Raw genomic sequence first — 144179 nt, forward strand, 5'->3', positions numbered from 1 at the left:
CAGTGGCTCAGTAGCTAAACAATCTGCCTGCAATACAGGAGACGTGGGTTTGATTCCAGGGTCAGGAAGATCCCCTGGAGAAGAAAGTGGCAACCCACTCCAAAACTCTTGCCCGAAAAATCCCGTGGACAGAGGAGCCTGGTAGCCTACAGTCCAAAGTATCACAAAGAGTCAGACACACCTGAGCTCACACACATACATCTACTTATACATGTATCACAGAAATAGGTCTTATACATTTTTTATCTATATATTAATTAATTAATTTAAATTAATTAAATCTTAGAGCAAAGTGATATCGTAGTGGTGGCTGTTTGCATTTGCTGTTCCTTTGGCCTAGACTACAGCTCTCTCAAATTGTTGCATGACTGGTTTCTTTCCACATTCAGGTCTTTGCTTGAATTATGCTTTTTCAAAGAGATCACACACAGACATACAGTATACATTCTATTACGTTGCTTTACTTCACACTTTGTATCTATCTCTATCTGAAATTAAATCACATAGTATTTTGTTATCCATCTATTGTGTGTTTGTTTCCCCATTATTTTTCCCTTTATCTGTTTTATTCACTGTGTATCTCCAGAGCTCATACACTTGTTGCTTAATCGTGTTAAATAGAATGAATTAACAGGAAAACCCAAATAAGCCAATATCTGTTTAAATCCACTTAATTTTGATGGGAGGTGGGGATTGATAAAGCTTTTGCCTAAAGATAATATAACAGAGGGAATGGATTTCTGTTTTAAATGAGACATGGGCAATAATTGCTCTCTCAAATATAGTTATGATTTGAGAATGACTTATCTCTTTTATATCAGGTTTCATATCTACAAAAATGGCTAAACTCTCAAGTGACTGCAACTGTTGGCCAAAGAGTTTCTGGTTAGGATGCTGTTACAGAACCTGTCAAGGGTCAGCACATAAGTGAGAACCTTTTTCAAACTATACATAAATCCAGGCATAAACTATGAGAACTCAGTTTATAGAAGTATATGCAGAAAACTGACCAGAGAAGTTACAGGCCTATCCGAAACTCCCTGTGGCTACAAACTTTAAATAGAAAATAAAAGCTCTCTAGAAAAACTGTCACTGGGAAGTTCATTCATCTGTAGAGAGATGAGAATTTTTTTCCCATACCCAAAGAGAAATTTGCTGGGTTTTGTTTTAGGTTCACAAGTCTGTGATGTTTAGAATTTTCAAAGCAATTTTCCCTTTTATCTGATAAATAAGAAGGCCTGAACTAAGGTAGAGTCTTTGGTATGCCACCAAAGAATTGTTAATTATTCATTAATCTGCTTGGATTCATTATTACTAAACAAGTATGTACCCAAAGAGAATTATGCCCATAATTTCAGACTCTTGCTGGGGCAATCTGGGGACTCATTAAGGAAACATAACCAAATTGAGTCATTTCTCCCTAAAAAATGGTGGAGTGGTTTTGCTCGAATGGCATTTATATTCAGTGATAGAGAATTAATGGCAGCGCCGCTGTTCATAGAAGATAGCAGTATATCACTAGTTCCAAGTATTGATTTGTTGCTGTTGTTTAGTCACTAAGTCCTGTCCGACTCTTTGCAACCGCATGGTCTACAGCCTGCCAGGCTCCTCTGTCTATGGGATTTCCCAGGCAAGAATACTGGAGTGGATTGCCATTTCCTTCTCCAGGGGATTTTTCCAGATCAGGGATTGAACCTGAGGCTCCTGTATTAGCAGGTGAATCCTTTACCACAGAGCCACTGGGGAAACCCAGTTCCAAGTATTGATATTTTTAGCATTTATAATGAGCTATGTTAAAGTAGAAATACAACTTCCAGTGAGTAACGAAGAAGCAAAATAAATATCATGTTTTGGAGTTGCACTTATGAATAAAAACTGTCTTTTTCCTAAGCTAAGTATACTTAGCTTTAGATCTGTGTATCTGAAGTCACAATTCTTTCTGGCTCCCACGTCTCTTCCCTGCTTGAAGCTGCCATTTGACACTCAAAGGCCATTTGTTTTGGGATATAGAGATCAGAAGGCTTTTACCTACAAAAAATGAAAACAGGACTCCCAATTCTTGCCCAGCATTTCACTCAGGCTAGGCACAATAAGCAATAATGCAACACAAAACTTTATTATATTATTGCTATCCTTTAGCTTTGTGAAAAGGTAACCATTTGGGTTGTTACAGAGAACATTTTTTGCTTTGCTGCTCTATGTTGAGCTGATTTGACAGGAGTAAGTTGTTTACATTTTCTTCTTTGGATAATGATTCAAGAAAGTAATCCTATTGACTCTCTATATTGCAAAGTAAAAATGATTATTTTAGGGTCTGTGAAATTCCAGACAGCGATATCCATGTGTAGGCCGCCTTGCATACCAAATCTCTTCTCTCTTTGCCCTGAATGAGGGACTTTTGTAATTTTTTCAAATATTTTTGTGTTAGTACACATTTCCTAATTTTTTGCATATGCAATTGAAAGCATTTCCATTTCAGTTTGCAGTTATAAAATGAACTCTTGAAAAACACACCCAGAGATTATATTATAATAATGTAATTTTCTGTTAATGTAGGAATTGACATGAGATAAATTTAATAATAATAATGTACTGCAAGGAAAAGAGATTAGCTTTATAAACTCATAAAAGTAAGACAAATTCATGTCAAGTAAGTGTTTTTCCCAATTACTTTTGCTTTTTACTAAAAAATAATTGATTATTATTCCCTTGATACATTAAACGTTCTATTTTTCAGTAGGACAAGCTAACTACATATAGAATAAGAACAAATTAGGTTTTAGACACAGGGTTGGGAAAACTTCAGCAAACTCTGAACCTAGACTGGTAATTGCTTCAAGTAGCTATCTCCTTTAGTTATAGCAAAGCTTTTATCATTGTTAAGGAAGATAAAATATATTTCTAAAATCCTGAGTGAATGTAGGAGAAAGCTCAGCTTTAACTAACAACACTGTGCTTTTAGTTCCTTTAAAGAATTGTTGGACTACAAGATGATAGATTCTGTGTGCACTTTGCCAGTGTAAAACTCTTGTTTTTAGATTTAACTTTCTTGCAAAATCCAGGGAAAGTAAATGGTTTTCAATAATGACAGCTAGGGAATCATCAAAGCAATAACCCACTTTTTCCTTAAAACTAGTTAGTAGACATCAAAAGAAAAACATGTTGATAGAGAATAAAAACATTAATAATTGAAAAAGCAAGACAAGTCTCAGTCAACTCTCCTCCTCCGAGGTTAACAGATAAAATAAAATTGAATTGAAAGAGGAAATTCTACCCACAGATTTTGGACAACACATTGAGCTTAGGGAGATAACACTTAAATCCCTGCACATGTGGTGGCCTCTACAGTTAGTTACAGATTTCTGGGCCTGGAACTGCAAGTTAATAGACTGTGAAAGGAAAGAATAACCATGAGATGAGACAGCTGATGCATCAGCAGCTATCAGGATTGAAAATAAGGAATAACTATTCCGTCTTACTTCCTAGGGTGCTATAAACCATCAGATTTCAAAAGAGAGCAAATTTATTGTGACAGTATAGATGGAAGAAGAGAGATTTCTAAGAGCAATTTCTATGACATCCTTCATTTGAACAGGGACTTGGAAAAGCAGAAAAGGATGCTAGAGGTGATGCAGTATTTTGATTTCAGTTTTTTAATGCTTTGGAGACAGCTTTATTTCTCTTTTAGGTGTTAAGTTAAACATTACCTTTCTTTTTTTTTAAATTTAATTGAAGTATAGTTGATTTACAATGTAGTACTGATTTCAGGTTTGTAGCAAAGTGATTTTTAATACATATTCTTTTTTCAGGCTTTTTCCTTATAGGTTATTATAAGATATTGAGTACAGATTTCTGTACTATACATTAGGTCCTTATTGTTTATCTATTTTATATATAGTAGTGTGTATCACAAACTCCAAATTCATACTTGCCCAAATATTACCTTTTTGAATATAGGACAATTCAGTTTAGATAGAAAAAAAAAGTAAGGATTCGAGGGTAAGTCTTTGATAGTAAATGTGTTCTATTAAAATTTAAATGATGACATAAATTTTATCTAAGATATATGGGTGTTAGGGGAAAAGCAGAGTATCTCCCAGTTTTCCTTTTACTCGGCTATCCAACAACTATTCATTCCAGCTTTTATTATAGGAAGGATGAAACCAGTTTATTCCAAGGTTTCTTCCAACTCTGTTGGTAGAAACAGCTTGGGTTCTCACCTGAAGTTCTCAGTGTTCAAAATATCTGTTTCAGTGATTAAATATTCTAGGTCTTTTTCCACAGCAAATCTGAATGCTAGGAAATGATGACCAATCCTACTGATTCCCCAAGGAAAAAAATGTGTACCCCATGATATTTATTCCCCAAAGAAATACAATTTCCATGTATCCTTCTTGAAAAAAGTATTAGAGAACATATTTCACAGTATCATGTACTTCACATTTTGTTAGGAGGGTAGATGCAATGTTAAGTGTTGTTACTTTAAAAAAATATATTCAAGGACACTTTGGGAGGTTTTACCTTGATTGTGGTGATAGTATTGTAAGTGCATGCATATGTCCAAATTCATCAGATTGTACACAATAAATATATGCAGTTCTTTAACAATTATACCACAATAAAACTAATTTTTTTTAAAGTCAGTGTAGCAAGAAATGAAACCATGGTAATAGAAACGAATGAAAGTATCCCAAACCTTGATAGAGTTGAAAGAGTGAAGGTAAAAGAGGATGAAGGATAGATGGATGACAAAAAAGTATTCCCAATTTTTCAGTTCTCCCTGGATTCAGGCCATTGCTTTATAACTCTTCAGTGATTTCATATTGAGCCTGAAGCATTCTGTCTCATCTCTCTAATCTGTACTCAGCTAAGCTAAATTCTTTAACCAAAAGCATTATATATGTATGCATATGTATATATATGTGTGCATATACACAAATAAATAAAATTTATGTGCATATACACAAATAAATAAAATTTATTGTATAGATATTATCTTTGGGGTTGGGGAAATCAGAATAGATATAGGCAGAATACTGAATGTAATGTACTCAATTATTTTTCCTTGTTAATTTGTTATATATACTCAAAAGTTCAAGGATTAAAGCAGTTCTTTTGAAATTCCCTGTTTTTAAAAACTTGTAATGTTTAAATGAAATATTTATAGCTTAAATAGCCTAAGTTAAAATTTAGGCTGGTATCTCTAAACTAAGGAAATGTATTTCTCACTAATTTCTTTTCTGAACTACACAGCCTCCATTTGCAGTTACAAAATAAACAGATTGTTTTTCTCAATAAACAATGGAGTCAAGAAAGCTCTTCTCCTTATAATACTCTTGACAAAAAAGATTTAAAGCTGTGTGGGAAAAATTAAAGCACAGGGGAAATTTCAGCAAGGCAAGCATGTATATAATGTTTTAGATTTATTGAAGGAAATTGTAATGATGGGAAATGCATATAAACAGAATTTGTTTCAAAATTTTATAAACAGAAATAGCAATAATAATTGTATTATGTCATATATATTTCATTATATACAAATAATTCATAAAAGTAAAATTATACCCTTGAGTTTATAAAATTGATATTTGCCCTAAAGTTAGAGAATTATTATAGAAAATAATTCCCACTTTTTTCCTCTCCTTGCCTACACAAATCATGCTCACCTACTCAGAGTGTTCTAACAAAACAGCAAGAAACTTTTTAAAGTTACTTGTTATCAGTGAAAAAAGGAATGCTTATTAATATACAGCAAGTTCACATTTCTAAGAGTAAGCATATATGTTGTTTACTTAATAGTTCAGTAATACATCGTGTTATCCATTATACCACTATCTTCTACCTAAGTAGATTCAAGCAGAAATCATAAAAGAAGTCATATGATCATATATAATCACTTCAGAGATTTGAGAAGCAATACATGAGAATATAATCCCTGGTGGTTCAGACAGTAAAGAATCTGCTTGCAATGCAGGAGACACATGTTTGATCCCTAGGTCCAGAAGATCCCCTGGAAAAGGGAATGGTTACCCACTCTAGTATTCTTACCTGGAGAATTCCATGGACAGAGAAGCCTGGTGGGCTACAGTCCATGGGGTCACAAAGTGTCAGACACGACTGACCAACTAACAGTTTCACTTTTATCATATGAGAATATAAAAGCCACAGTTGATGAACAGATCTTAAATACAATGATTCAATTAAGACATGTTTTTCTCTCATGGAACAATTCCAAGATGCAAAGCTCCGAGCTGAGGGGAAGACTCTGCTGTTATCAAAATGGGGCTTCTAAGGCTGTTCTGATCACTATTTCAGAAATCCATGAAAGCAAGCAGCTTTGTTTTTAAAAGGAGCCTAGAAGTTGCACATTTCACTTTCGCTCACATTTCTTGGCTGGGACTTTACCTCATGCTACAGTTAGCTTTCAAAAGTAAAGCTAGAAAATACAGCTTCTAGTAAAATGCTGAGAATCTATTCATGAAAGTAATGAGACAATGGAAACTGTGAAACAATGAGCAGACTTGTCATGGAGGTTAAAGAGATTGTATCTTCCAAATATGGTTTGTAAATATATCTCATACCATATGCTCTTTTCAATGTCACTTTGCCACTCCAATACTACATCAAAAGACAAAAGTCTAATAGCTTATCTTGCTTCTAAGATATCTGACCAATAGAATATGGCAGAAATGACGTTCTGTGACTTCTGAGGCTGTGTCATAAGATTTAGAATTTCTTCATGGGTTTCCTGGAATACTCATCACTGGGACCCTCTCTGAGAAAACAAGCAGTCTTGCTATGAGAAGTTCAAGGCACATAAAGAGGACATGTGTGGGTTTTTCAGTCAAAAGACTCACCTAAGATCCTAGTGGACAGCCATCATTGATCACCAGCTGAATTGGTGACCCATTGGATACATGCAGCCCAGTTAAGCCTTTGGATGACTTCAGCCTCAGCTCAACATTGCATAAGAGTCCCTAAGACAAAATCAGTTTGGTATGCCCAGCCAACAGCAGAGTCATGAAAAAACAATAATAAATTGGGTTAAACTTCCAAGTTTGAAGGCAGTTTGTTAAACAACAATCAATACCTGAAACAGATAATATTTATGTGGACACTGAGTAAAATCTCTGTTTCTCTCAGTGTTGAATAATAAGCATCATACTAGCAAAAGATCTCCCTGCCTTTATTCTCTCTTTAATATTTAAATGACTATTTAAATCTTTGCTGGAGTAGAGCAACTTCAGGGTTGTTTCCTCCATTTCATTCTAAATCTTCAAATACCCTCAGAAAAGTAAGATTTTAGATGTGAACAAACATTTTTACCTTAACTGGAATGAGGGATTTATAAGATTGTGTTAAAAAATCAGTGTGAAAACAGACTGGGTTTCAGGTTTTGAATATGTAAGGGAAGTAGAAAGACATTAGCATCTAATGGGGGAGAAATTGAGAGCAATCAAATGCAAATTTCATGTACCTCATAAGTTTGTCTAGAGTCTGTCCTATAATAGCCACTTATAGAAATGCAAAACTCCCAGGAGACATACTTAGAATCAACAAATTATTTTATTGTATGTCTTATATGGTTTTGTGCTTCCATCACGGTGTTTATTTTTCCTTTTTAGTTACTTCTATTTGGAGCCAATCTATTTGAGTGTTCATATTTATTACTAAGAAGATATGGATTATGCAGTAGTTTATAAGTGATGACTCCCTCCAACAGATTTAGGCTTCAGAGACTGGTTATTTATAAAGGCTGAATTATCTGATTGGTTGCATTTTTTACTTATTAATATATCAGTTATTCTCCAGAAACTGTGTGGGAAAAATATTCTTCTAGGTTGAACAAAGATCATTTTTCTATAAATCCTAAAAAGAAATTCAGAAGATCATCATTTCTAAATTATACAAGGATACTGAGTGATCCACATCCTTGAATAATTCAGAATATAATTAATGTTACTTTCAGGGATGTAATGAAATGGATAGGAGTACCTTTCCTTATCAATATTAATACAAGCAATTAATAGAGAAAATTTGTTATAGTTACTTTTGAGAGGTCAGAATCAGAAAATATCCTTTGGGGATATTTATGAGTAGAAAAATAAAGATATATGTCTTTTAAAACTTTTTATTTTATATGAAAGTATAGTTAATAAACAGTGTTGTGATAGTTCAGGTGGATAGCAAAGGGACTCAGCCAAACGTACACATGTATCCTCTCCCTCAAACTCCTCTCCTGTCTAGGCTCCGTATAACATTGAGCAGAGTTCCATGTGCTATAATGTAGGTCCTTGTTGGTGATCCATTTTAAACATAGCAGTGTGTACATGTTGATCTCAAACTCGGTGACTATCCCTTTCCCTATCTTCACCCCTGGCAACTATAAGTTCATTCTCTAAGTCTATGAATCTGTTTCTGTTTTGTAAATAAGTTAATTTATGTCATCTCTTTTTAGATTCCACATATAAGGGATGTCATACGATATTTCTCCTCTTTCTGACTTACTTCACTCAGTACGACACTCTCTAGGTCCATCCATGTTGTTGCAAATGGCATTATTTCATTCTTTTCAATGGCTGAGTAATATTCCATTATATATACACACCACATCTTCTTTACCCATTCTTCTGTGGATGAACATTTGGGTTGCTTCCATGTCTTTCTACTGTAAACAGTGCTACAGTGAACACTGGGATACATGTATCCTTTTGGATCAGGTTTTGTTCTCTGTATATATGTCCAGGAGTGGGATTGCAGGGTCATATGGTGGCTCTATTTTTAATTTTTAAATAAATCTGCATACTGTTTTCCATAGTGGCTGCACCAATTTATATTCCCACCAATAGTGTAGGAGCATTGTCATTTCTCCACACCTCTGGCATTTGTTGTTTGTGGATTTTTTTTTTCATTATGGTCTTTCTGACTGGTGTGAGGTGATACCTCATTATAGTTTTGATTTGCATTTCTCTAAAAATTAGTGATGTTGAACATCTTTTCATGTGCCTGTTGGCCATCTATATGCCTTCTTTGGAGAAATGTATATTTAGTTCTTCTGCCCACTTTTTTGATTGGGTTGTTTGTCTTGCTGATATTAAGTCTCATGAGCTGTTTGTAAATTTTGTAAACTTACCTCTTGTTGAGCACATCATTTGCAAAGATTTTCTCCCAATCTGTGGGTTGTCTTTTCATTGTTTCCTTTGCTATGCAAAAGCTTTTGAGTTTAACTAGGTCCCATTTGTTTATTTTTGTTTTTATTTCTATTATTCTGGGAGAGTGATTGAAAAATATATTGCTGCAATTTATGTCAGAAGTGCTCTGCCTGTTTTCCTCTAGCATGGACTCACATTTAGGTTTTTAATCTATTTTGAGCTTATTTGTATATCTCCCTATGTTTCTGAGATTTATTAATTTGTGTTCCCAAACTGGGAAAGTCAACAGTTTATTGTCTATTTCTTTTTCCTATTCACACTCTGGAACTCACCAAGATGGACCTCTCTGCAGATTAAATCATAGCCAGAGAGTGACATGGGCCCTGAAGTGGAAAAACACAACACACTATGTTAGTATCACATTGAAGCTAGGTAGGCCTGATGTTCTCTATGCCATCTATATAAAAATGTCAGACTTTGGCAAAATTTAACTGCACAAGAAAAGAGGAAAACAGACCTTGTCCTTCCACACATATAATTTTATTAATCTAAAGCCTATAAGTGATAATTCTTAGAATATTTCAACCTGAAAATGATTATTATACAAAATCATTGCCCTGATCATCATCACAAAGCCCAGCTATTCTGGAATGGCTGCACCTACACTCTAGATCTGTGAACTCCTTTAGTATTGCATTCATCTATAACAGAAAACCCAAATAAATCCAACTGACTGAAATATAACAGGGAGCAATTTTTCTCAGGTAAGAAGTTCAGAGGTAACCAGCTCAGAGCTGGTAGTTTGTCTCTAAGAAATGCCAGAGGGACCCAGGCAACAGCACCTTTACTGAATAGTTCCCTTTTCAAATTCACAAAATTGCTTTCTAGTATAATATATTACATTCAGGAAAAAACTAGGACCAGTGAAAGGCAAACATAAATGTTGAGTGATTTGTCTTTTTTATGAGGAAAACAATAGTTTTATGTAAGCTCCAGTCAATGAAGTGCTTGTTATGTTATTTTGCTCAGAATTAGACCACAAAACTACTGATTATCAATAAGCCTAGAAAATTAAATATGAAGGTGGATTCCTTCCTTTGGTAATAAAGGAAAGAGGAAGGTTGGGTACCAAAAGTAACATCTACCATAGTTCTAGGTGCCCCTTGTGCCTGTGAAAACAAGAGTTTTCCCAGGGAAAGAGTAGAGGGGACTTTTAATTTTCAAAGCTTTGTTGAGAAATTTTGCTAAGACAGGGCAACAGGGAAAACCTTTGGGTGGCAAAAGTAATCAGTCATGGAAAAGGAGTTGGACAGGTCAATAAATATAACACTGGCAAGCAGACTTTGATGTATGAGGGAACAACAAACTCTACCTTCTTATAGTGCCATGCTAGGTACTGTGATGGGAAACAAATGCATCATTCAACAGCCTCTTTAGCTTGGAATTACCATACATAACTGGTGCAGCCACTTTTCATTACTGATGACAGTCGGATAAGCTGAAACCAGTATATAATCAGTAAAGTCTATAATCTTCTCATGGGAGAAGATAGAAGGGTATTTTGAGTGAAGTAGCAATCATTAGCTACTATAACTGGCTCTGTCCTTCAGCTAGAGGTAATCATCATTTTAAAATAATGATGTTGGAATGATGGGTATATGTGATTACAGTTGTCTCTGTGTACACACAGGGGATTGGTTCCTGGACCAGTGGCAGATATAAAAATCTTGTTCAGTCACATAGTTGTGTCTATTTGTGACCCTATGGATTGCAGCACACCAGGCTTCCCTGTCCTTTGCCACCTCCCGGAGCTTGCTCAAACTCAAGTCCATTGAGTCAGTGATGCCATCCAACCATCTCATCCTCTGTCATCGCCTTCTCATCCTGCCTTCAATCATTCCCAGCATCAGGGTCTTGTCCAATGAGTCAGCTCTTCCCATCAGGTGGTCAAAGTATTGGGGATTCAGCTTCAGCATCAGTCCTCCCAATGAATATTCAGGATTGACTTTCTTTAGGATTGACTGGTTAGATCTCCTTGCAGTCCAAGGGACTTTCAGGAGTTTTTTTCCAACACCACAGTTCAAAAGCATCAATTCTTCAGCGCTCAGCCTTCTTTATGGTCCAACTCTCACATCCATATATGACTACTGGAAAAGCCATGGCTTTGACCAAATGGACCTCTGTCGACAAAGTAATGTCTCTGCTTTTTAATACACTGTCTAGGTTTGTCATAGCTTTTCTTCCAAAAAACAAGTGTCTTTTAATTTCATGGCTGCAGTCACCATCTGCAGTGATTTTGGAGCCCAAGAAAATAAAGATTGTCATGGTTTCCATTGTTTTCCCATCCATTTGCCATGAAGTGATGGGACCGGATGCCATGATCTTAGTTTTTTGAATATTGAGTTTCAAGCCAGCTTTTTCACTCTCCTCTTTCACTTTCATCAAGAGGCTCTTTAGTTCCTTTTGCTCTCTCCCATAAGGGTTGATGTCATCTGCATATCTTAGGTTATTGATATTTCTCCCAGCAAACTTGATTCTAGCTTGTGCTTCATCCAGTCCAGCACTTCACATGGTGTACACTGCATATAAGTTAAAGAAGCAGAGTGACAATATACAGCCTTGATGTACTCTTTTCTGAATTTTGAACCAGTCTGTTGTTCAATGCATGATTCTAATTGTTGCTTCTTAACCTGTATAGAGATTTCTCAGGAGGCAGCTAAGGTGGTCTGGTATTTCTATCTTTTTAAGAATTGTCCAGTTTGTTGTGGTCCAGACCGTCAAAGGCTTTAACGTAGTCAATGAAGCAGAAGTAAATGTTTTTTTTTTTTTTCTGGAATTCTCTTACTTTTTCTATGATCCAAGGGATGTTGGCAATTTGATTTCTGGTCCCTTGCCTTTCCTAAATCCAGCTTGAACATCTGGAAGTTCTCAGTTCATGTACTGTTGATGCCTAGCTTGAACAATTTTGAGCATTATTTTGCTACTGTGTGAAATGAGTGAAACTGTGCAGTAGTTTGAATATTCTCAGGCATTGCCCTTTTTTTAGGATTGGAATGAAAACTGACCTTTCCCAGTCCTGTGGCCACTGCTGAGTTTTCCAAATTTGCTGGCATAGTGAGTGCAGCATTTTCACAGCATCATCTTTTAGGATTTGAAAGAGCTCAGCTGAAATTCCGTCACCTCTACCAGCTTTGTTCGTAGTGATGCTTCTTAAGCCCAACTTGATTTCACACTCCAAGATGTCTGGCTCTAGGGGAGTGATCACACCATCATGGTTATTTGGGTTAATAAGATCTTCTTTGTATAATTCTTCTGTATATTCTTGTCACCTCTTTTTAATATCTTTTACTTCTGTTAGGTTCATACTGTTTCTGTCCTTTATTGAGCCCATCTTTGCATGAAATATTCCCTTGAACATTTCTTAAACAGCCTCATGATGAAAGTGAAAGAGGAGAGTGAAATGCTATCTCTAATTTTCTTGAATAGATCTCTAGCGTTTCTCATTGTGTTGCTTTCCTCTGTTTTTTGAGTTGTTCACTGAGGAAGGCTTTCTTATCTCTCCTTGCTTTTCTTTGGAACTCTGCATTCAGATGGGCATATCTTTCCTTTTCTCCTTTGCCTTTTGCTTCTCTTCTTTTCTCAGCTGTTTGTAAGCCCTTCTCAGATAACCATTTTGCCTTTTTGCATTTCTTTTTGTTTGGGATGGTTTTGAGCACTGCCTCCTGTACAATGTTACAAACTTCCTTCCATATTTCTTCAGCACTCTATCTATCAGATCTAATCCCTTGAATCTATTTGTCACTTCCATTGTGTAATCATAAGGGAGTTGATTTAGTTCATACCTGAATGGCCTAGTCGTTTTCCCTACTTTCTTCAATTTAATTCTGAATTTTGCAATAAGAGTTTAATATCTGAGCCACAGTCTGCTCCCTGTCTTGTTTTTTCTGACTGTATGAAGCTTGTCCATCTTTGGATGCAAATAATATAATCAATCTGATATAGGTATTGACCATCTATTGATGTCCATCTGTAGAGTCGTCTCTCGTATTGTTGGAAGAGGGTATTTGCTATGACTAGTACATTCTCTCTATCAATATCCACCAACATTCAAAATCTACCAACACTCAAGTCCATACTCTATGCTCCATGTATCTGCAATTTTGCATTTGTAGATTCAATCAACTGAAGATTGTGTGGTACTGTAATATTTATTGAAAAAGATCCAAGTATGAGTGGATCCACACAGTTCAAACCATGTTGTCAACACTCAGCTGTATATTCTTCATGTCCTATGTTAAAAATAATAATACTAAAGGAAGGATGGATAGCACAACTGAGGACTATGGGAAGAAATATGCAACAGGAGTAGCTGGGAAAAGGAACTGATTTTATCTCTGATACATTCTGGCTTTATCTCTGATACATTCTGACTTTATCTCTGTGATACTGATAGTTTTCATATTCTATAAAATGTGTTTAATAGATGGGCTTCCCAGGTGGCGCTAGTGGTCAAGAATCCACAAGTCAACATGGGAGATGCAAGGATGCCCTCTTCAGTGTTCTTGCCTGGAAAATTCCATGGGCAGAGCAGCCTGGCAGGCTACGGTCCACCGGGCCACAAAGAGTCAGATATGACTGAGCACAGCATATAGCTGAGAGCTTACTGATAGATATGAATATGTTAAAGTTCTCTTTTTTCATATTTCTGAATCCCTATTCTTATATTGTTATTCTTTAATTACTTCCATTTTTACCTTTGTATTATTACAGCACAGTAGTTAAATACTTTAAGTGGAAATTGCTATAGAACTGCTTTGGCTATTGTGTCATATTTCAAATATTGCCATTGGTCTATATTGTTTAGTAACTATCCCCTGTGTTTACACCCTGTATGGAAAAGATGAGGAAAATAAAATGCAATCTAAGGACACTCTTCCAGCTTGTTGGTTACATTCCTCAGACTACAGACTGGCTTAGGCTTTTCTTTCTGCATTCATCCCATCTGTTCAAGCTGCCATAACAAAGTGCCATAAACTGCATAGTTGACACAACATAAATTTACTGTCTTGCAGTTCTGGAGGCTACAAGTCAGAAATCAGGTTGTCCACAGGTTTGGTTCCTTCTGAGGACTATGAGAGGAGGATCTGTTAAAGTCTCTCTCTCTCTTTGGCTTGTTGATGTCATCTTCTCCCATATTTCTTCATTTCATCTACCTTCTATGCATGCCTCTCTCTCTGCCTAAATTTCCCCTTTCCATGATGTGAAAAGTCGACTCATTGGAAAAGACCCCGATGCTGGGAAAGATTGAAGGCAGGAAGAAAAGGGAATGACAGAGGATGAGATGGCTGGATGGCACCACTGACTCAATGGACATGAGTTCAACCAAGCTCTGGGAGATGGTGAAGGACGGGGAAGTCTGGTGTGCTGCAGTCCATGGGGTAGCAAAGAGTCAGACATGACTGTGTGACTGAAAAGAACAAATAAGGACAACAGTCTTCTTGGATTAGGGGCATACCCTCCTCCAGTATGACCTCATCTTAACTAATTATATCTGCAAGAGCCCTATTTCCAATAAGCCCACATTCTGAGGTAATGGAGGTTAAGACTCAACATATGAATTTGGGAAGGTGAGGGATATAGTTCAACTCACAACACATCCTAGAAAATCTCATTCTTTGAACTTTTGCATGAGTTCTCACTTTCTTGTTAGTGCCAAATTTCTGAAAAGTAAATGTAATTATTAGATCCATGATGTTTACCAAAGCATGTTTACATGCAATTATCCCCTTCACCCCTTTTATCCTTGCAACCATACTCTGAGGTAATGCACAGGGAAAACTGGAATGTTTTCACATCTCCAATTAATAGGTGAAGTAACAAAGGCTTAGAGAATTTACACGATTAGACTGAAATCACTGGGAAGTGGGTAAGCCAGGGCACAAATCTATGCTTGCTGACCCCCAGGTTCTACAATATTTTTAATATGTACTGCCTCTTCTCTCTCATCATTCACACACATCTTGATTTCAGATCTTACAGTATTTTGGGTATTTTTCTGTCTCAGTTTTCAGTTCACATATTATTTCAAAATGTGTGGTCTATAATACTCTGTCTTTAAAAAAAAAAAAAGGAAAATTAACAGGAGTTTAAAAAAGGAAAGTTAACTGAAGTTTAAAAAAAAAACCTTAGGTAAGATTAACATCAGTTCTGCTTATTTTTAGCTTATTTTTAGGCCAGAAAGGATTATGATAAATTGCTTTACCATACAACCCATTATAAATTGCTTAGCACACAACCTCCACACTCCTCTAATTCTTTCCAGGCATCTTAGACAAATAGCTTTTAATTGTATGGTCTATTAGAGGAGATGTTTAAAAAGTATTAATATTTATCTGTGTGTATTTTATATCTTCATTAATACTAAGCCATTGTGACCTTCTTGCTCATACAAAAGAAAAAAACCAAGTATTGAAAATAACCGATTTGAAAAAGAAATTTATTCTCTATTTGTATGCCTGGAGAGAAGGTAGCCTTTGCAAAACCTTCAAACTCATGAGTAATACTACAATTGCAAACAAACAATGAAAACATCAAATTGGCCTCCAAACATTAAGAAGTAGTGATTGGGAGGATAGAAGGTCAGATCAGATTTCTTTAAACACAGCTCAGATGATAAAGCATCTGCCTGCAATGTGAGAGACCCGGGTTTGATCCCTGGCTCGGGAAGACCCCCCTGGAGAAGGAAATGACAACCCACTCCAGTACCCTTGCCTGGAAAATCCCATGGACAGAGGAGCCTGGTAGGCTACAGTCCATGGGGTCGCAAAGAGCGATTATCAGCTGTTTCTAAGGCCTCCTCTGACAACCATTTTGACTTTTCTTGCAGTTCTTCTGGATGGTTTGATCACTACCTTTTGTACAGTGTTATGAACCTCTTTCCATAGTTCTTTAGGCACTCTATCAGATCTAATCTCTTGAACTATTTGTCACTTCCACTGAATACATTAATGTAAATGTTATAAAAAGTCTACTCAACAGAAGGTTAAAAAAGGCAAGTTTTATTTAAATCTGCCTGCCATGCAAATATCGAATTTATCCTCTTTTCCCAACTATTTAGAATTTTGCCTAAACATTTCACCCATTTACCTTTCAATCCATGCACTCATTAAATCTTTGATTCATCTGAAACAGAAGATTTTCTGTATAAACCAGGTGCAAGGTTATTAAAGATAAGTAAGAATGTACTTACATAAGTGATGGAGGTAAAGCAAAATAACATATTTTAGCACAATAATGTGCTATATAATTTTTCAATATTCACACATATGTCTGTTTGTGTGTATGTAAATATATGATATACACACTTATGTATATCACAGTGACAGTGTAAAATACCAAAATAGAGACAGTAACATAGTGTTATAGGAGTTGAACAAAATAGGAAAAAAATGCTTCCAACTGGAAGTATCAGTCATGGATCCTCGTGTTTTCACTCAGTTGGTTCTTATATAAATATTGCTACTGATTCAAATGAATGAACAGGTTAGTGTGAAAAATGCTGTTCAACCGAGATCTTTGCTTTTTTCCTTAGACAGGGTCCAGAGGGGGAAAAAAAATGATAAAATTGATCTGCTCCAGAAACATCAGCTGCAAAGCCTTAGGCATTCCTTGACCAATATAGCACTGAAGAGAAATAAGTTTAAGAAAGAAATATTATCTTTGCTACCACATTGCTAAATTGTACTAAACTCTCCAGGGCATTATGTCTAAAAATAATGGTTTGGTTGAATTTTAGTTTTTCATTTTTTTGTGGTTTGTATATATATATATATACTTGTGCATGTTTATAGTTACATAATTAATATAAATATAATTATATATAATAATTATGTAATATACTATACATTATAAATCTTATTACCAATAAAATGTTTAGAACAACCAAGCTCAATTTGACACTAAAACAGTTCTATTTGAATATGACAATGTTAGGCAACACACAAGAAAATTAAAAGGCATAGTTATTTAAATTTTAACTTCCATCAAATGGCATCTTTTTGAGCATTATCTCTTTTGACCTTCATGAAAACATTGTGGAGTTGTTATCATTGACCTGTGTTACAGGTGAAACATAGGCTGTGAGCGGTTAGATGCCATCCCCAAGGTCACAAAACTGAATGCTGTTCATCAATCAATGTAGTTCCCACTACATATGACTACACCATTCTTTAATGAATGGCCCATAACATGCTGAAGAATTTTTGAGTCTTTTTGGTGGGATAAAGTAGCATGGAAAAGAAAGTCTCTTCGAAAATTATAGATGTGTAACATCTAAAGGTTTTCATTTATTTTAGTTTCCCAATTCCCATACCAGGGGTTTTCTTTTCAGTATCTTCTACTCTAAATTTATCAGCAATTTCTGTTGGCTCCAGTATACATCTATTGTTAGTACCTTAGCCTGGGTTATCATCATCTCTTGCCTGCCTTCCTGTCTCCTGTTTACTCATGATCATTTCTGTGTAGGGTAAAATATGTAGAATTAAGTTCATAGAAAAATATAACTGATTTCTGTAAGCAAATTTTTAAAAAAATTTTCTTTTGAAGAAACTGTATATTTATAACAAACAAGGTATTCTCAGAATACTAATGTCATGCAAATAAATATTGAATTACCAGGAGCAGAATTAAAGGAGTTGATATATCTTCTAAATATCATGAAAGCATTATGTAAGTTTGAGCTTGATTCCCTTGGCTATGCTTAAAATTTTTCAACTGGAAAGATATGGCCCAGGTGGATTACATCTAATGGTATGACTTCATTTTACTATATACAAATTTTACTCTGTAATTTTGATGAACAGACTTACAAGGCACTTCAAGATAGAGTGTGAGACACTAGGTTAGTATCCTTTCTATGGCTGTCTTATTCCCATGGCTTCTACTAAATGACAGAAAAAATAAGGTTTACCCAGAATTTATCTGACAGCTGCTGCACAGACACTGTTCTTGAGCACCATTGCTTCCTTGTATGTTAAACAAGCAGTGTTCTCCTTAGGGATACAGTTAATCAATTGTCTCAACCTGGCAAATTTCAGTAGAAGCAGTGTCTGTGTCAACAGTTACACGTTGCTAGGAAATAAGAAATTCGACTATATGTTTTCCTCTGTTTCAACTTCCAGGTATTTCTCCATACTCTTTCTTCTTGCTGAAGAAGAGTGGAGTTGGTCAATCCCCACATAATTTCTAGATTGGAAATGAAACATGAAAGGTTGCAAAACTCAAACAGTCAGAGACATAAAGAAACCAGGTCTTCCCAGGTGGCTCATTGCTAAATAATCCACCTGCAATGCAGGAGAGTTCAATCCCTGGGTCGAGAAGATCTGCTGGAGTAGAAAATGGCAACCCACTCCAGTATTCTTTCCTGGGAAATCCCACAGACAGAGGAGCCTGGCGGGCTACAGTTTAAGAGGTTGCAAAAAAGGCAGACATGACTTAGCAACTAAACAAAAACATAAACCGAGGATAAGAGAAAGAGGATTTGTTATCAGTGGATGAAATAAAGTTTTCATTAAGTAGCAATCCTACTTCAAAGAATTGACCTAGACACTGTCATTGAGAAACAGGAAAACATTTTAGTTTATAAATTATATTGAAAGTACTAGGCTCTGAAATATATGTGAAATAAATCTAGGGTAGATGAATACTAGTTTGCTCTTAAAGTGTGATTGAGAGATTACAAAACTTGACAAAAGCTATGATAAACCAGTGACAAGCAACTAAACCAGTGACAAGCAACTAAATCAATAGTGTTTGTGTTTCAGAAAATAGTTTTGGGGACACTGGCATTTGAAATGTATTACAGCTGTCTGCAATAATTATTATCAAGCATATCCAGAGAGCCAGTGCCCCAGATTGTCAAGATTTAAAGCATTTTCTTCCCTAAGTAGAACAGAGGTGAATAAGGATCAGTATCTTTTTATTATTAACAAATGGAGTTTCTCAGAATATATCAGAAAAATATAAGAAATAATAATGTGTTTTCTCCACTGCATCAAAGTGTATTTTTTGATGTCAGTTCAGTTCAGTCACTCGGTTATGTCCAACTCTCTGTGACCCCATGAATTGCAGCACACCAGTCCTCCCTGTCCATCACCAGCTCCCAGAGGTCACTCAGAGTTATGTCAATAGAGTCAATAATGACATCCAGCCATCTCATCCTCTGTCATCCCCTTCTCCTCCTGCCCCCAATCCCTCCCAGCGTCAGGGTCTTTTCCAATGAGTCAACTCTTCGCATGAAGTGGCCTAAAGTATTGGAGTTTCAGCTTTAGCATCAGGCCTTCCAATGAACACCCAGGACTGATCTCTTTTAGAATGGACTGGTTGGACCTCCTTGCAGTCCAAGGGACTCTCAAGAGTCTTCTCCAACACCACAGTTCAAAAGCATCAATTCTTCAGCACTCAGCTTTGTTCACAGTCCAACTCTCACATCCATACATGACCACTGGAAAAACCATAGCCTTGACTACATGGACCTTTGTTGTATGTAAAGAATAAAAACATAAAGGGATTTACAAATGTCAGGAATGAATATATATTGTTTCCTATAAATTAATAGCCAGAAGCTGTTAAAAATTCCAAGCTAAGAAATAACTATATATTTCAAAACATTTAAATGCATATGAGATACAAATTTTAGATATCAATCAGCAGGTCTCAGATCAGAAAGGTTTTCCATTATTAGTAGATTAAATAATATCTCATAACTGAGGATTCTCATTGGAATAGTTTAATATTCTTTCATATTACCCAGATTATCTATTTCCATCACAACCAAGTCTACTTACAGTCTTTTCTATTACTATTTGTTTTCCTCAGATGTATGATATTCCTTAATTCTCCATTTCCACAGTTATTCATTCAATAAGTGCTGATTGATTAATAATGTCCCAATTATTTTTGTAGGTAGGTAAAGGATCAGTTGAGTTCAGTTCAGTCGCTCAGTCGTGTCCGACTCTTTGCAACCCCATGAATTGCAGCACGCCAGGCCTCCCTGTCCATCACCAACTCCCGGAGTTCACTCAGACTCACGTCCATCAAGTCCTGATGCCATCCAGCCATCTCATCCTCTGTCGTCCCCTTCTCCTCCTGCCCCCAATCCCTCCCAGCATCACAGTCTTTTCCAATGAGTCAACTCTTTGCATGAGGTGGCCAAAGTACTGGAGTTTCAGCTTTAGCATCATTCCTTCCAAAGAACACCCAGGGCTGATCTCCTTCAGAATGGACTGGTTGGATCTCCTTGCAGTCCAAGGGACTCTCAAGAGTCTTCTCTAACACCACAGTTCAAAAGCATCAATTCTTTGGTGCTCAGCCTTCTTCACAGTCCAACTCTCACATCCATACATGACCACTGGAAAAACCATAGCCTTGACTAGACGGACCTTAGTCAGCAAAGTAATGTCTCTGCTTTTGAATATACTATCTAGGTTGGTCATAACTTTTCTTCCAAGGAGTAAGTGTCTTTTAATTTCATCGCTGCAATCACCATCTGCACTGATTTTGGAGCCCAAAAAAATAAAGTCTGACACTGTTTCTAGTGTTTCCCCATCTGTTTCCCACGAAGTGATGGGACCGGATGCCATGATCTTTGTTTTCTGAATGTTGAGCTTGAAGCCAACTTTTTCGCTCTCCTCTTTTACTTTCATCAAAAGGCTTTTTAGCTCCTCTTCACTTTCTGCCATAAGGGTAGTGTCATCTGCATATCTGAGGTTATTGATAATTCTCCCGGCAATCTTGATTCCAGCTTGTGTTTCTTCCAGTCCAGCGTTTCTCATGATGTACTCTGCATATAAGTTAGATAAGCAGGGTGATAATATACAGCCTTGATGTACTCCTTTTCCTATTTGGAACCAGTCTGTTGTTCCATGTCCAGTTCTAACTGTTGCTTCCTGACCTGCATACAGATTTCTCAAGAGGCAGGTTAGGTGGTCTGGTATTCCCATCTCTTTCAGAATTTTCCACAGTTTATTGTGAGCCACACAGTCAAAGGCTTTGGCATAGTCAATAAAGCAGAAATAGATGTTTTTATGAAACTCTCTTGCTGTTTCCATGATCCAGCGGATGTTGGCAATTTGATCTCTGGTTCCTCTGCCTTTTCTAAAACCAGCTTGAACATCAGGGAGTTCACAGTTCACGTATTGCTGAAGCCTGGCTTGGAGAATTTTGAGCATTACTTTACTAGTATGTGAGATGAGTGCAATTAAAAAGTATCTCTCCCTCATTCAACTTACATTTGGTAGTGGCAGACAGAAAGTAAACAACAAACACACTAAATTAATTCCATAAGTATATAAAAAGATTATCAGAGCCACTGCAAAGAAAAATTAAAAGGAGATAAGAGATCATATTGTAGGGGGGAAGAGACAACTTAAAATAAGTTGATCATGATAGACACATTGAGAAATAACATTGATAAAAAATAAAAAATTCAGGATAGGAGAGGTCACTGGATATCTAAAGGCAATCACTGCAAACTATAACAATAGCCAATGGAAAGGCCCAAAGAAGACAGCATTACAGGTATGCTTAAGGAACAGCAAGAAATAGACAGTGGTCAATTCAGTTGGATCAAAGTAAGCAATATGGACAGTCAGAGGGGATGAACTCTGGAAGGTAACAGAGGCTGGTTTTATATAATTTAAAAATATATATATATATAGTATTATAATATTATCTTTAAGGGAAATGGAGAGTTACTGTGAACTTCTGGGAAATGACATGATATATATTACATATTTTCACAGATCGCTGTGATGAGACAAATTACATATGGGATATGAGAGGAAGAGTGGACAAATTAAAGAATTCAAATTTGTTTGGGATTTTTGGGTTTTGCTGGTGGATTCATTGAATAGTCTTGAGCACCTGGTAGAATGATTTAGAAGACTGGGATGGAAGAGGGTTCAGCTGCGGACATGTTCATTTTGAGATGTCCCATCTCACACATTATTTAAGCAGTGGTTTATGAGAGTCTGGTGTTAAGGAGAGTTTTGTGCTGGAGATGTAAATTTGGGAAACATTAGCATGAAGAAAGCATGAATTTGTCAACATTAAATTATATACTGCTTGTATTCCCCTTAACCCAATAACTTAACAGAATTAAGTTATTGTTTTACAATTTAATCGTTTAAAACTTCACAAACTGGAACAATTTATATCGTGTGCAAATTTGAAAAAATACATGAATATGGTTGCAATTAGTTGCTTAAAATTGGAGAAGGTAATGGCAATCCACTCCAGTGTTCTTACCTGGAGAATCCCAGGGACAGGGGAGCCTGGTGGGCTGCCGTCTATGGGTTCACACAGAGTCGGACATGACTGAAGCAACTTAGCAGAAGCAGCAGTTGCTTAAAACATTTTAGATTCTATTTTTCTGTTCTGTAGGGTACCTAGAATTGAAATCAACTAAATAGGGATATACTTCTCTTTAGCATTTATAAAGACAAAAAGAACAATTAGCAATGATAGTTATGTGCTATTGTATCTAACTGGTGATTCCTGTGTCTATAATACATTATCTGAATAAGCTTCAACTATGAAAGTGGCACAAGATCCAAAACTTAGAAATTATAAGTACTTTAAGCTTTGTGTGTTTCTTACAGATTGTGATTGTGTTCATGCCCTGAAGAGTATTTTAGCTGAATTCATTTTTTTATTCATTTGCTTAAACTGTCATAGTGAATTTTTCACTATATTTTTAATATAGAGAGCTAATTAGTGAGCAACATCTGTATGAAAAAAAAGTTCAAAACTAATTTTGATAATTTCCTCCTGGTCATTTTCAAGTGTTTGCTAATGTGCTTGCTTAGTCTTCCTGTTTTATTTGCTTTGTTTTGTTTGGCTTGCTTTGAGTTAGCTATAAATATTTTGCTAGGGTCAGCTAAGAATCAAAGAGAAGATAACAATAGGGAAAATCAACAAATTAATAATATTATTAAAAACAGTAACAAGCTATTAGATGTTATGCAGATAAGTCAGAAAGAAATTGACTCTTTTATTTAGATGATGATGATAGCATCAACACATCTTGAACAGTTCTGTTTCTCAAACTGTGTAATCTTCTTCAGCTAAGTCAACTAAAGGACTTGTTAAAATGCAGGTTCTCTATGCTAATGTACCTATTAATGACAATATATGCAATCAAGGGAAAGATCTGTGCATCCTGGAAATCTATATTTTATTTCTTTTACATATTAGAAAATACTGTTGGAATATTTTATGGTGTAAAAATATTTCCCTGTTAATTTATTTGGTTATCATAATACCTATATGCAGCAGCTTGAGCAGATGCTATTATCTCCCAGGTTACAGATTCAAAAGAAACATGCTCAAAGAGATTAAGTAAATTTCTGACAAAGTAAAAACTTTAACACTGATGTTCTAGTCCCTTGTAATGAACCAACTGAAAGAACAACAACAAAATGATGGTGCTTTAGTTAGATTTGATTTCTATCTCCCTCATTTATGAAGTGTGTGCCCTTAGAATGGGTATTTAAACCATCTATTTCTCCATTTTACTAGCAAATTTCTTAGTCTGAGTTCTGGTAAAGCCAATTTAGAGATAAGGATTCCTGTGCAAATGATCTATTAAGGAAATGTTACCAACAAATAAACAGTAAGTGCTGCTGGAAGAAAGAGTAGGAAGTGGAAAAAGTCAAACAATGTTGTGATTGCAGAAACGTCCTAGAAGACATATGTATACCTACAGCTGATCCATATTGATGTATGGCAGAAACCAACACAATACTGTAATTATCCTTTAGTTAAAACTAAATAAGAAAAAAAAAAGAAAAGTCCTAGCATCAGGCTGACACCCATTGGGAGCTCTGGAGTATAAATGACACCCTAGTTTGGCCTGACTCAAGAAAGCAAGCAGGGTGGACTCCTGCCCTAGTCATTGAGCATCCCAGAAAAGTTATAAAATCACAGTTTCTGACAATCTGTGCACATAGGCAAAGAAAGTCCAGTTGCCCTTGGACAGCCCTCAAACAAGGGCCACGGGTGCAGGCTATTAGATGCAAGAGAACACAGAAACAGGAAATACAGGTTATTTTAGGAAGGAAAAAACTGCAGATTCTAGTACTAGTAAATACAGTTTACTAGTTATTAATCCTTAAGGTGAGCCACTTTACCTCATTCAAGTCTGTTTTATTTTTTTACCTTTCATGTAAAAAGTTAACAGTAGCCTCTGCCCTGCATTCTTGGAATAGTGTTAATTGGATCAAAGAGAATAAAAATGCTTTTCAACATTTTATAAAAATATAAAGTGCTATTCTGATGGAAGATAGTCTTTTATTTAAAATATTTTTTATTATTTAAGAGACATTTAGAAATCCTCTTTACTGAGGTTCACATGCTGAAAGGCCTTTGTTCTTTCTGGGAGCAAACTAAATAAGAATCTTCCAATATAGCTCTTCTCTGATTCTAATAATGTATACAGTCCATTGTTTATTATTTTACTTAAGACTATCATGTTTAAACAACCTTAAGATCATTAAAAGCACACTCCTAACTAACACCAAGAGTCAGCAATTAATGATTCATCAGTTAAAGTTGAACCAAAGGAATTCTGCTGTTGCTGCTGCTAAGTCGCTTCAGTCATGTCCGACTCTGTGCGACCCCATAGATGGCAGCCTCCCATGCTCCTCTGTCCCTGGGATTCTCCAGGCAAGAGCACTGGAGTGGGTTGCCATTTCCTTCTCCAGTGGAATTCTGAGGTAATTCTATTTACATCACAGTATTGTTCTACATTTCCATTCTAAGTTTGGAAATTTCGTAGAAATTTTGAATTGTGGATTTCATAAATAGATAGGCTGCTTATGTTAAATTTTTTCTTGATCAAATTTAACAATAGCTAAAAAATAGGCCATACTCATATATGTCATTGGAGAAAGGAATATCTTCTAATGCAAGAATCTCCTGAAAAGTTCTGGTAGAAAGTTATGGCAACAAGACTACAAAATATTCTCAGATCTATTTAGAAGTATCATTCTCTACTTAAAACATGGAGATCTGTGTCAATGACTGTGTTTCAAATTTATGAGCACAGAATGTAAATTGTTCAATAGGTAATGGGACTTGAAGCCAGGGTGCATTTTACAATGCAACATAATAGAGTCCATAATTTGTGAAGGCTATTTTCATTACACAGAATTTAGTGGTCTTAATTTTCCACATCACTATAGGAATTTGAAGGAGAATCACAGTTTCAACCTAATTTGAAAGAATCAAAACCTAAACTTAGAAGTCAACCCTGATTATCATTCAGTATTATTAGGAAAAATACATTTGTATTCATTATCTCATATGATCTTTTACCACATTTATTGGGACTATATGACCATTTGTCTCAAGATCACAATTTTTAGTTTTATAAGTGAAGTTGTATTGATTCCTTGGATAATGTTGGAAGCTCTGCTGTGAACATGCAGAGGGGCAAAGCCCAGTTTGGAGCAAATATTCTCATGGGCATCTTAGTCAATGGCCTTCGTACTATCAGGAAGTCCTGACTATAGGAAATTGCTGACTTCAGGAACAGCCTAATTTCTTCCATCATATTCTTGGTTTTATCTTTATTCATCTAAAACTAGAAAGGAAAATTTAGCCTTAGTGAGTACAGAGGAATCTGAAAATCTTAGCCATCTACTGATTCAAAAACCTGTTTTTATATCTTTTTTTTTTCCTTCTGTAGAAGAAAGGCAATATGACCTGTTTTATATTTCATAAGACTCTGTGACTGCTGCATTGAAAGTCAAACATACTTGATCTTGGACTTTGCTTACAGACCTAAAATTGGTTTTGAACCCAAACTTGGCAGATTTTCAAATCTGCCAAGGTTACATTCAAATGCCACCTCCTTAATTAAGTCTCCTTAAGTTTCTTTGGTGGTTACTCATTTTCTAATACGGAGAAGGCAATGGCACCCCACTCCAGTACTCTTGCCTGGAAACTCCCATGGACAGAGGAGCCTGGTAGGCTGCAGTCCATGGGGTCGCTGAGAGTTGGACATGACTCAATGACTTCACTTTCACTTTTCACTTTCATGCATCGGAGAAGGAAATGGCAACCCACTCCAGTGTTCTTGCCTGGAGAATCCCAGGGACGGTGGAGCCTGGTGGGCTGCCGTCTATAGGGTAGCACAGAGTCGGACACGACTGAAGCGACTTAGCAGCATTTTCTAATGTGTTTTATTCCTGCGTATTATGTACTATGAGAGCTTCCCTGGTGACTTAGTGGTAAAGAATCTGCCTGCCAATGCAGGAGACATGGGTTCGATTCCTGAGTCAGGAAGACCCCCGGGAGAAGGAAATGGCAACACACTATAGTATTCTTGCCTGGAAAATTCCATGGACAAAGGAGACTGGTAGACTACAGTCTGTGGGGCTACAAAGAGTTGGACATAAATTAGCGACTAAACACCAGAAAAAAATTATGTATTATTCTTAGTATGATCATTGCTATTAAACTTCTTTGAGAAGTTTCCATACAATGTGTATTTTTGTATTCCTGTCCTTTGTTCCTTCCACAAAATGTTGTTCATTGTTATTGAATTGAATATCGTTGTTCATTGTTATTGAATTCAATTGAATTGAATTGTTACTGTTATTGAATAGAATAGAATTGAAGATATAATTGGGCTGCTGATACTTTCTCAGAACTTCATGAGTTCTTACATTTAATATTTAAGTGAGATTCTAAAGTTGTTTCATATACTTGAACTGAAACCACCCTTATGCAGGACATCAAGTCTACATATATGTTTGTTGTCCTCACAGGCAGACCTGCTGATTCAGCTCAAATTGCAAAAAGCTACTAAAGGAACCAAAGAGCCCTCACATTTTAAGGAATGCCTCTCTCTTCAGAAATTCTGTTTTGTTTTTGAGATTTTTTTTTTTTCAAGTGATTCCTGGAGATAATCTTTTTAGGTATTCCAGGAGTAGGCAGATGTTTAAGTGTTTTGTTTTGGTTTTTGTTTGTACTATGAGATCAACACCTTCCACATATCATAGGCTGATGGAAGAAATTAGGCTATTCCTGAAGTCAACAATTTCCTATAGTTAGGACTTCCTTCTTTCATGCTAAGCAACTTTTATTTGTCCAGTGCACCCTATACCTTCTCTCAAACTGGCTTATGTAGGAATGACTCTCTTTTCCTGGAATACCACCATCCCTCAACCTGCCCTTTGTGTAGATGACCCCCATTAGTTTTCATGACTTAGCTCATGTACCATCTTATCACCCCAGAAGCTTCCCTTCCTCACCCATTCCAATAAAGATCAGGGTACAATTCTTATTGCACCAGACACATACACCTAATCCAATGTTGCAATTTTCAAGGTACTTAATGATCTTATTTCTAGCCTATAAGCTCCTTGAGAGGAAAAATCAATATATTAATACAAATATACACACACACACACATATAGCAAGCAAAATGCCTGAAAATTCATAGGCACTTAATCTTGTAGATGAATATTTGCCTTCATTTTCTAAGGAAAACTCTATGACATTAACTACATCAGCTAGATATTTTAGTCAGGGCTCCTGACTATGCATAAAAACACTCTTTATATGCATTCGAGTAGGAAAAAAGCAACATACGATTCCAATGCCCAATGCCACCTGTCCCAGCAGATGGTAGATTTTGTTGCACCAGCTACACTAAAATTTCATCAGGTTTACCAAATCATACGATTAATTTTGTACCCAAATCATGTTCTTATAATGTGATGTTGACAGGATGGTAGCAGATGAATTGTCTACGAATTTCATATTATTCACTAGTGTGGTGTCTGACAAAAAGTTACCTTTATTAGTAACTATAGTTGTTATTTCAAATGACAGATCACTGTTATCTCATTTACCTACCTGGAGAAAGTTTGCGACTTGTTCACATAAATACAGACTATAACATAAATTTCTGACCCATTTGATCCTGTCATAAAAGTGATTAATACGATCAAAGGAGAGCCACTTCAATTACCACAGGCATCTCTCACTACTCTCTATGGGAAGTGGCCAACAAGCACTGATTCAGGATTCAGATTAATTTCTGGACTACTGCTGAGAATTTTGATTTGTTGCAGACTCTTAACAAAATGATTTAAGCTGTTTCTAGTAGTTTTCCAAAACTTGTGCCCTTATGTCTCAGATTAGTCATCTCTATCATGTAGATCTCCATTTAATGGTGTCATATAGACACTGTTTATTGTGGAGTTTGAATGTAAGGAAAGACTGAACTGAAGTCTTATGTGTGTTGCCATTATTGCACTGTCAAGGATATTTTCAGTATGGAAGAATAGCACCAATTAAGAAGAGCGCTATATTACAGAATATAATTGACTTAGAAGACTTAAATGGTAAGGAAAAGTAAAAGTTAGAATAGAACTCTTTCAAAATATGTCTGAAAAAAATAACACTTTGTTTTGGATATCAATTGTGCACTTTTAAGATATGACAGGTAAAAGCTGCTGAAAACTGGAATGACCAAATAGGAATATCTCTAGGCAAAAAGGAAATTGCTGAACATAGTATAACAAGCCACCTATCATTCCAACCACTCAAGTGACTCCTGATAGCTGACTGTATTCTTTTTCCCAAATCCACTTAATTCTCTGCATTGTAGCTTTTGCATTCTCTGTGATATGTCCCTGGAACACCTGAAACTGTGCCTTTTGTGACACCTTCTGCTACTGATTTCTCTTCTGCTCATCTTAAAAATGTTTCTTTCTCCATTCTTGCCTAACTCCAATATGATGGTGGGCGTACTTCTCTGATCTATTCACTTGAAGCTTCCATTAGTGCTTAGAGAATTTTCCAATGTTTGAAAATATTAGCCAGAAGTGAGATATTTTAAGTCAATTATCCTGTGACTGACAGATCATCAAACCAAGAGTAATCTTTATGTGAATAGCAAGATCATAGAAAAGGCAGCCACACAAAGGTAACTTAAGCAATGTGATATATCATCTTCAAAGTAAAAAAAATAATAATAATTATCCAAATAATATCATCAATTTAGCTTAAACAAAACCATGGATTCATGAAGGATTTTTGAGAACATGTAAAAGACAATAAGTAAGAGAGCTTGTTTTAATAAACTCCAGCACTTTTCAGACTAATTGGATGATCTGACATTTTAAATTGAATGGGTATAGTTTCTATCTGAACAAAAATATCTCTTTTTTTCTGATGATTAACTCAGTATGGAAAGATAGGTGATCTAGGTTCTAAAATATTACTATTTGATAAATAGTAGCTTAATTTCATTATGTTAGTTTAGTATTCAAATACCTGAAATAAATAGCACAGTTTTTGTGAAGTTCATCAACTTTATTCAGAAGTCCAGTGCAACAAACCCAGGAGGACTAGATAGTGGCATCATATCTGGGGCCCAAGAAAATGGAGTTTCAAGCACTCAAGCAAAAATTAGTGTTAAAAAAATAAGAAACAGTTATTCTTTTTATGATTAAAAGCCTTGAAGACATACTGAATTTTCACTAAACAATCAATAGGTTGTTTTCCTGGGCAGAGATCTTCCATTAAAATTGCCGGGGTCCAGCCCTGGAGGATCCAGGGTGATTCGAAGGTGGGGATGCAGTCAGCGTCCTTGGAAAAATACATATTTAATTACAGATATATAGAGAGATTAGAAACGGATGGTGTAGTAGGAAAATTAGTGGAGAAAAAGAGGCTGAATAACTTGGTTTACGTGGAATGGCAGCCATGCTCCAGATGGGAATTCAGCCAGAAAAATGGGGAGCAAGAAAGAAACAACATGGGGGAATCAGTCTTTCTGGAAACTGATCCCATTTCTTTATTTTTTGGGTTTGCTTATATACCTTTTGTTACACATAGGGATGAATACAGAGTCACGCGAGGGTCAGCAGTCCTGACCTTCATCAAAATCAGGTGCTTCACACAAAAAGGTCTGAGGGATTTTACATCATCTTCTGGCCATGAGACCTGCTGACATTTTATGATCCTTTCTTTCTGATAACCAAAAAACTTATTTCTTCCAAGGGTGTTTTTTCTTAAACCAGGCACCACCCTCCAAATAAAGTTACATTCCTATAGGGTGAGGGTGTAGTGAGTTACAATCAAGAAAGGAATTTATTTAATCCAAGGTTAACATGATTAATCTTAAAGGTTAATACTTATTTCTCCTATATGCTTAAAGGTTAATACTTATTTCTCCTATATGATAGTTATATTCATTATAAGGGCAGGGAACATGGAGATTTAGCAGCAAACATCAGCCCAGCCAATGTTCCCCTTAAGATCTATTTAGTCTTAAGATAGTGATAAAGTTACATTTTTACATAGCAAGGACACAGTGATTTATAACAAAGTACAGTGATCTATTACAAAAGAAAATTCATTAACTCAAAAAGTCTAGTATTGCTAACCTTAAAAACTACTATATTTCCTTTTCTATATTCCAAATACATTGCTTAATATATTCCCAGGTGCCTAAGGATATGGAGGCCTGGCGGCAATCATTGACTCAACAATGAGAAAAGCCCCATGCTAATTAAGACTTTCAAAATACTCCAAAACTCTCTGTGCTGTATATGGTTGACAGGTAGTAAACAATCATGTGAGTAGTGGCAGGAGTATGGATAATCCTGTCACACAAGCTAGTCTGTCAACAGAGAGGTTTGACCTGAAACACCCTTGTCACACCCAGGAGTTTTTATTGCCTTGGAGTTGTATGCTTACTCCTTCTCTGAGAAAAACGGTTATGGGGGAGAGCCCCTCATAAAGTCAGAGGTGTAGGTGAGAGCATAAAACAGACTCTGGTTTGGGGGTAGATGCTCGGGAACAGGGGGTTTCCTGAGGCTCGATCACGCCTTTGTGTATGCCAAGCCTCCTTCCTCATGACCTTTGCCATGGGCGGAGTTCCTCATGCTGGCCTCCGGCATAAAATAGTGAATAAATTTGAAAGAAATCCAGCCCTTCTCCAACAAATCTCTCTTTGTTCTCTGAAGAACCATATATATGGGAAAGAAAAGTACCTGAACAAAATAGCTAAACAACAAAACTCTTAAAAATAAGGCAGATTGTGGTCATCTAAATCAAGTCCACAGAAATATTAAATACAGTCACACAGGAGGGTGTGTCCACCCTAGCTGTTGAATGTAACTTGAAGGCACTGCTCTTCATATTTCTAAGATGCTTATAAATACATTATGATGATAAGGAGGGAATTATACAGGAGACTATTAGAACATGTCTTATATCTTATTACAAACAAGTAACATTCAAGTAAGTATTAAAAAAGTTGCTGCTGCCAGAGCCAATAGTCCCAGAAAACTATACAATGAGGGCAATAGAATAATAGCAAATCCTATCAGTGAAGAAGACAAATTACACCAGAGACCATGTGACCAGAAAGTAAAGAGCTCAGATCCAGTGACAGGAAATTGAGATATACAGTAACTTATTGAAGATGGTCTTACTGTCATGTCTTAAGACTTCAGTCATTACTCAAGGTGATGCCTAGAGTTAGCAGACATTTAATAATCATTACTCAGTTGACTCATTGGAAAAGACTCTGATGCTGGGAGGGATTGGGGGCAGGAGGAGAAGGGGACGACTGAGGATGAGATGGCTGGATGGCATCACTGACTCGATGGACGTGAGTCTGAATGAACTCCAGGAGTTGGTGATGGACAGGGAGGCCTGGCGTGCTGCAATTCACGGGGTCGCAAAGAGTTGGACAGGACTGAGGGACTGAACTGAACTGAACTGAATCCCTTATCATGAGAGGCATTTGTATTTTTATATTCATCTAATTCTCTCAACAGACTTCCCTGGTGGCTCAGATGATAAAGAACCTGCCTGCCATACAGGAGATCTGGGTCAGTTCCTGGGTCAGGAAGATCTCCCAGAGAAAGGAATGGCTACCCACTGCAGTATTCTTGTCTGGACAGTTCCATGGATAGAGTCTGGTAGGCTACGGTCCTTAGGGTCACAAAGAGTCAGACATGACTGAGTGGCTAACACGTTCACCTGTAATCCTCTCAACAACCCTGGGACAAAGTACTATTATGATCTCATTTTACAGATGAGAAAACGTGCTTAGAGAGGTTGAATAAACTGCTCAAGGTCACACAGATAGTAGAAAGTAATAGAGCCAAACTTCTAAGGCAAGCAGTGTGATAATGGCTTGTGCTCTTAAACATGATGATATTCTGTGATCCAGGAAGTGACCATGAATCAAGGGAGAGGGAATTTGAAAGTGGAGGACTCATTGTACTATGCTTGGTTCACCAAACACAATGAGACACAGACAAATTTAAGAGAAAATGAAGGAACTCTGAGATTGTCTCTACATATCTTTAATACTTAAGGCATGGATGTGGAACCTCACAGTATAAAACAAACATTAATCAATATAAAATCTGGCCCCAGGTCCCCTGCATCTTAAGAGATACTTCAGAAGAACCATACGATCTGTATAGCAAGAATTGGAACTCTCTGCCATCAGACTCTCAGACATGGGAGAGATCTTCAAGGTAATTTCACCATGGTTTGTACCTTAAGTTCACCTCACCATCCTAGGTGTTTCATATTTCTTAAGTGAAACAATGAGAAGGACTGTGTTTGGGAGCATGCCAAATACCACCAACTATCTAATTGCAAAGTTGGGAGAATACCCCTCAGTTTCCACATGCATACAACAGGATGATAATCATACCTAACTTTCAGGGTGAATGTAAGAATTAGAAATGGTGCACATAAAGTACCCAGCACAAAGGAGATCAGTAAAAGGCAGATGGTATCTTCATTTTCATTACTATTGGCATTTATTTAATAAAAATACAATGTATTGAACCCAAAATGCACTATATATTTTGCTCAGTTTTCTATCATGAGTGACTAAGTGTTGTTTTTTCTTTTTCTGTATTCTATTGCTTTTAAGATGAATGTAAGAATTCAATTGAATTTCTGTAGGCGGGCATGGGCAAAAAGAGAGAGCTGAATACATTAGAGTAGAATCAATTTGACCTGGGTTATCTCCCTTTGAGTTAGGAATACATTTTTATCATTGTGCTCAGTGATATAATCAGTTAGGGAACACTCTGATAACTCTAGTAGGAAAAAAAAACAGGGATATTTAGGAGAAAAAAAGGCCACACCAGATATGGAAGGCTGTAAGTTGTTTGGAGTAATAGTAGCGGTGCTCTTATACAGCAGATGTTGCTTCCTGAGCGTGTCCACCACTGAGATCACACCATGCCAGGGCATGGTTGGCAAACTGGTTGGATGGGTCAGCAGTGATCTTTGCAGGAAGATTTGGGAAGTCACCTAGAAGAGGAGTCATCCTCAGAAAAAAGGCAGTCTGGTATACACACTCAGCCTAGTAAGAATTAATAGGGAAAGGAAATATGAGTACATATGGAATTTTTTCCAAAGACTTTTTTTTTTTAATTAAAATATAGTTGATTTACAGTTTTGTGTTGGTTTCAGGTATATAGCAAAGTGATTCAGTTGTTACTTTTCAGATTATAGTTCATTATAGGTTATTACAAGGCATGGATATAATTCCCTATGCTATACAGTATATCATTTTTGCTTGTTGATGGTTTCCTTTGCTGTGAAAAGCTTTTAAGTTTGATTAGGGCTCATTTATTTATTTTTACCTTTATTTATATCACCTTGGGAGACTGATCTAAGAAAACATTGCTAAAATTTATGTCAGGGAACATTTTGTCTATGTTCTCTTCTGGAGTTTTATGGTGCCATGTCTTATATCTATGTCTTTAAACCATTTTGAGTTTATTTTTGCATAGATAGCATGAAGGAATGTTTCTATTTTCATTGGTTTACATTGTCACTGTCCATCTTCCCCACATCGCTTGTTAAAGAGATTGCCTTTTCTCCACTGAATATTCTTGCTTGTGTTGTAGATTGGCCATAGGCTATGGGATTTGTTTCTAGGCATTCTATTCTGTTCCATTGATTTGTACATCTATTTTGTGCCAATAACACACTGTTCTGATTACCTTAGTTTTGTAATATGCTCTGAAAGGGTTATGCCTCCAGCTTTGTTCTTTTTCCTCAGATTGCTTTGAAAATTCTGGCCCTTTTCTGGTTTCACATAAATTTTAGCATTGGTATAGTTCTGTGAAAGATGCCATGCATATTTTGATAGGGATTGCATTAAATTTCTGGATTGCTTTGGATGGTATGGACATTTTAACAATATTAATTCTTCCAAACCAAGAGCATGTGATACCTTTCCAGTTCTTTAAATCCAAAGGTTTGTATTTTGATATAATTCCAAGTGAACTTTTTTCTCATTTTAATAGGAAGCAAAAAGAATATATGATAGTGCTGACAAAAATATTTTCACTAAAATCTCCATAAACTCTTAGAATCACGAAAATAAGATTTTAGTTTTAAATATTTTAATTAAGAAGTAAATATTCAATTTTAAACAAAGAAAGCCCATCTCTTCATTTCTGCATGAATACAGCATGGCTTTGTTTCACTAAAGCATTCACACTCAGTTTTGGCACCTCTATAATCCTCTCTCCCAAACAGCTGTAAGAAGTAGCTATTGGTGGTGCCCAGGGAAGGTGGCTGAAATGGAAGAAGTTAAAAAATCAAATGTTTTGTAGATGCTAAAAGAATTTGATCATGAAGATGAAGGATATGCCCTAGAGAATCTAGGAGAAAATAAAGAATGTGTTTTAGGGAGGCAAAAAGTACTTTTCAGTTCAGTTCAGTCACTCAGTCATGTCCAACTCTTTGTGGTCCCATGAACCACAGCATACCAGGCCTCCCTGTCTATCATCAATTCCCGGAGTCCACCCAAACCCATCTTATCCTCTGGCGTCCCCTAATCCTCCTGCCCCCAATCCCTGCCAACATCAAAGTCTTTTCCAATGAGTCAACTCTTTGCATCAGGTGGCCAAAATATTGGAGTTTCAGCTTCAACATCAGTCCTTCCAATGAAAACCCAGGACTGATTTCCTTTGAAATGGACTGCTTGGATCTCCTTGCAGTCCAAGGGACTCTCAAGAGTCTTCTCCAAGACCATAGTTCAAAAGCATCAATTCTTCAGTGCTCAGCTTTCTTCACAGTCCAACTCTCACATCCATACATGACTACTGAATAAACCATAGCCTTGACTAGACAGACCTTTATTGGCAAATGTCTCTGCTTTTTAATATGCTGTCTAGATTGGTCAAAACTATCCTTCAAAGGAGTAAACGTTTTTTAATTCATGGCTGCAATCACCATCTGCAGTGATTCTGGAGCCCCCCCAAAATGAAGTCAGCCACTGTTTCCACTACTTCCCCATCTATTTGCCATGAAGTGATGGGATCGGATGTCATGATCTTCGTTTTCTGAATGTTGAGCTTTAAGCCAACTTTTTCACTCTCCTCTTTCACTTTCATCAAGAGGCTTTTTAGTTTTTCTGCACTTTCTGCCATAAGGATGGTGTTATCTGCATATCTGAGGTTATTGATATTTCTCCTGGCAATCTTGATTCCAGCTTTTGTTTCTTCCAGCCCAGCATTTCTCATGATGTACTCTCTCATGATGTACATGATGCATATAAGTTGAATAAGCAGGGTGACAATATACAGCCTTGACGTACTCCTTTTCCTATTTGGAACCAGTGTGTTCCATGTCCAGTTCTAACTGTTGCATCCTGACATGCATACAGGTTTCTCACGAGGCAAGTCAGGTGGTCTGGTATTCCCATCGCTTTCAGAAATTTCCACAGTTTATTGTGATCCACACAGTAAAAGGCTTTGGATAGTCAATAAAGCAGAAATAGATGTTTTTCTGGAGCTCTCTTGCTTTTTCCAAGATCCAGCAGATGGTGGCAATTTGATCTCTGGTTCCTTTTCTAAAATCAGCTTGAACATCAGGAGGTTCATGGTTCATGTATTGCTTAAGCCTGGCTTGGAAAATTTTGAGCATTATGTTACTAGTATGTGAGATGAGTGCAATTGTGTGGTAGTTTGAGCATTCTTTGGCATTGTCTTTCTTTGGGATTGGAATGAAAACTGACCTTTTCCAGTCCTGTGGCCACTGCTGAGTCTTCCAAATTTGCTGACATATTGAGTGCAGCACTTTCACAGCATCATCTTTCAGGATTTGAAATAGCTCCACTGGAATGCCATCATCTCCACTAGCTTTGATTGTAGTGATGCTTTCTAAGGCCCACTTGGCTTCACATTCCAGAATGTCTGGCTCTAGGTGAGTGATCACACCATCGTGATTATCTGGGTTGTGAAGATCTTTTTTGTATAGTTCTTCTGTGTATTCCTCCCATCTCTTCTTAATATCTTCTGCTTCTATTAGGTCCATCCCATTTCTGTCCTTTATTGAGCCCATCTTTGCATGAAATGTTCCCTTGGTATCTCTAATTTTCTTGAAGAGATCTCTAGTCTTTCCCATTCTATTGTTTTCCTCTATTTCTTTGCAATGATCACTGAGGAAGGCTTTCTTATCTCTCCTTGCTATTCTTTGGAACTCTGCATTCAGATGCTTATATCTTTCCTTTTCTGCTTTGTTTTTTGCTTCACTTCTTTTCACAGCTATTTGTAAGGCCTCCCCAGACAGCCATTTTGCCTTTTTTGCATTTCTTTTCCATGGGGATGGTCTTGATCCCTGTCTCCTGTACAATGTTATGTACCTCCGTCCATAGTTCTTCAGGCACTCTGTCTATCAGATCTAGTCCCTTAAATCTATTTCTCACTTCCTCTGTATAAAAATAAGAGATTTTATTTAGGTCATACCTGAATCACCTAGTGGTTTTCCCCACTTTTTTCAATTTAAGTCTAACTTAGGCAATAAGGAGTTCATGATCTGAGCCACAGTCAGCTCCTGGTCTTCTTTTTGCTGACTGTATAGAGCTTCTCCATCTTTGGCTGCAAAGAATATAATCAATCTGATTTCGGTGTTGGCCTTTTGGTGATGTCCATGTGTAGAGTCTTCTCTTGTGTTGTTGGAAGAAGGTGTTTGTTATGACCAGTGCATTCTCTTGGCAAAACTCTATTAGCCTTTGCCCAGCTTCATTCTGTACTCCAAGGCCAAATTTTCCTGTTACTCTAGGTGTTTCTTGACTTTCCACTTTTGCATTCCAGTCCCCTATAATGCAAAGGACATCTTTTTGGGTGTTATTTCTAAAAGATCTTCTAGGTCTTCATAGAACCATTCCACTTCAATTTCTTCAGCATTACTGGTCTGGGCATAGACTTGGATTACCGTACTTTAAGTGCCAATAAAACATGAGTTATGTGAATGGTTAGACATGCCATGCCAAAGCCTTTGATTGTGTGGATCACAATAAACTGTGGAAAATTCTGAAAGTGATGGGAACTTCAGCAATACATGAACCGTGAACTCCCTGATGTTCAAGCTGGTTTTAGAAAAGGCAGAGGAACCAGAGATCAAATTGCCAACATCCGCTGGATCATGGAAGAAGCAAGAGACTTCCAGAAAAACATCTATTTCTGTTTTATTGACTATGCCAAAGCCTTTGACTATGTGGATCACAATAAACTGTGGAAAATTCTGAAAGAGATGGGAATACCAGACCACCTGACCTGCCTCTTGAGAAATCTGTATGCAGATCAGGAAGCAACAGTTAGAACTGGACATGGAACAACAGACTGGTTCCAAATAGGAAAAGGAGTACGTCAAGGCTGTATATTGTCACCCTGCTTATTTGACTTGTATGCAGAGTACATCATGAGAAACGCTGGACTGGAAGAAACAAGCTGGAATCAAGATTGCTGGGAGAAATATCAATAACCTCAGATATGCATATGACACCACCCTTATGGCAGAAAGTGAAGAGGAGCTAAAAAGCCTCTTGATGAAAGTGAAAGAGGAAAGTGAAAAAGTTGGCTTGAAGCTCAACATTCATAAAATGTAGATCATGGCATCTGGTCCCATCACTTCATGGGAAATAGATGGAGAAACATTAGAAACAGTGTCAGACTTTTTTTTTTTTTTTTTTGGCTCCAAAATCACTGCAGATGGTGACTGCAGCCATGAAATTAAAAGACACTTACTCCTTGGAAGGAAAGTTATGACCAACCTAGATAGCATATTCAAAAGCAGAGACATTACTTTGCCAACAAAGATCCATTTAGTCAAGGCTATGGTTTTTCCTGTGGCCATGTATGGATGCGAGAGTTGGACTGTGAAGAAGTCTGAGCGCCAGAGAATTGATGTTTTTGCACTGTGGTGTTGGAGAGGACTCTTGAGAGTCCCTTGGACTGCAAGGAGATCCAACCAGTCCATTCTGAAGGAGATCAACCCTGGGATTTCTTTGGAAGGAATGATGCTAAAGCTGAAGCTCCAGTACTCTGGCCACCTGATGCGAAGTGTTGACTCATTGGAAAAGACTCTGATGCTGGGAGGGATTGAGGGCAGGAGGAGAAGATGACCGAGTGTGAGATGGCTGGATGACATCACAGGCTCGATGGACATGAGTCTGAGTGAACTCTGGGAGATGGTGATGGACAGGGAGGCCTGGCGTGCTGCGATTCATGAGGTCGCAAAGAGTCAGACACAACTGAGCAACTGAAATGAACTGAACTGAACTGAGACATGCCAGATATGGAGGTAAGTCTTATCAATAGATTTTCTGTTTCTAGGTTCTTCTGTTCTGGGGTCCAAGGTGTTCTTATACTTCTTAGAACTGAGGTGGAGCAGTGTAACATTTTGGGAGTTATGCCATTTTGTGGTTCCACAGTGGGAAAACCTGTGTTCTCCTCAGAATGAATATAACAGTACGTTTCTTTTAGGTAGAATTTGAGTAGAGCCTTCCAGAAAGATCAGTGTGTACTGCCATCTACATAACATAAGGAAAATATGTAGAGCTGATACTTTTTTGATTTACAAAATTGCTCCTTCTTTTCCCAAAAGGATGAATATAGTGATGAAAATGTGCTTCTCAGCTTTCCTAGTGCAGAGACTGTAATTAACTGGCACCTGCTGATTCTCTCTGAAATCTGTCAATAAGCTGGTACCAAGGCTACACTTCTGACAGGCTATTCCCAGCCAGTAACTTAGCATGGTAAAGGGTACTGAGACAGGCCCATTCCTGAGAAATTCACGACTATCCCAATGGGTAACTTGACTTAAAGATTTCCCATCAACTTTGCCAAAATTATCTTAAAATTCTGTCTAGTCTTAAGGCCTTTCCTGTCCCATATTCCTTCCTCCTCCACAAAAGTGAATGTATCTCACTATTTGATGGCTTCCCCCACCCCAGTTTTGTAGTGATATAATTTACATGTATTATTGTAAAGGTTTAAGATGTGGCATAATAGACTCAGTTATGTATACTGTGAAGTGATTATTACAGAGGTTTGGCTAGTATCCATTATCTCATATAGATCCAATAAAAGATAAAGAAAAAAATCCCTTGTGATGAGAAATCTTAGAACTTACTCTTTCAACTATTTTCATACATATAGTATTAACTATAGTTTTCATGCTATTCAATGATTCAATCTCCTTTCTACTAACTGATCTATTCAGACTTTCTATTTCTTCCTGCTTCAGTCTTAGTTTATGTTTCTAAGAGGTTTTCCATTTCTTCTAGGTTGTCCTATTTGTTGGTATATAATTGTTCATAGAAGCCCCTCTTGTGATTAATTTATTTCTGTAGTATCAGATTTGATGGCTCCTTTTTCACTCACTTTTGATTTGGGTCACCTTTTACAAGCTTGGTTAATCTAGCTATAGATCTGTCCATTTGGTTTATCTTAGAGCCTACTTTTAGTTTGGTTAGTCTTTTCTGTTGTTTTCCTCTTCTCTATTTCTGCACTAATCTTTACTCCAGGCATACCGTGGAGATATAATATGTTTGTTTCCAAACCACTGCAATATAGCAAATATTGCATAAAGCAAGTCAAATAGGATTTTTTTGTGTGGTTTCCAAATGCATGCTTTTACATTATATATATATATATTACTTATAAGTGCTATGTTTACACTATAGTCTATTAAGTGTATAATAGCATTATGACTTAAAAAGCAATGTACATACCTTTTAGTTCAGTTCAGTTCAGTTCAGTCGCTCAGTCGTGTCGGACTCTTTGAGACCCCATGAATCGCAGCACGCCAGGCCTCCCTGTCCAGTACATACCTTTAATTTAAAAAATAATAATAATACTGTTGGGAAAAGGGTATAATAGACTTGATCCATGCAAGACTGCAGCAAAGCTTTTATTTGTAAAATATGCAGTATCTGAAAAGCATAATATAACAACAGTATTAAAACACATTTTGCTTGTATTTCCTTCTTTCTGCTAAATTTGAGCTTGTTTTCTATTTCCTTAAGATACAGAGTTAAATTGAGATCTTTCTTTTTTCTTATTGTGTTTATTGCTAAGAACTTCCTCTTAGAACTGCTTTTCTGAGTCCCATATGTTTTGGTATATAATATTTTCATTTTCACATCTCTAGATACTTTACTGCTCTGTTAATTTATTCTTTTGTTCATTGGTTCAGGAGAGTATTGTTTAATACTAGGCATTCATAAATTTTAGTTTTCTTCTGATTGATTTCTAGAGTTTCTCTGACCATTGTGGTCAGAGAAGTTACTTGGTTATGATTTCAGTCTTCTTGAATTTGCTGAGAATTGTTTTGTGGTCTATCCTAGAAAATGTTTATGTGTACTTATTAAGAATACATGGTTTGCTGTTGTCTAATAGAATGATCTATATATGTATGTTGGGTACAAATAGTTTGTGGTATTGTTAATATCCACTGTCTCCTTATTGATTCTTAGTCTGAATGATCTATTATTGACAGTGGAGTATGAACTTTCCAACCACTATTCTATTGCAGTTTATTTGTCCTTTGAGTATCTCTGTCTTTTATGTGTGTAGTTGCTCCAATCTTGGGCTCATAAATAGTTACAACAACTGTTATATCGTCTTAATGCATTGACCTCTTTATCATTATATAATGCCTTGTCTGCTTTTTTACCATGCTTAGTTTAAAGTCTGTTTTCTGTATGAATATACCTGTCCTGCTTTTTCTTTGGTGACCATTTACTGAACTATGCTTTTCTGTCCTTTTACTCTCAATCTTTGTGTATCTTTAAGGCTAAAGTAAGTTGTTCACAGGAAGCATATTGTTGGATTTAGTTTTTATATCCATTCAGTCAGTCCATGTGTTTTGATTAGGGAATTTAATCTATTAGGTTGGCCAAAAAGTTCATTCCAGTTTTTCTATAACATGGCAAAATCCAAATGAATTTTCTTAGCCCCCCATATTTATATTTAAAGTAGTTATTGATAGAAACTCACTATTGCCATTTTGTTAGTTATTTTCTGGTTGAAGATCCATTGTCCTTTTAAATGTGGTTGTCTTTTTTCACTTATTTGGTATTTTATACTATGAGTATGCTTTGACTTTTATATCAAGTTATTTTGTACATTTACTATAGGTTTTTCCCTTGCATGAATTTTACATAAAATATAACACTCTGCTTTAAACTGATAACTTCAACAGAATTCCTAAGGCTTACACTATTATTTCTCCTTCCTCTAACATTTTAGGTTTTCAATGTTAAAATTTACATACCTTTTGTATTCTATAACTGATAACAGATTATTATATTATTATATTTGTTTTTTTAACTTTTAAATTAGAATTTTAAGTGAATTACACACCACCACTACCTCATTACAGAATCTAGTTTTGACTATATATTTACCCCATTCAGTGAGTTTTGCACTCCCTTTTCATGTTTTTATGATGTTAACCAGTGTCTTTTTATTTCCATTCAGAGCACTGACTTTGGCATTTTCTTTAAGTCAGGTCTATTGGAGGTGGTTTAGTTGCTAAATTGTGTATGATCTTGCCACCTTATGGGCTGTAGCCCATCAGGCTTGCCTGTCCATGAGATTTCCCAGGCACGAGTACTTGAGTGGGTTACCATTTCCTTTTCCAGGGGATTTTCGCAACCCAATCATGTCTGACTCTTTATGAGCCCATGGACTGCAACACGCCAGGCTTCCCTGTCAATCACAAACTCCTGGAGCTTACTCAAACTCAGGTCAATCGAGTCAGTGATGTGATCCAACCATCTCATCCTCTGTCGTCCCCTTCTCCTCCCACCTTCAATCTTTCCCAGCATCAGGGGTTTTCCCAATGGTCAACTCTTCGCATCAGGTGGCCAAAGTATTAGAGCTTCAGCTCCAGCGTCAGTCCTTCAGATGAATATTCAGGACTGATTTCCTTTAGATTTGGCTGGTTGGATCTCCTTGCAGTTCAAGGGACTCACAAGTCTTCTCCAACACCACAGTTCTAAAGCATCAATTCTTCAGTGCTTAGCTTTCTTTATGGTCCAACTCTCACATCTATACATGACTACTAGAAAAACCAAAGCTTTGACTAGATGGATCTTTCTTGGCAAAGTAATTTCTCTGCTTTTTAATATGCTGTCTAGGTTGGTAATAACTTTTCTTCCAAGGAGCAAGCATCTTTTAATTTCACAGCTGCAGTCACCATCTGCAGTGATTCTGGAGCCCAAGAAAAGAAACTCTGTCATTGTTTCCATTGTTTTCCCATCTATTTGCCATGAAGTGATGGGACGAGATGCCATGATCTCAGTTTTTTTAATGTTGAGCTTTAAGCCAGCGTTTTCACTCTCCTCTTTCACATTCATAAAGAAGCTCTTTATTTACTCTTCACTTTCTGCCATAAGGGTGGTGTCATCTGCATATCTGAGGTTATTGATATTTCTCCTGGCAATCTTGATTGCAGCTTGTGCTTCATCCAGTCTGGCATTTCACATGATGTATTCTGTGTATAAGTTAAATAAGCAAGATGATAATACACAGTCTTGATGTACCCCTTTCCCAATTTGGAACCAGTCCATTGTTCCATGTCTGGTTCTAACCATTGCTTCTTGACCTGAATACAGATTTCTCAGGAGGCAGGTAAGGTGGTCTGAAATTCCCATCTCTTTAAGAATTTTCCACAGTTTGTTGTGCTCCATGCAGTTAAAGGCTTTAGTGTAGTCAATGAAGAAGTAGATGTATTTATGGAATTCTCTTGCTTTTTCTATGATCTAAGTGATGTTGGCAATTTGACCTCTGGTCCCTCTGCCTTTTCTTAATCCAGCTTGAACATCTGGAAGTTCATGGTTCACGTACTTTTCACACCTGGCTTAGAGAATTTTGAGCATTACTTTACTAGCATGTGAGATGAGTGCAATTGTGTGGTTGTTTGAGCATTCTTTGGCATTGCCTTTCTTTGGGATTGGAATGAAAACGGACCTTTTCCAGTCCTGTGGCCACTGCTGAGTTTTCCAAATTTGCTGGCATATTGAGTGCAGCACTTTCACAGCATCATCTTTTAGGATTTGAAATAGCATAATTGGAATTCCATCACCTCCACTAGCTTTGATTGTAGTGATGCTTCCTAAGGCCCACTTGACTTCACATTCCAGGATGTCTGGCTCAAGATGAGTGATCACACCATCATGATTATCTGGGTCATGAAGATCTTTTTTGTACAGTTCTTCTGTGTATTCTTGCCACCTCTTCTTAATATCTTCTGCTTCTGTTAGGTCCATCCTATTTCCATCCTTTATTGAGCCCATCTTTGCATGAAATATTCCCGTGGTATCCCTAATTTTCTTGAAGAGATCTCTAGTCTTTCCCGTTCTGTTGTTTTCCTCTATTTCTTTGCATTGATCCCTGAGGAAAGCTTTATCTTTCCTTGCTATTCTTTGGAACTCTGCATTCAAATGGGTATATCTTTCCTTTGCTTTTCACTTCTCTTCTATTCACAGCTATTTCCAAGGCCTCCTCAGACAATCATTTTGCCTTTTTGCATTTTTTTTCCTTGGGGATGTTCTTGATCCGTGCCTCCTGTACAGTGTCATGAACCTCCATCCATAGTTCTTCAGGCACTCTGTCCATCAGATCTAATCCCTTGAATCTGTTTCTCACTTCCACTGTATAATCATAAGGGATTTGATTTAGGTCATACCTGAATGGTCTAGTGGTTTTCCCTACTTTCTTCAATTTAAGTCTGAATCTGCAATAATGAGTCCATGGTCTGTGCCACAGTCAGCTCCTGGTCTTTTTTTGCTGACTGTATAGAACTTCTCCATCTTTGGCTGCAAAGAATATAATCAATCTGATTTCACTATTTGCTATCTGGTGATGTCCATGTGTAGAATCTTCTCTTGTGTTGTTGCAAGAGAGTGTTTGGTATGACCAGTGCATTCTTTCAGCAAAATTCTATTAGCCTTTGCCCTGCTTCATTCTGTACTCCAAGGCCAAATTTGCTGTTACTCCAGGTATTTCTTGACTTTTGCACTCCAGTCCCCTATAATGAAAAGTACATTTTTTGTGTGTATTAATTCTAGAAGGTCTTGTATGTCTTCATAGAACCATTCAACTTCAGCTTCTTCAGCATTACTGGTTGGGACATAGACTTGGATTACTTTGATAGTGAAAGGTTTGCCTTGGAAACGAACAGAGATCATTCTGTCATTTTGGAGATTGCATCCAAGTACTGCATTTTGGACTCCTTTGACTATGATGGCTACTCCATTTCTTCTAAGGGATTCTTGCCCTCAGTAGTAGAAATAAAGGTCATCTGAGTTAAGTGCACCCATTCCAGTCCATTTTAATTTGCTGATTCCTAAAATGTCAACGTTCACTCTTGCCATTTCCTACTTGACCACTTCCAATTTACCTGGACCTAACATTCTAGGTTACTATACAATATTGCTCTTTACAGCATCAGACTTTGCTTCTATCACCAGTCACATCCACAACTTGGTGGTGGTTTTGCTTTGGCTCCGTCTCTTCATTATTTCTGGAATTATTTCTCCACTCTTCTCCAGTAGCATATTGGGCACCTACTGACCTGGGGAGTTCATCTTTCAGTGTCCTATCGACACTCACAGGCAAGTCTTGGTCAGTCTCTTGTGGGTTCACTGCTCCTTTCTCCTGGGTTCTGGTGTGCATAAGGTTCTGTTTGTGCCCTCCAAGGGTCTGTTTCCCCAGTCCTGTGTAAGTTCTGGTGTCTCTATGGTGGGGTTAATGGTGACCTCCTCCAAGAGGGCTTATGCCATACTCAGGTCCACTGCTGACCTGTACCTCCACAGGGGACACTAAAACACAGTTCTGTCTCAGTCTCTGTGGGGTCTCTGGGTCCTGGTGTGCACAAGGTTTGTTTGAGCCCTCTGAGTGTCTCTGGCGGGTATGGGATTTGATTCTAAACATGATTTCACCCCTCCTACCATCTTGCTGGGGCTTCTCCTTTGCCCTTGGATGTAGGGTATTTCCTCAAAGTTACTCCAGCGCTGCACAGCTGCCACTCCAGTGCTGTACAGCCATCTCGTGGGTCTTGGAGTTCACTAAACATTTTAAAGAATTATTCTGAATTCTCTGATAGTTCATAGATCTTTATTTAGTATCAGTTATTGGAGCTTTATTATTTACTAGCTTCCTTTGTTTTCTAATTACTTCATTTGTTCATGATCCTTGATTCCTTACCTTGGTTCCTCTGACTGGATAATTTCAAATGTCCTGTCTTCCATGTTGCTGATCCTGCCTATTAATGGTCTGAGACTGCTTTCGAAGCTCTCTAGTGAATTCTTCTGTTCAGTTATTGTATTTTTTAGCTGTAGAATTTCTGCAGTTGTTGTTTTTTGATGGTTTAAATTTGTTAATTTTGTTCATCCATTATTTTCCTAATTTCATTTAGTTGTCTATGTGTTCCTGGAGTTCATAAACATTTTAAAGAATTATTCTGAATTATCTGATAGTTGATAGCTCTTTAGTATCAGTTATTAGAGATTTATTATTAGTTTCCTTTGACGCTATCATAATTAACTTTTTTTTAACCTCATTTTTTTCATGATCCTTAATATCTGTGCATCTGAATAAGGTTTTTTTTTTTTTTCCTAGACTTTGTAGGTTCACTTTCGCAGAGATAGTTCTTCACCAGTAACTTCAGCTGAGGGTCCTGGACATGTCTGCTGGCAACATCCTTGGCCAACTTATGGTTTTATTCAGTTCAGTTCAGTCACTCAGTCATGTCTGACTCTGCAAACCCATGAATCACAGCACTCAGGCCTCCCTGTCCATCACCAACCCCCGGAGTTCACCCCTAACTCATGTGCATCGAGTCAGTGATGCCATCCAGCCATGTCATCCTCTGTCACCCTCTTCTCCTCCTGCCCCCAATCCCTCCCAGCATCAGGGTCTTTTCCAATGAGTCAACTCTTCGCATGAGGTGGCCAAAGTATTGGAGTTTCAGCCTCAGCATCAGTCCTTCCAATGAACACCCAGGACTGGTCTCCTTTAGGATGGACTGGTTGGCTCTCTTTGCAGTCCAAGGGACTTTCAAGAGTCTTCTCCAGCACCACAGTTCAAAAGCATCAATTCTTCAGTACTCAGTTTTCTTCACAGTCCAACTTTCACATCCATACATGATCACTGGAAAAATCATTAGGTTCTATTTTTGAGCAAAGCAACTGTTCAGGCTCTGAGATTGTGGGTAAGGAGGTGTGCCACTGGATGCAAACAGCTTGATAGAACTGCTGGCTTGGTTCCCTGCAGTCCCTGTGACTCTTGGCTTTGTAGTTGCCTAGATTCTTTGTCCAGGCATACTAAACAGTGGGGACTGGGTACTATACTTGGCAGTAGGCAGGGCTATGAGTAGCTTCCCAGCCCTGACAGGGGAGCAGGAATGGGACCCAGGGCTTGAACAACTCACTGTTTTGTATCCTGAATCAGGTGAGAATGTGCACTGAATATCCTGTCAGGTGAGCCACTGGTTTTACTCTGCAGACAGGGAAAGCTGTGGCTGTGCTACTTGCCACTGTTATCAGTGTTGTTTAATGAGCTACACAGCTCCCCATGTGTTCTCATAAGTTTCCTGGTCAGGTGATCTGAAGGCTATATTCAGCAGTAAGTAGGGGTACAAATTCATTACCCTGCCTGGGTACAGTAGGAAAAGCAGCTTCAAGGCTGCTGAATTCCTTGTGACCTTAACTCAAGCCAATCCATGCCCCAAGTTCCTTGGGTTAAACAGGGCCACTGGCTTTGCTCTGGGGGCCCATACTCTGCAATGAGCAGGGCTGACTCTGGCTCTGTCCTGGCTGGAATGAGAAGGGCCTACTTCTGGCAGCTCCAAAATTTTTCCAAAGGCTTTTTGGTTGGGAGGGGCTAGGAGCTATGATTTGCAGTTGATGGAGGAAGTAGGAATTAACATCCCTACCTGGCTATAGCAAGGGAACCCTCCAAACCTGGTACTGCCTTTGTTCTGAGGGCCAACAGCTCTGTTCACCTGCTTCTCCACTTAACAGTTGCTGTGTAGCTTCCAGGTAGTCTCATCAGTCCTTCCTGTCAGAAGAGGTCTCAGCACCATGCTCTACAGCAATCGGAGCTATGACTCAGGCTCCTGCCAGGCTGTAGACAGACCAGGCTCTAGAGCCAGTGGAACTCCTTGTTTGGGCACCTGAATTAAGCAGTCCTTGCCCTTTCAAGTTCCCTGGTCAGACTCTGCCCTGACTTGACTCTACAGATGAGCAAAACCCCTTATTGGGGCAACTGCTTGAGCCCTGCAGGTAGTAATGAGGCTGGTTGCTGGAAGCTCTCCTCTTCTCTGTGTCAATCAGGTTCCTGGTGGCTGAGTCCCACAGATTCCTTTGTGGAATTCCCCTGGGTTATCCCCATGCAGTGAAATGCAGTGAAACCAGAGTAAAGACTCCAGCACAGCAATCCACAATGCTGTAAGAGCCTGATGTCACCCTGGGCTCTCTTTGCTACAGAGGAAATGTAGGCTCAAAGGAAACCTCTTGTTGTGCTGCTATGCCGACCTAGGGAAGGAGTCATGAGGTCATTATGTAGCCATTCCTCTTACCTTTCTAATGCAGTCTGTCTTGGTCCCTATGGTGCAGAGAGTTGCTTCAGCTTCAAGTTCTAGGATTATTTTAATGGTGTCTTATCCATGAATAGTTGTTCGTTGCTGTTCTTATGAGGGAGAGCAAAATCAGGAATGCCCAAGGTTACCATCTTGGTGATATCACTCTTCATGGCTTTTCTGATATGTGGTTCCCTCTCCTTTTCTAACCAGAGGCCTTTTCCTTAATAAAGCTCTTGCATGTTTAATCCGATCTTGGTGTCTGCTGCTCAGAGAATCCAGCCAACCTAATGAACAAAGTGAAAACATTTTCAATAATTGCTTTTGTATAACTGGAAAGCAAGTAGAAATGTCATGACCAAAACATATCCATGGTGGAGTGCAATGTAACTAAAACCTAGGTTCTGTGCTACCTCTGTTTTCTCATCTGCAGCAAATGAGCTCAGATCCTCTTCAGATTTCATTCATGGTTGTAGCATATACTTCCATTCTAAACACATCTATTATCTTTTCACTTTTTTGTTTTGGGGCTTTCTTGAAGCTGTGGTGACTACTCAGGTAATTGGCAGATACAGTATGGATAGTCTGGGGAGTTCCCTGGGGAAATATTCAGTAGACACATGTCCCAGCCCTTATTCTTTAGATAGATCATTCTGGAAGTCTTCTCTGAGCTTCTCAGAGATCCCTGCAGAATTGACCCTGTACTTCCTAGAGCAGCAAACATCAGCGACATAATTACTTTTGGCTTTCTTCCTTCCTTGTCCCACTCTCTTCCATTCTTTCCTCCTGATTCCTGGGATAACTTCCAAGTATACTACCTGCACCAAAGCCCTTATCTCAGGCTCCACTTTGAGAGAACCCCAAGGTAAGATATCATGTCTTGAAAATGATGACATGAATTTTTAAGATGATTTACTTCTCTCATGAACATTACACCAAATGTTAATATGGTATATATGGCACTTAGTAATTTGGTCCCTTGGTTACTCTAATCACTCACAATTCTTCTGCATACACTGTGTCTCAGCCATATCAAACAACATATCATTCTGTTGATAATGAAAGTGTTTTGTTACACCCAACACTATGCCTTTCATATGCTAGTTTTTCTTTCTCCATCAACCTGAGGAAAATAGAAAAGTTCATTTACCAGTGCTGACTCTTTAGTTACTCACCTGGGCAAATTAGCAATAGATATAGAGGACTTTGCAATAGCACACTGCATTGTCATTTTAGTTCATATGCTTGACTTCCTTACTGGAAGAGAAGATAAGGACAAAAATCTTGTCTTCTAGAGTGGCTTCACATTGTACGGAACTTAGAAGTTTCTCAGATATTTTTTCCCCACAAATGAGCAATGAACTTAAGAAAATAATATTTATAACACAACAAGATACGATACAGAGATAGAATAAATGTGAAGACTTTAACAGTAACTCTCTTGTTCTGGATATGATGTAGTATTATACAATAATAATTACTTTTACTTACTAACTGAGATTTTTAACAGCTAATAGCTACATTTTATACCATAATTAAAGCAAATGTTAAATTTATCTAGTAGAGGAAATGGTTTTAACCTGGAAATTCTCTTCCCTGTGTAGTCTGACCAGAGAATCTCATTTTTTAATAGTTTTTAAATGGAAAGGGAAAGAAATTCACCAACTTCTGCTTATATAGTACAGTACTAGCATTGCAGTATCTCTCTTGATCTTTACTGACCAATTTAGAAAAATCAGATATTACTGTTTCCATTTAAAAGATGAGGAAACTAAAACTTTAAAAGTTAAAATGAATATCTCAAAAGCACACAGATGAGAAGTACAAGACTAAGATTTAAATCTAGGCATGCTAAACTTTATCTATATACTCTTCATGTCATTTGACTCAAACCTCCAGGCATTATCTTAACTGACTTGAGACAAAATGACAGATGCTATACAAGAACTAAAGCCAACACATTTTGTTACCATATTGCCAGATACCTAAAGTTGAGGGAGCATATTCTGGAATGAAAATATTATTTTAATAATGATATTACAAAATAAAGGAAAGACTCAGTATATAACGTGAATAAGAATGTTTTTATAGAGTTAAAAATACTCTAACAATATGATCCAGAAATTCAAAACCTAGGTCTTTACCCAACAAAAATGAAAAGGTATGTCCACACAAAACCTGTAAGTGGAATATTTATGACTGCTTTATTCATAACCACTCAAACTGGAAGCAAGATGTCATGTACATCAAGGGAATAACACACTAAAAGGGGAGAAATTAACTGTTACATAAAACAACATGGATATATCTTAAAAGCATTAATGTTACCTAAAAGAAGTCACACAGTATGATTCCATTTATACAATAATCTGAAAAAGGCACAACTATAGGACAGACATAAGATCAGTGGTTACCAGGGGCTAGTGGTAGCGGAGCAGGTTAACCACAAACTTTTGGAAGTGATGGGAAATGTTCTATATTTTGAGATAATGGTTATGTGACTATATACATTTGTCAGAAATTCATTGAACTACACAGCTACTGAGTCTATTTTACTCTATATAAATTGAAAGAAAGAAAGTGAAAGTCACTCAGTTGTGTCTGACTGACTCTCTGTGACCCCACGGACTGTATGGAATTCTCCAGGCCAAAATACTGGAGTGGTTAGCCGTTCCCTTCTCCAGGGATTGAACACAGGTCTTCTGCACTGAAGGCAGATTGTTTACCACCTGAGCCACCAGGGAAGCCCCTACATAAATTATACCTCACTAAACCTGAGTTAGAACATAGAAGATACATGGGTCCTATAAAATATTTGAATAAAAGATAAGATATGTATACAACCCAACCTTTATATACTTGTGAAAAGTATGATTGAAGATGTAAAGTCTTTTCAAATTAAACACAAGGTCAAATGCAATTATAATCAAAATCCCTTACAAGATATCAAGCAATTTCTAATATTTACATGCAGGCACTAAAGACTAGATTAAGCATGATATTTTGAAGGTGCACAGGTCGGAAGGACTTGCTTTAATCAAGATATCAGGATTTATAAAGCTGTAGTAATTAAAATATTTTCCTATTGGTTCAGAGAAGATCGATAGGAGAAACAGAGCACTCTTGAGAATAAAGTCTTTGTGGGACTTTTATATATATTATATATTAGAGAATGCATTAAAAATCAAAGAGGGAAAGGTAGTTACTTGGTAAACAATATTAGGACAATCCATTTCCACTATAAAATTAGATGCCCAAGTCAAATCATGCACAAAATTACTATATGATATAGACCTAAATATGAAAGTTAAAAAAAAGAGAGAGATAAGTAATTCTGCCTATTATAACTTTTAAAACTTCTACAGTAAAAAAGACTATTAAGAGAGAAATAAACTGAAAAATACTACCAACATGCACTACAGGCAATAAAAAAATTCAAATGATTCCTATCAGTCAATAAGAATGTGATAAATAATCCAATAGAAAAGAGACAAAGAATATGAGTAAATCAAGGAAGAAAACAGACACAGTATCATTAGTGGTTGAGAAAAAATGTAAAACAAAACAAGATGTCATTTAAAACCCATTAAACTGGCAAAAACTATATTAACTCCAAATGATAAGATATAGGAATGAAAATCTCATACACAGCCGGTTGGAGGATAAACTGGGTTTGAGGGGCAATTTGGCAATATCTTCTCAAGTTGAAAATAAGCATATCCTACAACCCAACAGCTCCATTTCTCAGCATACTCTAACACGTTCATGTAAGATATATGAATAGAAATGCACAGGGACATCCACTAGCATTGTTTGTAATGGGGAAATATATCATTATTAGAATTTATATTTCTCTCCTTTGGATACTTGAACCAAATGGAAATATAGGCAAACAAAAAGCTTCAGAAATTGTAGTTCAACATCCTCATTAAATATACTCAGGAAAACCAAATGCAAAGAAATTGACCTAACCAAAAGGACCAAAAACTGACTTCCTCATAATGAAGATACCTTTGTTTCCATGGATGGCCACCAAACTCTTGTCCATTGACTATCTACATCTGTTTAGTTTATTTGCTCAACTGGTACTATACAAAAAATTCCCATTCTGGCAGGAGAAGGTGTTTCATTCTATTTTTGCAGACTTTGAATATATATCGTGATGAGTTAAGTGCAGCAAGATTATAATTAAATTACAGCTGTGCTCAGACTTCAAAATTCATTTTCCAGACTACGAGAAAGGAATAGAATCCCTATTCACACCACTATGACTTATGTCTCATTGTCTTTCTATTACCACACTTAAATAAAAAAAAAAAATTGTTCTTAAGTGAAAGTGCAAGTTGCTCAGTCGTCTCCAACTCTTTGTGACTCCATGGACTATACAGTCCATGGAATTTTCCAGGCCAGAATATTAGAGTGGGTAGCATTTCCCTTCTCCAGAGGATCTTCCCAACCCAGGGATCGAACCCAGGTCTCCCACATTGCAGGCAGATTCTTTTTAAGCGTTGAAATTACTGGAACATCATTTCAAGAAGGCATCATTTAAGTATCAGCTTTTACTTTTAATCTGGAAACAGAGTCTGTTTTTTTGTGTTTTTTTTTTTTTTTTCTTTTTCTGGTCATTATACTAATCCAGTTCATTTTAGTTCCTTCTGAGAGAAATAGGTAAAAATAAACTTTCTCAGTTGTGGATGAACTAGATTATGTTATTAGCCAACTGGCATGTGCTACCTTCCGGAAGGACCTCCAGTAATAACATAAACCAAAAACGTATATATATAAGACTTAAAATGATCATTTGATGCTTTATTTTTCCATTGTTCATTCTTCTATATTTTTATTCTAGAAAAATGTTTGTTATCCTATTACTACAGTCAATATTTATTCCTAATGGTTTTATTAGGCCATTCACTCATGTTGCTTAAGAATTATATGTTATGAGAATTAGTAAGAGTCTAATTTTTCCCTGATAATTCAAAAATTTTTGTTCAATAAGCTACTGATGTTCAATAAGCTACAAAAGTCTGCAGACAGAAATCTTACCCTCTTTATAGCCAAGCAGATACAATCCATTACACATATATTCTCAAGATAAACAATAACTAGTCAAGTAAGAGAACAGCACAATTTGTCACATATAATTCATCCTAAATTCACGTGGTAATTGAGGTGACCATTTATGTTAGCTAATTGACTTTATTCAAAGGAACAGTAAAATTCTCATATCTTTATGCTGCTAAGTCACTTTGGTCGTATCCGACTCTGTGCAACCCCATAGACAGCAGCCCATCAGGCTCCCCCGTCCCTGGGATTCTCCAGGCAAGAACACTGGAGTGGGTTGCCATTTCTTTCTCCAATGCATGAAAGTGAAAAGTGAAAGTGAAGTCGCTCAGTGGTGTCTGACTCTTAGCAACCCCTATGACAAGAGTTAATTTTGCTACTTGGAATGAGTGTCCCAGACAAAATTAATCTCCTACCTTCACACAGAAACTGAGAGATAGAAATGCTTTCTCACTTTCTGTGTAATAAAGCTGGGGTCATACAGCTGGCCAAAGGCTTATTTGGCTTTCAAAAGGATTTACATATTTTCAGAAAAATAGAGAAAAAAGCTTTCAAGTTTCCTAAGGTAAATGCTTCAGGAAAAGAAGGAAGAAAGTTACTTCCTTTATTTTCAACAGGGAAATCTAAGCTTCTTATTTTTATTTTGTATTTCTCCTTACATAACAAAGCTGCCAGTCACAAACTGGGCAATGTATTTCCTCCTGTCTTTCTCTTAAGTATAGAGTGAAAGTTCTTTTTCTTAGTTGGATGGAGTAAATCTGGTAAAACCAACGAACAACCAAAAACTATGTACCTTTCATTTTAGGAGTGGTAACTCATTATCTATCAGCCTCTTCAGCAAGAACTCTGACAAAAGAAATTGGAATTACCTGCCTTTGGGTCATTCAGAACACACTCTTGAAGGGAGAGTTGAGTTAATTAAGCTGGAACCACAAATGTGTTAAACAGGGAGGAGGAGAAGAGGGCACTGAGGATCATCTATTCTGGCAGGAAGTCAGTGGCATAGATGAAGCTAACATTTCCAAATTCTCTTCCCTAGTTCCTTTTCCCCACCTACATTCAAGTTGGTGTTAAGGGGCTGCACATACAGTTCAGTGGTACTGCTACTGCCCAGTCTTGTCTCAGACTTCCTCTTGATTTACCTTCAAGACTTTCGTTCACTATTTTGACATCCTAAGTAAGGGTGAACCTTATAGCACGTGATGGTCAAAAATTACTAGCACCAAGACAAGTAAACAAAAGAAATTACATAGGAAAAAAATGCTGGTTGCAGAGGTGAGAATAAATAATCAAATAGCTAGAAATATTTCCTTATGTGACCCTCTTCTTAACAGCAGCATTGTTCAAATGGGGACATTTTTCCCCAAAGTTGGTGCTTTGAATGGGAGCATTTATATTTAAACATAATTATAATAAGTTATAAGAGGTGGTCCTAAGATGGCAGAGAAATAGGATGGGGAGACCACTTTCTCCCCAACAAATTCATCGAAAGAACATTTGAGTGCCGAACAAATTCCACAGAACAACTTTTGAATGCTGGCAGAGGACATCAGGCACCCAGAAAAGCAGCCCATTGTCTTCGAAAGGAGGTAGCACAAAATATAAAAGATTAAAAGAGAGACAAAAGAGGTAGGGATGGAGACCTGTCCCAGGGAGGGAGTCTTTAAAAAGAGAGGTTTCCAAACACCAGGAAACACTCTCTCCGGCGGGTCTGTGGTGAGCCTTGGAATCTCAGAGGGCAAAATAACCATGAGGAAAATAAATAAATAATTAAAACCCACAGATTATGTGCCTAACAGCAACTCCCAGTGGTGCAACAACCCAGATGCTTGCATTCCCCACTAGCAAGCCAGGGAGAGACAAGGAGGAGCAGCCTGCATTCCTTACAATAAGGACCGGGCTTGAATGTCCTGAGGGCAATCTGAGGGAACTAGCTTGAGATAGCAACCCAGACTGTGGGATAGCTAGCTATCCCTAGATTGCCCGAAAAGCCCTAACCACCGCCAAGCACTCACAGAACAAAGGGCTGAGCAGAGCTAGCTGGCTGCAGACCAGCCCATCCCCCACTGGAGGCAGGCAGACGAGGGCAGCCAGAACTGGAAGGGGGCAATCACAGCCCCAGAGAGGCATCCTATACCAAACTGCAAGCAGACTCCATTGCTAACCCAGACTTGGACAGTCGACATCCACTGGGAGGGTCGTAGCCAGAGATCAGCTTCCCAGAAGAGAGAAGGTGTGCCCGTTGTACACCCAGAAAACCGAGCAGCTAGGACAGGGGAGGGGATAAGTCACAGCCTTCAACTAGGGGCGACTACACACGCCAACGAATGGGTCACCTGAGCTGCTCAGACCTGGGACAGGCGCAAAACGCAGGCCCAACCAAGTCTGCGCCTTTGTGGAGTACTCGAGAACCTGAACCTGAATGGCTTAGACTTGGGAAGTGCATGCAAACCAGCGTGTGCATCAGACAGTTCCTGGCAGAGCAACCTAGAGTCTGAGCAGTGTAGACTGGGAAAGCACACACACCATGAGCAGGGGCAAACCCAGTGTGGCTGAATCACTGTGAACACACACCAGTGATATTTGTTTGCAGTGTTCCTCCCTCCTCAAAGCACGACTGAACAAGCCAACATAAAAAGGACTGACCACCACTGCGCCCCTTCTGTCAGGGTGGAAATTAGACACTGAAGAAACCAGCAAACAGAAGCTAAAATAAGCAGAGGGAACTGCTTTGGAAGTGACAGGTGTGATAGAATAAAACCCTATAGTTAGCACCAACTACATAGGAAGAGGCCTATAGACCGTGAGAAGTACAAGCTGGACCAAGGAACTATCTGAAAATGAACTGACCCCACACTGTCCACAATAGCTCCAGAGAAAGTCTTAGATATATATTTTACTATTATCAATTTTTTAATTTAGAAAAAAAATTATTTTTTGTTAAAGTCCCCATTACTCCTTTAATTTTCATTTTTATAAAATACTATTACCTTGCAAAAAAAAGACTTTTTAAAAGCAAACTTCATATATATATATTTTATAACTTCTGTGACTTTGTGTATTTTTGTTTGTTTTTTGTTTTTGCTTTTTTAATATTGTATTTTTGAGAATCTAACCTCTACTCAAGATTTTTTATCATCTTTGTTTTTTTGGTATTTGTTATCAACTTTGTACTTTTAAGAACCCAGTCTTCAGTACCCATTTTTACTTGGCAGTGAGATCACTAGCCTGATTGCTCTCTTCCCCTTTTGACTCTCCTTTTTCTCCACCAGGTCGCCTCTATCTCCCTCCTCCCCCTTGTCTTCTCTACCCAACTCAGTGAATCTCTTTGTGTGTTCCGGGCTGTGGAGAACACTTAGGGAACTGATTACTGGCTGGATCTATCTCTCTCCTTTTGATTTCCCTCACTTTATCTACCTGGCCACCTCTGTCTCCTTCCTTGCTCTTCTCTTCTCTGTGTAACTCCGTGAACATCTCTGAGAGATCCAGACTGTGGAGAGCACATAGGGAAGTGATTACTGGCTAGCTTGCTCTCTCCCCTTCTGATTCCTCTCATCTCCTCCTGGTCGTCTCTATCTCCCTCCTCCCTCTTTTCTTCTCCATGTACCTCTCTGGTGTCCCTCACTGTGGAGAAACTTTTCATCATTAACCTAGATATTTTATCATCAGTTCTGTATAGATGGAGAAGTCTTGAAGCTACTGTAAGAATAAGACTGAAAACCAGAGGCAGGAAGCTTAAGTCCAAATCCTGAGAACACCAGAGAACTCCTGAACCCAGGGAACATTAATCGATAGGAGCTCATCAAATGCCTCCATACCTACACTGAAACCAAGCACCACCCAATGGCTAACAAACTCCAGAGCAAGACAAACCATGCAAATTCTTCAGCAACACAGGAACATGACCCTGAGCCTCAATATACAGGCTGACCAAAGTCACACCAAACCCACTGATATCTCAAAACTTATTACTGGACAGTTCATTGCACTCCAGAAAGAAGAAATCCAGCTCCACCCACCAGAACACTGACACAAGCTTTCCTAACCAGGAAACCTTGACAAGCCACCCGTCCAACCCCACCCACAGTGAGGAACCTCCACAATAAAGAGGAACCACCAACTGCCAGAATACAGAAAGGCACCCCAAACACAGCAGTATAAACAAAATGAAAAGGCAGAGAAATATCCAGCAGGTAAAGGAACAGGATAAATGCCCACCAAACCAAACAAAAGAGGAAGAGATAGGGAATCTACCTGATAAAGAATTCCAAATAATGATAGTGAAAATGATCCAAAATCTTGAAAACAAATTGGAGTTACTGATAAATAGCCTGGAGACAAGGATTGAGAAGATGCAAGAAATATTTGACAAGGACCTAGAAGAAATAAAAAAGAGTCAATATATAATGAATGCAATAAATGAGATCAAAAACACTCTGGAGGGAACCAACAGTAGAATAATGGAGGCAGAAGATAGGATAAGTGAGGTAGAAGATAAAATGGTAGAAATAAATGAAACATAGAGGAAAAAAGAATTAAAGGAAATGAGGACAACCTCAGAGACATCTGGGACAATGTTAAATGCCCCAACATTCGAATCATAGGAGTCCCAGAAGAAGAAGACAAAAAGAAAGACCATGAGAAAATCCTTGAGGAGATAATAGTTGAAAACTTCCCTAAAATGGGGAAGGAAATAATCACCCAAGTCCAAGAAACCCAGAGAGTCCCAAACAGGATAAATCCAAGGTGAAACACCCCAAGACACATATTAATCAAATTAACAAAGATCAAACACAAAGAACAAATATTAAAAGCACCAAGAGAAAAACAACAAATAGCACACAAGGGGATTACCATGAGGATACAAGCTGATTTTTCAATAGAAACTCTTCAGGCCAGAAGGGAATGGCAGGACACACTCAAAGTGATTAAATAAAATAACCTACAGCCCAAATTACTGTACCCAGCAACGATCTCATTCAAATATGAAGGAGAAATCAAAAGCTTTACAGACAAGCAAAACCTGAGAGAATTCAGCACCACCAAACCAGCTCTCCAAGAAATGCTAAAGGATCTTCTCTAGACAGGAAACACAAAAAGGGTATATAAACTCGAACCCAAAACAATAAAGTAAATGGCAACGGGATCATACTTATCAATAATTACCTTAAATGTAAATGGGTTGAACGCCCCAACCAAAAGACAAAGACTGGCTGAATGGATACAAAAACAGGACCCCTATATATGTCATCTACAAGAGACCCACCTCAAAACAAGGGACACATAGAGACTGAAAGAGAAGGGCTGGAAAAAGATATTCCATGCAAATAGTGACAAAAAGAAAGCAGGAGTAGCAATACTCATATCAGATAAAATAGACTTTAAAAAAAAGGCTGTGAAAAGAGACAAAGATGGACACTACATAATGATCAAAGGATCAATCCAAGAAGAAGATATAACAAGCATAAATATATATGCACCCAACATAGGAGCACCACAATATGTAAGACAAATGCTAACAAGTATGAAACGGAAAATTAATAATAACACAATAATAGTGGGAGACTTTAATACCCCACTCACACCTATGGATAGATCAACTAAACAGAAAATTAACAAGGAAACACACAATTTAAAAAAAACAATAGACCAGTTAGACCTAATTGATATCTATAGGACATTTCACCCCAAAACAATGAATTTCACCTTTTTCTCAAGTGCTCACGGAACCTTTTCCAGGATAGATCAAATCCTGGGCCATAAATTTACCCTAGGTAAATTCAAAAAAATTGAAATCATTCCAAGCACCTTTTCTGACCACAATACAGTAAGATTAGATGTCAATTACAGAAGAAAAACTATTTAAAATCCCAACATATGGATGCTGAACAACATGCTGCTGAATAACCAACAAATCACAGAAGAAATCAAAAAAGAAATCAAAATATGCATAGAAATGAATGAAAATGAAAACACAACAACCCCAAAACTATGGGACGCTATAAAAGCAGTATTAAGGGTAAGAAAACTGAGCACTGAAGAATTGGTGCTTTTGAACTGTGGTGTTGGAGAAGACTCTTGAGAGTTTCTTGGACTGCAAGGAGATCCAACCAGTCCATTCTGAAGGAGATCAGCCCTGGGATTTCTTTGGAAGGACTGATGCTAAAGCTGAAACTCCAATACTTTGGCTACCTCATGCAAAGAGTTGACTCATTGGAAAAGAATCTGGTGCTGGGAGGGAATGGGGGCAGGAGGAGAAGGGGACGACAGAGAATGAGACAGCTGGATGGTATCACTGACTCGATGGACGTGAGTCCGAGTGAACTCCGGGAGTTGGTGATGGACAGGGAGGCCTGGCGTGCTGCAATTCATGGGGTCGCAAAGAGTCAGACATGACTGAGCAACTGAACTGAACTGACCTAAAGGGGAAGGTACATAGCAATACAGGCTTACCTCAAGAAACAAGAAAAAAGTCAAATAAATAACCTAACTCTACACCTAAAGCAACTTGAAAAGGAAGAAATTATGAACCTCAGCATTAGTAGAAGGAAAGAAATCTTTAAAATTAGGGCAGAAATAAATACAAAGAAACAAAAGAGACCATAGCAAAAATCAACAAAACTAAAAGCTGGTTCTTTGAGAAGGTAAATAAAATTGACAAACCAGTAGCCAAACTCATCAAGAAACAAAAGGAGAAAAATGAAATCAACAAAATTAGAAATGAAAATGGAGAGATCACAAGAGACAACACAAAAATGCAAAGGATCATAAGAGACTATTATCAGCAACTATATGCAAATAAAGTGGACAACCTGGAAGAAACAGACAAATTCTTAGAAAAGTACAACTTTCCAAAATTGAACCAAGAGGAAATAGAAAATCTTAACAGGCCCATCACAGGCGTGGAAATTGAAACTGTAATTATAAATCTTCCAACAAACAAAAGCCCAGGGCCAGATGGCTTCACAGCTGAATTCTACCAAAAATTTAGAGAAGAACTAATACCTACCCTACTCAAACTCTTCCAGAAAATTGCAGAGGAAGGTAAACTTCCGAACTCTTTGTACAAGGCCACAATCACCATAATACCAAAACCTGACAAAGATGCCACACAAAAAAAGAAAACTACAGGCCAATATCACTGATGAACATAGATGCAAAAATCCTCAACAAAATTCTAGCAAACAGAATCCAACAACACATTAAAAAGATCATACATCATGACCAAGTGGGCTTAATCCCAGGGATGCAAGGATTCTTCAATATCAGCAAATCAATCATTGTAATACACGACATTAACAAATTGAAAAATAAAAACCATATGATTATCTCAATAGATGCAGAGAAAGCCTTTGACAAAATTCAACATCCATTTATGATAAATACCTCCAGAAAGCAGGAATAGAAGGAACATACCTCAACATAATAAAAGCTATATATGACAAACCCTCAGCAAATATTATCCTCAATGGTGAAAAACTGAAAGCATTTCCCCTAAAGTCAGGAACAAGACAAGGGTGCCAACTCTCACTACTACTATTCAGCATAGTTTTGGAAGTTTTGGCCACAGCAATCAGGAAAAAAAAGAAATAAAAGGAATCCAGATTGGAAAAGAAAAAGTAAAGCTCTCACTGTTTGCAGATGACATGATCCTCTACACAGAAAACCGTAAAGACTCCACCACAAAATTACTAGAGCTCATCAATGACTATAGTAAAGTTGCAGGATATAAAATTAACACACAGAAATCCCTTGCATTCCTATACACTAACAATGAGAAAACAGAAAGAAAAATTAAGGAAACAATTCCATTCACCATGCAACAAAAAGAATAAAATACTTAGGAATATATCTACCTAAATAAACTAAAGACCTATATATAGAAAACTATAAAACACTGGTGAAAGAAATCAAAGAGGACACAAATAGATGGAGAAATATACCATGTTCATGGATCAGAAGAATCAATATAGTGAACATGAGTATACGACCCAAAGCAATCTATAGATTCAATGTAATCCCTATCAAGCTACCAACGGTATTTTTCATAGAACTAGAACAAATAATTTCAGAATTCGTATGGAAATACAAAAAACCTCGAATAGCCAAAGCAATCTTGAGAAAGAAGAATGGAACTGGAGGAATCAACCTGTCTGACTTCAGGCTCTACTACAAAGCCACAGTCATCAAGACAATACGGTACTGGCACAAAGACAGAAATATAGATCAATGGAACAAAACAGAAAGCCAAGAGATAAATCCACAAACATATGGACACCTTATCTTCGACAAAGGAGGCAAGAATACACAATGGAGTAAAGACAATCTCTTTAACAAGTGGTGCTGGGAAAACTGGTCAACCACTTGTAAAAGAATGAAACTAGAGCATTTTCTAACACCATACACAAAAATAAACTCAAAATGGATTAAAGATCTAAACGTAAGACCAGAAACCATAAAACTCCTAGAGGAAAACATAGGTAAAACACTCTCCTGTATAAACCACAGCAGGATCCTCTATGACCCACCTCCCAGAATATTGGAAATAAAAGCAAAAATAAACAAATGGGACCTAATTAAAATTAAATGGTTCTGCACAACAAAGGAAACTATAAGCAAAGTGAAAAGACAGCCTTCAGAATGGGAGAAAATAATAGCAAACGAAGCAATGGACAAAGAATTAATCTCAAAAATATACAAGCAACTCCTGAAGCTCAACTCCAGAAAAATAAAAGACCCAATCAAAAGGGGGCCAAAGAACTAAACAGACATTTCTCCAAAGAAGACATACAGATGGCTAAAAAACACATGAAAAGATGTTCAACATCACACATCATCAGAGAAATGAAAATCAAAACCACCTTGAGGTACCATTTAACACCAGTCAGAATGGCTGTGATCCAAAAGTCTACAAGCAATAAATGCTGGAGAGGGTGTGGAGAAAAGGGAACCCTCTTAACACTGTTGGTGGGAATGCAAACTAGTACAGCCACTATGGAGAACAGTGTGGAGATTCCTTAAAAAAAAAAACTGGAAATAGAACTGCCTTATGACCCAGCAATCCCACTGCTGGGCATACACACTGAGGAAACCAGAATTGAAAGAGACACGTGTACCCCAGTGTTCATCGCAGCACTGTTTATAATAGCCAGGACATGGAAGCAACCTAGATGTCTATCAGCAGATGAATGGATTAGAAAGCTGTGGTACATGTACACAATGGAGTATTACTTAGCCATTAAAAAGAATACATTTGAATCAGTTCTAATGAGGTAGATGAACCTGGAGCCTATAATACAGAGTGAAGTGAGCCATAAAGAAAAACACCAATACAGTATACTAATGCATATATATGGAATTTAGAAAGAAGATAACGATAACCCTGTATGTGAGACAGCAAAAGAAACACAGATATATAGAACAGTCTTTTGGACTCTGTGGGAGAGGGCGAGGGTGGGGTGATATGGGAGAATGGCATTTAGACATGTAAAATATCATGTGTGAAATGAAAAAAATTATAATACATTATAATAGCTTAATTTTTAAAAGTCCAGATTCTTTCCAGTAGAGAAAATCACTGCTTTTGGCACATTCATTAATATATCCCCTATTTGAATGCTATAAACTAGTGGTCAGTTTTTCCAAATTGTCTGAAGAACAGTAAATCTAATCAATAGCAATCCTTTATAATTTTCAAAATCTCATTTCCTGAAGGATGGCTGAGTCATTAAATACCACCTTTTATGGCCATCATGGCTCTAAAATGTTAGCTGACTGCATTGTTGTATTTTGTTAATACTTAGCTGGTGGTGATGACATATGGATATTCTAGTGTTTTCCAGTGCACTAATAATAAAAAGTATAAATTATTCATTCCAAAACTGCAAAATTATGTAAAAATAATAGGATTGAAGTATATCTCAGTCATTTCCTTACATTCTTCTAGATAAAATTTTGTGTTGCTAATTTTATGTCACCTTGTCTGGGCCACAGGGAGTCAGGATAGCTATAAAAGTTCAACAATGTCCTGAATCTGTGTGAGTGGATTTCTTGGTGATATTAGCATTTGAATCAGGAGAATGAGTAAGGAATATTGTCCTTCCCAGTGGAGGCAGACCTCATCTTAACTGTTGACCTGAATAGAATAATAAAAGTAGTGGAGAAAGAATTAGCTCATCCACTTACCTGTCCTTCAGCTGAAATATAGGTCTTTTCTTGCCTTCCTCTGGGACCTAACCATTGGCTCTCCTGGGTCTTCAGCTTGTCAGTTGCAGATTTTGATATTCTTCCATAACCATATTCATCAATTCCTTAAAATAATAAAATAAATTGATAGATATGTAGATCCACCATTGTGCCCATTGATTCTGTTTCTCTGGAGAACTCTAAAATGGATATGAATGAGGGAAAAGGAAAAGCATACAAAATAAGAACAACTACTTGTCAATGTCATTCCTTTATAGCCCAAATTAGTATACACATACACACATGTACTCTCAGGCAAGTGTGCTCTACATTCATAGTTTTTATAGGTTGTTTAGTCGTTAGGGTATAACCTACCAAATTTAAAAGTCTGCATCTGAGGTTCTAAGAGAGCTTTTTCCAAGGTTATACCCTAATGACTAAACAACCTATAAAAACTATGAATGTAGAGCACACTTGCCTGAGAGTACATGTGTGTATGTGTATACTAATTTGGGCTATAAAGGAATGACATTGACAAGTAGTTGTTCTTATTTTGTAAGCTTTTCCTTTTCCCTCATTCATATCCATTTTAGAGTTCTCCAGAGGAACAGAATCAATGGGCACAATGGTGGATCTACATATCTATCAATTTATTTTATTATTTTAAGGAATTGATGAATATGATTATGGAAGAATATCAAAATCTGCAACTGACAAGCTGAAGACCCAGGAGAGCCAATGGTTAGGTTCCAGAGGAAGGCAAGAAATAGAGACATTTTCTGGAGAAGGAAATGACAACCCGCTCCAGTATTCTTGCCTGGAGAATCCCAGGGACAGAGGAGCCTAGTGGGCTGCCGTCTATGGGGTCGCACAGAGTCAGACATGACTGAAGCGACTTAGCAGTAGCAGCAGCAGAAACTTTTTTTATAAAATGCTTTGGGATGTGGAATACATGTGCTGAGCCAAGCTTTCTGTTTACTTAAAACCACATTCCAACTGACTCCATCAACAATAGGTTTGTGGTTGCTTCTCTCTCCTCTTACCTGTTTACAAATGATCTTTGCTCTCTAAACAAGACAGCTTCTTGTAACAATTGCTTAAGTGTTTGGTAATGGATGTTTTTCTGAGACAGTTGTCTCAGGCCTTCACATTACTGGAGGTTTCCATCTTTCATCTTTCTTCTACCTGGATTTCTCTACTCCCTTTGGCAGCAGTGCATGGCCAGGACTGATGCGTGCATGGCCTTGAGCATCAAATCTCCCTCTTCCCTCTTCTCTCCATACCTAAAACTGCCTCATTTTACCACACACTACTACTCTATTCACTCATTCAATTAATATTATAGCATTACTCTGCTGGCCAGGTGGCACTAGTGGTAAAGAACCCACCTGCCAATGCAGGAGACATAGAGATGCGGGTTCGATCCTTGGATCAGGAACATCTCCTGGAGAAGGGCATGGCTACCCACTCCAGTATTCTTGCATGGACAGAGGAATGTAGTGAGCTACCATCCACAGGGTCGCACAGAGTCAGACACAACTGAAGCAACTTAGCACAGACTCTGCTGGCCAGAGGACAGATAGTAGTACATAAAAAGATGTCTGCCCCCATGGGGCTGAGTCTAATGGAGGATTCAGACATTCCAATATTACCTACCAAGAATGCAATCAGGCTACAATGAAAGGAATAAATCCTCTCTCCTCTAAGTTCTGAGGGATAAAGTTGATTACATATGCCTGGAAAATCTAATTATCAACTTTTTGCTTTATGACCTTCTTGTTCTACTGACTTTATTTTATAGCTATCATATTCCATGAAATTAAAAGATGCTTGCTTTTTGGAAGAAAAGCTATGATAAACCTAGACAGTGTATTAAAAAGCAGAGATGTCACTTTGCTGACAAAGGTCCATATAGTCAATGCTATGGTTTTTCCAGTAGTCACATATGGATCTGCGAACTGGACTGTAAAAAACGTATAGCATCAAATAATTGATGCCTTTGAACTTAGTGCTGGAGAAGAGTCCTGAGTGTCCCTTTGACAGCAAGGAGATCAAACCAGTCAATGTTAAAGGAAATCAACCTTGAATATTCATTGGAAGAACTGATACTGAAGGGCCAATATTGTGGTCACCTGATGTGACTAGCCAACTGATTGGAGAAGACTCTGATGGTAGGAAACATTGAAAGCAAAAGAAGAGGGTGGCAGAGAATGAGATAGTTGGGTGACATCACCAATGCAATGAACATGAGCAAACTCTGGGAAATGGTGAGGGACAAGGAGGCCTGGCATGCTGCAGTCCATGGGGTCATAAGAGTTGGGCACAACTGCATGACTGCACAACAACACCACCATATTCCTCTGATTAGGCTGCTGACTACTCTGTTTGCCCTGTCATTCCTCCATTCTGAGGTTTAATCTGTAGTCTAAACCAATAAACACTCAGTAATTGGGCTTTAAAGTAGTGCTAATTTGCATGTCTGGTTTTCCAGAAACAATAGAAATTCCAGATGTTTAGTTAACTTTTTTTTAATAGTTGTCTCTTTTTATACCTAATTTTCTCTGTAGAGCGCCATTTAAAAAAAAAAAAAAAACAGGTGGGACAATACCTTATGGATGAGATTCATTATACTCTCCACAAAATATGGTTCCCCTTATCCTCTTCCAGTTGCCATGGTCATCCTTGCTGACCCTCAGCCAGTTTCTGTACTTTATCTTCATTGAATGAACAGTTTGCTACCTACCTCTAGTAAGGTGAGGTGCAGAATCAGGGATCAGTTATCAGGCCCAAGTGTCTTTCATCTGGCCTTCTCATAAAATATACACATTAGGTACTCACATATTGCATGAATACCTAGCATTTGTCCACTGCATATGTCAGACTTTACAACTGATACAGTTGGGTCCTCAAACTGAGATATACATTTCTCACTGCTTGCTGTTCTGTGGCTTATGAAATAGTCTCACCAACGTTATCTTATATAAGTATTCATCTACTTTTACCCTTCATCCAATCCTTGAGAAACCCCAGAATCCAAGAAAAGCATTAAAATATAAATGTGAGGTTTTAACTAGGAAATAATCATGTGCATAGAGTTGTTAATATCTTGGGTCTTTAAAAGTTGGTTTTTAACAAATAGACATATATAAAATTGAAATATACCCACAGACATAGAAAACAAACTTGTGGTTACAAAAAGGGAAAAGAAATAGGATAAATTAGAAGTTTGAGATTAACATATTCTGTGCTTTGTATAAAATAGATAACCAACAAAGGCCTACTGTATAACACAGGGAACTATACTCAATATTTTGTAATAACCTATAAAGGAAAAGATTCTGAAAAAACCATACTCACACACATATCTGAATCACTTTGTTGTATATCTAAAACTAACAAAAGATTGTAAATCAATTATATTTAAAAAAAAGCCTAAACCAACACAAAAATGGAATTTAAAAGATACATTTATTTAAAAACTCAAAAAGTTATTTTTCTGCTTGTTAAATAGGGCATGTTCACTGTACATATTTTTTAATTAACATGTGTATGTGAAATATAGAAAAATGGTACAGATGAACCCATTTTGCAGAGCAGGAATAGAGACACAGACATAGAAAACAGATGAGTCGACACCAGCGGGGAGAGGGAGACTGCGGGATGAACTGAGAGACTGGAACTGATGTATGTGCACTGTATGTGTAAAACAGCTCGTGGGAACCTGCTGTAGAGAGGAGGGAACTCAGCTCAGTGCTCTGTGGTGACCTAGATGGGTTAGGGTGGGGTTGTGGGGAGGTCCAAGAGGGAGGGGATATGTGTGTATATATAGCGGATTCATTTTATTGTACAAAAGAAACTAACACAACATATAAGCAACTTTACACGCACACATAAAGGGTGAAAAAGGTAATTGCTATAAATATACCATAACTTACATAATCTTTCTCCTGTATTTGAATATGTAGTTAGTTGCCTCTTTTTCACAATTAAGGAACAACAAGTTAGTAGACATCTTTGTCCACAGAAACCTTGGTTACTTTAGAGTTTTTTCTTAAGTATGGTTTCCCAGATGAGAATTTACTGGGTAAAAGGGACTAAGAGGCATGTTTCAGACTCATGAGACAAAGTACCAATTACCATCCCAAATGGTTATATTTACTTATACTTCTATGAGAAGTGTCTAATACTGAATGTTTCAACATAAACATACAGACTAGTAGATTTTAGAAATAATGTCATCATTTAAAGTGAAAACATGGATAAAAGTCTGAGTGAATAGGTAGGTAGTCCAAGAAGCTAAACATGCTCTAAATACCTTTCTTTAAAAGGCAGGGTTTAGGAAATCTATGAAGATGTTTATGAAACTTGGTTCAATGGCTAGAGACATTCCACATCTAAGCCAAAAGAAAGTCCCTCTCCAGAGATCAAGTAAACTATGATAACTATTCAACTGTCCATAACTCTATTCAGTTTTAATCACTAAATACCACTGACTCATGCCTTGTCCTGTCCACCACCACCTCCATCTGGGCCCACTCTCCCACCATCTCTCTCAACTTTAGCAACAGATGTGAAACTATTTTCTCTATTTCCACTTTGCAGAGAATGGAGCTCTCTTCCCTCCAATTCATAATCTTCTTTTCAAATATGAAATTCTAACTTATTGCTTTCCTTTTGAACCTTTTTAAAAGGTTCTCATTATTCTTAGTATGCTCTTAGGCTAAGGATGAAACCCTTGGTATAGATCACAGGGACCTGAATGTCCTGGTTCCTGCTTTTCTCCCCAGCCCCAATTGTTCATCTCCTTTCCACTTCTAACTACTCACCCTTTTTCCCATTCTGTGAATAACCCACACTCTCTCCTTATCTGGAAGGAGAATGCTATTAATGTGTTCTACATGCCTCAATTCTGTTCTCTCCATCCAACCCCTGTTGATTCATCACTTTTCAAATATCATCTCATGCATCATATCCTCACTCCCTAGCCTAACAAGCACCTCCATTTTGCCTTCAATATATGATTTACAACACATTCTGTTGTGAATAATTACTTATTCAGGAGGTTATCTGATTGATTGTCCGCCCCAGAATGTTCTTGGTCAGATCAAATCTGTTTTTCTCCCTTTTGAATCTAAACCACCCAGCAGAATGCCTGGCACATAGCTGGAGTTCAGCATCATTTATAGAATAAAACATATTTCTACAGTAAATGTATGAATCAGACTTTGATATGAAAGTTTAAGACCTAGTAAGAAAGGAAGGTGACTTCAGAATAGAAGACATGGGAAATTATAACCAGTTGAAAATACATCAGACAAAGAGAATATGTATAAATGTTATTGCATTTTCAAGCTGTGCTAAACTAATTGAGAAATGAAAGATGCTATAACTGACTTGGTGACTTTCAACCAAGAATTTGACCTCTTTGTTCCTGAAATGCCTCATCTATACAATATGAATGACACTACCTCATTTCCATACTTCCTAATATCAAAAATCTATATAACTTTTACTCTGAATTTGATTCAAACTATAATGAAATTAGAAGATGCTTGTTTCTTGAAAGGAAAGCTATGACAAACCTAGACAGCATATTAAAAAGCAAAGACATCACTTTGCTGACAAAGGTCTGTGTAGTCAAAACTACTGTCTTTCCAGTAGTCATGTACATATGTGAGAGATGGGCCACAAAGAAGGCTGAGCACTGTAGAATTAATGCTTTTGAACTGTGATGCTGGAGAAGACTCTAAGAGTCCTTTGGACTGCAAGGAGATCAAACCAGTTAATCTTAAAGGAAATCAACCCTGAATATTCATTCGAAGGCCTGATGCTGAAGCTCCACCTGGTGCAAATTTGGCCACCTGGTACAAACAGCCACCTGTTTGGAAAAGATCCTGATGCTAGGAGAAATTGAGGCAAAAGGAAAAGAGGGTGGCAAAGAATGAGACTGTTGGATAGCATCACCGATTCATTGGACATTAACTTGTGCAAACTCTGGGAGATAGTGAGAGACAGGAGGACTGGTACACTGCAGTCCATGGGGTTGCAAAGAGTTGGACATGACTCAGCCACTGAAAAACACAGGAAAATAATTATGCAATTTGTAACCATAGCCATGTGGCATGTATCATAAAGGATGAACCAAAAAAGGAGACTGTAAGAGAAGGAAAAGAAGGAATCAACATAGATCAAAGCACAATTAATTTTGTAGGAATATTTTTTTGTCCCTTTTAGTTATGAAGAAGTAAGCACACTTATGAAGCCTGTTGTATTATTATAAATTGTACAAGCTAATTCAGTGATAACTGCACAGTCCTTAGTTTTCTATGGGAATTAAGGCTGTATGAAGTAAATCATTAAAATAGCATATAGCTAGGAAGAGTTAGTATTCCAAGTTATGTTGTTGCTGTTTTTTTTTTTTTAATAGGAAGGGAATAAATAAAAAATTAAATGAAAATAATTTTTGAGTTCTTATTTGGGCAAAAGTTTACCACTGAACAATCCCAGCTTTTTTATAGCCTAATTACTAGTCCTTCTTTTTAAATTATTATCCTCTCCTACTTTATCTTCATTTCTGTAAGTAACTAGGTATTATGACCATGATTCAAACCCATAACTCCAGCAGGGAAAGCAATTATGGCATAAATAATGAACACCAATAGGGAATACAAACTTGTAATAAACCATATTTAAGTCTGAAGATCATTTGAGTTTTGCATAATTTAGGCCAGAAAAATATTTAACTGACAGTTAAGATTCAGCTATGGAAAATTCTCAGGACTATCTTTCTACCTAAACTGTGATAAAGCAGATCCACTGGGGTGCAATCTCACCATGATATATACTGGAATTAGAAAAAGCGGGTGCAAATATGACAAATACTTGGAAGTAGAAAGTGCAGTCCTTGAAAAAGTAGTGCAAACTGTAAGAATAAGGTGCTACATAAATTAAGGAGCAAGTTATAAGCTATAAAGAAGTCTTTCTATTGAGATCATTTTAAGTTCTAACAAGTCCTTCAGATGGAATACAAAATCTTAAAGTCCATGTCATAAAAAGCTATTTCCAAGCAGCGTTCCTATTGTAAAGGAAAAAAATCGATCCGTATCACTTAAGTATAATAGTGGTTTGTCTCTACTAAGTACTTTTCCTAACACCAAGACTCCTGCACATTTAAGCAAATTTTTGCAAGGTCCTTATAACTGAAACGCACAAGAAAGAGTTTACAGGAATCATAACCAACTTGAAATTAAGCTTACCTTTGTCCTATTTTAAAAGCCTTTTAAACATAGAGTGGAAAACTCTACAAATATTCTGACACACAGAAAGAAAAAATTAGTCGCATGCTTTATGCAAGTCAAAAGGAACGTAATCTAACAATTTGTTAAAAGAAAAGGTGATTGCTTTTTCCATATTTTAAATTAAGAATGTGGGAAAAAAAACTTTACCTAGTAGAGACTGGAAATGCATGCTTTGGCATATTTATTTATAACTATCATAAGGTAAAGAATATAGAAGAAAGGAGACAAGGAAAGAGGAAAGTTAAGGAAACCATGAATTTACAGCTTTTAATATAAGTGTCCACAAATGCTAGAGGGGCCCACAAGTTCCATGGAAATTGGAATGTCTATTATCACTGCCTTCTGAAGTTCTTATTAGCTCTCTAGGAGTTAGAATTCTTGCCTTTGCCTGAAGAAAAGCTTCTATTCTCATTTTTCAGGCTGCAGCGATATTTTCAAAATAAAAAGTTATTTTTTCCTTATCTCTTGAGTGTTTGCACCTGCATTTATTAATGACTTGGGAATTTTTGAAACACTCTTTCTCAGAAAAACTGATAAATTTTCCCATCATTTCTAAAAAGTCACTTTAACTTTCCAGATAAGCTTATTATACATTCAGGGATGTTCATTTCTGTTGTCAGATATCTAAATCTTTCTGTATATTATATTTTCCACTTAGAAAAATCACTAAATTGACAAACCTAGACAGTGTTTTAAAAAGCAGAGACATCACTTTGCCAACAAAAGTCCATATAGTCAAAGTTATGGTAAAGAATCCACTAACCAAGCAGGAGACCTGGGTCTGAACCCCGGGCTGGGAAGATCCGGAGAAGGAAATGACAACCCACTCCAACATTCTTGCCTAGGCAGAGGAGTCTGGCTATAGTCTATGGGGTCACAAAGAGTCGGATATGACTTAAAGACTAAACAGTAACAGCATGGGTTTGCTAGTGGGCCAGTAAGCATGTGAGAGTTGGGCCATAAAGAAGGCTAAGCATCAAAGAATTGATGCTTTTGAATTGGGTCAGCAGATGAAGAGATGATTAGATAGCATCACCAATTCAATGGCCATGAATCTGAGCAAACTCTAAGAGATAGTGGAGGACAGAGGAGAAAGAAGCCTGGCTTGCTGCAGTCCCTGTGGTCACAAAGAGGAGCACACAACTGAGTGACTGAGAATAACCCATAAATTTCTGACAATCAGAGCTAGAAATGACCTTGAAAATAGAACAACTGGCCCACTTATGAAATGGTTAGGAATATCTGATGCACCCCCTAGTGTGTGGGAAAATGTGTGGCTCATATATGACATTTTGTCTTTATCACATGACTCATGTCATTAATTGAACATGATGTTTTTCCTAGCTCAGTTTAGATACACCATCATACTCATTATCACAAAGTTAGTGCCATGAAACTAGTCTCAATAAGAATTAGTGAACAAATTAAAACTTATTTACTATTTATAACTTTGTTGAATTATGTCATTTTACAGATGCAGAAGCTGAAAATAAAAAAATGTTCATGATGTGTTGATTTAGCTAATTAATGTCAAGGCATGAATAATAAATCATGTTTTCTGTCTTCAAGAAATCATCCATTTATTCAGCACTTATTGAATACTTGATATCTGCCAGCTAAGCACTAGATATTGCATTATATAGGTGAAAAGGCCATTATTAACAATGTCAATGGGCTTTTAAAAGATACATCAGTGGAATAACTTCAAGCTTTTCTGGCTAAGCGATGGAAATACTTAAACACAAAACAAAGTTATGAATTTAGACATTTCTAGTGAGCTTTGTGAAAAGCATATATCTTCCAAATTTTTCTGTAAGTTCTCTAAATTTAATATTAATGAATGTTCAATGCTTATTTTTTCTAGCTTACCACGTTTAAGTAGGTCAAATTTGGATAACACTGAAACACTGTCCTTTTATACATTGTATTATTACATGTATTCAAGGTACACTGAGTATCCTAAAACATTTCAGTACTCTGTACTTCTGCCGAAGTTATAAAAGAATTAAAACTAAACTGAGAACCAAAAGAATAAGGTTCTAATATAATCTCTGTCTAATTACCTATGTCATATCATTTATCTTTCTGAAGCCTCAATCTTAGTAAAATGAAAGTAAAAAATAATATTAAAGACTATTTTTGTTTTTTAACAATAATTGAAAGCAAAGTATCAATATTTTATTTTTTGTTTCACAGTTGTTTTTATCTTTTTCTTCCATAGATTGTTTATATCTACCCTTTTGTGTTTGAACTAGCTCATTTAAAAAGCAAAATCAGCAAATAAAAAGCAAAGTCTGAATGTATAATGTTTGAATAACCCAAATTAATTTCTACAATTGAAAAACTCAATTATTGAAGTTAGAATCTCAGTAGATGGGTCAAACATAGTGTAGGCACAGCTATAAAATTAAAAATAAGAGGTTAGACCTGAAGAAAATGCACAGGATGAAACACAGGGAGAAATAAACATACAGATTGAAACACTTTAAATTAATTCATGGACATTTTCCACAATTGTCTGCATTTTATACTAGCATTTTATTATTACTTTAATGGTTACAGGGTGTTTTATTATGTTGATATACAATAATTTATCTGATTCTCTATTTGTATGCACTTGGGTTATTTGATTTATTTTTGCTGGTGGTATTCTGGCATTCAATATTGTGAAACCAGTAGCTAACAACATTCTAGTTAGTTTTTCCAATGTGAAATATTCTTATTTTTTTCCATAGTCTTGTATTATTCTTCATTTTTTAATCTCATTTAATTACTCTTTTCTTCTTTCTAAGCTGTGGGTCACTTTGATATTCAAATTCAGGCCTTTTTTCATTTCAGAGAAGTTTTATTAGAATTATAGTCATAGTATTATCATATTGGAATTCTCTTTCTGCTCACTCCTGGGACATCAATTACTGCTTTTTTATTTTCCCCTATTCATTGTATATATATACTATTCATTGTATATTCATTGTATATATTTTCCCCTATTCTATGTATATTGCTCCCTGATCCCTTTCACCACATTCCAGATGCTTCCCAAGATCATAACAAGACAATGTAATTTTCTGTAAAAATCAATACTATTTTTGTTTTCACTGAGTGTGAAACAGTGTTTAATTTTTCTAGGAAATTCTTTTCAAGTTTCCAGTTCCATACTGCATTGCTGAACATAGAGCCAATTAAAAATATGTAAGTATATAGTACTATTAGTTTTTACAAATGCCAAGTTGAGTAGAATTTTTGTTTGTTTTCTTTAACTTAATAAACACTGCCCATAATTTAATCAGCCCTTTAGTTCATATGTAGGGGGTACAACCATTGATTCGATGGACATGAGTTTGAGCAAGCTCCAGGAGTTGGTGATGGACAGGGAAGTCTGGCATGCTGCATGCAGTCCATGGGGTCACAAAGTCAGACACAACTGAGTGACTGAAATGAACTGAACTGAACTGAACTGAGAGGGTACAATAATAGTTATCTATGGAATTTACATGCATACTGATTTTACCTATCCTATTCAAAATCAACTTGTCAACATCCATGTATGATAAAAACTCTCCAGAAAGTGGACATGGAGGGAATAAGCATGCTGTGTACTCAGTAGCTCAGTCATGTCTGACTCTTCATAACCCACAAGACTGCAGCCCACCAGGCTTCTCTGTCCATGGAATTTTCCAGGCAAGAATACTGGGGTGGGTTGCCATTTCCTACTCTAGGGGATCTTCCTGACTCAGGAATCAAACCCGTGTTTCTTTCATCTCCACACTGGTAGGTGGATTCTCTACCACTGCACCACCTGGGAAGCCCATTGAGGGAATATACCTTGAAGCAATAAAGGCCATATCATTAAGCCTACAGCTAATATCAAAATCAACTGTAAAAAGCTGAAAGCATTTCCTCTAAAATCAGAAACAAGACAAGGACGCCTACTCTCACCTCTTTTATTAAACATGGTATCGGAAGACCTAGCCAGTGTAATCGCACAAGAAAAAGAAACAGGAATCCAAATTAGAAAGGAAGAAGTGAAACTGTGACTGTTTCCAGATGACACGATATCATACATAGAAACCCTAGAGACGCCACCAAAAAACTACTAGAGCTCATCAGTGATTTGGTAAAATTATAGGATGCAAAGGTAGTATATAGAAACCTGTTGCATTTCTAAACACTAAAACAAACTATCAGGAAGAGAAATTAAGGAAACAATCCCATTTAGAATCACATCAAGGAGAATAATAATTTAGGAATAAATCTGCCAAAGGAGGTAAAAGACATGAACTTGGAAACTAGAATACACTGGTGATAGAAATTGAAGATGACACAAACAGCAGTTAAGTTATACCATGTTCATGGACTGGAAGAATTTACATTTTTAAATTGACTCTACTACTAAAGGCAATTTCTAGAGTCAATGCAATCTCTCTCAAATAACCAGTGGCATTTTCCACAATATTTCACAATAATTCTAAAAGTTGTGTGGAAAAACCAAAGACCTTGAAGAGCCAAAACAATCTTGAAAAGAAAAAAGAAACAGAGCCAGAGGAAACACAGTTGCTGGCTTCAGATTATATTAGAAATCTAGAGTAAAACAGTATTATGATACTGGCACGAAAACAAATACATATATCAATGGAACAGAATTGAGAGCTCAGAAATAAACTCATTGTCTTTATGGTCAATTGATCTGTAATAAAGAAATTAAGAATATACAATGAAAAAAATACAGTCCTTCAGTAAGTGGTGCCAGGAAATCTGGACGGTTATGTGTAAAAGAATGAAACTCAAACATTTTCTCATACCATACAAAACAAATTAAAAATGGATTAAAAACACAGATGGAAGACCAGAAATCATAAAACTTCTAAAAGAAAACATAGGCAGAATAGTCTTTGATACAAATTGTAGCAATATTTTTTGTGGTTTATCCTCTAAGGTGAAAGAAACAAAAGCAAAAAATAAATAAATGGGACATAATTAAACTTAAAAGCTTTTATACAGCAAGGTAAACCATAGACAAAACAGAAAGAAAGCCTAATGAATGGGAGAAAATATTTGCAAGTGATATGTCCAGTTAGGGATAAATACACAAAATATACAAACAGCTCATAAAACTCAATTAAAAAAAAAAACAATTAAAAAACAGCAAGACCTGAAAAGATGTTTTCCCAAATAAGACATACAGATGGCCAATAGATAAATGAAAAATTCTCAACATTACTAATCATCAGCAAAATGCATATCAAAACCATGAGATATCACCTCACACCATGATTATCATCAAAAAGACCACAAATGACAAATATTGTTAAGGACATGAAGAAAAGTGAGCCCTTGTATCTTGTCAGTAGGGATGTAAACTGGTACAGCCATTGTAGAAAACAATATGGAAGTTTCTAGGAAACTAAAATAGAACTACCATATGATTCAACAGTTGTATCCCTGGGTATATATATGAAGAAAATGGAAGCACTAATGCTTAAAGATATGCACACCCAAGAGTCTATAACAGCATCATTCACAATAGCCAGGATATGAAAGCAACCTAAATGCCTACCAATACATGAATGGCTAAAGAAAATATTGTATATAATGGGATATTTCAGCAGTAAAAAAGGAATGAAATATTGCCATTTTCAACAACATGGATAGTCCTAGACATTATTATCTAAATCAAATGTGTCAGATGAAGACAAATACTGTACAATTTCACTTACATGTAGAATCTAAAAATCCAAACAAATGAGCAAACATAACAAACAGAATCACAGATACAGAAATAAGTAGATGACCTCAAAAAGTGAGGGGAGTGGCAGATGACTGAAATGGGTATGGGAGATTTAAGAGGTACAAACTTCTTAGTCACAAAATAAATGAATTCTGGGAATGATACACACACAGGGGGTGATTTAGTCTGTAAGGTGGTCATATCTTTCATGGTAACACATGGTAAATAGACTCATCTACTGTAGTGATCATTCTGTGATGTATAGAAATATGGAATCACTATGCTGTGTACCAAGAATATAGAGTTGTAGATTAAATATACTTCCCAAAACAAAACCAAAGTATCTCATAGAAAAGAGACCAGATTTGTGTTTACCAGAGGCAAGAGGTAAGATGAGAAAGGGAATGAACGTAGTCAAAAGGGACAAACTTCTAATTATAAGATAAGACTAGGAATGTAATGTACAACATAGTTAACACTTGTATGTTATACACACACACACACACAGCCCTCCTAGGAGTTTTCAACACAAAGATTTTTTTTTTCTTTTCTTTTTATATCTATATGTGATGATGGATGTTCACTAAACTTATCGTGGTAATCCTCTTATGCTGTATGTAAGTCAAATCATTATGTTGTATTCCTGAAGATTATACAGTGCTTTATGTCAGCTATCTCTCAATAAATCTGGAAGGAAGAAATCACCTTGTTAAGTACTATACACAGACTGATATTTAATCATCACTAAAAAGTTTAATACTACTTTCAAGATAACTTGCATGATATCTTGCAAGATAACTTTCACACTTGCATGAATGTAAGCAGGGCTGAAACAAAGTACTTTTTAGTAACAACAATAGCAGCGTTAAAAGTTTTAGCATTTTTACTAGCTTTCCTAACCTCAAGTCCTATAGGGCCAGAGCCTATGAGTTGAATGACTCAATATCCTCAAATTATCATCTCGAAGCTCTTATCCTTAAAGTGATAGTATGTGGAAGTGGGGCCTTTGGAACTAATTAGGCTTCGAAGGGGTCATGAGAGTGAAATTGCCATGATGGGATTAATGCCCTTATAAGAAGAGAAAGAAATGGAAGCTCTCTCCCTCTCCATCATGTGAGATGTGAGGATAAAGCGGGAAGGCAGGTATTTGTGAACCAGGCAGAGGGTCCTTCTCTGAAGATATTGAATCTGATGGCATCCTGTTCTTGAAGCTCCTGGCCTCCATAAATATGAGAAATAAATGTCTGTTTTTAAGCCACCTAGTCTATTGTATTTGGCCACAGCAGCCTGAACTACACAGCAGGTAACACTCACACAAAGAGTGGGTTTTGTTACAAGAAAGGGACCTCAAGCTTAAAATTCTGAACTGTTATAATGGAGAGTACTTGAACTTTGCTCCAGAAGGAAGCATTATCTTTATTACACTGAACAGTAAACAACATATCTTTGCTATGGGAGGATTTACTATGCTTATCTTCCAAGGCAATTTGCTACACAATCATCCTTGAAAAGATAGTCTTGAACAAAGAGGTCATTATCTCTGCTTGCAGAAATGACAGCGACTGGGGAAGTTTAGAAGATGGCGGAGGAATAGGATGGGAAGACCAATTTCTCCCTCACAAATTCCTCTAAAGAACATTTCAACGCTGAGCAAACTCCACAAAACAACTTCTGTAGGCTGGCAGAGGACATCAGGCAACCAGAAAAGCAGACCATTGTCTTCAAAAACAGGTAGGAAAAAATATAAAAGACAAAAAAGGAGACAAAGGAGGTGGGAGGGAGCTCCGTCCCGGGAAGGGAAGCCCGTCCCGGTAAGGGAATTTTAAGAAGAGAGGATTCCAAACACCAGGAAACACTCTCCCTGCTGAGTCTGTGGCGAGCCTTGGAAACACAGAGAGCAACATAACAGGAAGGGAAAAATAAATAAATAATTAAAACCAAGAGATTACAAGCCCAACAGTAACTCCCCCAGCAGAAAAGCAGCACAGACGCCTGCATCTGCCACTAGGAAGTGGGGGCAGGGCATGGAAGTGCGGGAGGCGTGGGCTGCAGTGCTTTGTAAGAATCGGGCAGGAATGCCCCACGCGCAACCAGAATGATCTAACTTGGGCTAGCAAACCAGACTGTGGGATAGCTACCGCCTGAAAAGCTCGAACATAAGACACCACCAGGACCGAGCAGAGAACACAGGACAGAACGGAAAAAGCCGGCTGCAGACCATCCCCCGCCGGGGACAGGCAGCCAGAGCCATAAGGGCTGGAAAGGGGCAATTGCAGACCCGGAGAGACTTCACTTACCAAACTGCAAGCAGGCTTCTTTGCTAAGACTTCTGGGGGTGCTGGACAGTCACCATCTGCCTCACAAGGGGCGCCAGCGGTCCACCCAGAAAACTGAGCAGCAGAGGCAGAAAAGGCAACAAGTCACAGCGATCGCGCTCGCCAAACTCCTGAGCTACTCGGACCTGGGAAGGGCACAAAAAGGAGTCCCAACTGAATCTGTGCCTCTGAGGGCTACCTGAGCGCTGAACCTGAGCGGCTTACACCGGGGAAGTGTATGCAGCCTAGGGCCGGCCTCAGACAGTTCCCGGCTGAGCACTGTAGAGCCGGAGCGGTTTGTACGTCGCGAAAAGGGACAGGTCCAGTGGGGCTGAGACACTGTGTGCACACGACAGCGCTATTTGTTTGCAGCATCCCCCCCTCTCCACAGCGCGACTGAACTAGTGAGCCTAAAAAACAAGCATAAAGAAGAAGTTAAACACAGGGAACCGCCTTGGAAGTGACCCCACACTGCCCACAACATCAGAGAAGGGCCAGATATATTTTTACTATTTTTAAAATCATTCCTTTTTCCGTTTTTTTTTTCTAACTTTTTTTTTAATAGTTAAGTCTTCTATTTCTCCTCTAGTTTTAATTTCTATAACCTATGATTACTATTCAAAAAAAAAAAAGACTTTTTTTTTAAGGCAAACACCATATATAGTCTTTGGGTGGTTATTGGTTTTTGTTTTTTTTTTTAATAATTCTTGTGGCTTTTTTTTTCTTTCTTTTCTTTTTTTTCTTTTTTCCTTTTTCCTTCTGCTTCTTTTCTTTAATATTGTATTTTTGAAAATCCAACCTCTACTCTAGATTTTTAATCTTTGCTCTTTGGTTTTTGTTGTCAATTTTGCACAATTAAAAACCCAAACTTCACTACCCAATTTTACCTGAGAGCAAGATTACTGGCTTGACCACTCTCTCCTCCTTTGGACTCTCCTGTTTCTCCACCAGGTGGCCTCTGTCTCTTTTCTCCCCCATCTCTTCTCTATCCAACTCTGTGAATCTGTGTGTGTTCCAGACGGTGGAGAACACCTAAGGAACTGGTTACTGGCAGGATTTGTCTCTCTCCTTCTCATTCCTCTCTCTTATCCTCCTGGCCACCTCTGTCTACTTCCTCCCTCTCCTCTTCCCTGTACAACTCCGTAAATACCTCTGAGCGGTCCAGACTATGGAACGCACATAAGGAAGTGACTACTGGCTAGCTTGCTCTCTCCTCTTTTGATCTCACCGCATCTCATTCCAGTCACCTCTAACTACCCCCTCCCTCTTCTCTTCTCCTTGTAACTAAGTGAACCTCTCTGAGTGTCCCTCAATGTGGAGAAACTTTACATCTTTAACCTAGATGTTTTATCATCGGTGCTGTATAGATGGAGAAGTCTAGAGGCTACTGTAAAAATAAAACTGAAAACCAGAAGCAGGAGGCTTAAGTCCAAAGCCTGAAAACATCAGAGAACTCCTGAATTCAAGGAACATTAAGCAATAGGAGCTCATCAAATGCCTCCATACCTACACTGAAACCAAGCTCCACCCAAGGACCAACAAGTTCCACAATAAGATATACCACGCAAATTCTCCAGCAACACAGGAATACACCCCTGAGCTTCAATATACAGGCAGCTCAAAGTTACTCCAAAACCTTTGATGTCTCATAACCCATTACTGGTCACTCCACTGCACTCCAGAGAGAAGAAACCCAGCTCCACCCACCAGAACTCCAACACAAGCCTCCCTAACCAGGAAACCTAGACAAGCCACTGATACAACCCCATCCATTGTGAGGAAGCTCCATAATAAAGAGAACCCACAAATTACCAGAATATAAAAAGGCCACCCCAAACGCAGCAATATAATCAAGATGAAGAGACAGAGGAATACTCAGCAGGTAAAGGAACAGGAGAGTTGTCCACCAAACCAAACAAAAGAGGAAGAGGTAGGGAATCTACCTGAGAAAGAACTCCGAATATTGATAGTGAAAATGATCCAAAATCTTGAAATCAAAATGGAATCACAGATAAATAGCCTAGAGACAAGGATTGAGAAGATGCAAGAAAGGTTTAACAAGGACCTAGAAGAAATAAGAAAGCGTCAATATATAATGAATAATGCAATAAATGAGATCAGAAACACTCTGGAGGCGACAAATAGCAGAATAATGGAGGCAGAAGATAGGATTAGTGAAATAGAATGGTAGAAATAAATGAATCAGAGACGAAACAAGAAAAACGAATTAAAAGAAATGAGGACAACCTCAGAGACCTCCAGGACGATATGAAACGCTCCAACATTCGAATTATAGGAGTCCCAGAAGAAGAAGACAAAAAGAAAGACCATGAGAAAATCCTTGAGGAGATAATAGTTGAAAACTTCCCTAAAATGGGGAAGGAAACCATGACACAAATCCAAGAAACCCAGAGAGTTCCAAACAGGATAAACCCAAGGCAAAACACCCCAAGACACATATTAATCAAACTAACAAAGATCAAACACAAAGACTAAATATTAAAAGCAGCAAGGGGAAAAAAACAAATAACACACAAGGGGATTCCCATAAGGATAACAGCTGATCTTTCAATAGAAACTCTTCAGGCCAGGAGGGAATGGAAAGACATACTCAAAGTGATGAAAGAAACTAACCTACAGCCCAGATTACTGTACCCAGCAAGGATCTCATTCAAATACGAAGGAGAAATCAAAAGCTTTACAGACAAGCAAAGCTGAGAGAATTCAGCACCACCAAACCAGCTCTCCAACAAATTCTAAAGGATATTCTCTAGACAGGAAACACAAAAAGGGCGTATAAACCTGAACCCAAAACAATAAAGTAAATGGTAAAATGATCATACGTATCACTAATTACCTTAAACGTAAATGGGTTGAATGCCCCAACCAAAAGGCAAAGACTGGCTGAACGGATACAAAAACAAGACCCCTCTCCATGCTGCTTACAAGAGACCCACCTCAAAACAAGGGACACATACAGACTGAAACTGAAGGGCTGGAAAAAGTTATACCACGCAAATAGAGACCAAAAGAAAGCAGGAGTGGCAATACTCATATCCGATAAAATAGACTGTAAAACAAAGGCTCTGAAAAGAGACAAAGAAGGCCACTACATAATGATCAAAGGATCAATCCAAGAAGAAGATATAACAATTATAAATATATATGCGCCCAATATAGGAGCACTGCAATATGTAAGACAAATGCTAACAAGTATGAAAGGGGAAATCAACAATAACACAATAATAGTGGGAGAATTTAATACCCCACTCACACCTATGGACAGATCAACTAAACAGAAAATCAACAAACAAACGCAAACTTTAAATGACACATTAGACCAGTTAGACCTAACTGATATCTATAGGACATTTCACCCCAAAATAATGAATTTCACCCTTTTCTCAAGTGCTCACGGAACCTTCTCCAGGATAGATCACATCCTGGGCCATAAATCTAAACTTGATAAATTCAAAAAAATCGAAATAATTCCAAGCATCTTTTCTGACCATAATGCATTAAGATTAGATCTCAATTACAGGAGAAAAACTATTAAAAATCCCAACATATGGAGGCTGAACAACACACTTCTGAATAACCAACAAATCACAGAAGAAATCAAAAAGAAATCAAAATATGCATAGAAACTAATGAAAATGAAAACACAACAACCCAAAACCTGTGGGACACTATAAAAGCAGTGCTAAGAGGAAAGTTCATAGCAATACAGGCATACCTCAAGAAACAAGAAAAAAGTCAAATAAATAACCTAACTCTACACCTAAAGCAACTAGAAAAGGAAGAATTGGAGAACCCCAGAGTTAGTAGAAGGAAAGAAATCTTAAAAATTAGGGCAGAAATAAATGCAAAAGAAACAAAAGAGACCATAGCAAAAATCAACAAAGCCAAAAGCTGGTTCTTTGAAAGGATAAATAAAATTGACAAACCATTAGCCAGACTCATCAAGAAGCAAAGAGAGAAAAATCAATTCAATAAAATTAGAAATGAAAATGGAGAGATCACAACAGACAACACAGAAATACAAAGGATCATAAGAGACTACTATCAGCAGTTGTATGCCAATAAAATGGACAACGTGGAAGAAATGGACAAATTCTTAGAAAAGTACAACTTTCCAAAACTGAACCAGGAAGAAATAGAAAATCTTAACAGATCCACCACAAGCACAGAAATTGAAACTGTAATCAGAAATCTTCCAGCAAACAAAAGCCCAGGTCCAGACGGCTTCACAGCTGAATTCTACCAAAAAGTTAGAGAAGAGCTAACACCTATCCTACTCAAACTCTTCCAGAAAATTGCAGAGGAAGGTAAACTTCCAAACTCATTCTATGAGGCCACCATCACCCTAATACCAAAACCTGACAAAGATACTACAAAAAAAGAAAACTACAGGCCAATATCACTGATGAACATAGACGCAAAAATCCTCAACAAAATTCTAGCAATCAGAATCCAACAACACATTAAAAAGATCATAGATCATGACCAAGTGGGCTTTATCCCAGGGATGCAAGGATTCTTCAATATCTGCAAATCAATCAATGTAATTCACCACATTAACAAATTGAAAAATAAAAACCATATGATTATCTCAATAGATGCAGAGAAAGCCTTTGACAAAATTCAACATCCATTTATGACAAAAACTCTCGAGAAAGCAGGAATAGAAGGAGCATACCTCAACATAATAAAAGCTATATATGACAAACCCTCAGCAAACATTATCCTCAATGGTGAAAAATTGAAAGCATTTCCCCTAAAGTCAGGAACAAGACAAGGGTGCCCACTTTCACCGCTACTATTCAACATAGTTTTGGAAGTGTTGGCCACAGCAATCAGAGCAGAAAAAGAAAAAAAGGAATCCAAATTGGAAAAGAAGAAGTAAAACTTTCACTGTTTGCAGATGACATGATCCTCTACATAGAAAACCCTAAAGACTCCACCACAAAATTACTAGACCTAATCAATGAATATAGTAAAGTTGCAGGATATAAAATCAACACACAGAAATCCCTTGCATTCCTATACACTAATAATGAGAAAGTAGAAAAAGAAATTAAGGAAACAACTCCATTCGCCATTGCAACGAAAAGAATAAAATACTTAGGAATATATCTACCTAAAGAAACTAAAGACCTATATATAGAAAACTATAAAACACTGATGAAAGAAATCAAAGAGAACACTAATAGATGGAGAAATATACCATGTTCATGGATAGGAAGAATCAATATAGTGAAAATGAGTATACTACCAAAAGCAATTTACAAATTCAATGCAATCCCTACTAAGCTACCAGCCATATTTTTCACAGAACTAGAACAAATAATTTCAAGATTTGTATGGAAATACAAAAAACCTCAAATAGCCAAAGCAATCTTGAGAAAGAAGAATGGAACTGGAGGAATCAACTTGCCTGACTTCAGGCTCTACTACAAAGCCACAGTCATCAAGACAGTATGGTACCGGCACAAAGACAGAAATATAGATCAATGGAACAAAATAGAAAGCCCAGAGATAAATCCATACACATATGGACACCTTATCTTTGACAAAGGAGGCAAGAATATACAATGGAGTAAAGACAATCTCTTTAACAAGTGGTGCTGGGAAACTGGTCAACCACTTGTAAAAGAACAGAGATGTTATGGGGAGGGAGGTGGGAGGGGGGTTCATGTTTGGGAACACATGTAAGAATTAAAGATTTTAAAATTAGAAAAATAAAATAAAATAAAATTAAAAAAAAAAAAAAGAATGAAACTAGATCACTTTCTAACACTGCACACAAAAATAAACTCAAAATGGATTAAAGATCTAAATGTAAGACCAGAAACTACAAAACTGCTAGAGGAGAATATAGGCAAAACACTCTCCGACATAAATCACAGCAGGATCCTCTATGACCCACCTCCCAGAATACTGGAAATAAAAGCAAAAATAAACAAATGGGATCTAATTAAGAGTAAAAAGCTTCTGCACAACAAAGGAAAATATAAGCAAAGTGAAAAGACAGCCTTGGGAATGGGAGAAAATAATAGCAAATGAAGCAACTGACAAACAATTAATCTCAAAAATATACAAGCAACTCCTGCAGCTCAATTCCAGAAAAATAAATGACCCAATCAAAAAATGGGCCAAAGAACTAAATAGACATTTCTCCAAAGAAGACATACAGATGGCTAACAAACACATGAAAAGATGCTCAACATCACTCATTATTAGAGAAATGCAAATCAAAACCACAATGAGGTACCACTTCACACCAGTCAGAATGTCTGCGATCCAAAAATCTGCAAGCAATAAATGCTGGAGAGGGTGTGGAGAAAAGGGAACCCTCCTACACTGTTGGTGGGAATAAAAACTACTACAGCCACTTTGGAGAACAGTGTGGAGATTCCTTAAAAAATTGCAAATAGAACTACCTTATGACCCAGCAATCCCACTGCTGGGCATACACACCGAGGAAACCAGAATTGAAAGAGACACATGTACCCCAGTGTTCATCGCAGCACTGTTTATAATAGCCAGGACATGGAAACAACCTAGATGTCTATCAGCAGATGAATGGATCAGAAAGCTGTGGTACATATACACAATGGAGTATTACTCAGCTGTTACAAAGAATACATTTGAATCAGTTCTGATGAGATGGATGAAACTGGAGCCGATTATACAGAGTGAAGTAAGCCAGAAAGAAAAACACCAATACAGTATACTAACACATATATATGGAATTTAGAAAGATGGCAATGATGACCCTGTATGTGAGACAGCAAAAGAGACACAGATGTGTAGAGTGGACTTTTGGACTCAGAGGGAGAGGGAGAGGGTGGGATGATTTGGTAGAATGGCATCGTAACATGTATACTATCATGTAAGAATCGAATCGCCAGTCTATGTCCAACGCAGGATACAGCATGCTTGGGGCTGGTGCACGGGGATGACCCAGAGAGATGTTATGGGGAGAGAAGTGGGAGGGGGATTCATGTTTGGGAACGCATGTACACCCATGGTGGATTCATGTCAATGTATGGCAAAACCAATACAGTATTGTAAAGTAAAATAAAGTAAAAATAAAAATTAAAAAAAAAAAAAAGCGGGGGGGAGGGGACATAAAAAAATAAATAAAAGTCTAAAAAAAAAAAAAAGAAATGACAGTGACTATATAGATGTTGCCCAACATATAATGTCAAAAATGTGTTTGGTGACATGTAACAGAAAACCTAACAAATGATGGTCTAAGCTAGATAATAATGCCATGCATTGTTTCCACATTCAGGACAGGGAGAAGATGGGAGGTGATGGTGGTGGTGAAGTGCTAAGTCATGTCCAACTCTTGCGACCCCGTGGACTGTAGCCTGCCAGGGTCCTCCACTCATGGGGATTCTCCTGGCAAGAATACTGGAGTGGGTTGCCATTTCCTTCTCCAGGGGATCTTTCCGACCCAGGGATCAAACCCAGGTCTTCTAGATTGCAGGCAGACTCTTTACCAAATGAGCTACAAGGGAAGCCTGAAGATGAAAGGGAAGCACCTTATTCAAGAAAGTCAAAACCTTTCCTAAAGCCCTCAGCTTGTGTCCGTTCAACACAATTATGTACACAGTTGCCATAACTGTGAAGCAGTTTGAGGAAGCAGGTATGCTTATCTGGCAATTTGGTCTTAACTGCTGCATCAAAATCTTTCCTCTTTGATGGCCCTTAGTATGCTATTCCAAGTTCTAGTCACCAATGCATTGAACAGTCTCTCTGAGAACTTGTAACCCCACTGCTACAGTTTTCTTTACCTTGCCAGACACAATTCTTGCTGCCCATGGTAAATCAGTAATGTAGAACAAAGAACATTGTTTTCCTCTCCCTAACTGAGCACAGAACGTTGCTGCACCTGGGGTATTTGCAGGGTTGAGAATGACTCCTCATTGCATAAATATTGGAACAAGGACTAAAACAGTAAGTAATTTTCAAAACAAAAGTCAATCGCAGGAACAGACCTAGAATGCCAGGGTGTAGAATTAGTTTCATATTTTATGCCATTTCTATGAAATATATTACCCACTCTAAATTGTCATTGATCTTTCTCCTAAATAACCTCTTGGAACACTGTTCAGTTATATCTTCTTAGTGGATATGTCTAAAACTTGACTGGAGTTTAGAAATAAATGTGAAAATGTTCTCTATTTTTCCTTCTTGCCTGTGTGGTTTAATGGGTAACACTTACTGCTGCTGCTGTTGTTTAGTTGCTTAGTCATGTCTGATTTTTTTGCGACCCCATAGACTGTAGCCCACCAAGGTCCTCTGTCCATGGGATTTCCCAGGCAAGAATACTGGAATGGGTTGCCATTTCTTTCTCCATCGAATATTCCCATCTGAGGGATCTTACCCACGTCTCCTGCACTGCCAGGTGAATTCTTTCCCACTGAGTCACCAAGAAAGCCCAACACTTACTGCTACCAATAATGAAAATAAGGGATGGATATCCATTTTGAGCCACCAGATTCATATTTTTATGTGGAAGCTTAATTTATATCCCAATGCATATGAAACCTAAAGCAAGAATTCAGCCAAACTCTCAGACTTTTCTACCATTTTAACATCCCCATGAAAATTTCCTATAATTGACAGATAATGCAAAGAAGATATATATCTTTATCCACAAATGTTTTTCAAATATATTCCAAGTTATAATGTAGTGGTTCATGAAAGAATCCTGGAATATAAAAGACCTGTGTCTGAATTACCACTCTGGCATTTACTTGCTTTCTAACTTTATGCAAGTTACTTAGCTTCTCAGACTAACTCGTTATCTTCAAAATGATGATATAGCAATGCCTATATTGCTGGATGATTTAAAGAATCAAATGAGATTATAACACCAAAAATTTAACACAGTTTTTGGAACTTAGTATGTGCTTTGTAAACACTAGCTATTATTATAGTGTTGGAGTATTTTTACTAGTTACTCCAAAATGACTTTTGGAAAATCTCCAAGTTGGGAATGTACTGTTGTAGACAGAGAATGTCACCTGCCATTTTGGTAAACAAAGGATGGTGAGGCCATCAAGCCATCAATCAATGCAGCCACTCTCAGTGGTGAACCCTGAGATGTTCAGGAGAGAGAAAAACTGGATACTAGCCCTAGACAAAGCCTATCAAAGGATTAATTTCAATGAGCTCAGAATCTTCTATCTTCCTATATAAAAAAATGCATTAACTTGATATGTCTGGTTTTCTTTAAATAGCAGTAATATCTGAATGCAGAGTCCCAAAGAATAGCAAGGAGAGATTAAAAAAAGCCTTCCTCAGCGATCAGTGCAAAGAAATAGAGGAAAACAACAGAATGGGAAAGACTAGAGATCTCTTCAAGAAAATTAGAGATACCAAGGGAACATTTCATGTAAAGATGGGCTCAATAAACAACAAAAATGGTATGGACCTAACAGAAGCAGAAGATATTAAGAAGAGGTAGCTAGAATACACAGAACTGTATGAAAAAGAGCTTCATGACCCATATAATCATGATAGTGTGATCACTCACCTAGAGCCAGACATCCTGGAATGTGAAGTCAAGTGGCCTTAAAGCATCACTAGAACAAAGCTAGTGGAGGTGATGGAATTCCAGTTCAGCTATTTCAAATCCTGAAAGATGATGCTGTGAAAGTGCTGTACTCAATATGCCAGCAAATTTGGAAAACTCAGCAGTGGCCACAAGACTGGAAAAGGTCAGTTTTCATTCCAATCCCAAAGAAAGGCAATGCTAAAGAATGCTCAGACTATGCACAATTGCACTCATCTCACATGCTAGTAAAGTAATGCTCAAAATTCTCCAAGCCGTGCTGCAGCAATACGTGAACTGTGAACTTCCTGATGTTCAAGCTGGCTTTAGAAAAGGCAGAGGAACCAGAGATCAAACTGCCAACATCTGCTGGATCATGGAAAAAGCAAGAGAGTTCCAGAAAAACATCTATTTCTGCTTTATTGACTATGCCAAAGCCTTTGACTGTGTGGATCACAACAAACTGTGGAAAATTCTGAAAGAGATGGGAATACCAGACCACCTGACCGGCCTCTTGAGAAACCTATATGCAGGTCAGGAGGCAAGAGTTAGAACTGGACATGAAACAACAGACTGGTTCCAAATAGGAAAAAGAGTGCATCAAGGCTGTATATTGTCACCCTGCTTATTTAACTTATATGCAGAGGACATCGTGAGAAAAGCTGAGCTGGAAGAAGTACAAGTGCTGGAATCAAGATTGCTGGGAGAAATATCAATAGCCTCAGATATACAGATGACACCACCCTTATGGCAGAAAGTGAAGAGGAACTAAAAAGCCTCTTGATGAAAGTGAAAGAGGAGAGTGAAAAAGTTGGCTTAAAGCTCAGCATTCAGAAAATGAAGATCATGGCATCTGGCCCCATCACTTGATGGGAAATAGATGGGGAAACAGTGGACACAGTGTCAGACTTTTTATTTTTGAGGGCTCCAAAATCACTGCAGATGGTGATTACAGCCATGAAATTAAAAGATGCTTACTCCTTGGAAGGAAAGTAATGACCAACCAAGATAGCATATTCAAAAGCAGAGATATTACTTTGCCAACAAATGTCCTTCTAGTCAAGGCTATGGTTTTTCCAGTGGTCATGTATGGATGTGAGAGTTGGACTGTGAAGAAAGCTGAGCACCAAAAAATTTATGCTTTTGAACTGTAGTGTTAGAGAAGACTCTTGAGAGTCCCTTGGACTGCAAGGAGATGCAACCAGTCCATTCTAAAGAAGATCAGTCCTGGATGTTCATTGGAAGGACTGATGCTAAAGCTGAAACTCCAATACTTTGGCCACCTCATGCAAAGAGTTGACTCATTGGAAAAGACTCTGATGCTGGGAGGGATTGGGGGCAGGAGGAGAAGGAGACAACAGAGGATGAGATGGCTGGATGGCATCACCAACTCGATGAACATGAGTTTGAGTGAACTCCGGGAGTTGGTGATGGACAGGGAGGCCTGGCATGCTGTGATTCATGGGGTTGCAAAGTGTCGGACACAACTGAGTGACTGAACTGAACTGAACTAAACTGAATGTTCTGATGTTCCCACTCCCTGGTTTTGTTTGTCTTTGCAAAAACTCATATATCCTGCCTTCTCCCTTACCTCATAAAACAGTCCCTCAGAGTTATCTTAGAGGCTCTGTTTTGGGCTTAAATCCTAAGTAAAGTCTGCCAAATGAAACATAATTCTCACTTTTAGGTTGCTCACTTTCTTCAGTTGTCACTGTACACTAACTACCCTACTTAAATATTCGCAATATACATTATCCTAACACTTGACCTAAAGAGTCCTGCCACAAAGAAAGCTGTTTAACTTGATTACCCTATTTGCAATTTGAAGTGTCAGTTGATTACTCCTGCTCTCCTCTGGATTCTAGCTAATAGAGCAGAGACACAGGAGTAAATGAGGGTCAAAGTGTCAGTTTATTAGCGGACACTCTCTAAGCCCTCAAGAACAGTGTACAGCTTTACTCTGGATTCAAAATCATGTCTAGAACCTCAAAGCTGCTTCACAAAGTCAGCATTGCCTGTTTGCTCCTTGTTGTAGTCAGCCAGTCATCTGAAAAACTTAGATCAATAAATGTCAGGTTCACAGGGGGGAAAGCAAAGCAGATGGAGGAGAAGATGGGCACCAGAGAGGCAGAGAGAGGGTTTAAGGGAGAAGGATGGATTTCTATTCAAATATCTCTTCCAACACTCTCTAGCAAAACCAAGGATGGGAGAATAAGTAGCCTCTGGAAATGGCACCCCACTCCAGTATTCTTGCCTGGAAAATCCCATGGACAGACGAGCCTGGTGGGCTACAGTCCATGGGGTCGCAAAGAGTCGGACATGACTGAGCAACTTCACTTTCACTTACATATAATTTAACATTTTCTAAATGTTTCTAGTATTTCATGTTCAGCAACTCATGTAGTAACATTCTAGAATAATATTCTGCAGAATAATAGCTTTAAAGAGCATCAGTTATACATATATATACATATATACATATATATGTGTGTGTGTGTGTGTATATATATATATATATATATATATATATATATATGAAAATCGCACAGTCATTCAGACTCTTTGTGACCCCATGGACTATACAGTCCATGTAATTCTCCAGGCCAGAATATTGGAGTAGGTAGCCATTGCCTTCTCCAGGGCGTCTTCCTAACCCAGGGATCAAACCCAGATCTCCCACATTGCAGGTGGATTCTTTACCAGCTAAGCTACCTGGGAAGCCCATATATATTTATATCACAACACACACACACACACATATATATGTATATAATTGTATAAATACATATATTTATATATATAAAATTGTGTGTGTGTATATATATAGTGTGTATGTGTGTGTGTATAAAATTGTAGGATCCAACAGACTTGTTTCCAAAGTGTCTTAGTTGGGATTTTTTTTTTTTTAATTTCACCATGAAATCACTTTGTCACTTTTTCCCACTTTTAGCACTTACCATGCCTTCAATTGGTTTATCACTATTTGTGAGCAAGACTTATCTGCTGGAGTTCTCAGTTTGAAGTCAGAAGTCTTGGCTCTGTATATGTTGAATCTCCTGCAATCCTCAGCACTGGGTTAAGAAGGTAATAGACACAAATGTAATAGTTACAGGATAAATGAATTGGTCATAAATCAATTAGCCTCTCAGTGACACTAGTGAAGAGCTGACCCATTGCAAATGACCCCAATGCTGGGAAAGACTTAAGGCAGAAAGAGAAGTGGGCAGAGAGGATGAGATGGTTAGATAGCATCACTGACTCGGTGGACATGAATTTGAGAAAACTCTGAGAGATAGTGGAGGACAGAGGAGGAGCCTGGCCAGCCACAGTCCATGGGGTCAGACATGACTTAGTGACAGAACAACAGCAATGACACTAGAGTGTCTTTTGCCCAGATTACCTGAGAAAAGATAGCAAATGCCAGCTGTATCTTTTGTGTCCTGAATGAACATAAGGTGGTTGCAGTTCATTTAAGTCAGATTGTTTCCTAATGAATGCATTTGCTGGTACATGTATAATCTTAAATACCCAGGACATTGCTTAATGTCAGCCTTATCTAATGGTTCAGTTGGAAATAATTTCAGAGATCATTTCACCAAAGAAAATAAAATCATCTCAGGATTTTGGGAAACCTTTGGAAGTCGAGGAGTCATTGAGAAATTCAGCCAGCTCTTCCATCCAAGACACTGCTTTTTCTCTTTCTAGAGGTGCATCCATATGCATCCCTATCAACTTTTGTCCTAATTTGATCATTCTGCTAGTGACTAATTCCAATATCCTTAAGGAAATCATGGTAATATTCCACTCCACAGGACAAAATGTGGTATGAAACAAATAAGAACATTTTAGTACACTGAATAAACTGATAAATGCGAAATAAAATCTGTCATCAAAAGGTAGCCAGATTACTAAATTTAGCTCAGACCTGAACTTATCATTAAGTCATTGGTTGGAATTCTCTCATTTTTATGGCTGACCCAGAGCCACGGCCCTCAGTTTGAGCCTCAAGTCACCCATATCCTATAAAAACTGAAGTACACAGAAGGACATTATGGTCTTTATGAAAAACATGTTATCTTATGACTTTGAGGATGAGTGATACTATACGTGCTTTTGTTATTATGCATCAGAGAATAGTATAATCCCAAGTGTCTAACTTGTAAACTTCAACTGTACAGTGATTTGGTTTTGCCCCACAGCTGGTAGTCAGAATTTGAATTACAGTTAATTTAAATTGTCTCAGCCCAACATACCCATATAGCTGGTAACAAATCAACTGCTTAATCAAACTGATCATATAATATCAGTCAGTTTAAGCAGTTGTTTGACCAGTTCTGCATATTTATTTCATTTTCATTGAGCAGAAGTTAAATATTTTCAGTATGTAGACAAGACTGACTCAATATAGTCACCAAAAAAGTATTAAATACTCCCTTAATAACGGTATCTTATTCATTCTTCTAATAGGTAATGAATAGCAGTGTCTTTTATCTTCAAAATAGCATTATTCATTCTAAGAGATCAAGATAATGTGTTCCTTGCTCTCCAGTAGAAAGTTTACAGTATTACATGGAAATTTGGAAATTTATTACTTAACATGGAAAGAAAAGTGAAAGCCCAATATACAATTATGACTATGAGTGAGTATCAATGAATACAGCCATTTATGAATCCATTTATGAATAACCCTCGGAGAAGGCAATGGCACCCCACTCCAGTACTCTTGCCTGGAAAATCCCATGGACAGAGGAGCCTGGTAGGCTGCAGTCCATGGGGTTGTGAAGAGTCAGACATGACTGAATGACTTCACTTTCACTTTTCACTTTCATGCATTGGAGAAGGAAATGGCAACCCACTCCAGTGTTCTTGCCTGGAGAATCTCAGGGACGGGGGAGCCTGGTGGGCTGCCATCTATGGGGTCACACAGAGTCGGACACAACTGAAGTGACTTAGTAGTAGTAGTAGTATGAGTAACCCTAAAATGTTTTACAGGTTGATTTTAAAAGTACCTTAAACTATGGACATTTCTGAGACAGCATCCACTTATTGCTATAAAATTACCCCTGAGGTGACTGTGATGCTAGTTCCTCCAAAGTAGGTACTTTCCATTGAAAAAAATTCCAGTGGAACCATTTTAGAGTCAATACATATACCTCCCTAATCACTTGGTTTTCTTTCTACATAAATTTATATGAGTTAACTTTAGACTTCAACATCAATCTTTCTTACTTGCCTCCTCCAAGCTCAACCCCAGAAAGGACTGTGTCTCTTGCATTACATGTCTACACCTATTTTAACAAGGGGAGCCTGTAGCATAGTAGAACAATAGCAGTGCTGTGTGCTTCTTGGTTCTAAAACCCAGATGGTATCCCCGGGATATGTAAGGACTGTAGAGCCAAAAATCAGATTATATCTTCAGCTGTAAGATATTCCTGAACCCTAGGTGCCAAACAGGTTCCCTGTTTTCCTTTCTGATTCCTACTATATAAGCATTCCCTACGAAGCATGGCCTAGAGCCAGCCTCTTTCCAGGCCAGATACTTAGCTCTTAGACACATGCTTAGCACGCTTTCTCTCTCTCTCTCTCTCACACACACACACAACACACACACATATATATACACACACATTCCCACCAATAGCATATGACATGTTCCTACAAAATAATCATAGTCCCTGCCAGAATTCTATTGTGCAGAAGTAAACAAAATAGCTTTAAGAGTCTGGGAAATCAGACTCAAATGTGAAACAGAGAGATGCTATCAGTTTACTTAAACCCATTTCTCCAAATTCCCTGTATCTTACTGAAGGCAAGATGAAAGGGACAGGGAAAGAAGATAAAGTGAAAATTCTTAAGCTCCTTGTGCTGGCATCAAAGTGAGAGCAAAATAACATCAGCTCGGGCCTAGGATACTCCACAGTATTTCGACAGTGGAGACTTGTATATCACTGCAACATCTGGAATTTCTGAAGACACATACAGCTCTTTGAATAATTCACATAATCCAGTGAAAAATACAGATATCTTATGATTTAACTAGCTGATACTGATTCCAAGAACCTGGAATTCAAGATTTTAAAGTTGTATTTATGGTCTTGGTGGTCCAAAATGTCATTCCTCCCATATATAACCGAAGTTACTTTCAGTATCCATCTCTATCTCACTGGCACAACAATTCTAAAACTCCAGGACTCTTCAGAGTTGACATATATGAAGATTCTATTTCAGAAGTTAATTAGCAATTATTGACTGGCATACATAAGACAGTCAAGAGAAAAAATAAACAAATTTGGAATAGGAAATTAAAAATCCTGCCTGACATTTATGTAAACTGTAGGTTTTAACTATGAATCACACACAAAGATGGAATTTTTTCCTCTTTCTGCTTGCTGTGTGTTTGTGTCAGTTATTTATATTATAAATGAAAAGAATGTTTTTACTCTCAAAAGATCTACAGAAGCAGTAAAGCTAACAAGTTAGATATTCTCATGCATTACCACAAAGTTTCACTTCTAATTGCAGAATCTGTGGGTTGGTGATGATGCTAAGTTGAGAGAGCACAGCTTGATTTTCACATCATGGGCTGAATTTTCAACTCTGGTAGTTAAAAAATCAGCCTATAATTTAGAAACTGTGCAGATTCAAGTAAATATAATTAAGAAAGAATAAATACGGAACTCTGCCAGGTCATATTCCTTACATAGGTTCTTATATTTTATTTCAACACTAATACTTCAGTGGAAACTATCTAGAATGCTGTAACCATGCTTTATTCAATCATTCATTTATTTAATTGTTCCTCGAGTACGTTTTAAGTGCCTACCATGTATTAGACCCATTCTACTATTTGAAAATGTGAAGATGAAAAACACCTCAGTGTCTCATGGAGCACACAGATATCAGTATTATTTTTTTTAATGTAGGATGCTTGAGAGGTTATGACAGGAGAATCTGATCATGGACATTGGAAATTCTCCCCTTAGGAATGCCATTTAAGCTACAATTCAAACAAAGCAGAAAAGATAACTAAGTGAAGATGCTGATTAGAGATGGTGTGGCAGGCATGTGCAATCTTCAAAGTAGGAAAAGAAAGAAGGTAAGTTTGTTGGAACAGACAAATTCAGAAAGAATGGAAAAAAATGGCAAAGACATGGTGACTAAGAAGCCACTGAAGGTTTTTAAGTAAAGAAGTAACAGGGTGAGATGCAGAGTTTGAAAAAAAATTTTTGCATATGATATAAAAATTGAATTCAAGTGTGTTGAGCAGGAGTGGTTGTGTAGAGACTCATTAGGGTGCTTTTACATTACAGTATTGATATGGTACTTCCCTGGTGGCTCAGATGGTAAAGAATCTGCTTGCAATGCAGAAGACACGGGTTTGATCCCTAGGTCAGGAAGATCCCCTGGAGAAGAGAATGGCTACCCATTCCAGTATTCTTGCCTGAAGATTTCTATGGACAAAGGAGCCTGGTGTTGCAATGCAGAAGACACGGGTTTGATCCCTAGGTCAGGAAGATCCCCTGGAGAAGAGAATGGCTACCCATTCCAGTATTCTTGCCTGAAGATTTCTATGGACAAAGGAGCCTGGTGTTGCAATGCAGAAGACACGGGTTTGATCCCTAGGTCAGGAAGATCCCCTGGAGAAGAGAATGGCTACCCATTCCAGTATTCTTGCCTGAAGATTTCTATGGACAAAGGAGCCATGGTGTTGCAAAGAGTCAGACATTACTGAGTGACCAACATTTTCACTTTTCACTTCACATTGATATGAATGTGGCTTGAAGTTGGATTGGGAGTGGAGGACACACGAGGAGAAAACAGATTCTAGATTGCAAACTTACTAGAACTTAGTGATTTAAGAATGGTAGTGAGGCTGGGAAGGAGGAAATGAGACAAAAAGATAGGAGAAACAGCCTCAGATTTTTAACTTCTGCAAATAGATAGTGGGCTTCCCTGGTGGCTCAGAGGTTAAAGCGTCTGACTCCAATGCAGAAGACTCGGGTTCGATCTCTGGGTGGGGAAGATCCCCTGGAGAAGGAAATGGCAACCCACTCCAGTATTCTTGCCTGGAGAATCTCATGGACAGAGGAGCCTGGTAAGCTACAGTCCACGGGGTCGCAAAGAGTCGGACATGACTGAGCGACTTCAAAAAAAAAAAAAAAAGATAGTAATTGTATCCATATGATGTTTTCCATAATGATGATGACTAAAGTGGAGAATGTTGGAGGAGGGAAGGTCTAGGGGAAAATCGTTAGTTAAATTTTGGACCCTTTGCCTTAAAGGTGCTTTTGAGAAGCCCAAGTAGAGATAATGAAGAAGCAGTTGGATACAAGAGGCAGATTTAGAATGGAGTTGTACATTGAAAATTACTGTCATCTGCTTGGTTATAGAACCGATGCATGTGGGATAATACTTCCAAGAAAAGAATATAGAAACAAATAAGGAAAATTAGGACTGGACCTTGAGGACATAAGTATAGCCAGAGGCTGATGAGCCAGTAAAATGGTCAGAGAAAGCATAAACTGGAAACAGCAGGAAAACCAGAAGGTTCTGATGTCATGGATGTCAATGAAAAGAGAGGTTTTCCAGAAGAAAAGAGATATCAAATATTATTGAATAATGTTAAGGGGTTGAATAAGTGATTATTAAATATGACCATTAAGTTTAATGACAGGAAGTCAGGACCAATTTTGCAGAGTATAAAGAATGAAAGCCAAATCTTAATAGCGGAGGAATGAATGAAAAGTGACAAAAAGAGAGACTATAAATATAGGCCACTCCTTCTGACAGACCGGAGAAGAGGAATGACAGCCACACCTCAGGTGCAAGTAAATTTTGTTGATATTGTTTTATTGTTTCAAGTTTGGAGGAGTCTGAGGTGGCACTAGAGGTAAAGAATCCACCTACCAATGCAAGAGACATAAGAGATGTGGGTTCAATCCCTGGATCAGGAAGATCCCCTGGAGGAGAAAATGGTAACCCATTCCAGGATTCATGCCATGAGCATGAATCTCTGGACAGAAGAGCCTGGTGAGCTATGGTCCATAGGATCGCAAAGAGTCAGAAATGACTGAAGTGGCTTAGCACTAGCACTACAGCTTGATAATGGAAGAAGAATAAACGATTTACTTCAGAAACAATTTGTTTCCCCAGGAGACACATGCTGCTCTTTTGGCTTAACACTCATTCTATTTGAGAAAATAGATAATGTGTTCTCAGAATCTTCATTCTCAGAACATTCATCATGAGAGAAATTATAATTCACTAAAGTTAATTGATTTGAATTTTATGAAACTTGTAGATAAGTATATACATAAAAACCTAACTATCTGGAAATTGATTTTAAGTTGATTGCTAAGATTTGATTGAATTACTAAATTAAATGACAACTTGCACAGTCTAAACAGAAGGAAAAAATATCTCTTCTATTTATTTTTAGGAAGTATGTCATTCAGGGTTCAAACAAAAAATCAAAAGCAGTAGAAGAGATTTTATAAGCATATATATATATATATATGAGAGATAGTGTATGTGTATGTATGTATGTATGTATGTGTGTGTATGTCTATATATATAAAGGAATTCATCAAAAGGAATATGCTTACTCATATGTGGGGACCTGACTAAACTAGTCTGAAATCCATAGAGCAATCAGCAACAAGACAAGGCTACAAGCAGGATATAACCCCAAGGGCATAAGCTGCAATTTTTTTTTTTTTTTTTTTTTCTGTCTACAGGAAAGACTCTCTCTCTATTCAGACCCATCTAGGAAAACTTCTCTTTTGATTTACTTAATCAAGTGACTATAGACTTTAATTACAAATTTTAATTACAAATTGCCTTCACAGCATCTCTATATATTTGATTTAAAACATTTGGAGAGGGAGAGTGATGTCACCAAAATGGCGACATGGTTGCTTCCTGACTTAGCTCCCCCTGACAAGAACAACCAACAACTATTCATGGACAACACACCACTGAGAGTATTCTAGAATACAGAGTGAGGCGAAAGCACTGCACTGTATCACAGAGACCAAGACAGACTGTATTAGAAAGGTAAGAGAATGGCTGTCCTCTGACCACATTGTCCCTCCCTCAGACCAGCACAGCACCATTCTAAGAGATCTCCCTGGAGACTACAGTTGTCCCAGGTGTAAAAGAGAGCCCAGGGGTGACCCCTGTCTCCCCCAACTCAACATGTGGTTCACTTTATGAGAGCTCCTCTTCTGGTTTCACCATATGAGACAGAAAGGGATTCCACAGGGTTCAACCCATTCAAATCTGAGAGACTGAAAAGGGAGTAGGGGTTTCTAAAAACCAGCCCTTGGATTATGGCAGACTGAGTTCCTACTGGCAGAGCTCAAATAGTAATCCCAATCAATAGCTTTGATCATCTACAGAACAAAATCAGGAACAGAGTCTGACCAAGAAACTCAGTAAGGTACAGTTTGCCCAAACGAGGAATTCTGCTAACCCTGGAGTCTGATCTGCCCATAGTAAACTGTTAGTCACCCAATCATGTCCAACTCTGTGACCCCATGTACTGTAGCCCAGCAGGCTCCTCTGTCTATGAAATTTTCCAGGCAACAACACTAGACTGGGTTGTCATTCCCTTCTTCAGGGGGTCTTCCTGACCCAGGGATTAAATCCAGGTCTCCCACATTGCAGACAGTTACGTTACTGTATGAGCCACCAGTGAAGCCCCTATACTCAGGCAGAAAAATGAGTCATTCCTCTACCTTGTAAACAGCATCTCTCAAGCCTTTCAAACAGAAAGCCTCTTTAGGAAAATTGAGGAGTTGGTTACTTGAAGTGGGTCCTCCTGGTCCCACGTAGGTAAAAGCCAGAGCAGTAGCCCTACCAGCTACAGAGCACAGGCTCCAGCCCCATCTGAGAAGTGCTGGTAAGAACACCTTAAAGCTGTGTAACCCAGCAATGCTAGACCAAAAGGCATGTATGCAGAACTCATCACCCCACAGCAAAGTAAGTGGCCCTGTTTAGCCAGGGAACTTGACATATGGGTGGCTTGAGTCAAGACAACAAGCAAAGAGCATTATTGGCCTTGGAACTGCTTCTCCTACTGCTGTCAGGCAGGAAAACCAAAGTATAGTCCCTGTTGTTTAGTTGCTAAGTTGTATCAGACTCTGGAGGGCAGTCCACCAGGCTTCTCTGTCCATGTGATTTCTCAGGAAAGAATACTAGAGAGCGTAGCCATTTCCTTCTCCATGGAATCTTCCCAACCCAGGTATCAAACCATCTCCAGGACTGGCAGATGGATTCTCTACCACTGAGCCACCCAGGAAGTCCAATCTGTAGCCTAGTTACTGCTAATAAAGTATTCATACCATCCAACCAGGAAACCTTACAGGAACACACAGGAAGCCATGTAGCCCAACAAACAGCTCTGCTCACAGTATATTCTAACAGGAAGAACAGCCCATGACCTTCCCTGTCTATAGAGCAAGTCTGGTGGCCTCACCTGATCAGGATATTCAGGGCACAGTCTTAACTTATTCAGATCCTAAAACAATGCACTCTATAGACCGCAGGTCCTGTCCTGCTGCCCCAGCAAGGTGGGGCAGCTAATTCATAGCCCTACTAACTGCTGAGTATAGTAGCCAGTGCTGACTATCTAATACGCCTAGCCAGAGAATCCAGGCAACCATGAAGCAAGCTTACAGCTTCACTTGAGCAGGAAACCAAATCATCCCTCCTATATAGTTGTTCTCAGCCAGTGGCACACCCAACCCCCAATCTCAGAGATCAAACAGTTGCTTTGCTCCAAAATTGACCCTAATACCAGGCCTCACCTGTCCAAAGCTGTTACCAACAGACACATCAAGAAATCCAAACGAATTGACTGGTGAAGAACAGTCTCAAAGCAATCCTGCAAAGTCTGGTTGAGGAGACCACTTACTCAAATGTGAAAATACCAATGTAAGGAATCAAGGATCATGAAAAACCTGGTAAATAAGACACCACCAAAGGAAAGTAATAAAGCTCTAATAACTAATACTAAAGAAATGGATATCCATGAACATTCAAAGAATTCAGAATAGTTCTCTTAAAAAAGTTGAGGAGGGCATGCTGCTGCTGCTGCTGCTAAGTTGCTTCAGTCATGTCCGACTCTGTGTAACCCCATCGACAGCAGCCCACTAGGCTCCCCCGTTCCTGGGATTCTCCAGGCAAGAACACTGGAGTGGGTTGCCATTTCTTTCTCCAGAGAAGGGCATATACAGACAGATAACTAAACAAAAACAGGAAAACAATGCATGAACAAAATAAGAAATTTTTTAAAAATAGAAACATAAATCCTAGAGCTGCAAAGTAACTGAAGAATTCAAAGGAGAGCTTCAAAAGTAGACTCAACCATTAGAAAAAATAATTTGTAATCTAAACAAGACAATTGTAATTATCCAAAGAATCAAAAAGAGAAAAGAATTGAAAAGAGTGAAGAAAGTCTATGGAATTCATAGGACCCAATGAAAATAAACATAGTTTCATTATGGTAATTCCAGAGGGGAAGGGAAAAGGACACAAAATATATTTAAAGCTATAATGACTGAAAACTTCCCAAACACAGCGAGAGATTGACATCAAGATCCAAGAGGCCTGAAGAATCCAATAGGTTGAACCCGCATATAATTAAATGCATTATAATTATCAAAACTAAAAGATTAAACATTCAAAATAGTAAAAGCAAAGTCATATACAAGGGAACCCCCATAAGACTATCGGCACATTTCTTATCGGAAAGTTTATAGGCAAGAAAATGGTATGACATATTCAAAATATTGGTGGAAAAAAAGTGTCACCAAGAATACTACACCCAGTAAAGCTGTCCTTCAGAAATAAAGAAGGAATAAAGAATTTTCCAAACGACCAAAATTTGTTTGAGGACATTCATCACAAATAGACCTGCCTTATAAGAAATGCTATAAGGAGTTATTTGAATGAAATAAACGAACATTAGTTAATATCGTAAAAGTATAAGAAGACCATGTAAAAATCACTAGCAGTGGTAAATATACAGTCAAATATGGATTCTTCAATAAGAAAATGGGGTGCATAACTTACTTACATCTCAATTTTAAAAGCTGAAAGAAATGTAGTAAAATAACCATAACTACATAATTTTTAAATTAGTTATACAATATAAAAAGTACATACATTATAACATAAATAACCTAAATTTGAGGAGGAGAGGAACTAAAATTGTAAGACTTAGGAATTCTACTGAAGTTATGCTGTTGTTAGCTTAACACAGAGTGCTATAATTGAAGATATTTTATGTAAACCTCATGGTAACCATAGTCTGGCTTACAGATGGCCACCTTCTTGCTGTTTCTTCACAAGAATGCCCCTCAGTCTGTGTGTTGTCTGAGTCCTGATTTACTCTTTGTATGAAGATGCCTGTCATTCCTGGATTCAGGCCCATTCACATGACCTCATTTTACCCTAATTACCTTTTTAAAGACCCTATCTCCAAATATAGTCACATTCTGACATATATAGGATAGAACTTCAATATATGAATTGGGGGTTGGGGGACACAATTTAGCCCATAACACCATGTATCTGACTTAGCCTTTAAAAGCATATCCAGTTGACCCTTGAACAACACGGGGATTAGGGGTGCCAACTCTTCTCACAGTCAAAAATTTGCATATACCCTATAGTTGGCCTTTCATATCCATGATTCCCCTGGTTCCATATCCACTGATTCAACCAGGTGTGTAGTACTATAGTATTTACTGTTTAAAAAGTCTGCATATAAATGGACCTGCATGGTTCAAGCCCATGTTGTTCCCAGGTTAACTATTAGTATATAGCTAAAATCGAAAAGGAAATCAATCCTGGATATTCATTGGAAGGACTGATGCTGAAGCTGAAGCTCCAATACTTTGGCCACCTGATGTGTAGAACCGACTCGCTGGGAAAGATTGAAGGCAGGAGGAGAAGGGGACGACAGAGGATGAGGTGGTTGGATGGTATCATCGACTCAACAGACATGAGTGTGAGCAGCTCGGAAAATGTGAGGGACGGGGAAGCCTGGCGTGCTGCAGTCCTTGGGGTTGCAAAGAGTCAGACACAACTGAGCAACTGAACAACAACAAAATGTACAATTATCTATATTTTGCATTTATGTGAGTGACAGAGAAAGGTCAAACAGTTTCAAATCATTTATCATTGCACTTCAATGAACCAAAGCTAAGAACTTTTTCTCTTTTATCAATAGAAAAGCAGTATCCTTCCTTTTAACATATTATTGACCATAGATGTATTAATACATCTTTTGTAACCCAAATATTTTTGACTGGAGTCTTTCAATATTCACTTACATAACAAATTACTGGCCATAGGATTTAGTTTCTGCAAAAAATCCCCTGGCCAATAAACAGTTAAAGTGAATAATCCATATAAAAGTAGGAAAATTAAAAACTTTCATGGACATCTCTTCTGTCTCAGCTATCAACTTTTCAATGAGGCCTACCAGTCCATACCTACTTTCCCTAACCATATGCCATGACTAATTCTTTGTGTTCATTTATATTTTCATAGATCTAAGATTTAATTTATTGCTTTTTGCTTGTTGCTTCCTACTGGAATTTCAGCTCCATTTTTGGGATTTTTGTTTGGCTCATGGTATGGCTCAATAATATAATTTATCTTATCTTTCTAAATAAGTTCCATCCCCTTTATTTCCATATTTTTAGTTGTGTCATCATTATATAGATTACAGCCTTTGCCAGACTTACATATGAACATGCAAGGGAAAACAGATTTTCAGGAATATGAGGAAAGAATCCTCTAGCCTAAAAAATAGCATCTCCACTTGTTTGCTTTTCATAGAGCAATTATGGAAAGAAATTCAAAGTATCTTAGAATTTATACTCAAATCATGTTGTATTAAATACTATCAGATCTTTCACTGAATTTCAATATAAGCAATTTTTTTTCTAATTAAGAAAAATATATGGAAGGAAGATATGGCAGAAAGAAAAAAAACTGATGTAAACATAACTGAAATAAGTTCCACAAGACATCTTCAAAGTAAAGGAGGCAACATGTATGGGTGAATTAAAGGAATTCTTACTAGAGAAGCTGACATATGAAATTGAAAGGAAAATGATAATTTGACAAGTGGAGATGGAGGAGGGCCTTGCAGGTGGCCAGAATTAAATCAGAAAACTAGAGAGACATGAACACTTGGTTGTAGTGAACATCACCTATGTTAATTTGGCTAAACTCAGAGCATATGTTGAGACACAGTAGAAAAAGTACCTAGAAATACTCATCGGAGAAAAGTCAGAGAAGACCCTGAATGGCCACCATAAATCACTGGAATTCGGTCAGTTAGCAACTGAGAGTCATTGACCTTTCCTTGGAAGAAAATGAGCATAGTAAGGAGTGCCTCAAGGACGACTAATCTGGCAATATCAAACTAATTTTGAAAAAAATGAGATAAAAGGATACCTCTTATGTAAGCAAAAATCCTTAAAATTGATTCATTAACCTAGAAGTATTTAGGGAAGAAAATGCTCTAAAATGATGTATTTAGTATGCCTCTGTTTCCTTACAATTCACAAGATTGGCATAAGGATGAAGTGATTTAATATACTTAAAACACTAAAGAAGTGCTATACAAGCATTTTTGCTATGATCATCCATTTGAACATGGACAGGCCATTTAATCTCTCTGTACCTTGTTTTACTTATCTGTAAGATGGCGATAGTAATAGTAACTTGGCATGTAGATATCCTTAAGGCTGAAATATGTTAATAATTACAAAACTTTTTTTTTTTTTTTTACTTTATTTTACTTTGCAATACTGTATTGGTTTTGCCATACATTGACATGAATCCACCACGGGTGTATACGAGCTCCCAATCCTGAATCCCTCTCCCACCTCCCACCCCATATCATCCCTCTGGATCATCCCCATGCACCAGCCCCAAGCATCCTGTATCCTGTATCGAACATAGACTGGCACTTCGTTTCTCACATGATAGTATACAGGTTTCAATGCCTTTCTCCCAAATCATCCCACCCTCTCCCTCTCCCACAGAGTCCAAAAGTCCGTTCTATACATCTGTGTCTCTTTTGCTGTCTTGCATACAGGGTCATCATTACCATGTTTCTAAATTCCATATATATGTGTCAGTATACTGTATTGGTATTTTTCTTTCTGGCTTACTTCACTCTGTATAATAGGCTCTAGTTTCATCCATCTCATTAGAACTGATTCAAATGTATTCTTTTTAATGGTTGAGTAATACTCCATTGTGTATATGTACCACAGCTTTCTTATCCATTCATCTGCTGATGGACATCTAGGTTGTTTCCATGTCCTGGCTATTATAAACAGTGCTGCAATGAATATTGGGGTACATGTGTCTCTTTCAATTCTGGTTTCCTTGGTGTGTATGCCCAGCCGTGGGATTGCTGGGTCATAAGGCAGTTCTATTTGCAATTTTTTAAGGAATCTCCACACTGTTTTCCATAGTGGCTGTACTAGTTTGCATTCCCACCAACAGTGTAGGAGGGTTCCCTTTTCTCCACATCCTCTCCAGCATTTATTGCTTGTAGACTTTTGGATTGCAGCCATTCTGACTGGTGTGAAATGGTACCTCATTGTGGTTTTGATTTGCGTTTCTCTGATAATGAATGATGTTGAACATCTTAAAAATTTCCGGGCACATACCAGCTGATTAATAAGTGTTAACTATTGTTGTTGTCAGAGAAGGCAATGGCAACCCACTCCAGTACTCTTCCCTGGAAAATCCCATGGATGAAGGACCCATTCATACTAAGATTCCATGTCATTATTCCATAGTTTAATAATATAAGTAGATAAGAATTTGATTGTGGCTACTCAAATCAATTCTCCCCAAAATCATGGTCTTCCCTCCCAAAGTACATTTTGACCTACGTCACTTATTTGGTTTGGATCAATATGGATGTTCTTGACTGGCTAATGAGAGCTAGAATTTTCTAGACAGAAAAAGTAAGATGCTATTTTCTAGATGCTTGGAAAATATCTTAAAGACATTTTTAGTTGGGGAAAAAGAAGTCAAACCTGGAAGAAAATTTGAGGATATATTAATCAAAAAATTAATGTACCAGCAAATCCTAATTGCAATGTGGTTTTCATAAGGTACTAAACTAGGCACCCTGAAAAGTACAAATAAATTAAAGATAAGGCCTAATTCTAATTTAAAATCTGACATGTATTTTAGTTTTTTAATGCTGCATAACAAATTAGCTTAAAATTAGCTTAAAAGAGCAGAAATGTATAGTATTACAGTCTTTATGGATTAGGTGTTTGGGAACAATGTAGCTGGATTCTCTGCTCAGGGATTCACAATGCTGAAATCAAGACACTGGGTAGGCTTCATTCTCATCTAGAGCTCAGAATTCACTTCCAAGACCCTCCAGGTTGTTGGCAGAAATACTTCTGGTTAAGGGACTGAGGTCTATTTACTGCTGGATGTAGGCAGGTAAGGGGTTTGCCCTCAGTCCCTAGAAATTGCCCTTAGGTGTTAGCTACATGGCTTTCTTACATAGAAGCTTTTTCTTCAAAATCAACAGAAGATTCTCTATCCAGTCTGCTAAAAAGGAGTCTAATAGAACTTAATATAGTTATTTTAGTGACTGCACCATCAGCTTTCCTATCGAGTGTAACTTAATCGTATTAATGGTTTCTACACACACTCGAGTAAGTGATGATACAGAGTAGTTTTTCTAGGGGTGGGAATCTTGCAGACCATCTTAGAATACTGTCTATTTCAAATATAAATTTTCAAAAATCTGAAATATATGAAAGTAAAGCCTACCAAAAACCGTGGATGGAGAGCCTGACAAGGGAGAGGGATGGTTTTAAGAATTTCTGCAGAGAGAAAAACAGAGGACCAAGGATCCAAGCAAATCAGACATTGGAAATAGCCCCCCTGCCTCCTAATGCAGTAGTTCTATCCTGGGAATTTTCAAGTTCAGCTCCTACTCAAAAGTCTTTTTTTAAAATTTCTCAGAAACAGAGTAATGAAAATTTGTATGATATGTTAGCCTCTTGAAAGCATTTTCTCATATAACATGTCACTTATATTTTTTCATTCTTTTTCAAGAATCAAACACTTCCCATATCTTCATCTCTACATCCCCTCCTCCTTTCATGACCACCACCATTCCTGACCTCTGGTACTAAATATCATGCTTCTGAGCTCACTGTGCCCAGAAGCAAGTACTAGTCTCTTACTGGAATACAGAGACAACAGGAGGATCCTGGAATAGTCACTGGCTACACAAGTAGGATTTAACTAACAAGTTGACTATTACTAGAGCAGACATTGTTGAACAACGTTTGAAAACAAATGGCAACGCTGAAAATAATAGTTCTATTTGAATATAGGAATACAAGGATGAAAATATATTAAAAGAATACTACTCAGAGAGAGCAGTGGGCATTTATAATTTTTTTTTACTTTTCAGAAATGTGCTTCTGTATTTTGAATAATTCTTTAATATTCCTCACCCCCTGAAAGGTGCGGATGAACACCCAACTCCAGTACACCATGCCCCTGGCTATAGAAGTTTTTCTGCAGATGGTCTCTTCATCAAAGCAGTCAGTCACAGCACTTAGCCGAGTTATTTTCTGACTAAAACTGACAGGCAAGAGTATCTTTCTTCATAGATCACTACACTGGAGAAATGTGAATGTGGAAACAGCCTGAGATCAGGTCTCTTGAATGGAAAGTTTGTATATAAAACGTGAGAATGGAGCCAACAGAGAGAGGGAATTAGAGATGGGAAATAGATCTGATAGTTGGCAAGTCCTTCAATTCAGTTGGCCCTGAGGCAAGTCTTACCCCTTCTTTCTTACCAGGTTAGTTACACATGCCATAAACTCTCCTTTTAGACTTAGGCTAACCCACTTAAAAGAGTCCTAGAGAATACAAGTTGACTAAACATGTTTGTATGATCTTGAGAGTGGTAAGGTACTGGAGAACCATGCTAGTAAAGTGGAAGTGAAGTAACAGTATGATTGGAAAAGAAGTTCTCAGAGACACTGTAGAGAAAGTGTCCAGAGAACTTTAAAACATGATGAACTAGACAGGATAGAGGAGAGCATAGATTCCAACTCTAAGGGAGAAGCAAAATCATCAGTTAGGACATGGTTCAGTTCAGTTCAGTTGCTCAGTCAAGTCCGACTCTTTGCAACCCCATGAATCGCAGCATGCCAGGCCTCCCTGTCCATCACCAACTCCCGGAGTCTACCCAAACCCATGTCCATTGAGTCAGTGATGCTATGTCCTCTAATTGATCATGTTGTGGTAGATACAATGACAGCAGCTAAACTTTGTACCTAGTACACACATCAAACCTCTGAGCAGAAAACATACTAACTTCTTAATGAACTTAGTGTATAAGTGGCCCCAGTCTCCAAATCAGCTGTACTTGTCTAATTTTTTACAATTCCTTGCATATCCCTAAACCACCACCTCCTTGTCACAGCATCCTGTATGAACTTGTTTGCTTCTTCTTTCAAGTTCCCTCTTCTAGGGCTTCAAGGAAAAGTTAAGTTCCCTAAGTTCTACAAAACCTCTCTAAATGTTTCCAAGTGTCCTCTTTATCAGACAGCAAATCTATCTGGAGCTTAGAAAGTTCTATTTTGCATTGTTCTTTTTCTTGCTATATGTAAATCCAGGCAGTCCTAACAAATTGAAGAGCTACCTACTATTTTTTTTAACTTGTGCATAATACTTTTTATTTTTTTAATTTAAATTTCTTTATTTTAATTGGAGGCTAATTAATGTACAATACTGTATTGGTTTTGCCATATATCAGCATGAATCTGCCACGGGTGTACAGGTGTTCCCCATCCTGAACCCCCCTCCCGCCTCCCTCCCCGTACCATCCCTCTAGGTTACTTACTTTTTAAGCCTTGGGACCCTAACATATTTAATCATCAATAGTATAAACACTGAACAACAAAAATGTGCTATGTGCTGTTTTCAGTGTTGTCTAACTCTTTGCAACCCCACGGACTGTAGCCTGCAAGGCGCTTCTGTCCATGGGGATTCTCCAGTCAAGAATACTGGAGTGGTTGCCATTTCCTTCTCCAGACAACAAAAATGAGTTATAGTAATTATAGTCACCAGCAAAGTAAGAATCCTTCATTATCTACATATCCATAGCACAGAATTTTGTGTTTTAAATAATGATAGATTCTTATTTTACTGGTGACTATAATTACCACGGGTCACTATGTACTTACATACAGTATGTATACGGCATGTGTGTGTGTCTGCATGCGTGTGTGTGTGTGTGTGTGTGTGTGTGTGTGTGTGTTGTGTGCATTTTCAGACCCATTTCAAACAGTATGAAAACTGAAGCATATATCCTGGACAAAGACCAAAGCCTGATGATAAATAAACTGCTAAAATTACTTGTACTTCATTTTTTCTTATTTTAAAATTCTAAATGAAAACAAAATCCCTTTGGTATTAAAGGCAGTTCTATGGTTTCATGATGTTCAGGCAGGTAGGTCAGACAACACTGTATTCTTCATTATGTGAGATTCAGGTTAAGAATTTAGGTTTGCGCTCTGCCACTTCCTAGTTGCGTGACCTTGGGCAAGTGATTCTCTACATATTTCAGTTTTCTTCTAAGTAAAGCTCAGATATTAATAGTTCCTTCCTTGTAAGGACTTTGTAAAGATTCAGTAAGTTAGTCCATGTAAAGCCATTAAAAAAAATATACAACACATGGAAGACTTCAATCAGTATTTCATTAATAATATTTCAACATCATCATCATTCTCCAAGTCTCTAAGAAATATTGCAGAAGTACCAGAGCTTAACAGAAACTCCTGACTCATATACAGAAAGTTACTGCTTAAATCAGCACCATATTTAAATTTAAAACAATGGGCAAGAATTGAAAAATGCTTTCCTATGGAAAATGAGTTCTTACAACATGTGACTTTTTTATCACTACAGAGTCAAACATTCTGAGCTGAGAGATTTATGGAAAATATCCCAGAGTAGTACAGCCCTTTCTTGTCACCTCAAGCTCTGTGGTAAAAATTTTCCTCAATTTTTCTCACCTACAAGCCTCATAGAAATTCTTTCTGTTTGCAAGTTATTTTCATATTATTACTGCTATTTTTGCAAGTAAAGAATTAAACTTTCAACAAATCTTTACTCAAATTGACTTTATATGTCACAGTCTTAGTGCTGCAACCAAAAAGAAAATTGGAGCTTCCATGTGTCAAGGTGCCATTTAAAAAAATACAGAAACTCGATTAAGAGAAGCATTGCTACACTATAGAGCAGAGACCAATGGGTTTATCAGTGAAGCAGATCAGCAGAGAAAATTCTCATTTCTGCTTCACTGAGATATCAAAAAATCTGTGTCCCTTTTCCAGAACCCATAATATGTCATCTTAAACCAAACAAGGACAAATCTCCTAACAAGAAGTTAAATTTGACACTGAGTGTTTAGCACATTTGGAGAAGGAACTCATGCATACTGCTCTCCTCAGAGCATGAAATCTGGGACATTTCAGACTTCTTTTGAAGTGTAGATACTTGCGAAAGTAGTGGCCCCAGAATGGATCTCATTCAAGCTGCTGTTCTTTCACAGACAACAGACTTACAACTTCTTAGTCTCCATCTTGCCTTTGGGTCCTGTCCATTGAGTATGAGTTTTATGTAGTAACATGACCATCAGACCATCACACACTTGAGTAAGTCTGTGCTGCAGCGGCTGTTTCCATTGTCTCTTGCTATGGACCTGTTTAAGTCCTGACAAACCCACTCTCTCACTCAAGTATAATTAGCTAGTTTTGAGCCAACCTGAAACCACATTTCAGGGGGAGGCAGGATTTCTTGCAGATGTAGAGTAAGCTGCATATATCCCAGGTTAGTGCTTCCAAAATGCACTCCTAGGCCAAGTACATAATTGAGTGTAGGGTAGCCACCTGGCACTACCAGTCTAGGGCCAGAAAAATGAAAACATCTAACTCTCTGTGGGACACTTAGCAAATAAATGCAGCAAATAACTCTCTCGAAAGTATAAAGGATGTGTATACACAAAGATGGTTTCTCATAGCTGAGAGTTTTGCTTCAGTCAAGCCTGCTGGGGAATAACCAAACTAGGCAGACCTGGTGCTTCTGATGAGTACTGTGCATGCAGGGTGATACCTGAGGCACATTCTGCTCATAGGCAACTAAGGCTCCCTCCCACAACCTTTGTTTTGTTCGGGTGCCAAGGCCCCACACACTACCTGAAGGCCAGAAAGACATTCAACTTCTGTGAGATGTCTATGGCCAAGAATATTCCGTGAGGCTGTGAGTCTGAGGCAGTCATTTGTTGCTCAGTTGTGCAATTGTGTCCAACTATTTGTGACCCCCATGGACTACAGAATGCCAGGCAACCCTGCCTTTCACCATTTCCTGGAGCTTGCTCAAACTCATCTCCATTGAGTCGGTGATGCCATCCAACCATCTCATCCTCTGTCCCTTTCTCCTCCTGCCCTCAATCTTTCCCAGCATCAGGTCTCTTCTAATGAGGTGGCTCTTGGCATCAGGTTGCCAAAGTATTGGAGCTTCAGCATCAATCCTTCTAATGAATATTCAGGACTGATTTCCTTTAGGATTGACTGGTTTGATCTCCTTGCAGTCCAAGGGACTCTCAAGAGTCTTCTCCAACATCACAGTTCAAAAGCATCAATTCTGTGGCACTCAGCTTTCTTTATGGTCTAACTCTCACATCCATACATGACTACTGAAAAAAATCATAGCCTTGACTAGATGGACCTTTGTCAGCATAGTAATGTCTCTGCTTTTTAATATGCTGTCTACACTTGTCATAGCTTTTCTTCCAAGGATCAAGCATCTGTTGATTTCAGACACTTCAGATGGGTGCAGTCACCATCAGCAGTGATTTTGGAGCCCAAGAAAAGAAAGTCTATCACTGTTTCCATTGTTTCCCCATCTATTTGTCATGAAGTGATGGGACCAGATGTCATGATCTTTGTTTTTTGAATGTTAAGTTTTAAGCCAACTATGTCAATCTCCTCTTTCATCTTCATCAAGAGGTTCTTTAGTTCCTCTTCACTTTCTGCCCTAAGGGTGATTTCATCTGCATATCTGAGGTTATTGATATTTCTCCTGGCAATTTTGGTTCCAGCTTGCACTTCATCCTGCCTGCACATTGCCTGCACTGCATATAAGTTAAATAAACAAGTGACAATATACAGCCTTGACATACTCCTTTCCCAATTTGGAACCAGTCTGTTGTTCCATGTCCATGTCTAACTGTTGCTTCTTGACTTGCATACAGGCTTCTCAGGAGGTAAGTAAGGTGGGTCTGGTGTTTCCATCTCTTGAATAATTTTTCACAGTTTGTTGTGATCCACACAGTCAAAGGCTTTAGTGTAGTCAATGAAACAAAAGTAGATGTTTTCCTGGAATTTTCTTTCTTTTTTTCTGATCTGACAGATGTTCACAATTTGATCTCTGGTTCCTCTGTCTTTTCTAAATCCAGCTTGTACATCTGGAAGTTTTCAGTTCACATACTGTCACAGCCTAGTTTGAAGGATTTTGAGCATTACCTTGCTAGCATGTAAAATAAATGCAATTGTGCTGTAGTTTCAACATTCTTTCACATTGCCCTAATTTGGGATTGGAATGAAAATTTATTTTTCCAGTCCTGTGGCCATTTAGTTTCCAAATTTGCTGGCATATTGAGTGCAGCACTTTCGCAGCATCATCTGTTAGGATTTGAAATAGCTCAACTGGAATTCCATCACCTCCACTAGCTTTGTTTGTAGTGATGCTTCCTAAGGCCCACTTGACTTCACACTCCAGGATGTCCGGCTCTAGGTGAGTGATCACACCATCAAGACTATCTGGATCATTAAGATCATTTTTTGTACAGTGCTTCTGTGTATTCTTGCCACCTCTTCTTCATATCCTCTGCTTCTGTTAGGTCCATACTGTTTCTGTCCTTTATTGAGTCCATCTTTACATGAAATGTTCCCTTGGTATCTCTAATTTTCTTGAAGAGATCTCTAGTCTTTCCCATTCTATTGATTTCTTCTATTTACTTGTATTGATCACTTAGGAAGGCTTTCTTATCTCTCCTTGCTATTCTTTGTAATTCTGCATTCAGATGAGTATATCTTTCCTTTTCTCCTTTACCTTTTGCTTCTCTTCTTTTCTCAGCTATTTGTAAGGCCTCCTCAGACAACCATTTTGCCTTGTTGCATTTCTTTTTCTTGGGAATGGTTTTGATCACTCCTCCTGAGGCACTCATTTAGATAGTGTTTATTGTGACTTTACCTTTTGTCTTCTCGTGATATCAATTTTTGTATACAGATATGTGGCTATTTTCCCTCCATGAAGACATGAAGTCTATTTCCCTTTTCTTGAATCTTGGCTGACCTCTGACTGTTTCTTTAAAGTCCACAGGGCTCAATGAAGAGGTCTACCTGTCTATACTGTGTGTGTGTGTATGTGTGTGTGTTTTGTGCTTGTGTGAGTGTGTGTGTGTTTGTGTTCTTACATGTTACAGAGAATTGCTTAGCTAGTAACATCTGCAAAGTACATCATGTGAGCAAAAAATATATATTTTACTGTGTGTTTACTGATTTATGATAACAATTAACCTATCTGATCTAATATACTGACCAATCTAGGCTGTCATTTTTATAGCAAGAAAAAATAGAAAATAAATTATCAGTAAAGAACAATCAGCAGGCTGAATTAAAATGCTGGTCTGGTATTCAGAAAGATTTAATGGAAACCAAAGGGTAAATTTTCAAACTCTAAATTTGTAATTTCAGTGAAAAATTAAAAGGAAAACATCAATAATAAGAGTAGCTATAGAAAAAACATTTCTTAGGATGTTAAACAAAAGAAATATCCCTCAAATAATTAGCTTTAAAATGTTAACTTATTTTCATAACTCAGTAGGGCATTTTTAGACAGAAGTATTACTACATAATAATGAAATACTCAATTTACCAAAAATATATGATAGTTTTAAACTGGTACGTACCTGAGAACATCAATGGACATCTGTGTAACTGACACAACCAATGAAGAGCATTAGTCCATATCATATACAAATAACACCTGTGGATAATAAGACAATCTGATAGGGAATGGAGCAAAGGATGGATGGATTTTCACTGAAGAGGAAATACAAATGGCAAATAAACATAGGAAAAGATACTCCATCATCTTAATGATCAGGAAAATAAAAATGAAAGGTAATGCATCACATCCACATTTATGGCAAAAATAAAGTTTTAAAGTATAAAAATCAAGTATTAGCAAGAATGTAGAACAATGAGAATACTCAAAACTACCAACAGAATTATATATTAGTTTATTTTAGAAAATAACATGGCATTAATTTCTAAAAATAGAGATATACATATTTTACAATCTAGCGATTCTTCTCTTAGGTATATTTTATATGTATGTATTAGTAGACATAAAAAGAAAAATAGAATTACTGTAATTTAAAAAAAAGCCAGAAACAACACAGCTACTCATTAGTAGTGAGGATATAAATGAGTTGTGGAATTATTTATGTATTTGAACATACCCAACAGTGAAGTGAACCAGAGCAAATGTCAAAAATATAATGTGGAAAAGAAAAGTGAGGTTGGTAAAGAATAAATATGAACGTCTCTGTTTATATAATATACAACAAAACAGGCAAAGTTAAACCATTATGTGCAAATACACATACACTCATGAACATGGGAACACACGTGAGCACATGCATGTGAAAAGCAAACACTGTAGTTATTACAAAGTTCAGAATATCAATTTTCCCTAGGGAAAAAGGATATAGAAAGTGACTGGAAAAGGACACATAGGCTATTCAAAGTTACTGTTAATGTTTTATTATTTAAGCTCAAGATTGATACATGGGTGGCTATTGGTAAAAATTAATTATGCATGGTGCTAAATCACTTCAGTCGTGTCTGACTCTTGTGACCCCATGGACTGTAGCCCACCAGGTTCCTCTGTCCATGGGGTTCTCCAGGCAAAAATACTAGAGTGGGTTGTCATGCCCTCCTCCAGGGGATCTTCCCAAACCAGGGATAGAACCTAGGTCTCCTGTGTCTCCTGTATAGGCAGGCAGGTTCTTTACCACTAGCAACACCTTGAAAGCCCATATATATAACATTACTTCTCCACCAAAAAAAAAAAAAAAAAAAAAACTTGGAAAAATTGTACCTAATGCTTAAATATTAAAAGCCACTGCTGCATGCTACTAGTATACACCAACAAAGGTCATCACTGGGTCTGAAAAGGGAATGCAGGTCCCTAAGCACCTGAGAGAGCCCCAGGAAGACAAGAACCCTTCACAATCAAGATGACTTACTGAGAACCTCATCTTTTTTAGCACACATACTTCCTGCCTTGAAATTGCTATGTATAGTCCATGATATTAACACTTTGTATTCGTACAGAAAAACCCAAATGCAAAGAAAAATTCAAAAACAAAAAAGCTTTAGATAATCAAGTCACCAACCATTTGAGGAAAAGGAGCACTTCAAAAGTTAAAAACTAAGTTAGGCATCAAAAAATACCTCAGAAAGCAGAGGTAAAGAAGAAAATGAAGGTTTTGAAATAACTGTAATTAATATCCTTGTGAAAATATTCATAAAAAGCTATTACAAAAGAGAAACATTTTAGACATGCTAATATTATCTTTATATAATGTGATAGTTGGGTTTAATATAAGAATGATAAAAATGGAAGACAAATTTATTAGCTAGGGGTTCTAGACAATATTTTCTCCTAAATGAAAAGACAAAAGAATATATATGTGATAATGGCTAAAGGTACAAGCAAAACAAACAAAAAAAGAGACATACTGTCTATTTCTGAGACTTGTATGAGAAAAGACAGAATATATTAAAGTAAATGAATAAATATTAGAAGAATATTTTAGAGATAATTAAAAACTCTAGATTCAGATTGAAAGGGCTCACCATATGCAGAGTAGGATGGAGGAAAACACATACTTGCCCTACACATATTGATGTGAAATTTCAGACACTGGGTAAATGAAAAAACCTTTTACAGAGGGTAAAATAGGTTACACAGAGGTACAAGAATTCCACTGGCATCAAACTTCCCATTGCCAACTCTAGATCACAGAAAATAGGTAAATTAAGTTGTATTGTAGTAAAATTATTTTGTACTTAGAATTTCATACCCATGTATTCAAGAATATTGCTATTGCATGAGAGCAAACTGGTATCAGCCATAAAACTTACATTTTTTACAAATGGAAGGAAATGCTCATTCACTTTTTCATTATTTTCTGTCAATTTATTAATGATCTCTATAAATTTTGATTCAAAAAGCAGTTGCTGTATGACACAAGGACCCCAAAGCTGGTACTCAGTGGCAACCTAGAAGGCAGGGATAGGGAGGGAGGAGGGAGGAAGGCTTAAGAGGGAGGAGACATATATATACCTATGGATGATTCATGTTGATGTATGGCAGAAACCATCACAATATTGTAAATTAATTATCCTCTAATTAAAAATTAAATTAAATTTTTTAAAAAGCAGTTGTTCAGGAGCCTATAATCTGCTGTTTAATTCATTTTGGGGCATATTTTGGTTAAGGACTAAAAAAAATCCAACAAATGAGAGAGGAATATATACACATGCACACACTTGTAAACATACACATGCCATCCCCCAGGCATTCAGTGTCCACCCCGTGCTTTTAACCCATAGTGATGTGGCCCAAGAGTCAGTGGGCAAGCTGAGCATCATTGCAACAGCAAGCTTCTCAGAGGATAAGAAAGTGAAACCAACATTTGGAAATCTGAATTTTTCAAACCAATCACTAAAAATAGAATATGTTCATACATCCCTTCTATCTACCTTACAATAACCATGGAGCCAATTGCCTTAACTTCTATTTGAAATATTTAATGGAAATGGATATTCATGCTAATGGATAATCCAGTTGAACTCTTTTAAATCCTAAAAAGATGATGCTGTTAAAATCCTGCACTCAATATGCCAGCAAATTTGGAAAACTCAGCAGTGGCCACAGGACTGGAAAAGGTCAGTTTTCATTCCAATCCCAAAGAAAGGCAATGCCAAAGAATGCTCAAAATATCACACAATTGTGCTCATCTCACATGCTAGCAAGTTCAGTTCAGTTCAGTTGCTCAGTTGTGTCCGACTCTTTGCGACCCCATGAATTGCAGCACGCCAGGCCTCCCTGTCCATCACCAACTCCCGGAGTTCACTCAGACTTACATCCGTCACGTCAGTGATGCCATCCAGCCATCTCATCCTCTGTCGTCCCCTGCTCCTCCTGCCCTCAAACCCTCCCAACATCAGAGTCTTTTCCAATGAGTCAACTCTTCACATGAGGTGGCCAAAGTACTGGAGTTTCAGTTTTAGCATCATTCCTTCCAAAGAAATCCCAGGGCTGATCTCCTTCAGAATGGACTGGTTGGATCTCCTTGCAGTCCAAGGGACTCTCAAGAGTATTTTCCAACATCAAAATTCAAAAGCATCAATTCTCTGGCGCTCAGCCTTCTTCACAGTCCAACTCTCACATCCATACATGACTACTGGGAAAACCATAGACTTGACTATACAGACCTTAGTCGGCAAAGTAATATCTCTGCTTTTGAATATGCTATCTAGGTTGGTCATAACTTTTCTTCCAAGGAGTAAGCGTCTTTTAATTTCATGGCTGCAGTCACCATCTGCAGTGATTTTGGAGCCCCCAAAAATAAAGTCTGACATTGTTTCCACTGTTTCCCCATCTATTTCCCATGAAGTGATGGGACTGGATGCCATGCTCTTCGTTTTCTGAATGTTGCTCAAAATTCTCCAAACCAGGCTTCAACAGTACTCACACCATGAACTTCCAGATGTTCAAGTCGGATTTTGAAAGGGCAAAAGAACAGAGGTCAAATTGCCAACATCTGTTGGATCATCAAAAAAGCAAGAGAGTTCCAAGAAGATATCTACTTCTGTTTTATTGACTATGCCAAAGCCTTTGACTGTGTGGGTCATAGCAAACTGTGGAAAATTCTTAAAGAGATGGGAATATGAAACCACCTTACCTGCCTCCTGAGCAATCTGTATGCAGGTCAAGAAGCAATAGTTAGAACTGGACATGGAACAACAGACAGGTTCCAAACTGGGAAAGGACTACATCAAGGCTGTATAGTGTCACCCTGCTTTTTACCTTATATGCAGAGTATATCATGTGAAATTCCAGGCTGGATGAAGCACAGACTGAAATCAAGATTGCTGGGAGAAATATCAATGACTTCAGATATGCAGATGACACCACACTTATATCAGAAAGTGAAGAGGAACTAAAGAGCTTCTTGATGAAAGTGAAACAGGAGAGTGAAAAGTTGGCTTAAAAATCAACATTCAAAAAATGAAGATCATGGCATCTGGTCCCATCACTTCATGGCCAATAGATGGGCAAACAATGGAAACAGTGACAGACTTTATGTTTTTAGGATCCAAAATCACTGCAGATAGTGACTGCAGCCATGAAATTAAAAGACACTTGCTCCTTGGAAGAAAAGCTATGACCAACCTAAACAGCATATTAAAAAGCAGAGACATTACTTTACCTACAAAGTTCCGTCTAGTCAAAGCTATGGTTTTTCCAGTAGTCATGTATGGATGTGAGATTTGGACCATAAGTAAAGTTGAGCGCCAAAGAATTGATGCTTTTGAACTGTGGTGTTGGAGAAGACTCTTCTTGGACTTTAAGGAGATCAAACCAGTCAATTCTAAAGGAAATTCGTCCTGAATATTAATTGGAAGGGCTGATGCTGAAGCTGAACCTCCAATACTTTGGCCACCTGATGCAAGGAACTGACTCATTGGAAAAGATCCCTCATTCTGGGAAAGATTGAAGGCAGGAGGAGAAGGGGATGACAGAGGATGAGATGGCTGGATGGCATCACCAACTCGATGGACATGAGTTTGAGCAAGCTCCAGAAGTTGGTGATGGACAGGAAATCCTGGCAAGCTGCAGTGCATGGGATCGCAAAGAGTCGGACATGACTGAGTGAATGAACTGAACTGAACTTTAAAAAATAAGAGTCAGAGGTGCACAGCATTAGATGAACCAGTCAACTAACCATTTAGGAATTGTGGGAAGGGGGACATGTGGACTTCACTTGTTAGCAAGAATAAAATGTCATCATGATAATTTTAATAAAAACATCTCTTTCTTACACTTTGTGGAAACTTACCTTTTCTAGTCCAAATTACGCTTTATCAATGTGGGTGCTTAATTGTTCAGTCCTGTCCGATTCTTTGCGACCCCATGGACTGTAGCCCACCAGGCTACTCTGGCCATGGGGGTTCTCCAGGCAAGAATACTGGAGTGGGTTGCCATGCCCTCCTCCAGGGGATCTTCCCAACCCAGGAATCGAACCCAGGTCTCCCTTATAGCAGGCAAATTCTTTACCAACAGAGCCATCAGGGAAGCATGCTTTATCAATATGTATTCTCAAATTGCTTATTTACATGTTTAAAAACATGCACTTTAAAAAACTTCAAAGTGTATATTTTTACACGGGAAAGATCTTGTCATTTAGTATGAAAAGGTACAATTAAGTTGGTTTCTCAAAGATGTTGATTCAGAAAACAAAAAGTGCTAAGAAGTCAAATAATGAAAAGTAACGATCACAATCATAAAGCAATATTAATTTATATCAAAATGCAGGCAGATAACCAATGCTAATAATATCACAAATGCTACTTCCCAGCATTCTATAGGATATTCCCAAAGCTTTACCAACTAACATATTCATGGGTTAATTACAGTCACATATAAAATAGTTTCTAAAATGGTTGTTTTATTCAGTCATGATTCATGACCCAAAATAGTACTAAATTTCTAAACCGAAAAGAGTACTATTAAACTTCACTTTAAAAAATTTACCATAATCTCCTTTTTCTAACATAGTATATGACTTTCTTGAAAGGAATGATTACCTGTGTCTCTGTTAGTGACTTAGAAATAAGAGACGGCCACTTGGAATTACCCGATATGTGACCTTATTCAAACTTTCCACAGTACCTGCTTCCCACGTTATAACTTGATGGAAATAATGTGGTGAAAATTTAAAGTGAAAGTCTGTTCAAAGTTATGAGAAAGCTAAAGAATTCTGGATTATATAATGATTGCTTTTTATCCTCCACTGTCTTTTACAGAAATTACAAGAATTTTGCAAAAGTTTCAAGTGGAAACAAAACCACTGGAAGATCAACTCTTTAGGACATACAAATTGCTGATTTTTCAGGTGGAAAAAGGAAATCAAGAAAAGAATTACCATGGGAAAAGCTATGTGTAATGGTGAATAAAATTTACCTATCAACAGTCTGAATAATGTATGTCAACTGTTTGTGCACAATGCCTTATTTTGTATGAAATAACTGGGAAGAATATGTCAATTTTTAAGAATTAGACATGCAAACAAAGTAACAACGTTGTAACAAACAAAGTCAGAGCTTTATAATTTTATTTTATGTGACTAATGGAGTAAAGAATTATTATAAGGAAATGTTATTCTTTTCTAAAAATAGTAATAACCAAATGAACTTAATTTCTTTGGCTTCTTTGCCCCCTAAGCTAGGACCTAACGGTCTGTGAATATTTAATAAGCAATGAAATAACATGGTTCACTTGATAGTAATACAGTGAAAGAGCATGGATAAATTTTAAGACTTAGCTTAGAACCTATTATTATGGAATATGTAAAGGGAGCATTTGTTATTAGCATTTTCAATGGCTCAATGCCAAGGGTAAAATGTTACTCAAACAGGGTTAGTTCTATCCAAGTCCGTACAATACAAACACACTTAAATTAAAAATATATATTCTTGTCAACATTCTGAATACTCATTTTCAGACAAAGCAAAACAAGCACATATTTCTAAGAATCAATGTGAAAACACCCTTCCCACTTTCAAGTGTATCTAAATATGCAAACAAAATTGTTACTTTGTATGTGACTGTTTGATGTCATATAGACATGCTTCTTTCCTTTCTTCATTTCTTTTTTGGTTTAGAAAAAACCTACTATGGCAAGACTTTGGTTTGGAGGAGAGAATGACAAAGGAAAACTAGAGTAAATGGAAAAAACAACTTCAATATTAGGTGTGGAAGAAGGATAGGTAGAGGGAGTAGGCCATGAGAAGGGCAATTGGTAACAGAAAAAGGTAACTGAGAGATTCAATGGCCCACATTTATTCACAGAGCTGTCACAGAAGCCCCAAGAAACACAGGGAAAGAGGCAAGTTCTCTTGCAGTTCAGAACTGATGCTATTGCTTCCACCAGTATTCTATTCAAAGGAAGGCCCATGTGCTGTGCTTAGTCACTTTAGTCATGTCCTACTCTATGAGGCCCCATGGACTGTAGCCAGACTCCTCTGTCCATGGGATTCTCCAGGCAAGAATACTGAAGTGGGTTACCATGCCCTCCTCCTGAGGATCTTCCCTACCCAGGAATCAAACCCAGGTCCTCTGTCTTGCAGGTGGATTCTTTACCATCTGAGCCACCAGGGAAGCCCATGAATACTGGAGTGGGTAGCCAATCCCTTCTCCAGGGGATCTTCTGGACCCAAGAATTGAACCAGGGTTTCCTGCATTGCAGGTGGATCCTTTACCAGCCAAGCTACCAAGGAAGCCCCATGCTGCTGCTGCTAAGTCGCTTCAGTCGTGTCCGACTCTGTGCAACCCCATAGACGGCAGCCCACCAGGCTCCCCCATCCCTGGGATTCTCCAGAACACTGGAGTGGGTTGCCATTTCCTTCTCCAATGCAGGAAAGTGAAAAGGGAAAGTGAAGTCGCTCAGTCGTGTCCGACTCTTGGCGACCCCATGGACTGCAGCCTACCAGGCTCCTCCGTCCATGGGATTTTCCAGGCAAGAGTGCTGGAGTGGGGTGCCATTGCCTTCTCCAAAACAAGTCATAAGGATAGCCAATTCAGAGCAGGGAAATAGACTCTACAATTTACTAGGAAGAATTGCAAGATATATTGTAATGGGTATGTTTACAGGAAGGAGTGGAGAATTGGGGCCATTTAGGGAGCCATTTGTATAAATAATTTGCCACACTGACTAACCAAAGAGATGAGAAGTCAAGCTGTATAATAAATTAAGTAAAGCTTAATTTCTTATTTGTATATTTTTTTAAAATACAAATAATATTCCTAATCTTTTCTTTCTGGATCCCTTGAATCCCCTCATATCTCATCTTTAATAACAAGTATTCAACTTAGTTTATTTAAATATAACAGGAAAAAAAAGAAACTGAAATCTTCTTTCAATAAAATGTATTTTCTGCTGGAGAAGGTGTGGAGAAAAGGGAACCCTCTTACGCTGTTGATGGGAATGCAGACTAGTTCAGCCAACTATGGAGAACAGTGTGGAGATTCCTTGAAAAATTGCAAATAGAACTGCCTTATGACCCAGCAATCCCACTGCTGGGCTTATGCACCAAGGAAACCAGAATGGAAAGAGACACGTGTTCCACAGTGTTCATCGCAGCACTGTTTATAATAGCCAGGACATGGAAGCAACCCAGATGTCCATCAGCAGATGAATGGATAAGAAAGCTGTGGTACATATACACTATGGGGTATTACTCAGCCATTAAAAAGAATACATTTGAATCAGTTATAATGAGGTGGATGAAACTGGAGCCGATTATACAGAGTGAAGTAAGCCAGAAAGAAAAACACTAATACAGTATCCTAACGCATATATGGAATTTAGAAAGATGGTAACGATAACCCTGTATGAGAGACAGCAAAAGAGACACAGATGTATAGAACAGTCTTTTGGACTCTGTGGGAGATGGAGAGGGTGGGATGATTTGGGAGAATGGCATTGAAACATGTGTAATATCATATGTGAAACGAATCGCCAGTCCAGGTTCGATGGATGATACAGGATGTTTGGGGCTGGTGCACTGGGATGACCCAGAGGGATGGTACAGGGAGGGAAGGGGAAGGGGGATTCAGGACGGGGAACACGTGTACACCCGTGGTGGATTCATGTTGATGTATGGCAAAACCAATACAATATTGTAAAGTAATTAGCCTCCAATTAAAATAAATAAATTTATACTAAAAAATAATAATAAATGGTATTTTCCCCAAATCTCTAAGGTGAAGAAAATTATCTAGTAATGTGCTTTTTTAAACCATGTTTCTGTTTAAAACAATAGATTGATTTCCTACACTGCAAAATGAAGGCAATAATCTCACAGTTTTTCCCACCATCCTATCAGTAACCTGAATAGGTGAATTATTTTATATATGTTTTATACAAAATTCTTGTTTGTAACTTTCATATTCTGTTCCATAACTATAATATGCATAGTTGTCTGATACTTGTCCATATTTCAATGAATTCTGTACTTACAACTAAGATTTTAATCCTGATAATAGTTCCTGAACTCTATTAAGTTTGTTTCTTAATTTGACTGAATTTTATTAGCAAATATTATTTTTACTTTTTCCCCAAGAAATGTATATGGATGTTTTATACCTTGGGTTCTTTCCTGGTTAGAAATATGTCTCTGTTGTCCTAGTAACAAAATTGAATCTAGAATAGGCATAATACTGCCGGTCACAATTTCTCTCAAAATTTTACCGGTATTGATTTATTATCATTTGGCTTTAAATATCGTTTGGAGGAAGTTTTATATATATATATATATATATATATATATCTCATAAGAAGCTATTTGACCACTTTGTATTCTATACAACTTACTGGCCATGCACTCACACTCTAGTCTAAGAATTGATAAAGGCACAAATACTAGATTCACAGTTATGGTGAGGATTTGATCTGATGTCTTCACATAAAATTCAAAAGCAGGATGGAGTGAATATTTATGGTCATTGCTTACTTATAGAACTTGGCATAATTTTCTCTCCTCCTATATCACAAGTGCATACTTATCATCTGCTAAATACATAACTGAGTATATTTTTGGTCATTTTTTTTGTCAAGGTCTATGTTATTAAGCTAAATAAGCATTATGAATCTGGATTACTTTCATCAACCCCTCGATGATGCACTATACCTAAATAGTCACTTCTTTTTTTCTTTCTTATTTATTTTTTAAATTATGAAAGAATTATAGCACATTTATAAGAGACTTAGAAAATGGAGAACAAAATAACATAATTCCATTATATATTAATGATTATTTTTAAGTAGATGAATTAAGATTTTTAGTTGGACTTTCAACATCACACTTTCAAAAGTCAATAGAATGAATAGACAGAAAAGTAGAAGCATATAGTAGGCCTGAGAAGCACTATGAACCTATTCAACATGAGATTTATACAATTTTCATATAACATCAGGATACAAATTCTATTCAAGTTCCAATAGACTATAAACCAGAAGACACTGGAACATATCCAAAGACAGAAAACAAGGTGCAAAAATTTTATCTTCTAAAGGTATTGAAATCACACAGAGTCTATTCTATCACTAGAATTATATTAAAAATCAATACCAAAAAATATGTGAAAATAACTCATATTTTCAAGTGGAATGTGACGTTTTACCAAGAGAGATCTTTTGATTTAGCCACTTCTTATATTTTATTTAACATGCTCCATTTACTTCCCAATACTGATTAAAAGACTACTACTTTAAATACCTTTCCATGAAACCACACATTTTTTATATTGGCTGCTCAACAATATGCCTGATTTCTATTTGAAATTTGATTTATATTTTAAATTTGTAACAATCCATTTGACAGCACTAAAATGTGTATGTTTGGTAATCTGTTAGACTTGATGTAGAAAGGAACCTATTGTAATGCATAAAAAAGATATATAAAACATAATAAGTATCTAAAATTAAGTAAAGGAAGAGAAGGGGTACAAATGACCCAGAACCATAATTTAATACGAGTAGTGGAAGATCCAGGCCGGCAATTTCCCTGAGGATATCTCTGGATACACTGATGAAAAAGTGAAGTATTCACCAGATAGGTAAACAGGTGACAAATCCTGGAGTCTGAAAATGATGAGATGCTAGATTGGAGATTCCTACATAAAGGTAGGGACACAAAATGTATTCATACTAGGGGGGAAAAAAGTGTTAAAGAAGGATACTTTCCTATATCAGCTTCTTCCATAGATGTAGAAAAAGAAAAAGTAAGATCTCACCTAAGAATGACTCATATTAAATACATACTCATATGAGTTTGGAGTTATAATTCAAACCTGAGTTGAAATTTTTAAATATCCTGGGTTGTCAGTGTCCAAGGAGAAGGGCAGAAACATACTTAAATAATTTCAGAATCAACTATTTAAAACATAAAACTCAAAGAACTGTCATGGGCGACATTGCTATAATCATGAAATCCGAATAAAAAACACACAAAAATAAATGAGAAAACAAGTCATTATGAGCAAGAATATAGAGAAGCCACAAAAAATGGCCTCAGATATGCAAAGTCTAGAGAAAAGAGATGATTACATATATAACATTTTAAAAATGAGAAACAGACCCAACTAAAAGTAGAAATTTGATATGTTCTATCTGTCATTGTAGAATATCAAGTAGAGAGTTATTTATTCAAAAAATGGTGCTAGGATAATTATTAATACATAAAGGAAGAAATAAAAGATTGACACATCGTGCAGAAATCAAAATAATAATCATTTAATGAAATTAAAAGACCCTTACTCCTTGGAAGGAAAGTTATGACCAACCTATATAGCTTATTCAAAAGCTGAGATATTACTTTGCTAACAAAGGTCCATCTAGTCAAGGCTATGGTTTTTCCAGTGGTCACATATGGATGTGAGAATTGGACTCTAAAGAAAGCTGAGCGTCAAAGCATTGATGCTTTTGAACTGTGGTGTTTGAGAAGACTCTTGAGAGTCCCTAGGACTGCAAGGAGATCCAACCAGTCCATTCTAAAGGAGATTGGTCTTGAGAAAGAAGAATGAAACTGGAGGAATCAACCTGCCTGACTTCAGGCTCTACTGCAAAGCCACAGTCATCAAGACAGTATGGTACTGGCACAAAGACAGAAATATAGATCAATGGAACAAAATAGAAAGCCCAGAGATAAATCCACACACCTATGGACACCTAATCTTTGACAAAGGAGGCAAGAATATACAATGGAGTAAAGACAATCTCTTTAACAAGTGGTGCTGGGAAAACTGGTCCACCACTTGTAAAAGAATGAAACTAGATCACTTTCTAAAACCACACACAAAAATAAACTCAAAATGGATTAAAGATCTAAGCATAAGACCAGAAACTATAAAACTCCTAGAGGAGAACATAGGCAAAACTCTCTCCGACATACATCACAGCAGGATCCTCTATGATCCACCTCCCAGAATTCTGGAAATAAAAGCAAAAATAGACAAATGGGATCTAATTAAAATTAAAAGCTTCTGCACAACAAAGGAAACTATAAGTAAGGTGAAAAGACAGCCTTCAGAATGGGAGAAAACAATAGCAAATGAAGCAACTGACAAACAACTAATCTCAAAAATATACAAGCAACTTATGCAGCTCAATTCCAGAAAAATAAACGACCCAATCAAAAAATGGGCCAAAGAACTAAATAGACATTTCTTCAAAGAAGACATACGGATGGCTAACAAACACATGAAAAGATGCTCAACATCACTCATTATCAGAGAAATGCAAATCCAAACCACAGTGAGGTACCACTTCACGCCAGTCAGAATGGCTGCTATCCAAAAGTCTGCAAGCAATAAATGCTGGAGAGGGTGTGGAGAAAAGGGAACCCTCTTAACACTGTTGGTGGGAATGCAAACTAGTACAGCCACCATGGAGAACAGTGTGGAGATTCCTTTAAAAATTGCAAATAGAGCTGCCTTATGACCCAGCAATCCCACTGCTGGGCATACACACTGAGGAAACCAGAATTGAAAGAGACACATGTACCCAAATGATCATCGCAGCACTGTTTATAACAGCCAGGACATGGAAACAACCTAGATGTCCATCAGCAGAGGAATGGATAAGAAAGCTGTGGTATATATACACAATAGAGTATTACTCAGCCATTAAAAAGAATACATGTGAATCAGTTCTAATGAGATGGGTGAAACTGGAGCCGATTATACAGAGTGAAGTAAGCCAGAAAGAAAAACACCAATACAGTATACTAACACATATATATGGAATTTAGAAAGATGGCAATGATGACCCTGTATGCGAGACAGCAAAAGAGACACAGATGTGTAGAGCGGACTTTAGGACTCAGAGGGAGAGGGAGAGGGTGGGATGACTTGGGAGAATGGCATTGAAACATGCATACTATCATGTAAGAAACAAATCGCCAGTCTATGTCCGATGCAGGATACAGGATGCTTGGGGCTGGTGCACGGGGATGACCCAGAGAGATGTTATGGGGACGGAGGTGGGAGGGGGGTTCATGTTTGGGAACGCATGTACACCCGTGGTGGATTCATGTCAATGTATGGCAAAACCAATACAGTATTGCAAAGTAAAATAAAGTAAAAATAAAAATTTAAAAAATAAATAAATAAAGGAGATTGGCCCTGGTGTTCTTTGGAAGGAATGATGCTAAAGCTGAAACTCCAGTACTTTGGCCACCTCATATGAAGAGTTGACTCATTGGAAAAGACTCTGATGTTGGGAGGGATTGGGGTAGAAGGAGAAGGGGACGACAGAGGATGAGATGGCTGGATGGCATCACCAACTCGATGGACATGAGTTTGAGTGAACTCTGGGAGTTGATGATGGACAGGGAAGCCTGGCGTGCTGCTATTCATGGGGTCGCAAAGAGTTGGACACGACTGAGTGACTGAACTGAATTGAAGTGTGAAAGACAAACATTTGGAAGAAATTGTAAAAGAATATACATATATGATATAAGAAGTATAGACCATTTTAAAAAATGAGAAATTACATTAAAAAATAATTCTGTTTTTCAAAATATATCATAAAGGACTTTTGTTTTAGGTAATGAGGGATGTCTCCTTCTATAAAGCAATTGGAAGACTGGAGAAACATATATTAATTCTTTTCAGACACTGGAAAATGGGTAGTACATAACTAAAATCCTTGAGAGAAGGGAGAAAATGAAGTTAGCCCTATAATCACCCCAGATTTCTGTATTTAAGCAATTGCTGGACCATGGCTCATGGAGTGGGATACAAACAGAGACCAGTGGTCTCTCAGTGAGAAGATGAGACAGAAATAGCAAGGTGGTTAGGACTTAAAGAACAGAGTATCAAGGGCAAGGCACACAGGGTAAAATGTGCACAAATTTTGGCTTTTGAATCTTTTGCCAAATATTAAGCTATGCATTTACAGAGTAAAATAGACCAAGTGAATAACAACTTCCAGGGAAAGAAAATTTTCTGGGGAATTGCAAGCAACAATTCTGAGAGCTAAGAAAAGGCTGAAAATCATCAAAGATGATACAGACCATAATTGAGAGACTTTGCTGAATCCATGACGATTTAAGTAAATATCCCAAATATCAGCACCTTAATTTCAGGACTAAGTTAGTCTCAGTAGAAGGGCTACATTATGCATGACCTTAAAAAGCCTTCAAAACAGGCTTTGAAAGAATGAAATTGCCTTGCCAGAATTATAAGTTCCCTCTAGGATAAAAGGCCAACAGTCTCTAAGTGAGTGCAACCCACACAATGAATCAATCATAAACTTCACAATGTGTGAGACCTAATGATAAACTGTAAGACATGCAAAATAAAAGGAATATGTGATGCATTTCCCAGAAATAAAAAAGACACAGTGGTCACAGAAATGTTGATATTAGTAGACAAGGACATTAAAATGGTTATAATAATAAATGAATCACTAATAAATGTAATAATATTAGTAAATCTCTAAAGCATCATGTTAAGTAAAAGGAGCCTGTAAGACTACACACTGAATTATCCTCTGTATATAAAATGCCTGAAAATGTAAAACTATAACAACAAAAAACAGATCAGAGGTTGCCAAGAACTTGTGATGGAGACAGGAAATTTGCTGCAAAAGGTAAGAAAAAAACTTTTGAGATACTTAAAATATTTTTGGTTCCAGAGGTAATAGGATTATTCTTAATTTATGAAAGTGTTCCTTGATTGATGTGGTATACCGTTCTCTCTCTCTCTCTCTCTCTCTCTATATATATATATATATATATATATATATATATATATACAGACACACACACTCACACTTTGGAACTCATTGAACTGAACACATTAAAAGGATAAAATTATATTAATTATATTTAATACAACAATTTTTGAAAAAGAAGGTATTAAAACTGTATGAAAATAAATGGTACAAAAAAATTACAAATTAAGGAAACATCAAACAGTTCAAAGAGCAGGACTGATAAATTAGATACTATAGAACAGAAGATCAAGAAAATAAAGACATAGCAATAGAAACTACCCAAGATGAAGCACAGAGAAATAAAGACTGAAAAAGTGACCTGGGAAACAATACTGACTTTATTGCCATGCATATTATTGGAGTTCTAGAAGGAAAAGAGAAATAAAAGAGAATTAAAAAATATATTTGAAGAAATAATGGGGTTTCTAGCATGTGCTGCCTAGGATGTAGACATTAGGAAAGTGCATTGCTTCAGCCTTGGCAAGAGAAAAACAAATAAACTATAGAACCACACTCTCTCTTGAACCTATCAGAAACCTGAAGTTTCATGACAATCAACTATCAGTACATTCTAAGGAAAGACAAGCACCTCCAATAAGTAGTCCATGAGCCCTTACTTGGAATAGAACACAAGAGTAATAGGTACCATCATACAGGTGGGTAAGCTACAATTTTTCGCTAAGTAACAAAGACCAAGTGTGGGTGAGAATGAAAATATAGAACTCCTGGGATCCATAGACACAGGGGAGTTCATATTCCCTTGTAGTTTAATCTTTGCAGACTTTCACAAAGTGATTATGACAAAGATTGGGACAGCCCATCAATGAAAACAAGTCAGTCAGTTAGCCCTGCTAAATCCTTCTACCCAGTAGAACAAAAACTGTAAGACTCCAAGTGAAGGACAGCAAAGGCTGTCATCTCCTGGGTACGGAGAATGATCCACTGAAACTGGGGAAGTTCAGTTCAGTTCAGTCGATCAGTCGTGTCCGACTCTTTGCGACCCCATGAATCGCAGCACACCAGGCCTCCCTGTCCATCACCAACTCCCAGAGTTCACTCAAACTCATGTCCAGCGAGTCGGTGATGCCATCCAGCCATCTCACCCTTGGTCGTCCTCTTCTCCTCCTGCCCCCAATCCCTCCCAGCATCAGAGTCTTTTCCAATGAGTCAACTCTTCGCATGAGGTGGCCAAAGTACTGGAGTTTCAGCTTTAGCATCATTCCTTCCAAAGAAATCCCAGGCTTGATCTCCTTCAGAATGGACTGGTTGGATCTCCTTGCAGTCCAAGGGACTCTCAAGAGTCTTCTCCAACACCACAGTTCAAAAGCATCAATTCTTTGGTGCTCAGCCTTCTTCACAGTCCAACTCTCACATCCATACATGACCACAGGCAAAACCACAGCCTTGACAAGACAGAGCTTAGTCAGCAAAGTAATATCTCTGCTTTTGAATACACTATCTTGGTAACAACTTGGTAATAACTTTTCTTCCAAGGAGTAAGCGTCTTTTAATTTCATGGCTGCAGTCACCATCTGCAGTGATTTTGGAGCCACAAAAAATAAAGCCTGACACTGTTTCCCCATCTATTTCCCGTGAAGTGATGGGACCAGATGCTATGATCTTCGTTTTCTGAATGTTGAGCTTGAAGCCAACTTTTTGCTCTCCTCTTTCACTTTCATCAAGAAGCTTTTTAGTTCCTCTTCACTTTCTGCCATAAGGGTGGTGTCATCTGTATATCTGAGGTTATTGATATTTCTCCCAGAAATCTTGATTCCAGCTTGTGCTTCTTCCAGCCCAGTGTTTCTCATGATGTACTCTGCATATAAGTTATATAAGCAGGGTGACAATATACAGCCTTGACGTACTCCTTTTCCTATTTGGAACAAGTCTGTTGTTCCATGTCCAGTTCTAACTGTTGCTTCCTGACCTGCATACAGATTTCTCAAGAGGCAGGTCAGGTGGTCTGGTATTCCCATCTCTTTCAGAATTTTCCACAGTTTATTGTGAGCCACACAGTCAAAGGCTTTGGCATAGTCAATAAAGCAGAAATAGATGTTTTTCTGGAACTCTCTTGCTTTTTCCATGATCCAGCGGATGTTGGAAATTTGACCTCTGGTTCCTCTGCCTTTTCTAAAACCAGCTTGAACATCAGGGAGTTCATGGTTCACATATTGCTGAAGCTTGGCTTGGAGAATTTTGAGCATTACTTTACTAGTATGTGAGATGAGTGCAATTGTGCAATAGTTTGAGCATTCTTTGGCATTGCCTTTCTTTGGGACCGGAATGAAAACTGACCTTTTCCAGTCCTGTGGCCACTGCTGAGTTTTCCAAATTTGCTGGCATATTGAGTACAGCACTTTCACAGCATCATTTTTCAAGATTTGAAACAGCTCCACTGGAATTTCATCACCTCCACTAGCTTTGTTCGTAGTGATGCTTTCTAAGGCCCACTTGACTTCACATTCCAGGATGTCTGGCTCTAGATTAGTGATCACATCATCATGATTATCTGGGTCGTGAAGATCTTTTTTGTATAGTTCTTCCATGAATTCTTGCCACCTCTTCTTAATATCTTCTGCTTCTGTTAGGTCCAGACCACTTCTGTCCTTTATCGAGCCCATCTTTGCATGAAATGTTCCCTTGGTATCTCTAATTTTCTTGAAGAGATCTCTAATCTTTCCCTGTCTGTTGTTTTCCTCTATTTCTTTGCATTGATCCCTAAAGAAGGCTTTCTTATCTCTCCTTGCTATTCTTTGGAACTCTGCATTCAGATGCTTATATCTTTCCTTTTCTCCTTTGCTTTTTGCTACTCTTCTTTTCACAGCAATTTGTAAGGCCTTGTCAGATTTTGCTTGTTTGCATTTCTTTTCCATGGGGATGGTCTTGATCCCTGTCTCCTGTACAAACCTCTGTCCATAGTTCATCAGACACTCTATCTATCAGATCTAGTCCCTTAAATCTATTTCTCACTTCCACTGTATAATCATAATGTATTTGTTTTAAGATTTGATTTGATTTAGGTCATACCTGAATGGTCTAGTGGTTTTCCCTACTTTCTTCAATTTAAGTCTGAATTTGGCAATAATGAGCTCATGATCTGAGCCACAGTCAGTTCCTGGTTGTTTTTGCTGAGTGTATAGAGCTTCTCCATCTTTGGCTGCAAAGAATGTAATCAATCTGATTTCGGTGTTGACCATCTGGTGATGTCCATGTGTAGAGTCTTCTCTTGTGTTGTTGGAAGAAGATGTTTGCTATGACCAGTGTGTTCCCTTGGCAGAACTCTATTAGCCTTTGCCCTGCTTCATTTCGTATTCCAAGGACAAATTTGCCTGTTACCCCAGGTGTTTCTTGACTTCCAGTCCCCTATAATGAAAAGGACATCTTTTTTGTGTGTTAGTTCTAAAAGGTCTTGTAGGTCATAGAACTGTTCAACTTCAGCTTCTTCAGCATTACTGATTGGGGCATAAGCTTGGATTACCATGATATTGAATGGTTTGCCTTGGAAATGAACAGAGATCATTCTGTCGTTTTTGAGATTGCATGCAAGTACTGCATTTAAGACTCTTTTGTTGACCACGGTGGCTGCTCCATTTCTTCTAAGGGATTCCTGCCCGCAATAGTAGATATAATGATCATCTGTATTGGCTGCTTTTAATATTTTCATATTTTCTTTGTCATACATTTTCAATAATCTGATTAAAATGTGCCTTTGTGTACTTTTCTTTCCGAGATAAAGGTGGTCAATTTATCAAGAAGACATAACAATCCTAAATATGTGTATACTTACCTAAAAGTGAGACAGGATGGCACCTGGGACCCTTTACTTCAGTGCTGCAATGGTTGCACCTGGACACACCTATCCTCAAGCAACAAAATACAAGGAAACTATATGAGACTATAATTAAGTTCATGCAAGCATGATACGAAGTGAAGTGACCTCGCTCAGTCGTGACCGACTCTTTGGGACCCCATGGACTGTAGCCCATCAGGCTCCTCCATTCATGGGATTCTCCAGGCAAAAATACTGGAGTGGGTTGCAATTTCCATCTCCAGGGGAACTTCCCGACCCAGGGATAGAACCTGGGTCTCCTGCATTTCAGGTAGGCGCTTTACCCTCTGAGCCACAGGGGAGGGCAAATTCTGGTCAAAGGTACAAAGAGTTCAAAAAACCCAACTGCTACTTTTGAAGAGCCCAGAACAAAAATAGAGGGTAAGGAACAAAAGCATGCCTCTTGCACACAGCGCCACTTATGGGGTGGGTAAACCACCTAAGCCACACCTCCAGCCTGCCCCTGGACATACGCCTACCCTCATCCCACATAAGGAACAAGCCCCACTGCAGTATTCTGTCCTGGAGAATTCCATGGACAGAAGAGCCTGTCAGACAGAACTGAGCGACTAACATTTTCACTTTTTCACCGCCCCCCCACCCCCCCACCCCCGCCCCCCCCCCCCCCCCCCCCCCCCGCCAGAGCACACTGGCGAAGGGACCGTTTATTTTCTTCTATAGCAGGAGCCCCAACAAACCTTTTCTGAATTTCTTGTCTGGCCTCTGATCAATTTCTATAGATTAAGGAGGCCAAGAACCTGGAACCAAAGCAGAGCATCCAAATATATAAAGCAAAAATCAACAGAGCCAAGGAGATATAGCTAAACTCATGAGGCTTAAAAAAATTAATAAATAACATGCAAACATGCAGTCCATGGGGTCACAAACAGTCAGACATGACTGAGTGACTGAACTGAACTGAACATGCATACATCTGAAAAGAATCTAATAGGTATACAGAAAACAAGAAACTAATAAAAGATATGGAAGACTTGGAATAATACCATCAAATTTACTGAACTGTCATAACAAGTCACAGGACATCTGAAAAACATATTTTTTTAAACATAAAATTCTGAGGTTTAAAAATATTCTCAGTGTTGTGCAACCGTCATCACTATTTCTCTAAGAACATTCCAGAACTCAAAAAGTGCCTGTACTCATTATCAGTCATTGCTCATTCCTCCTCATTCATCCATGGCCACTACTAATCTGTTTTCTGTCTCTTTGGATTTGCCTATTTGGAGCATAATATACAAATGGAATCGCCCAATATGTGACTTCTGTATCCGACTTCTTTCTCTTAGCATAATGCTTTTAAGGTTCATCCTTATGCAGCATGAATCAAAATTCCATTTCTTTTTATGCATAAATATAGGCATATCCTATTTTGTTTACCTATTAATCCATTAAAGCTTTCCTCAATACAGTCATCACTAATTTACTTTTATTGTGGTATCAGAGATGCGAAGGAAATAACAAGTTAAAGAAGAGTTGGGAACAAGAGGGAGAAATAAAGATACACAATTTAGACATCAGTGTGCTGGATTTTTACTCACTTTAAAATCTAAGTCCTCTAAAAAAAAGCCCATCAAGTCTTAATTCTAAAAATTATGTATCATTTTCAAACTATAAACATCATTTCATTTACTTTCATTCATAATTTTTCCACTCTCCTTGAGATTTTAATGAAACTCAAGGGAAGACATTTAAAATTTTTTGGATGTTCTGAGAATAATTTAAATAAAATACTTAAGTAAAAAGACTACATTTGCTGTTGTGGTTTAGTTGCTAAGTCGTGTCCAACTCTTTTACAACCCCATAGTCTGTAACTCCACAGGCTCCTCTGTCCATGGGATTTCCCAGGCAAGAACCCTGGTGTGGGTTGTCATTTCCTTCTCCAGGGGATCTTCCTGACCCAGGGATCAAATCCACATGGCCTACTTGATAGGTGGATTCTTTACCACTGAGCCACCTGTGAGGCCAAAGACTACATTATTCCCCTATAAAGCAGCTGTAACTGCAATAATTTCAAGCTGGAAATATCATTTTATATAAATTTATTATAAATTAAATGGTAACATTGATGACAGAATTATTTAAGAGAAGCCTCTCTTCCCAGTAATGTCTTTTCCCTTGATTTTCCCATAAATTTATGTCATTCCTATAGGGCGTGTCAGTAGCTCTTCATCTGCATTTTTCTAAAGGGTTATACTAGTCATATGAGTATCTAGAAGAAGTACATTCCAGGTATAGGGAAGTGCAAATGTCCTAAGGTGGTATGTTTTAAGATCTCCCTAGTTCCAATAATATATTTACTTTTCTACCAGTACTGAAGAAAGGATCAAATCCACAGACTCTACCTCTTCTTTCCCTTCTTCATATTACAAGTTTACTTGGCCCTTCTGAGCCCTTGTCCATCGCATGCTTCTTTGCAATATCTTTCCTCAGCAATGTTATGCATCCTACATAGATGGTCTCAAATACCTCTTAAGCTATCTCCTTGATCTCTGACTCTCACTATTCTGATCATGATCTTTTTCTTTCAGCAGCTCCCTACTACTTGCTGGATAAAGTACAGATTTCTTAGCATTTAAGAATTTCTCATATTTGCTTTATCATCTACCTTTTTTATCTTCATGCTCCCAACTCTCTCTCACCAGGCCATAATTGGACCACAAACTTCCTGCACCATTTTGGGTGCAGACACCATGAATATATAGTCAAGAAAGATGAACTTGCAACTGAACCTTCCAGGAAAAAAGAGAATATACAGTTGATTGGAATTACACATCACAGTGTTCAAGTTTCATAAATCTTGGCTATGTGAGGGACTATAGAGATAGGTATGGGGCCTTTCCTGGTGGTCCAGTGGTTAAGAATCTATGCTTCCACTAAAGGAAGCATGGGTTCAATTCCTGGCCAGGGAACTAGGATCCCACATGCCACACAGTACAGTCAAACAATGAAAACAAAATAAAACAAACAACAAAAAACTAGAGAGAAGCATAATTGACTACGCTTTTCTCCAGAAAGATTTGTTAGCATTAATATAAGTAAAAATTGACTCTGGGGCTACTAATTTACTTGCAAGCTAATATGATAATAAAAGTAATAAAAATAATGATGCTAATAACTATCACTGAGTGATTATTATAAATTTGGCACTGTGGTTAATACTTTATTTGATTTATCTTGTTTCCTTATAAAACCCCATGAAATAGAGTTTAAATTATTGTCTTTGTTTTCAGTTGAAGAAACAGAAGGTACTTTTTGTTTTAGAAGATGGCAGAGGAATAGGACGGGGAGAACACTTTCTCCCGTACAAATTCATCAAAAGAACATTTCAATGCTGAGTAAATTGTACAAAACAACTTATGAATGCTGGCAGAGGACATCAGGCACCCAGAAAAGCAGATCATTGTCTTCAAAAACAGGTAGGAAAAAATATAAAAGATGAAAAAAAGAGAGAAAGGAGGTAGGGAGGGAGCTCTGTCCCGGGAAGGGAGTCCCATCCCAGGGAAGGGAGTCTTGAGAGAAGTTTCCAAACACCAGGAAACACTCTTGCTGCTGAGTCTGTGGCGAGCCTTGGAAACACAGAGGGCAACATAACAGGGAAGAAAAATAAATAATTAATTAAAACCAACAGATTATGAGCCCAGTGGTAACTCCCCCAGCAAAGGAGCAGCACAGATGCCTGCATCCGCTGTTAGCAAGTGGGGGCTGGGCAGGGAGGCACAGGCTGCAGTGCTTTTTAAGAATTGGGCCAGAACGCCCTGAGTATAACCAGAGTGAACTAACTTGGGCTAGCATACCAGACTGTGGGATAGCTACCATGGGAAAAGCTCTAACATAAGACACCACCAGGACCGTGCACAGAACAAAGGATGGAACAGAAATAGCTGGCTGCAGACCATCCCCCTCTGGTGACAGGCAGCCAGAGCTGAAAGGGCTGGAAGGGGGCAATCACAGCCCCGGAGAGACTTTACCTACCAAACTACAAGCAGGCTTCTTTGCTAAGACTTCTTGGGATCCTGGACAGTCACCATCCACCTGACAAGGGGCACCAGGGGTACACCCAGAAAACTGAGCAACAGGGCAGGGAAGGCGATAAGTCGCAGCGACCACACTCGCCAAACACCTGAGCTACTCAGTCCTGGGAAGGGCACAAAATGCAGGCCCAACCGAATCTGCGCCTCTGAGGGCTACCTGAGCACTGAGCCTGAGTGGCTTAGACTGGGGAGGTGCGTGCAGCCTAGGGCCAGCCTCAGACAGTTCCCAGCGGAGCAACATAGAGCCTGAGCAGTGTGCGCTGTGTGCAGGGGCAGGCCCAGCATGGCTGAGACACTGTGAGCACACGCCAGTGTTATATGTTTGCAGCATCCCTCCCTCCCCACAGCACAACTGAACAAGTGAGCTTAAAAAAAGTGTCCACCACCACCCTCCTTGTGTCAGGGCGGAAATCAGAAACTGAAGAGACCAGCAAACAGAAGAAGTTAAACAGAGGGAACCGCCTTGGAAGTGACCCCACACTGCCCACAACACCAGAGAATGTCCCAGATGTATCTTTACTATTTTTACAACCATTCTCTTTCTTTTTTCCTGTTGATGTTGTTTGATTGTTTTTTCTTTTCTTTTTCTTTTTTTTTAACTTAAAAAAAATTTTAAGTCCTCTATTTCTCATTTAATTTTAATTTTTATAACGTACTATTACTTTTCCAAAAAAAAAAGACCCCTTTTTAAATCAAACGCCGTATATATTTTTTTATGGTTGTTGTTGTTTTTTATTAATTCTCGTGACCTTGTTTTTTTATCTTCTTCTTCTTCTTTTCTTTAATATTGTATTTTTGAAAATCCAAACTCTACTCTAGATTTTTAATCTTTGCTTTTTGGTATTTGTTGTCAATTTTGTACATTTAAAAACCCAATTTTCAGTACCCAATTTTACCTGAGAACAAGATTACAGGCTTGATCACTCTCTTCTCCTTTGGACTCTCCTTTTTCTCCACCAGGTTGTCTCTGTCTCCTCCCTCTCCCTTCTCTTCTCTGTTCAACTCTGTGAATCTCTGTGTGTTCCAGATGGTGGAGAACACTTAGGGAACTGGTTACTGGCTGGATCTGTCTCTCTCCTTTTCATTTCCCTCTTTTATCCTCCTGGCCACCTTTGTCTACTTCCTCCCTCTCCTCTTCCCTGTATAATTCCGTGAACATCTCTGAGCAGTCCAGACTGTGGAGTGCACATAAGGAAGTGATTACTGGCTAGCTTGCTCTCTCCTCTTTTGATCCCACCTCATCTCATTCCAGTCACCTCTAACTACCCTCTCCCTCTTCTCTTCTCCATGTAACTCCGTGAACCTCTCTGGGTGTCCCTCAATGTGGAGAAACTTTACATCTTTAACCTAGATGTTTTATCATTGGCGCTGTAGAGATGGAGAAGTCTTGAGGCTACTGTAAAAATAAAACTGAAAATGAGAAGCAGGAGGCTTAAGTCCTAATCCTGAGAACATCAGAGAACTCCTGATTTCAGGGAACATTAATCAATAGGAGTTCATCAAACACCTCCATACCTACACAGAAACCAAGCTCCACCCAAGGGCCAACAAGTTCCAGAGCAAGGCATACCATGCAAATTCTCCAGTAACACAGGAACACACCCCTGAGCTTCAATATACAGGCAGCTCAAAGTTACTCCAAAACCATAGAAATCTCATAACTCATTACTGGACACTTCATTGCACTCCAGAGAGAAGAAATCCAGCTCCACCCACCAGAACTCCGACACAAGCCTCCCTAACCAACAAACCTGGACAAGCCACTGATACAACCCCACCCACAGTGAGGAAACTCCATAATAAAGAGAACTCCACAAACTGCCAGAATATAGAAAGGCTACCCCAAACGCAGCAATATAACCAAGATGAAGAGCCAGAGGAATACCCAGCAGGTAAAGGAACAGGATAAATGCCCACCAAACCAAACAAAAGAGGAAGACATAGGGAATCTACCTGAGAAAGAATTCTGAATAATGATTGTGAAAATGATCCAAAATCTTGAAATCAAAATGGAATTACATATAAATAGCCTGGAGACAAAGATTGAGAAGATGCAAGAAAGGTTTAACAAGGACCTAGAAGAAATAAAAAAGAGTCAATATATAATGAATAATGCAATAAATGAGATCAGAAACACTCTGGAGGCAACAAATAGTAGAATAACGGAGGAAGAAGATAGGATTAGTGAAATAGAAGATAGAATGGTAGAAATAAATGAATCAGAAAGGAAAAAATAAAAATGAATTAAAAGAAATGAGGACAATCTCAGAGACCTCCAGGACAATATGAAATGCTCCAACATTTGAATTATAGGAGTCCCAGAAGAAGAAGACAAAAAGAAAGACCATGAGAAAATACTTTAGGAGATAATAGTTGAAAACTTCCCTAAAATGGGGAAGGAAACCATGACCCAAACCCAAGAAACCCAGAGAGTTCCAAACAGGATAAACCCAAGGCAAAACACCCCAAGACACATATTAATCAAATTAACAAAGATCAAACACAAAGAACAAATATTAAAAGCAGCAAGTGAAAAACAAAAAATAACACACAAGGGGATTACCATAAGGATAACAGCTGATCTTTCAATAGAAACGCTTCAGGCCAGGAGGGAATGGCAAGACATACTTAAAGTGATGAAAGAAAATAACCTACAGCCCAGATTACTGTACCCAGCAAGGATCTCATTCAAATATGAAGGAGAATTCAAAAGCTTTACAGACAAGCAAAAGCTGAGAGAATTCAGCACCACCGAACCAGCTCTACAACAAATGCTAAAGGATCTTCTCTGGACAGGAAACACAAAAAGGCGTATAAACCCGAACCCAAAACAATAAAGTAAGTGGCAACAGGATCATACTTATCAATAATTACATTAAACGTAAATGGGTTGAATGCCCCAACCAAAAGGCAAAGACTGGCTGAATGGATACAAAAACAAGACCCCTCTATATGCTGCTTACAAGAGACCCACCTCAAAACAAGGGACACATACAGACTGAAAGTGGAGGGCTGGAAAAAGATATTCCACGGAAATAGAGACCAAAAGAAAGCAGGAGTAGCAATACTCATATCAGATAAAATAGACTTTAAAACAAAGGCTGTGAAAAGAGACAAAGAAGGCCACTATATAATGATTAAAGGATCAATCCAAGAAGAAGATATAACAATTATAAATAAATATGCACCCAACATAGGAGCACCACAATACATAAGACAAATACTAACAAGTATGAAAGAGGAAATTAACAATAACAGAATTATAGTGGGAGACTTTAATACCCCACTATCTATGGACAGATCAACTAAACAGAAAATTAACAAAGAAATGCAAACTTTAAATGATACAATAGACCAGTTAGACCTCACTGATATCTATAGGACATTTCACCCCAAAACAATGAATTTCACCTTTTTCTCAAGTGCTCACGGAAGCTTCTCCAGGATAGATCACATCCTAGACCGTAAATCTAACCTTGATAAATTCAAAAAAACTGAAATCATTCCAAGCATCTTTTCTGACCATAATACAGTAAGATTAGATCTCAGTTACAGGAGAAAAACTATTAAAAATTCCAACATATGGAGGCTGAACAACACGCTTCTGAAAAACCAACAAATAACAGAAGAAATCAAAAAAGAAATCAAAATATGCATAGAAATGAATAAAAATGAAAACACAACAACCACAAACCTGTAGGACACTATAAAAGCAGTGCTAAGAGGAAAGTTCATAGCAATATAGGTATACCTCAAGAAACAAGAAGAGAACCAAATAAATAACCTAACTCTACACCTAAAGCAACAAGAAAAGGAAGAAATGGAGAAACCCAGAGTTAGTAGAAAGAAAGAAATCTTAAAAATTAGGGCAGAAATAAATGCAAAAGAAACAAAAGAAACCATAGCAAAAATCAACAACGCCTAAAGCTGGTTCTTTGAAAGGATAAATAAAATTGACAAACCATTAGCCAGACTCATCAAGAAACAAAGGGAGAAAAATCAAATCAATAAAATTAGAAATGAAAATGGAGAGATCACAACAGACAACACAGAAATACAAAGGATCATAAGAGACTACTATCAGCAGTTGTATGCCAATAAAATGGACAACGTGGAAGAAATGGACAAATTCTTAGAAAAGTACAACTTTCCAAAACTGAACCAGGAAGAAATAGAAAATCTTAACAGACCCATCACAAGCACAGAAATTGAAACTGTAATCAGAAATCTTCCAGCCAACAAAAGCCCAGGTCCAGATGGCTTCACAGCTGAATTCTACCAAAAAGTTAGAGAAGAGCTAACACCTATCCTACTCAAACTCTTCCAGAAAATTGCAGAGGAAGGTAAACTTCCAAACTCATTCTATGAGGCCACCATCACCCTAATATCAAAACCTGACAAACATGCCACAAAAAAAGAAAACTACAGGCCAATATCACTGATGAACATAGATGCAAAAATCCTCAACAAAATTTTAGCAATCAGAATCCAACAACACATTAAAAAGATCATACACCATGACCAAGTGGGCTTTATCCCAGGGATGCAAGGATTCTTCAATATCCGCAAATCAATCAATGTAATTCACCACATTAACAAATTGAAAAATAAAAGCCATATGATTATCTCAATAGATGCAGAGAAGGCCTTTGACAAAATTCAACATCCATTTATGATAAAAACTCTCCAGAAAGCAGGAATAGAAGGAACATATCTCAACATAATAAAAGCTATATAAGACAAACCCACAGCAAACATTATCCTCAATGGTGAAAAATTGAAACCATTTCCCCTAAAGTCAGGAACAAGACAAGGGTGCCCACTTTCACCACTACTATTCATCATAGTTCTGGAAGTCTTGGCCACAGCAATCAGAGCAGAAAAAGAAATAAAAGGAACCCAAATTGGAAAGAAGAAGCAATATCTCACTGTTTGCAGATGACATAATCCTCTACATAGAAAACCCTAAAGACTCCACCAGAAAATTACTAGAGCTCATCAATGAATATAGTAAAGTTGCAGGATATAAAATCAACACACAGAAATCCCTTGCATTCCTATACACTAATAATGAGAAAGTAGAAAAAGAAATTAAGGAAACAATTCCATTCACCATTGCAACGAAAAGAATAAAATACTCAGGAATATATCTACCTAAAGAAACTAAAGACCTATATATAGAAAATTATAAAACAATGATGAAAGAAATCAAACAGAACACTAATAAATGGAGAAATATACCATGTTCATGGATCAGAAGAATCAATATAGTGAAAATAAATATACTACCCAAGCAATCTACAGTTTCAATGCAATCCCTATCAAGTTACCAACGGTATTTTTCACAGAGCTAGAACAAATAATTTCACAATTTGTATGGAAATACAAAAAACCTCAAATAGCCAAAGCAATCTTGAGAAAGAAGAATGGAACTGGAGGAATCAACCTGCCTCACTTCAGGCTCTACTACAAAGCCACAGTCATCAAGACTGTATGGTACTGGCACAAAGACAGAAATATAGATCAATGGAACAAAATAGAAAGCCCAGAGATAAATCCACACACTTATGGACACCTTATCTTCGACAAAGGAGGCAAGAATATACAATGGAGTAAAGACAATCTCTTTAACAAGTGGTGCTGGGAAAACTGGTCAACCACTTGTAAAAGAATGAAACTAGATCACTTTCTAACACCACACACAAAAATAAACTCAAAATGGATTAAAGATCTAAGCATAAGACCAGAAACTATAAAACTCCTAGAGGAGAACATAGGCAAAACACTCTCCGACATAAATCACAGCAGGATCCTCTATGACCCACCTTCCAGAATACTGGAAATAAAAGCAAAAATAAACAAATGGGATCTAATTAAAATTAAAAGCTTCTGCACAACAAAGGAAACTATAAGCAAGGTGAAAAGACAGACTTCTGAATGGGAGAAAATAATAGCAAATGAAGCAACTGACAAACAACTAATCTCAAAAATATACAAGCAACTTATGCAGCTCAATTCCAGAAAAATAAACGACTCAATCAAAAAATGGGCCAAAGAACTAAACAGACATTTCTCCATAGAAGACATACGAATGGCTAACAAACACATGAAAAAATGCTCAAAATCACTGATTATAAGAGAAATGCAAATCAAAACCACAATGAGGTACCATTTCACACCAGTCAGAATGGCAGCGATCCGAAAGTCTACAAGCAATAAATGCTGGAGAGGATGTGGAGAAAAGGGAAGCCTCTTACGCTGTTGGTGGGAATGCAAACTAGTACAGCCACTATGGAGAACAGTGTGGAGATTCCTTGAAAAATTGCAAATAGAACTGCCATATGACCCAGCAATCCCACTGCTGGGCATACACACAGAGGAAACCAGAATAGAAAGAAACACATGTACCCCAATGTTCATCGCAGCACTATTTATAAGAGCCAGGACATGGAAACAACCTAGATGTCCATCAGCAGATGAATGGATAAGAAAGCTGGGGTACATATACACAATGGAGTATTACTCAGCCATTAAAAAGAATACATTTGAATCAGTTCTAATGAGGTGGATGAAACTGGAGCCTATCATACAGAGTGAAGTAAGCCAGAAAGAAAAACACCTATACCGTATACTAACACATATATATGGAATTTAGAAAGATGGTAGTGGTATCCCCATGTGTGAGACAGCAAAAGAGACACCGATGTATAGAACGGACTTTTGGACTCTGTGGGAGAGGGAGAGGGTGGGATGATTTGGGAGAATGGCATTGAAACATGTATACTATCATGTAAGAAACGAATTGCCAGTCTACGTTCAATACAGGATACAGGATGCTTGGGACTGGTGCACGGGGATGATCCAGAGAGATGTTAGGGGGTGGGAGGTGGGAGGGCGGTTCAGGATCGTGAACTCATGTACACCGTGGAGGATTCATGTCAATGTATGGCAAAACCAATACAGTATTGTAAAGCAAAATAAAGTAAAAATAAAAATATAAAAAAAAATAATAAAATAAAATTTTGTTTTTTTTTAAAAAAGAAGAAACAGAAGATAGCATTGGTTAAGTAACTTACTGAAGATTACTTTTCCAGAGTACCACACATAATAGTTCTAGGAAAGAACAACTGAAATTTTTCTTCATATAGGAATTTATCTATAAATTTTCATATATTCAATACTTTATATGTTGTTCTTTTTAAGCACTTCCAGCCTCTACACAAGAGTCTCACATTTACTAATTGAATAAAGTAGGATAACTTAGTTTAAGAACCAAAGCTTTAAAGCACAAATCTGTGTCAATGAATCTAGAAGGACTTTTTTCATAAAATGCCCACAGTTTTATATGTTATTAAAACTGACACATCCTTCACAGATTTTACTGATGAATTAAAGGGGCAGGAATTCTCCTACTGAAAGCTAGAGCAAAAGTCTTAAGCAATCATCTAGTGGAATAACTACGGGAGGTCCACATGTTGGCACACATCGAATTTTGCATAATCTCATTTTCCTATGAAGTTAGGAAGAGATTTTCATAAAGAAATAACTTGCATATTGATTATAATTACACAATACTGTTTCTGCTCTATGAGTAATATTTGACTTCACAGCTCAAGAAATGAACTCTGGCCCTTCAAATTCATTGGAAAGAAAGAAAGTAGGATAACTACTACTTTAGAGGACTCTCTATGTTGAAGGACGATAAATCCTTTGGATTGAACAATTATGGTAGTCTAAACCCCTGGGTTTAGAACTGGAAGAGAGAATTCAGCCAGATTTTATCCTCTACAAATTACTAGAAA

This window comes from Budorcas taxicolor, chromosome 20 (assembly GCF_023091745.1).
Source record: "Budorcas taxicolor isolate Tak-1 chromosome 20, Takin1.1, whole genome shotgun sequence".
Taxonomy (NCBI): Eukaryota; Metazoa; Chordata; class Mammalia; order Artiodactyla; family Bovidae; genus Budorcas; species Budorcas taxicolor.